This window comes from Pelecanus crispus, chromosome 10 (assembly GCF_030463565.1).
Source record: "Pelecanus crispus isolate bPelCri1 chromosome 10, bPelCri1.pri, whole genome shotgun sequence".
Taxonomy (NCBI): domain Eukaryota; kingdom Metazoa; phylum Chordata; class Aves; order Pelecaniformes; family Pelecanidae; genus Pelecanus; species Pelecanus crispus.
In genome coordinates this window covers 18115625-18254032 of record NC_134652.1, presented here as the reverse complement: position 1 = coordinate 18254032, position 138408 = coordinate 18115625, and the positions used below count along the sequence as shown (strand labels likewise).

The 138408-nt window shown below is 36.8% G+C and overlaps 1 protein-coding gene across 1 annotated transcript; it reads left to right on the top strand.

Moving 5' to 3' along the window:
• Positions 1-16971: 16971 nt before the first annotated feature.
• Positions 16972-113855, top strand: DNTT (DNA nucleotidylexotransferase). The gene is made up of 11 exons (XM_075717859.1): positions 16972-17174; positions 20558-20732; positions 26439-26564; positions 40893-41063; positions 42310-42381; positions 45809-45932; positions 47263-47395; positions 76953-77055; positions 86014-86277; positions 87729-87812; positions 113769-113855. Exons 1-11 carry the CDS (start codon positions 16972-16974, stop codon positions 113853-113855), a joined length of 1542 nt encoding a protein of 513 aa, XP_075573974.1.
• Positions 113856-138408: the final 24553 nt, after the last annotated feature.

Here is a 138408-nt window from a genome sequence, read left to right as displayed (position 1 = left end):
ACTCTTTCATGCAACCGAGTGAAAGTGGCAGTGGCCACATATACATACTGGACATTTTTTTCCACTTCTTTGGGAAAATTTATTGAATACCATTTTAATGATATTTCATTTCACTGTACTACATTTGTTCTTACAGAATTAACAAATGCAATTTCAAATAATTCACTTCAGTAGCAAATCTCCTATCAACAATGCATAGATGTATTTACAGTCCAGAGTAAATCCCAATAAGAACAAGACACTAGTCAGCCAACCCTGATTTAATAAATTATTTTTCTATATATTTGTTCTATATATTTATTCTGAAATTTAATAATGGTGATCAAAAGCACGTTTCAAAGCAAAACAATGAACAATCATCTGCAGTTGCAGACAATCTGCAATTGCAAATATCTGTTATTACAGATTTATTCAATGAAACATTTTCTAAGATGAATTTCAATGCTATAGGCCTGGCTTAACTCTGGTGATATATGTACAGTGCATATATGAGATGCTAGCATTTAATCAAGAGAAATACAAAGTATTATAATGCCATGTTGTAAAAGACCATAAGGGGGAGCACTTAACTACATCGAATCATTATAGCTCAGGAACAGAGAGACTGAAAGCAGGAGCTTTAATGCAAGGCAGCTGAACATAGGTAATGTCTTCAACTCTTGTTGACAATGAAAATCAATTTCCTAAAAGACTTCTGCAGATCTTCAGGCTCAAAAAAATTGTCACTCCGTGTATATATAAAATAAAATAGTAAATGCCTTACTGAACCAGAACCATTATAATTGGTTTTAAAAAATGGAGTGGTGTTTTTTGGTCACTTGGAAAGGAGTTTGAAGGTTTCTTGATTTATTCGACTGGGTGGTTAATTTATTAAATGTAAAATTGGGAATAGTTACATATACAAAATTACTGTTTAATTTTCTTTCCCGGGTTAGTGCACTAAACACAGGTTCTACCTGTAATTTTACCATAGATAGTTGATGTACTACTTTTGTACTGATGTTGTTTACTGAGACCTTTTATTGTTACTACTGTAACTGAGATAGGAATCTAGCCCACGGTATACATTCATGCAGGAGACATTTGCAGCTGTCAGATAGTTGGCTGCTCATTGGCTTGTTTTGAGATCTGTGGATAAAAAACCAGTGCAGATTAAAGACAAGATATAGGATTGTATTTTTTTTTTTTAACTGACACTTGGTATCAAGGGGGCTTAACATGGTAGTTGACTGATAGTTTATCCTGACAAATTCTATGTGGAAGACAATAGTAGAGTAATGCCACCCTATTGAAAGAAAATTTTATACTTTGCCTTTCATTTGGGACTCTTCATGTTCTTCTAAAATGCTATTCACACAAGTCAAGGAAGCCATAGTTACCGAACTTAGTCAGAATTCTTAATGTTCCCCAGTTTGTCAGCAGTGGAAATACAACAAATACCATGTCAGAACTTTGCTCTGTACAGGTGTGCAATAGCCTCTCGCTGTACTTTCATAAGCAAAATATTGTGGTAACTCTAGAAGCTATTTTCAAAATCTGCTCTTTATTGCGACCAGCATAGAAAGGGAGAGAAGTATGAAAGTGCTCAGTTTCACCTTCTCATTTGTTTGCCAGGGCTCATATTCCCAATGTGCATATATCACCTTCTAAATAGAAACTATATTATGATATGCCAAATTCTGGCTTTGATACACTTTCTGGTGAATAGATGTTTGCTGATGGTATCATTTCAGGACTTAATGTTTGTTCAATTAGAAATGAGGTCTTAAATGAAGGCTTTATTTGAAGATGATATACAACCATTGATTGTAATCCTAATGGATTCTCTCTCTGCTTTTGGATTGATTAAACAGTGATTTCTGAGTTAGCGAATTGGGAATAAGTGATATCGAACACAGACATTCCATGTACGTTTTCATGCTTCAGTAAGTCAAGTTCAAAAAATGTGTGTCAACAGTATATTGGAAATGATACCTTAATCTCCATCAAACCATCTCTGAAAATGACCAAAACCTTGGAATAAATTTCTTTCTTAACAATGAGCCAAAGACAACTGTTGCATTTTCTGAAAGGCTTACTTTTTGTTGTCAGTGAGTTTGTGTTTAGCGGAAGCAGGGACTCTGTTCTCAGTCAGGGGCAGTAGTTCACGCTCCTTTCTCAGGTGAACTGCTTGCGTATTTGATGTTCTTTCCCTTTCCCACCAAAACCAGTGGCCACAAAAATGTGGAAACTTAGCTGAGTTGTTTATAGCACAGAATTGTCCTCATGTAGGAAATTCATCCCTTTGTGATGAAGTAATTGATCCAAATCATTCAGTGAACAATTCTTCCTCCATTTCAGTTTACTGTTCAAACATTTACTGGATAAAATATTGCTAGATCTAAACTGTAATCTGATTTAAAAAAAGAAAAAAAGTCTTTTTCTTGATTTATTTCCATCTTATGAACAGAATGACTTGGCCTATAAGCTTCAAGATACATAAAAAGTATGAGATTAGTTCCAGAAGAATTTACATCTAGAACAAACCCCATGAAGAAAGAGATTAAACATATATGACTAGTACCAACATTTCTGTGACACATATAAGGGTCATATGAGTAATCAGACTGGAATTTAATTAAGTGTCATGTCTTAAAGTTCTGCCATTATGCAAGGTATTATGGTATAATATTCTTGCCTGGTTACTATAGTAATAAACCGTTGGACAGAAAGCAAAATGTGCCCCAGATTAACACACCCCTTCAATCTCTGAATCCTTCAGGAAAAAGTTGCTGTCCTGAATCTTTGGTGATACAGGACTGCTGTCTCCAATGAGTAGTACCAACTGAATCATAAACGTTTTCAACTTCAAGCATTTGACCTGCTGAACACAGACAAAATATTATCAACATTCATAGTGAAATGTGCATGCACATGTGTACACACCAGTAAGCAGGTACAAAGCACATTTGTTCTGCACCAGTTGCAGAGTAAAGGGCACCACTCTTCCCTAGCTCTTACTGAACTCTTGTTTACTTATTTAGACTTCTGAAAATGTTAAACGAGTCCCTTATTGAAACACAAGGTTTTTTGCCATCTATTCAAGTTATAGTTATTCTAGCTGAAGCAGAAATAATCCAGAAGCTGGCCCTAAACCAGGAATGAAAATGGAAACTACTCAGTGTAGAAATCACAGTACTCATCTTAGCCTTCTTTTTCATGAAGTCTTCAAATAGAGATTCATAAATTCATAGTGGTAAGGTTACAAGTGACTAACAGTCATTATAGAGTGTGACCTTTTGCATAACAGAAATTATGATTTATGTAAATAAATTCTTGCTTTATATCCTATGACTGTGATTGAACTAAAGCATATAGTTCATAAAAATATCCAGCTTTGATAAAAAGAATTTCCAGTGTTTGAAAATTTGCCACAATCCAGCTGCACAGAAATTGATGAAAGTGAATGGGATCACATCTGCCTTGTATTTCTGGTGAGAGCTTGAATTTATCAACACAGCTACATATTACACCATATGGGTCTAAATACGTTCAAGTCTAAGTATATCCCATTATGGCTAGTCTTGATATGCCAAAATATGACTATTAAAAATCAAGATCTTAGTTAAAGAAATGGTTGCAACTTCTGTAAACAATAGCATATGTTAAAAAAATCCAATACAAACAACCCCCACCCCAAACACTGTTCAGTGCTGTTATGAAAACCTAACAAAAGCCAGAGATCCAACATATAATATATGTGGATATCTTCTGATTGATTCCCCAGTTTACCAGTGTTTCTTTCTGTCTCACTGGTTATTCTGAGGTTCATGTTGCTTATGCCCATTTTAGGACTCAGTTTTTACAAAACTTAGATAAGCCAGTTAATGTCACCAGCAGAATGAGGTGAAATGAAGTGGTGGGATCATGTCCTTATTGGCATTGCATCTAACTAATGTTTCTCCAACAGTGCTACTGTTCTGCTAAATTCAGCAGTGTTACCTCTGAGATGTTTAAGACAGGGACTTCTATGTTGACTTAAGTCTTTTAATCACCCTTTGGAGAATGAAGACATTTCTTTTTAGTGAATTCTAACTACGCCAGCTTCTACAGAGCAGAGCAACCAGTGCTGTATTACAGAAAAATCTGGAAAAAATTTCTGGGAGAGGAAAAAGCCAGAAATATATTAAGTGCTTTGTTTTAAGATTTGTGATTTATTTACGTCTCATTTTAAAATTGTATTTTCAAATAAAAATAACCCTAAACTTAAAAATAAAATAAGGAATCAGGAAAACAAGTATTCTGAAATTGTTTTAGCTTGCCTGGCTCCACATCAAATGAAATACTTTATTCAACCTAAATTGAATGTGGATACTTTTGGATAATTGATACAAGGAGTTTCATTTTTGGTTGAATGGGCACTTTCAATCATAGAGAAACATTTTGGTTTCATGTAATGGAAAACATGCTGTCTTTTCCAATCAAACGAATATTTCTTTCAACAATTGTTCAGCAAGTGAATTGAAAATGTTTCATTTACCTGCTTGTGTTCCTACGCCACGTATGTTTCCCCGGCATTCAGTATAAAGCATTTGCCAACATGAATGTACTAATTTGCCCAAGAAATATATTTAATTTGGGGCCTAATAGGGTCACTTCACAGGATGAAGAAAAGGGGTATAGTTAGATTAAATAGAGAAGAGGTGCAAAAGGTGAGCTGCAAATTCTGCAGATGGAAATTACTGCTTGTATGACCACAAAACCAAGCCAGGTGGCTGCTTCTGAGTCGGGTCTGACTCTGTCTGTCAGACACTGTTAGCCCAAACACAGCTGTTACCTCCCCACACCTAACACACTTATAAAAACATAAAAGATTCTTTATTTGCATAGGAATTAATTAGCCATAAACTCATTTGGCAATGTGGATAAATGACCCCAGCAATGCTGACCCCTGCCACCCTAATATTGTCTGCATACCCAGAATTGCTAGCCCAATACTCCTTTTAGACATAGGCCATGGGATCCTACTGAATTAAACTCTACCTCTACTGAACTCTGGACTCTAAAGAGTTAACCTGTTCATTAATATGAAAAAACTATTCATTTTAGCCAAAATCTAAGCACAGGTTTCAAACCCTTTCTTGTGTCAGCACTAAATCAATTTGCTCATTTCTAGGCTGAGTCTAAAACACAGGCAAATGATCTCTATTTTCACAAAATCTAGTAATTATCTTAACCTGATTGTTAATATGGATATATTGTATCTCTTCACCCATAATAAATGGAGGCTACTGGCCCAGACTAAATCTAGTCTGGTGGCTCTTTTGATACTGATATCAAAGTGTATGTTATCTGACCTTGTTGATCTGGGCCCTAGCTAGCCCTTATCCCAGATTTAGGCTTTCTTACCTTAGCTATCCTAAGTCCAACATTATTCTTACTGCCCTTGCTTGTAGCCATATTGGACACTTCTTCTGCGGGAAGTGCAAACCACACTTTAACCCTGAACCTACCTCAACACCTTTCTATTCTCTCTTGTGTCTTTCAGGTATAGTCATAACCTTTATCCAAAACATCATCCTATTCTAGTAACTTGCAAAAGCAATATCTATTATCCAAAATATGATTTTATCTCCTAGGCCATGATGTTAAGAGCACTAAATTTGGCCTAAGTACAGTCCTAAGCTTACCTTGTCAGATCCTGCAGAAGCCATTGCATTTGATTTCAGGTTGACACTGTTTTGCTCATTCCCCTGAATTCAGAGTGGGAATGAAAGTGATTCCTCAGTTCAAGGTTTGTATACGAATAGGCTGAGGTTTATGTTTCAGGCACAGAATTGTGACAGTATCTTCAAAAGACTGTAGGGCCAGATGCTTATATCTAGGTGTCACAGGATTGCTGCTTAGTAATTTGCAACACAGGCTTTCTTAAATGTGTAGGGCTTCAGCTTGCTGTATTTGAGTCCTAGGACTGCACTGGAAAACTGTTATGTGTTCTCACAATTGAAAAAGATTGAGAAGCAGTTATCTAAATGGAAGGTGAATGAGTCTGGATCTTCTAGTCACTTGTGAAAATAAAAAAACCTGAAGAATGCCAAGTATGCCACTTAAATTTATATATGTGCTTATTTTGAAAAGTGAGTAATGGGGAGAACATTGACTAATTTTCAAGTACGTTCAGCATGAATTAGTGTGAGAAGTGATATGTAACTGTTCAGCTGTATCCAGTTTATTTATAGTACAGAAGCAATCTTAACAAGGTTAAATTGATACCTATAAAATGTGGCTGGCCTGCTAAGGAATGTAGAGGAAATTTGTCATGAGTCATTATTGAAAAATAAACAGCAAAATAATGGTGTTAATTTTAAACTTAGTACAACCTTATTGTTCTCATGTAGTAATGATGGACCAAACCAACAGGCAGCTGGACACTGATATACAGACACTTTCACAACCCTGGAAACGATATGCAAGAACCTGGCACTTTGAATCCGGGGTTTGACAGATGTAATACCAGCTGGATGGACTAAGATGGATTCTCAAGAAACACAGCAACAGGACAGACTTTCAATCTTTGCTGTAATGAGAAAATATTCTCAAATTTAATGAGGTAAGAAAACCTGAGCAGTCACTGTTTTAAGGTATCGCTAAAATCTTTCTTGCCTGCTCTGGAGATGATTGAGGAGGCTGTATAGCCTTTACTAAAAATTAGATCATAAAGCAACTGGCTCTACCATCATATTAGTTAAGTGCCTTCTCAGCTGATTCTTCTAACCTCAGATTGCTCAGGCTTTGCAAGAACAAGGTTTTTCAAGTTTTCCTTGGTGGTTTACAAAGTCAGGTACAGTGGTCGACTTCTTTTGGCTCAGACATTTTACAGAGAGGCCGAGTTGTAAGTTTTCATGTCAAATGTACAGTATTGGGTTGTGAGTGACAAGGTGGTAACAAATTGTAACTTCATCTGATATATGTACTACATATTTAGAGTAGTTTAATTTTAGGAGTTTAATGCTCCATTATTTTCCTAATAATTTTTACTCAATTAATCTGCTAAGTTGCTGTGCCAAGCAATGTAATATAGCCTTGAGAACATCTTATGAATCCAAACACATATAGTGGGGCTGAGTATGACTGAAGAAGTACTGTGAGTTACTTTTTCTTTCCCACTTATCCCTTTAAAACAGTTATCCTCAATTTCTGGCCCTCATGCTTGCCTTCTATTTTGTACTGCCGTTGTTTACACTGGTATTTGTGCTGTAGCCTGCTTGTGGGTAGCACAGCTGTGGAGGTAACATGAGGTGATCCTGCGGTTGTTTGCTGTGGAGTGGCAGGGAGTGCACACAACTTCATATATCACCACGAAGGCTGGTGGGGTTTGTGTTTTGATGTCTGTTGGTTTTGACCAGTGATTAGTGAAGAGAACATGTAAAAATGGTTGCTAAAGTTGAAGAGTGTTTGCCCCAACAATTACTACATCTAACTGTTAGAACTGTAACTTTTATACTTTGGCAAAACAATTTTATATGGAACTAAGAGATAAGAAATTACGTGTGTGTGTATATATATAGTGTGTATATATATATACATACATAATTTAAAATTAAATGCAAATGCTCTATAGATATTTTTGTATCTTTCAACTTTTATTTGACAATGTCTATCAAAGAAGAGCTATTTAGGGTATTTATTCATGACCTGTATCATATGCCCCTGATATATGCCTACATCCTTGCCATCATCAAATCCTTCCTACTCAGAAACCTTTCTCCTGGACAGAGCCATCTTTTTCCACTCACTGCAGCAAAGTGAAGAATATTATTTCCTCTAATATTCTCTTCCTCAAGTGTGAAAATTTTTATTCCCTCTCAGAAACATCTGTTCTTACAGTCTTAGGTAGTTCCTTTAACCTCCCTCTATCTGTATTCATCAAGAAGTATTTATGTTCGGTTTCCTTTCATGATGCTGTATGCAACCAGAACAGTAAGGGCTGTTGCAAAGTTGGTCTGAACCTTTTCTTCCAGCCCTCTAAGTTGAGCTCTATCACCCACAGTTGTCCTCCCCACCCCCGCCTTGAGTTTTCAACACCTGCACAATGTGGAGGAAAGGATTGAGGCAACATTTTAACCCACATGACCTATATAACAGTGAAATAAGTAACCAGGAAGCCATTGAGCATGCATAAAGAGGAAGATATACACTACATATAATTACATGTGACATAGTATTTTCTTGATTTACTGATGTGTGAAAATATACATGGATTTTCTCTCTGCAGGTTGTGCAATATGGTGCATTTTGTACCTTATTAGATGCTTACACAAGATAATGGACTGACTGACCAAATTTTCTGTAGATAGATAACCATACTATTAGAAAATTATAATTTTATCAATGTTACCTGCATGGTTCAGTGATTATGACATTTACGTAGGCAACTTATAATTCTTTAGTCAAATCTGTTTGTATGGTTTCTCTATCATGTCCCATTTTGCTTATATAAGTAAGATTTTACTTGTAACCTAGGAGACATCGTGGACTATTTTCCCATACATTTAAAATGACTACATCTTACATCATTATTTTCATCTTAGTAGCTCACTATTATTGCAGTATCTTCCTCCGCAGGCCTTTTCTTCTTGACATGATTATGATATGCATTCACTTACAGCTGTCAAAGCTATAGTCTGTGTATGTTGTTATACCCATGGCTTCCTCATTCTCTGAAGGCCATAGTGCCATTGCCATGCATGTTGTGTTGAGATATTCAGGTGCTCTGTGCAATGAGTCTGAACAGCACAGACCAGTGGGTAAGACTACAACAGAGGAAAAAGCACTGTTTTCCTCAGTGCCTCATGTAAGTAAATCAGTGGCCTGGCCTAACTACCAAAATCTACAGATTTTCTCTAAATCCTCCTACTTGACTCATCTTTTTTGGACAGAAAGCTGGTGATAGATTGATATTGCTTCCATAGTGCTTGAATCAACCTTGTAGAAGAGCAGCCTAGAATAGCTGGAAATGAGCTGGCTGGGTTTTGAAAACACATATGTAGTATATTGTCAAAATAATTGTTCCTGACTGTATGATAACTTTGGGATCTAGTGGTAAATGCTCTCCATAACCATTAGCAGAGTCTCAGGATTTAGGCCTTTCTCTCCTCTAACTTGGCCTGATTTTATGTCTTTGGAATTCCACATATTTCCACACAGTTAAATGCAACAGAGGCTAAATTTGTCTGTGTATCATGCTCGTATTCATGATATTTTGAGTTCCAGGCATTGTAAGCCTCATAATGATCTCCCAACAACAAAAGAAAACTATGATATTGAATTGTGTTCTTAATAACATCACGAAGTACAAAGTGACTAAATTAAAATGTCTTTAAATTATAAACATGTATTTTTTAGTAAAATTTTGAGTAAGCTGTTGTAACAGAACAGCATTCACAAATAGATTTACCTGCTTTATATCCTTCCTGCTGCCATGCTTCATAATATATGATAATAATTAGTTTAGCATAATAATTGGTTTAGGAATAGAAACCCAGAAGGATATAGGAAATCTTAGTGGAAGAAAGAAGTTGAAGCTTGCTGACAGAAAGTTCTTCAGTATGGTGTGGTCGTCTGATTTGTCACTTAAGTATTGAATTACTGGCTCCATTCATAGTTCTGTGATAGTACACTGAGTCTGACTTTTCAGTAGCAGAAAATTAGCTTTCACTTCTTAAGACTGAATCCTCTCTACATCATAAAATAATGGCATGAGATTTACATCTGTGACTTAAGGAGTCAGAAAGATGGCTCTAAAAGCTATCACGTAAAAAATATCTAGGGATAGTGTGGTTTTCTTATGAAGATTGATCAACATACGTTCACAGCTAAGTATGCAGTGCTACACTGGGACAGGGCTTGCAGGGGCTATTGCAACTTCGAATCGACTTACTAATATTGAATTTTCTGTAAGATGAAATGCGGGATCAAATTTTGAGATAGCCTGGAAAAGGAGTTGCCAGTGGCTTTGAGAAGTAAATTTTTATGCAGTTGAAAAAAATTAACTTTCATTATAGTGAAAGGTAGAGCCATCAACTCCACACTGGAAAATAAAAAATGTTTAAGTATTTGGTGATACTTTAGGGAGTTGCCAAATTATAGGTGAAGTCAGTAAGAAATGGTAAGAACACTTTTGTAGAAACTGTGTCGAGAGTGGCTTTGGATTAAAAAAATACAGCTGGATAAAGCAAACTCTTTCCTGCTATGAATTAATCACCCAGCTAGGTTACTTCTGCTGTAATTAGTTCTGCATTAGTGGAACTCAGAACCTCAATAAATCAAAGAGGTGAGAATTCTGCCCCATCTGACTCTGCTTTCTGGCTTCCTTCAGCTCAGATTTCTAGAATAAAAAAGGCATTTAATTGATTTTTCCTTCACCTGCAAAATTCACAGCACATCACTCAGATGAACATCTCTTTTGTTTTCTCTCTGGAGATAACACAAAGATATGTGTAATCCTCATCAGCAATTCTTTCAGCTTTTCTGATGCTGGCTCTGACTTTTTTTCTGCAGCTTATTTCATTGGACTGTGCAGAAAGGGCTCTGTCAGGACTTACTGTACTGTTAGCTCTGTCATGGTTTAACCCCCATTGGCAACTAAGCACCACACAGCCACTTGATCTCTCTCCCCCGACCCTGGTGGGATGACGGAGAGAATTGGGGAAAAAAAAGTAAAACCTGTGGGTTGAGATAAAAGCAGTTTAATAGGACAGCAGAGGAAGAGAAAGTAGTAATAATAATAATGCTAAAAGAATATGCAAAGCAAGTGATGCACAATGCAATTTGCTCACCACCTGCTGACCGATGCCCAGCCAGTCTCTGAGCAGCAATTGCTGCCCCCCAGCCAACTCCCCCCAGTTTATATACTGAGCATGAGGTCATATGGTATGGAATAGCCCTTTGGGCAGTCTGGGTCAGCTGTCCTGGCTGTGCCCCCTCCCAGCTTCTTGTGCGACTGGCAGAGCATGGGAGGCTGAAAAGTCCTTGACCAGCATAAGCAGTCCTTAGCAACAACTAAAGCATCAGTGTGTTATCAGCATTCTTCTCATCCTAAGTCCAAAACACAGCACTATACCAGCTACTAGGAAGAAAATTAACTCTATCCCAGCTGAAACCAGGACAAGCTGTTACCTACTGCTTTTGCTCAATAGACAGAAAGTGAGATAAACTTTCTTATCTTGCTGTGATTCGCATAAACTTTTGAGAGGACAAGGGGATGTACTGCATAATATTATTTTCTTCTCTCTGCAACAATGTTATCTATGATACTTACTCTTATTTACTCCTGTCTTTTATATTACCTGGTCTGATTATCTCCTCAGCTTGATGTTGTGGGAACTGCAAGCCAAAGAATCTTCCCTGTACTACTGAAAATTGAGTGTATAGTTGAAAGCTTTATGGGAAACATGGCAATAGGCTTTTCCCATTTTTTATTATTTTGGCTTAAGTATATCTGTCTTTATTAAATGCATCATGCTTTACTATCTGTAATTGTAGAAGGCATAAATCTCACACATATTGCTGTTTGCATATTCTGTAAACAGGTCGAGAACTGCATTTGCAGTATTACTGCAAGATGCATCAATTCTACCATCTAGTAACTATTGTAACAACTAATTAAAAGAAGATACATGGTTAATTTAGCTGTTGTATTAGCAGTGTCCCACTAGAGGGGGGGGGGAGGAAATAAGGATTCTTTATGAGAGAATGAAGCTGGCAGGATAAGAATTTTTGTGTAGCAATGTATTCATTTCTATTATTTTGTAAGAAGTTTCTGAAATGTCTACAGAAACATTATTTGGTAATCACTGAAAGAAATAATCTTTTCAGCTGCCTAAATACAGGCCATGCAACACCATTTGTGTAGTTCCTCATCTCTGAAAGCTTGTTTGGTATTTGTTAATTAAAGGAAATGTCCTTAATACTGGCAATGACATGAGTGTGAGAGTCTAAATAAATGGTACTCAATATCCAGAGACCTTTACCTTTGTAAACTGTGTTTGGAAGAGATGCATAACTGTCAAAGGACCACCAGCCTGACCATGTGTATTGATGGGATTATGCAGATATGTCTCTGCTTGTTGCTGAGAGCTTCATGAGGCTCTCATGAGACTATGGTATAAAGAAAACCATTGATGCACCAGCACAAAAAAATCAAAGTATAGTCCAATAACAATCACAACAAGGAGCAGCAGCTATCATTAGCAGACTAACCAAAGGGAGCAATTGTAAGCCTTGTTACTGAACAGAGGGACTGAAGGAAGAGTGAAAATAATAGTTTCCAGGGAATATAGGCATATTTATGTGGGTAGGAAGTAGCTCCTGCCAGGATTTGTCACCAATTACTTTTTTCCATGCTGCAAGCAGGAATCCTATTGTTCTGTTTTATTATTCAGCACTGTGATACTGCCCTTCCTTAGTTTCCTCAGAAAGGGCTTAGAAGAACAAACCTTTCTATAATAGCTGTGTATATTATACAATCCGTTAAAGAAGATGTCACCTCTTGGTATGATTTCTACATGAGCAGTTTTTGACAGATGTTGCTAAATACATTCTTCTTATTCAGGCTTTCATCTCCAATTTGGGAAGAAAAAAACCAAAAAGATAATAAGCAGCTGTTCTGACCACATGTTAGAAATGTAATTTCATAACAGAAACTACAAGACTTCGAGCCCTCTCTAAGCCTACTTTGTCTTGCATGCCAAATACCATGATACAACCCAGTAAGCACATTCAAAGCATACTATCAATTAATCAGTTTTTCAAAATTCTTGGTCATCTGGGTATTTTATGGAGTTTATCGTCTTTGATGTGAATAACTCAAGCATGTATACTTCAAAGTTGCCCCCTGCAAATGTTCTAGTAGTTCAAAGAATATAAACGCCAAAGGGGATGAGGGAGAATTAACTTTTAAATGTATCTGAACATTTCCAGAATACACTTCTCAACATTTTCCTATCTTTAATAATAGTACATTTATTCAAAACACTGGAATGAAGTGTAACAGCATGATGTTCTGTTTCCTTATTTTGTAGGCTAGCCAGATTGGTTTACCGTGCTCGTTTTGTATGAATTTATGTATTAGTGTATGGGAAAAAAACAAGGACTAAAGAAATAGGTGAACATATGTTCATACAAGGTTTGCTGGTGCAGGTAGCAGTGTCCAGGAATTCCAGGTACTGACCCCTTTTGTCCAATGGAATTGCAAGATATTCTTAAGCTTGTTGATTACGTACTAAACAATAATGAAAACTTCCCCCATAATGTGGAATTAAGCACAGAAACTTGAGGCCTTCATGAGTCCATATAGCTCCCTGGTGACAAGTGAAGCAGAAGACTGAAGTAAAACAAATAAATAAAAATATGAAAACAAAGCATGTACTTGTTTGTAAGAGATAAAACTTCACAAAAAAAGTTCTTAAATATTTTATCTTTTGGTATATATACATCCTTCAAATTTATGCATTGGCTAAGTGTAAGTGGTACAAATATAGAAAAGTTCTATGTAATAACTTCATTTAAAAATATAATTGGATTCCACAAAATTTTTACTAAAACCAGGAAAACCCCTGCCATATTATTTTTAGGCATTGAGAGATTGGTGGAACATGTATCAACAGCAAATGGAATGCTTAGCAGCCAAGAAGGCCAGAATTTAAACAAAAGCAAAGTCATGGCAATATCTGAACAAAAACAAATATCAGAAGGATTTTAAAATTTCCATTTAATTGTTCATTGGAAAATGCTGTATTACCAAAGACTTTAACATGAAAAAGCGAAGAAAAATTAATCCTTGTGAAACAATACTGCATGAAATAATGTTAAGCCTATGTGTAATCAAAAAAAGGTATCCAAACAATCACTTCTCTAGTTTTTATTGATGGTGCTTGTGCTTGAGAGATGCTTTCTCTGAAGGTTAGCATACTGCAGCTGTGTATTAAAAGCACCTTTCACCACTCTTTCACCCCCTTTTGCAGGAAAGCTATAGAAAATGGGCAAGTAACATTTTATAAAATATTTACAATGCAGTTCACATGAAAACAGGGCACTAAAAGACTATCTGACAATAATCAAGAAGGTGCAGTGAAAGCATGTGTGAATACTGAAATTCAGAGAGGCTGAACTGTGCTTTCCAGAAATTGTGTGTTCCTGCACTTTTCCTCCTGAGGAAACCCCCTGCGAAGCCAGATCAGCACTCTGGGCTTCAGGCTGAGGTCTGTACTAGACGCTGCTTGAGGACTGCTTTGGATGCTGTTGTTGGCACAGACATCGCAAGCGATGAAAGTCATTTACTTAAATGCCCATCAACATTTGTGTACATCTCATTCTTAATCTGTGCCTTTGATAGCGCACAAAACTGATCCACAGGAAGAACATCAGAACACGGACATTTGCTCTAGATTTCTCTCCAGGGATGTGAATTACTGTGAACTCCAGGAGACTCTACAGATGGAAAAATTTCTGCAAGTTTCTGTGGTTTTAGGCCGCTAATCTTGTGTGGTGGAGAGTAAGGTATTATATGTGGTGCCATGACTCAGATAACAGGATATTTTTCCTTTGTCATAAATAAGAGACATGCTTTTTTTCTGCCATATTTGCTCTCTCCCTAATGCATATTCTACTTTCTGTGTTACTGTCAAAAATATTATAATGTAATGTTGTAGGAGAGTAAGTTATTCACTCATCTGGGATATGGAAATCCTGTTAATTTTAGAAGGTATGTTTAATAAAATTGCATTATTGGCAGACACCTTTTCATGGTATTATACTGTATTTATTGGACAGAGAAAATCTCTTTGCATTAGGTTCAAAGCCAGAAATTGATTTCCAAAAGAGCCGGGTGCCTAGGTTGCTTAGATATTTTGAAAATCCCACTAGGCCTCTGTTTGCAGCTTTTTAGCACCTAAATACCCTCGAAAATCTGGCTCAAGAATTATTACAGTAACACAAAGGAATAATAACTTATGTTTTTCGTGCCAGAAGGATTTTACTGGCACTGAGCATCTTGATGTTGCACTGGGGGAAATTAGATTTACATGTTTGAGAGCACTGAATTAATTATCACATAAAATAAGACTTTGTTTAACATATGTAAAGAATCTGTTCTCAAATATATTATTCCTTGTAGGGCTTGAGATAAAGTGTTTTACCAAGCCTAGGAAGCCTGTAAACAGGCAGATGGCCAGTGTTCAGTGGTTGATTAGTAGTCTGGAAAACAGACATGGAGCAACTGAAACAGATTGCTCAGCCTTAATGCCAGACCCTTCACTATTTTTTTTTTTAATTTCTTGCTGCTATTCTTTTGCTTAAGCCTCTTAAAGTCTGCTTGTCCATTTTCCAGTTCCTATGAAAATATCTTGTATAATTTCAAAATAACCTTGAAATGATTTATTTTGACAATTTTAATGTTATGAATCAGAAAGAGGAATAGGTATTTTGGCTTCTGGGTTATCCTGAGGCAAGAGAAGAAATGAATGGAGTCTAGTCTATGTACTGAACTATGTATATATTTTCTTCATGGCCTCAGGAAGACCCCAGAGCTGAAAGCTCTATATTAATTTTTGATGGTTAGTTTCTATTCTGATGAAAACTGTTTCTTTATATCTGTGATAATACAGTTGAAGCAGCAAGAGCTATAGGGCTGGGAAAATGTCAGTAATACTTTTATAATTTAATTTTAAACTCATGGCCATAATTGCAGGAAACAGGTTTTGACTCATTTTTCTGTAACTTAGGTTGTATATCCATCCGTGATAAAATGACTGAAAATAAAATTGATAGATCTGACTTAGGCAGGATTTTTCCACCTTGCTTCCTCTCCTGAACATCAGCAATCAGAATTGCAAGATTTAGCATTTCCAACACATTCTGAAGGACTGGTAAAATCCAAATTCTCTGCTACACTAAAAAATAAAAATCCAACTTGACATGGAAATGGGGATATTTACCACTGAAGTAGATTTGCGCTGAGATAGATGTACATGCTGCAAACCTGGTTGTTTGGACTCACTTTGATGGAAAGTCAGGGTGATACCTAACCGGATCCAACACAATGTCTGCAACAAATTTTAGCGTAGTTATCTGATGACCAGTAGCCCACCTTCTAGGAGAGGATGGTACATAGCCTCCATAATCTCCTCTGTAGTTGTTTGGAGGCCACTGGGTGCTTAAAAGCAGGAAAGTAGTTACCTTTTCCCTACTGGACATGCCACAAATAGCAGTATATTCCAAGGCAAACAGTAGAAAGCAATGTTGGCAATGCATGCCAAAGGTATATTTAAAGATATCTCTAGTGTTTTCTCTTTGTCTTTCATTGCCTTAGTATCAAAACAGTAAAGGGTTTCTTTTATTGTAAATTTAATTTAAAAAACTTTTTGTTTGTTTGTTTTCTCTCTTAAAAAAACTATCCCTTTTTTAAGCAAATTAATTACACAGAAGTAGCAAGTGTACAGGCTATTCTACAACATATTTGTATAGTGTTATTTAGTTGTATCTAAGACATAGTTCCTAGCTAACAACAGGAAGAATTATTATTATTTTTTAAATAAACTGAAAATTAATGTGTCCTGCAATTTGGAAAAGTGAGATTTGGAAAAGGTTTGAAAGCAGAAATTGATGGAACTGGGCCATTAAACCCGCTGAAGACCTGGTTGATATTTTGAGATAATTTTGCTATGGTCAATATTATTTGGATAAAGTCTCTATCAGTAATGGCTGTTTTAAGGAATGAAAGCATATTTGCACCTGTCTGGAGTAGTTCTGTGCAAGAAGTCCCAGCTGATAGAAAGCAAGTGATGTTACTGCTTGTGTAGCACCTGGTTTTGATTTCAGAGGGGAAACAGAAGAAAATTACTTCAATGGGTGGTGACATTAAATACAGCTGCTGCCTGGCAGAAAGCATGTTATCTCCCTTTTACCCAAGTGAAAACACTTCTACCTTGCATTATGGATAGGATCAGAGCTCCAGCTGTATTCTCCCAGAGGAAGAGACAGAAAGTGATGCAGTCCCCAAACCTTTCCTGCAGTTATGAAATAAAGTTCAATAAGTTTGTGATTTTTATTATGCAGAGGAAGATGGGGACGACCAGAAGGATGTTTCTGATGGAGCTGGCAAGAAGAAAAGGTTTCAGAGTAGAAAGTGAGCTAAGGTAGGAAAATGTTTATATGTGTAGAAGTAACATGTAATAATGCTGCTTGAAGCATTCTAATTTAATAAATGCAGTCATACAACTGACTGTGTTTGAAGTTTTTGCCTCTGTATTTAGTGGATGTACTTTGCTCTTCCCACTACACAGATACTTTAGGGTTTCAATGGGTGTTCCTAAAGCATGGTTTATTTCTGTTGTCTTCTGGGCAGAGAGCAGGCAGAACACAAACATTAGCAAAATTTCTAATTTTTTGCTTCTAAAATCTGTGGTTCTAATTTATCTTAAGTGTCAATTTTAATGTGTCTGCTTCTTTCAGTGTGCTGCTTCCCACATGGAAAATACAAAATGTAAGATGTGAACTCGCAAATGTTTTTCATGGGAGATGTTTCTATGCATTTGCGTAGTCTCACTGGAATCAATGAATCATGTCATGTCTTCAGCTGATCTAAATCAGCCATTGTTTATTTCCCCCTTCAAGTCAGGTTAAGATTAATCTAAATTTGATGGCCAATTCCTGAAATGAAAAGAAGTTAAATATAAAGGAATGGAAAATGTGATGGGTTCAGGGGACATTTCTCTAAAACATCTCTGATATTCTAATATTTAATCTTCCTGTGAGTTATACACTGATGTGAGCCTCAAACTTACTGGCTTACACTTTGGTACAATCTGGAAGAGCACTGGAGAAAAAACCTGGGAATAAAATACCATAGATGTAGCATTTCAGGGTGAAAATGTACTCCGGCTGCAGATTTGACTGGTGGTGTTTCAATAAGCCAACTCATTTTGAAGGAAGCCTTCCTCCAAATAGTGCTTTTCATGAGTGCTAGTTATATCATTATGCAGTTTTCTGAAAGCTACATCATTATGTAGATTCTCTGAAAAGCTGGAAGAAAACCAAGTATTGATCATTTCTCTGTATCTGTATGCAGATAGTATACAACTGGGTCCTCCCTATAAAAGCTCATTTCCACAGATTTTTCAATCCCATCAACTTTGAAAGCCTGAGGAAGAACGGAGGATGAAATAATTTGTAAAGCAAGATTCAAGCAGGTATTGAACAGAAGTAGGCAATTAGCGTCTGATACAAAACTAATTGAATTCTCAGGGAAAAGAAATGAACTGGGCTGTTCTGAATCCTACATTAACAATGCATTGAGGACTGAGTAGAGGCTTTATCTGGGCTGCTTTGACACACAGCTATTTATTGCCAATATTTCAGACTTCCTGGAAGTTGTATGCAAGGCAGGTGTTATGTTTAACATACATGTTTAACAGCTTAGCTGCTCCTGGATGAAACAGAACTATTTAACTGTTGTTTTTTGTTTTTGAAAATGCCAGAAATGCTAACTTTGTTACTCTCTGTGCCAAGAAAAAAGCACAGCTGTACAGGTACCAGAGGAAACTGGTGCACAGCAGCTAAACTGCTTCTGCGAGCATAGCAATGGCAAAGTTCCCAGATCTGCAGCTTGGTACAAATACATTACATATGAATATTTTATATAAAGTGAAATAAACCACAGGAAACAGAAGTTCTGTGTCTCTAACTGAATCTTTTTTTTTTTTTAGTCAAGCAAAGATGTGACAGTTTAATTAAAGTAGAACCTGGCAGTATTAAATACTAATAATATTTCATCAAGATTCACCTAACCTAGATTTGTAATCTTTTAGATTAAAATAATTTGGGATTTTTTTTAATGGACTCTGCTCTACAAGTTGCACAAAATGGAGAGAAAAAAATTGCGCTATACCATGACAGTTTGCATATTTCTGAAGTATAGTACATTCAATACATTTCTTATATATCCAAAATATAGTACATTAGAGTGCATTGGAGAGTTATGTGAGGGTCACTCCAGTGTTTGTCATTGCTACCTGGCGATTTAATGAAATCGGTGATTGTTGGTACGAATCAGGGTCACAAGGATAGTCACAAGGGGTTCTGTTGGTCTCCTAGAAAGTAGTTTGCTTTGCAAGGTTGTGCAGTCTTTAACAGTTAGCACACATCGTTTTTAAAGTCCCTACTAACCAGCTATCTCTACCAGTGGAGCCCTGTCTGCTTGGACAGGTAGATGGCTTAACTTGTCTAGGTGTTACAGAAGGACTGCAAAGCAATCTGTCAGGTCCATTTGAAATTTACTGTATATGCACAAGGCTGTCACCAGCATGGGCTAGCAGGAGGTTGCAGAGGCTTGCAAATGGAGGTGGCTGCTATCAGGACAATTTATGTTCCAATTCTAGGCGTGTTTCTGTAAAAACTAAGTCAAATAATGACTCTGTGCCTTCCCCCAAAGACGTTTAGGAATCTGTTGACTGATATCAGTTAATTTTGGCATGTATTTCACACATACCGAGGTCCTACAGGTTTCATGGAAATGAAGAATTTCCTCCTTTACCTGTTGTCTTTGTGGGCGACAGCACCCTCCTGGGGGGTGGGTGGAGGGAGTATGCTAGGAATCACTCCAAGTTTCCTACTAAGTTAGTAGTTTTCTCAACTTGTTGAGGCGCATCAGCAGGCCAGGCAGAAATTTACAGATCATCCGAAGTATGTATGTAATTTTTTCTTGAAACATAACTTTGTCTCTGTGCATTATTTTCCTGTGGAAGGTGCAGAACTGTGTCTTTTTAATAATGAACTATCATGGGATCCTTTCCAATGTTATTCTAGTACATCAACCCAAATTTAGCGTAATAACCTTTGTGCTATTGTATTTTTCAGCAATGTACATGATATAATCTATTGAACAATAAGTCAATCTGTAAATTTTATATTCACTAAACTGTCAGTTTTGTAAGAGACTGGCCTCTTAGTAGCAAGGAAGTGGTCTTTAGAAGGAGTGCATAATTCATAAGATTTAAGTCATGAACATTTGACAATGACATATGTAAAGAGCTTAATGTAAGTACAGAAAAGTTAAATTTACAGAAAGATATTACTAGCTGTAAAGCTTTAAAGAATTATTGTTAACAGACTTTTTAATACTGTAAAGCTTTCACTTGTTCATCAGGAATATTGGGAAGGAGCTGTCAGGTATCGTAAAGCAGCCTTTTCATTATGGTACTGCTTGTGCAAGCCAAATATTTGCAGAGTTAAAAAAACCCGTGTAACAGGATAGTGTCTTATGGAAGGCAAATGATGATGAAAGAAAGAAAATGCTGCACTTAGAGGAGCTGTCAGTCTAAAGTCTTTCCTCAAAGCAGATTCAGTGGCTGGAATAGATATTTTGTGATATGAAAACGCAACTGCTTCCCACATCCTAACGTACAATATATACTACAATTTTCAGGAAGTGCATGGTAAATAAATGTGGAAATAGCAGCTCTGTATCTGTGTACAGTTGGGTTCAGGAAAAAAAGAAAGCTTCTTTTTGTGTACTTGACAGTGACTCTGTCACTCATATTGTGGCTGAGAACAACTCTTACCCGGAGGTGCTGGACTGGCTGAGAGGACAGGCTGTGGGTGACAGCTCCAGGTTTGAACTACTGGATATCTCCTGGTTCACAGCCTGCATGGAAGCGGGAAGACCAGTTGATTCAGAAATGAAGTATCGTCTCATGGTAAGACAGATCCTTCAGTGCAAATACAGTGACATTCAAAATGAATGACTGTGGTTATTTTTTTTTTTTTTTACCTAAAAACATATATACTTGTGTTGTGACACAATTTTTGAATTTGAAAGGGTTTTTCCCTAAATTTTTTATGAATAATTCACACAGTTTTCATAGATTAAAAAGACCTTCCATACCTTCTCTGTCAGTGTCTGGTAATGGTAAGTTACCATGTTACAAACTGGTAATATACATCATTCCTGTTAAAAAAAAAAAAAAAAAAAAAAAAAAAAAAAAGGGTTCTGTTAAAGGGCAAATATCCATCAGTGAAGCACTTGCTGTTGTTGTGGTACTTGTGGTATTTCCACAAATACTTCAGCATCATGGTAAATGTCCCACTGAAAGCAGTGCTTTTTAACGGGCTGCTGATAGAATACCTTGCCTCTTTAAAATAATACAAAAATATGAAAACCATTGCTGCTGGGCCCTTGAAGGAACTGTGAAATGAAGGCTGCTGCAGTCTGTGGACATGCATTTACAAACTTGGCACCATCAAATAAAACTGTGCTAAGAAAAAAAAGGTTTTATTATATTGTATTATCTCTCAATAGGAGCTGTAAGTCAGCGGATATTGTGAATGGCAGGCTGATTATTTGGTGAATGGTGTTTGACCTTGAAGCAATGGATGATGACATATTTTCGTCTCTTCTATATCTGACAAAATTATGTGCTAATTTCTGAAATGGGAGCGTAGTGTGAAATGGAGGTATTCAATACCCCCAGTACGGACTGGGGTGTGGCAGGGCCGCCCGGCGCGCTGTGCACAGTGCGACGACAGCACGTGCCACTGGGCCATGAAATAGACCCTGCGCTGCGGCAGGGTGAACCTGTTCGCTTGTTCTGCACGCACTCGGGTCTCGTGGTGATGGATTTAATGTGCGCCGGTGAAGAAATGAATTCATACATTAATTCAAGAGAATTACAAGTCTGATCTAAAGCTCTCTGAAGTAAATTGAGGGATTCCTGCTGATTTCTGAGGGTCTGGATTAGGCTCTGTGTGAACTGTGACCCCACTGCAAAATGGTAACTGGGAAACCCATGAGCACTGGGACCACGGCAGGGTCTGCAGCACGTACCTTCCTCTGAGGCAGAGGATGCCTGAATGGTTAACAGCAATATTGTACTGTTGGCTGCTTCTTCATCCTGATGTTTAGATTATGAGGGAAAAACTGTAGCTCCTGATTAATTTTTCCAGTCACCTTTCATTGCCAGAAACTATTTTCCAGAATTTTATATATAAGAATTACTGTTTAATAACGCTTTGGGAGGGGGTAGGAGTGAATACACCAGATGGAGCTGTCGCTCTCAGACTCAGCATAATTCCATGACAGAATATGTGTTTATATTCACAATCCTTCCAATGAAGTATTTTTGCAGTATTTTTCTAATATTTTCAGTAAATCTGCTGGAGGGAGAATAGACCAAAGAAATTAATGCAAACCAGAAAAAAACCTGAAAACCTTGTAACTACTGCATTATGTAATCTCACAGGCAAACAAGTCATAAAAATATAAATACTGGGAATGCAAAGAAGTTCTCTGAACAAGAAATAAACCCAAAATGTGAGCAAAAGACTGTGAAATCTGCCTAGAGTTTCACATTAGGATTGAAAGTAAACCAAATTACCCTTTATGTATGTTCTTAATTTCAGTAGTGCGTGAAGACCTATAGATTCAGGTATCTCAGAAAATATCTTTTCATAGAAGTTTGGTTTTTTTTTTTCTTTTCAAAGCAAGAAATGCCTTTGTCTTTCTCCAAAATGTCTCCAACAATGTGGAAGCTTACTGGTTTTTTTGTTTGTTTTTTTAACAATCAATGAGAAGGCTACTGCAAGTTGAATTGTCTCAGTTTTCTTTTATATATAAAAGTCCTTTTGGAATACTGCTGGAGCAGATACTTCTGAAAAAGGTAGCAGCACCATCAGGAGATCATTATTATACTTTGAGACTGGCTCTGCAAGTAAGAGCTTCTGCTTTTATTGAAAGATAAAAATTTCATGCTAATAAATGTAGACTGCAATAAGCAAGCCAGTTACAGCTCTACCATTAACTTTAAAGCTTGTAGTTAAGACCAGTCTTAATTATATAGTGGTTCTAAACTAATAAATATTTTTGTAAAGCAGACAAGGAAGGAAGAGAAAGGATTCCAGAAGTTCAGCAAACTTAAAAAATAATTTTATTGTTGCAGTATCACCATAATTTTTTTTTCTGCCTTGAGAAATGAAGAAGGATTGAAGTAAAAGTTAATTTTCTTTTTAAGTACTAGACCATACTCATACATAGTGTAATATAATTGGAGTTTCACTGAAGACAAATTTGGTCCATTATGTCAGTCTTGTAAAATGTGAAATGGAAGTGAATTAGCAAACCTTGAACTCAGGCTACATCATGAAGGCTTTGAGGTAAGAGGAATGGATTGCAGTGGGGGAATGTTTTGGGTGAAATCTCGTCTACGTGTAGATTAGTGATGAAATTCCCATTAATATCAATAACAGTAAGATTTCATCTTTCAGATCTTACAGTAGCCTATTTGGAAAGTTGTTCTTCATTTAGGACATTTATTTTAATGCAGTACTAAAAAGAAATGTCCTTCTCCATGCAAAACAAAGGGAATAAAGTCAAAGTTACAGGCCATTAGCTAACATATTAATTACAGTTGTCACTAAAGTACATCTTTCTGTGGTTGCGAATGATCCGAGAGATGCTCTGCTGTTAGTGATTTATAGAGTATAAAAGGTTGGGTGACCAGATCTAAGATGGTCTGAATTCTTATTGATTCATTCGGTAACAGTTGACTTTTATAGTTAATACCCATCATTTAATTTAATAGGCTATGGAAGTGTGGTAGCCAAACATCCGCTTAAAAGGGAAATAAAAATATTTCTCTGGCAAAGGAATGCCTTTGTCCAGACACACCCTTCCCACCACAAGCAGATGGGTATTCTGGACAACAGCAGGGCATGGACAATAATATGTAAGCAAGGGCATCCCCACATGCTAGAAAGTAGTACTGTTTCCTGGGTAATAGAAAAGAAAGAGGCAAATGGGAGGCTTTCAGAGGGATAAAAAGAAAGGAAGAGAACCATAAGTGGGTTGGCATCCTCAGCAGCATTAGGAACTGTGCTGTGACTGCATCTCTTCTGCCTTTTTCTCAGTCAGAACCCAAAAGTTAGTTATTTTTTTAGAAAGGGAAAGAGATTTATTTCCTTGAACAAAGGATTTCCCTCCACATTAGAAAAACGAAGTACTGCATCTTTTGATCCCTTGCCATATCATGTGACAGGCAACTCATATATTTAACATTTTCTGGAGTGTCTCATTCTGTTGCTTCGTGAAAGAGAGAGGCTCTTACTAATGGAAAGAAATCCTTCATACTGACAGTCAGAGTTTCCCAGAAAATAAAATGAAACTTATAAACTGGCTGCCTTCTCTTCATAAAATGCTGGATATCAGCAGACTTTATTATTTGATCAATGCTGTCTGGACTTTACAAAGGTGCTGGCTGTGGAATAATGTGGCCTGACGCAGTCTCTAGTATCTGCACACCTTATTCACTGCTCTATTTTCTCTCTCTCTTCGTTATTTCTCTATGTCATTATACTTCTTTGTTTGTGTATTAAAAAAACAGTTTGACAAAGAGCAAAGTAGTCCCCTACAAGGTGAGTTCTGCAACTAAGCGTCTCTGCTGTACAAACTGATGTTAGTGGTACAGACTGATTTTTCCTACTTATGCCATGTGGAAAATATCACTGAAGGAGTGGCAGTGACATTCACTGTTACTGCAGCCTGGATATGGGGTACAAACTCTGACTAGCTCTAGCAGTTAAGTAGCCTACACATTTGGATATTTTTCAGTGGTTGCCTCTGTGTGGTTTACCATAACTTCATTTTAATGTAGTGGAGGTATCTGCAAAAAAAAAAAAAAAAGGAATTTTAATGCTTACATTTTTCTCATATCTGTAGTTGTTTCTTCCCAGTACTATAAACTATTTTGAGGTAGTGTGAGTTTCCAGGACTGCTTGTTCTACACTGTAATTCCTACTGAATGAAACTTTAGGTTTGTCCCATAATCTGTACAAATGATTTTATCCCATCTGGTCTTCATACCAAAAAGCAGTATCAATCCTGTTCTTATGTTCTGCTGATGATAGATCATCTCTTTAGTTCTCATACAGACATCATAATATTCCCTACAAATCAGACTATAGTAATTACTGTTTGCTAGATGTTTTTGCTGATTTCTAGCCAAAGTTTCCTCTGTTTTTATATATAATCAAGTCCTGTTAATTAAAAGCATAACTATTGCTGATTAAGAAAAATGCTCAAATATCTTTGCTAAGGCAGGAACAGGAGGTTTATGTGCCAGTCTGTCACCCTTTTAAACACATAGAATTTCTGCATTAATTTTCTTCTCATCCACAATGCCAGGTAATTCTACATGTAGGGCTATTGTTCTTTGTGTGTCTATGTCGTAATGAAGATAATAGCTTATTATATATTCTATTCGGTAATGTTTCTTCACAGTCTTTGCAGCTGGCACTATCATTTCAAGCAGTATATTAGCTGTAATCAATCATAGTTTATGTGATTTAAAATCAATTTTAAAGTATAATTCATGAATGTGTGCAAAAGTGGATGAGTTTTGCTGTTGATCCTGGCTGAAACCCATTTCGGTTATTCCCAAGAGTGGTCTCACATAAAATACCTTCCTTCCTTTCAGTGTATACTATGAAAACTGCCATATAATTCACTACTTCAGCTGTGCAAGCAAATGCGTTCTTTTTGTGTGTGTGAATACTGTTATTTAAGTACTCTGTATCAAACACAAAGGCAATTTAGCATGAAATTATATGGAGGGGGGTTGTGAAGGCACATACACATATTTATAGGTTTGCCTAGCACAAATGCTAGCTTTATGTCTGCATGTCTTTGGATACAGGGAAGAAAGGGCTCATCATTCCATTATTGGGGTGAAAATTTTCTCTGTGTATCTTGGTGATACGTTTTGTTGTTGTTGTTGAACCATTTCCCTGCGGCTTTGGGATAGTGCAATGCAATACATTTTTGACAAATCTGCCAAATGTTTTCAGACAAAATGACAAATAGCAAAAAATACACAGAAATGCTGAGAACATTTTGGGTGTTTCCAAAGTATTTCAGATTTGGGCACTTTTAATGAAAGCAAAGGAATTAAGGGACTTTCTCCTTCCTTCCCCCCCCCACCCTCTGCCTTGGTCTAACATCCCTGATCTTATACTGAATCATCTAGTGTTTTCTGGGAAAACTCTCTGTTCTTTCAAGCTTATCCACTCTTAAAGCTTTGTAGTTTTTCAATCTTACTGCAATAATAAGACTAGTAGTAGAAAGACTTGCCATATAGAGAGACTTTTAAAAAATGACAGTGTCATTGAAAACTCTCTGCAAGAACTTACTGTAGAAAATGAAAAATCCCAGTAATCACCAGATAAACTGGTATTGTAAATGCAGCCAATGTGAAATTAAATGTTTTTCCTAGGAAGATGGTAGGAGCATTATTATTCTCTTGCCTTACTCTCTTTAAAGGTATGTATTTTGGGCTCATGAAATGTATTTTTTGGATTTTAAGCTATTTGACAGGTGTTTCACCAACCCTTCTCCCCTTGTTTTTTCTTGTTAGGAACAAGATCAGTTGCCTCCTTTGAATACACCTGAATCAGAAGTGCCATCATTTATTGCAAGCAAAGTATCTCAGTACTCATGTCAAAGGAAGACAACTTTAAATAACTACAACAAGAAATTCACGGTAATACTTATTCTATCCATGAAATAAAAACTAATGTAAGTAAAATAATTAATACAGTACTTGCATCAGTATTTTCTTTGGCACCTTCAGCAAATTCATGAGTTAAACAGGCAGCACAATGGTAACAATTTTAAAAAGTTATAAATCTGGCATACTTAAATTAAGATTGGGGGCAAGCTTAATTGCATCCTTTAAGTATTGCTGAAAGCTTAATAGAGTGGATCTTTAAATACACTAATAGCTTGTAAACACATGAATTTTTAAAACAAATGATAGAAAAACATTCTGAAAATGTCTTTTAGCCTTTCATCACAGTCTCATTTGACAAGTTGGAAGTAAAGATAAGCAAAAGTTTGGTTTAGGTCAGTCCAAGGTACTTCACAATTGTGCTGCCTTCTCTTTTGCCTAGGTGTTCGGTTCTTCAAAGTGTGGTTGTAAGCTTCAGATTTTCACAATTGCTTAGTTATGAAAACAGATTGCATGATCAATGTAATTACTTTGACATGACGAAAATACTCTTAAATTTTCTAGTTAAATAGAAATCTTAGAGAGTGTCATATATCCTATTTAATGCTCATAACATTACACAGTTCAGTGGGTGTGAAGAGCCCGAGTCATCTGATCTAAATTCCTCTTAAATTATCGTACCTAATGGCTCCTCTTGGTTGGCTCTAGATACTCGGTGACAACACAGACTCTAATGTAGTATAGTTTGAATAAATCTGGCATACTTACATTCATGCTTTTCAATTATAACATAAATTAGCTCCTCATCTTCCTAAAGTTTTATTATTTATTTCATTATTTATAATTTTTATGCTTTTACTTTGTGTGTCTATAAATACACACAAATCTTTCAAGTAAATATTATCTGTAAGATCCATATAAAAAGAATAAGAACATATATCAGTAATTTTAGAATAAAAACCATATACAAGGTAAATACTAAAATGTCTGGGAATTCATGTCTTCATTCAAAATGTCTTGAGCTGGGAATGCACAGATAAAATTTAACCTAAATTTTGCCTTGTAGTGATGCTTTGAAATAATCATCAATTATACCAATTATATAATAGTGTTTATAGTACTCAAGTAGGTTAAACTGTTTGCTTATTTAAAAAATTTTCCCTTTTTGGGCAATCTGATGGGAACTGAGTTTTCATCCTGCTTTGAGCCTGAGTTTGGACTAGAGACCTCCTTAGGTCTCTTCCAACCCCAATGATTCCAACATTCCCAAAACTGCTTTTTTTGAAATGGCTACCATGTCCCACCTCCTACTAGAAAAACAAGGCTGTGAATGCTACCATTTAACCTCTTGAAAGCAGTCATTCTTTTTCACTGTTTACAAATATCGAATACACACTGTTGTAGGGGAAGATGTCTATGACCCAAAGATTCTGTAAAATACCCACCTTCTTGGAGAAGTAGGAAGTGCGTGCCTTAGTTCTACACTTCCTGAAAACAGTGGAATGTGGGAGTCTGGGTCTTTGAATTTTCTGTAATAGCACCTTTTGTTAGTCATTCTGGAGGTAAAACATTAAAAGTAATTGTGATGGTTAACAGCAAAGTACAATGGCTACCTCCTAGAAGGCACAAAGTTGTTGATTTTTAATTATCATTAACATTTTGAGCACAGAAAGGTCTAGAATAAGGTAGTTCCATTTTTAATGATCCTTTTAAAATTATTTTTCCATTTTCAGAGTCTGAGTTCTCCAGTGAATCTATAGTTTGTCTTCTTGCTGTTGAACTCCTGAATTTAGTCCAAGATTCAGTTCAAATGAAAACTATGATAGCAGCAACGTATTCATTGAGTGGTTTCTGTTATACCTGTATTTCACAGAGAGGCAGTCCCTAAATTACTTCCAGGTTTATCATTGCAGCAGTCTTAATGTCAGAGTACAACTTGTATTTGATAAATGAATTTGCTGAATGCGTTAGAAGCAGGGCAGTTAGATGACAGAAGCACTGAGACTCCCTTCCATTATCCTATATATCAAACATTTCTGAGCCTGGGTAGAAATCGGGTTTCATAGTGACAAAGGTGGCAGTTTTTCATCCTCGTACTTTGAGAGTAACTGTTCTGAGTTCATGCTGTATTTTATTTCTGGAGGTGGTACTGGACAAGTTGATAATGCATATGAGTCTGTCTAGCATCTGCATCCTGATAGTTGTAATGTGCGGTGGGTTGACCTTGGCTGGATGCCAGGTGTCCACCAAGCTGCTCTGTCACTTGCCTCCTCACCAGGACGAGGGTGGAGGAGAAAATAAGGTAGAAAAAAGACTTATGGGTCAAGATAAAGGCAGTTTAATAAAGCAAAAGCAAATGCCACACATGGAAGCAAAGGAAAACAAAAGATTCATTCTCTACTTCCCATCAGCAGGCAATGTCCAGCTACTTCCTGGGAAGTAGGGCTTCAGTATGTGTAGCAGTTGCTCTGGAAGACAAATGTTGTAATAACGAATGTCCCCCCCATCTTCCTCCTTTCTCTTAGCTTTTATTGCTGAGCAGGTGTGATATGGTATGGAATATCATTTGGGGTTAGCTGTCCTGGCTATGTCCACTCCCAAGATCTTGCCCATCCCCAGCCTATTGGTGAGTGGGAAATGTTGGAGGGACAACCTTGACACTGTGCAAGCACTGCTCAGCGGTAGCGAAAACACTGGTGTGTTATCAACACTTTTCTAGGTACCAATATGAAGCACAGCATGATTAGGGCAGCTATGGGAAAGATTAACTCCATCTCAGCCAGACCCAATACATAATGTAACTTCTTAGGGCTCTTTTTCCTCACAACCAAAGCTTGCAATGACAGCTGAAGGCTTGGGTGGTTATGGACTGCAAGAGCTGGCCCATTCCCTGGAGGCCTGCCAGTTAATCTGCCTAATGTCACAGGAGCCTGATTTTCAGTTTTTCTGTTGTTTTGTTGGTCTTGTATTAAACCTGTAATTCACGTTCTCAGATAAAAGTGTTCCAACAGATTTTTCAGTGCAAGCACTTAGCAAATGCACTGAAGCGTTGGTATAATTCACTTGTGCGTGCTGTGTGCAGCCAACCATTAAATGACAGATTTTTCCCTGGCTCAGTGCCATACATCCTGAAAATTAGGTCCAAACCATCTTGAATTATGTGTTGATGATAGTATTTTGTTATAACAACTTCATTCTGTGAGTCAGGGTTGTTCCTTTTTCTTACAGATTTTCTGTTTTCTTTGCTTAGCTTGAAAATAATGTTTTTTGATCTTGCATATAACAGGGGCATAAAGCTATTTTTTGCTTATGCATTCTTGGATGAACTCATGGATTCTTCCTTTTACTGCACTTTGCCCTGATACCCTGTATCAAATTCCTCTTTCAAATGAGTAGTAGTTATGCTTGAGAAAGAGTGGTAGTCATGTTTGATATCTTTTAGTCTCTTCAGAAGAGCAGGAAAGCAGTCACTAATAGGCAGTGATGTGTGTACAACGAGGCTTTTGAGTGCGCTGATTTCTCGGGAGAGACGCTTTTGGAGACTTGATTTCTGGAGAAACTGGTGATTAGTGATCAGTTTTAATCTAGAGTCCTGTTTTGTATATATTTTACCATGAAAGACCATTTATTAAAACCAAATAGCAGAGATATTTGATGACAGCTCATGAGGACAATGTGGTGGTTTAACACACTAGATGCTTTTTCTGTGTTCAAATGTCCCATGTTTTCCTTCTATTGTAATAGCCAGAAAGTAACTTACAGGAAGGTGCAACAAACCAGTTTTACATCATGGAAGAAGCTACAGAAGGGTTGGCAAGGACTACAGGTGTGAAAGTTTCATGACTATGTCCAGTATAATCTCTTGGGCAATTCTACCCAAATTATTTTTTTATGAACTGTTGAGTAGTAGCAAGGCCTGTTTTATGAAGAATAGACTAAGTATGTCAAATAGCATGCTAAGGAGGAGACAGTGGAATTGTGTGGCAGTTCATAGAGGAGAAATGCAACTGCCTCAGACTTGTGGGGCTTCATGCTGTCTTTGGGTCACTGTGCATCACATACTGTGGCCTCATGGTACAAAGGTTGGGAACCACTGCCACAGGCATTACTGATTTGGGTGATTCAGGAATGCACCTGAACCCAGAGCCCTGGCTCCATGGAGAACCATAGCTGTTTAGATGGGTAAAGATGCAAAACAAAAGGGAAAATTGTTTCACCTGTGGCTGTACCTTAGCATGTTTCCTTTATGTTTGTCTTGAACATTAATGTTATTGCGGAACATAATATTACAATATTGTTCTCTGGCTTATTTGTAAATAGCTAGCCTTCCTTCCCCTCTCCCACTGAAAATATACACTCAGGGGCTGCATTGTGTTTTTGTGTGGTAAAATAAATGGAGTCATTCTGCTGTGCCCAAGAGGGATTGTTGGATTTGAATATTAATACTAGACTGCAATAAAATCCAGAAAGACGTTCTTCTGTGAGGAAAATACAATTTAATTCTTACAGAAGAAACTAATTAAGTCAGAGGCAAATGGTTCTGTGATTCTGAGACTTATTGCTAATGCTACTGAATGTTACTCTGCTTTGGCTGTTACTTATGGTAATGAGAATGTGGATGTTTAGCATGGGAAAGATGCCTGGTTTCCTTTTCTGTTAGAAGGGGGGGAAAAAAATCCCTTTTTTATTTTCTCTTCTTTTGTACCTACAGAAATATGTATGTGTTGTGCCAATGGCTCAAGCATTTATTATTATTTCATTTTCAAAAGACCTCAGGAGAACCTCAACTTGAATTTTATAATGAACTTGGGAGCTCTGTAGGTAGAAAACCACTAACTAAATACATACCCTTAATAACATGTACTGTCTTACTGACATAGCTTACTTCAGTAAAAATTCTCCAGACAGTCCAAAAAAATGGCAAATTTTGTAAATGTATATGAAGCGTATACCTGTCCAAAATAAACTGGTGGTTTGGTCTAAGGAGGAAATATCTCTTCTCATTTTTTAAGGTAAGTGGGAGGGTGCTCCCTAAAATACAGACAGAATAGAAATATACCTGCACTTTTTGGCAACCCAAATTTGTATGTATATATCAAGTCTATGGTGCTTTCTTTGGCCATATTAATATGTGTAATATACTTCTAAGGTTTTATTTTTCTTATTACACTGTATGTTTTTATCTGCAGTGTTATGTGATTGACGCTCTAACTAGCATTGTTGTGCTCTGTCAGCAAATCTTCCACAATTGTCTTGTTTTCTTTCATGTTATGTGGAAAAAATATGGAAACTTCTCAAGAGCACCACTCTTTTCTGTTGTAAGAAATGAGCCTGCTATTATTGGTTAATATGAGCAGTAGCTGGAGCTAACAGATACTTATTTCTAATAACAGTGTGTGTACAAGGACCCTGAGATCGTGCACATTATGCTATTACTGTTATTTTCATTCTTTCAACTCCTTTGTTTCTCCAGCTGATGTAAGATGATGTGGTTAAAATCTTTGGACCTGGGCAAGTATTGGGATTTTCAGTTCGGATATCAACAATAAAATACAAAAAAAATCAGATTAAACAAAAATGGATAATTTCATTTATTTGGAAATCACTTTAGTCAACACTACAGGTTGGCTCAAATTGCTTAATTCTCCTTGAAATAAGCACCTGAAAGTATTTATTTTCTCTCTCTGTGTGTACAAAAGGTATTCACATGCCCTATGACTCTTCCCATTGACACGTGAAAGTAGGATTTACACAGGGGAAAGTGAGAAGAAAATTATTTGAATGGATGGTTCATTCTAAATCTCTATAAAATCACTTTGGTCCATTTTGAATGGACACCAAACACTGGCAACAGCAATGTGATGAAAACTAGGACCCACCCTTTGGATTTACAATTTACTAAATAAATTTTAAGTAGAAAACAGTGATTGAGAGGAAAAGCAATTTAACTGAAATTGCTGTTCTGAGTATAATAGCCCTACAACAGGTGTCATGTAGGGTGGGTTTTTTGTGTTTGGTGTTTCTTTTTTTTTTTTTTTTTTTGTTCATTTGGGGATTTTTGGTGGTTTAGCACACTTTGTTATTTAGCTCTTTGGCAGATTAAGTTCACCTGTACAATGTTATGTTACTATTTTTTTATTTGTGCTTCAGTAGCATTTGCAGGCTCAAGTAAGATAGAGGCCTTTTTTATAAGAGATGCTGTACAAACACATTAAAAGACAACTCAAGCCCTGGAGAGTTCATAGCCCTAATAGCAAATGAAAGATAGCAAGGGAAACAATGGCAGGAAGGTGGCTGGAAAGAGTGGCTGGAAAGCTGCCTGGCTGAAAAGGACCTGGGGGTGTTGGTCGACAGCCGGTTGAACATGAGCCAGCAGTGTGCCCAGGTGGCCAAGAAGGCCAACAGCATCCTGGCTTGTATCAGGAATAGTGTGGCCAGCAGGAGCAGGGAGGTGATTGTTCCCCTGTACTCGGTGCTGGTGAGGCCGCACCTGGAATACTGCATCCAGTTTTGGGCCCCTCACTACAAGAAAGACATTGAGGTGCTGGAGTGTGTTCAGAGAAGGGCAACAAAGCTGGTGAAGGTTCTGGAGCACAGGCCTTATGAGGAGCGGCTGAGGGAACTGGGATTGTTTAGCCTAGAGAAGAGGAGGCTGAGGGGAGACCTTATAGTTCTCTACAACTACCTGAAAGGAGGTTGTAGTGAGGTGGGTGTTGGTCTCTTCTCCCATGTAGTTAGCGATAGGACAAGAGGAAATGGACTCAAGCTGCACCAGGGGAGGTTAAGGTTGGAAATTAGGAAAAATTTCTTCATGGAAAGGGTAGTCAAGCATTGGAACAGGCTGCCCAGAGAGGTGGTGGAGTCACCATCCCTGGAATGTTCAAAAAATGGATAGATGTGGCACTTCGGGACATGGTTTAGTCTAGTCTACCCTTGATTGGTTTAGTGTGGACTTGGTAGTGTAGGTTAATGGTTGGACTGGATGATCTTAAAGGTCTTTTCCACCTAAATGATTCTATGATATCTAAGGTCTGAAGCAGCTTTTCAAGGTCACATGGCAAAGGAGCAGTGGGAGTAGGCATGGGAATAAGACAAGTGCCCTGTCCATGAAGCTGTAATGCTTTCGTTATAAAACAGATTAGATTGGAAATGTTTTCTTGGTAGTATATATTGGTGATGTCTGTTCTCGCAGAGTCTTAAACTGAGGTTATTAAAGACTATTTTGCAAGTAGCAATGGAACTGCTCTGACAGTCTTGTTGAAACGAGCAGGATAGTATGAAGCATAGCATGGGACCATTAGCTTCTTTTGCCTTTCTGAATGTGAGTGGACTCATGTACTCTGATATTCATGTTGAAAGTTATTGGGTTAGCTGTTCAGCAGGCATAAACTAGCATGGCATTATTAATTATTATTTTTTTCCAAGAATTGTTCTCATATTAGTTGAGAATCTTGTTGTACTGATTTCAGTGTTGTGATTTTTAGCATTTATAATATAGTGTTTTAGTATGCATTTCTACATGTGCAGAATGCTCACTGGTAACTTTGTTTTATTAATGGTATTCATAGAATCATAGAATGCTTTGGGTTGGAAGGGGCCTTTAGAGATCATCTAGCCCAACCCCCCTACCGTGAGCAGGGACAGCTTTAACCAGATCAGGTTGCTCAGAGCCCCATCCAACCTGACCTGGAATGTTTCCAGGGATGGGGCCTCCACTACCTCTCTGGGCAACCTGCTCCAGTGCTTCACCACCCTCATTGTAAAAAATTTCTTCCACATATCCAGTCTAAATCCATCCTCCTTTAGTTTAATACCATTACTCCGTGTCCTGTCACAACAGGCCTTGCTAAAAAGATTGTCCCCATCTTTCCTGTAGGCTCCCTTTAAGTACTGAAAGGCCGCAATAGGGTCTGCCCACAGCCTCCTCTTCTCCAGGCTGAACAACCCCAACTCCCTCAGCCTGGTCTCATAGGAGAGGTGCTCCAGCCATCGGATCATTTTTGTGGCCCTCCTCTGGACCCTCTCCAGCAGTTCCATGTCCTTCTTGTGCTGATGGCTCCAGAGCTGGACACAGTACTCCAGGTGGGGTCTCACCAGAGCAGAGCAGAGGGGCAGAATTGCCTCCCTCAACCTGCTGGCCATGCTTCTTTTGATGCAGCCCAGGATATGGTTGGCTTTCTGAGCCGCAAGTGCACATTATTGACTCATGTCCAGCTTTTCATCCACCAGTACCCCCGAGTCCTTCTCCACAGGGCTGCTCTCAATCCCTTCATCCCCCAGATGGTGTTGATATCAGGGGTTGCCCCATCCAAGGTGCAGGACCTTGCACTTGGCCTTGTTGAACCTCATGAGGTTCACACAGGCCCACCTCTCCAGCTTGTCCAGGTCCCTTTGGATGACATCTTGTCCTTCTGGTATGTCCCCTGCACCACTCAGCTTGGTGTCATCTGCAAACTTGCTGAGGGTGCTCTCAATCCCACTGTCTATGTCATTGATGAAGATATTAAACAGCACTGGTCCCAGTACGGACCCCTGAGGGACACCACTTGTCACCGGTCTCCATTTGGACATCGAGCCGTTGACCGCTACCCTCTGGATGTGACTATCCAGCCAATTCCTTATCCACCGAACAGTCCACCCATCAAATCTGTATCCCCCCAATTTAGAGAGAAGGATGTTGTGGGGGACTGTGTCGAATGCTTTACAGAAGTCCAGATAGATGACATCCGTTGCTTTTCCCTTGTCCACTGATGCAGTCACTCCTTCACAGAAAGCCACTAGGCTGGTCAGGCAGGACTTGCCCTTGGTGAATCCATGCTGCCTGTCTTGAATCACCTCCCTGTCCTCCATGTGCTTTAGCATAGCTTCTAGGAGGATCTGTTCCATGATCTTCCCAGGCACAGAGGTGAGGCTGACAGGTCAGTAGTTCCCAGGGTCCTCTTTTCTTCCCTTTTTAAAAATGGGCACGTTTCCCTTCTTCCAGTCACCAGGGACGTCACCTGGCTGCCATGACTTTCCAAATATTATGGAGAGTGGCTTGGGAACTACATCAGCCAATTCCCTCAGGACTCTGGGATTCATCTCATCGGGTCCCATAGACTTATATACATTCAGGTTCCTCAGGTGGTCTTGAACCTGATCTTCCCTTACAGTGGGAGGGGCTTTACGCCCCTGGTCCCCATGTTGTGGTCCATTGACTTGGGAAGGGTGAGGAGAGAGGTTGCTGGCGAAGACTGAGGCAAAAAAGTTGTTGACTACCTCCACTTTCTCCTTGTCTGCTGATACTAGGTCAGCATTCTTGTTCATCGGGGGGGTATGCTTTCTTTAACCTTCCTTTTCTGGTTGACGTACCTGTAGAAGCCCTTCTTGTTATTCTTTATGTCCCTTGCTAAATTCAGCTCCAGCTGTGCCTTGGCCTTCCTGACCCCATCCCTACACCACTGGGCAGCTTCGCTGTACTCTTCCCAGGATACCTGTCCCTGCTTCTGCTGCCTGTGCAGTTCTCTCTTGCTCTTTAGTTTGACCAGCAGGTCTTGACTCACCCGTGCTGGTCTCTTCCTTGCCTGATTTCTTGCACCTGGAAACTGAGAGCTCTTGCACTTTATGGAATGTGTCCTTAAAGATCTGCCAGCTCTGTTCCATTCCCCTGAGGACCATTTCCCAGGGGGTCTTTCTGACTAACTCCTTGAAGAGCTGGAATTTTTCTTTCCTAAAATTTAGGGTCCTGACTATACTCCTCGCTTGTCCCATATCCCTCAGGAGTGTGAACTCCACCAATGCATGATCACTGCAGCCCAGGCTGCCTCCGCTCTTGATGTGACTGGTGAGCTCACTTGCGTTGGTGACCATCAGGTCCAGTATTGCATCCTCTTGGGTAGGTTAGGTCTTAAATACCAGGTATTAAATGAGCTTCAAAATTTCAGTCAGTACATCCATCCTCTTCCTCATTTTTAACATAATTCAACCAAATCATTGTATCTGACCCTCTGGGATATGGAATTCCTTTCCATCCCCAAATTCTTCCATAGTCCAAGTCTCGCCAACATACATTCCACAATTTCAGGCACGGATGGAAAATTTGAAATAACTAAAGAACTGAAATGTAGCTCAGCTATCTTTCACATTTAATTAGAGCAGCCCCTGCAGAATACCCCAGAGATTATAAAAATGCCACATGTTGGAAATCTCTAGAAATTTAGTTTCCTGTTGAAATAGTACCTTTTAAACAGGCAATCTGAGTATTGATCTGATTGATAAAAAGATGGCAAGGTGCTTAATGTAAGAAATACAAAAGTTTAGAATAAATAAGGGGTCAGTAACTTTCCTTTTTATATCACCATAAGTAGATTTCACCAGATATCTAATAGATTGCAAGCTTTTTCTCAGCTAATACAGAAGTTTTGTGTGCTTTTCCCCTCTGGAATATTATTCAATATGGACTATAATATTCAATAGACAGCAATTCCACTTGCAGATTGGTTGCTCTCTTTTTTTGAAGCAGAAAGATTTTATCAAAAAGAATGTCAAAAGCATTTTTATGTAAAAAGACAGATCTGTAATTAATTGCAGCATTTGCAAGCAGTATTTTGTACAGGGAATAATGAATATGCAGTCCTATTTAATTGTTTATTTAAAACAGCTTAATGAGCTTCCAAAGGCAGGAAAACACTGAAAAATGCAAACTAGAATGATAAAAATGCTTGATTATATTTTCTCACTGACTGTCAACAGACTCTGAGTAAAATGCTACATGTGATTGTCTTTTTCAGCAATGGTGGTGACACAGCTTTTCTGAAAACTGCCTTCCCGCTAGTAGGAAGGGGATAATATCTCTCTAAAACAGCAGTGGTACTGGTATATGCAGACACATTTATCATGATGGCTGATTATTCAGTGTAGAATACATCTATTTAAATGTGTATGTGAGAGGCCACCTGTTCGGAGTAAGAAAAAACATCCGTAGACTTTTTGAGCCTCCTAATCAAGAAGATGACTTTGCCAATCTCTGTCTTTACTACATACTGCTGAGCAGGTACTTACAAGAACTGTTTTCTGTCTATGTTTTGTCTGTATAGACTATTTTAACAAGAAGGTAGGAGCTATATCTTTCTGGTTCTGTCCCCTAATTAACTCTGCTAGTGTTAACTGGAGTAACAAATTTCTTGCCAAACACAGCTTCCTTGAGTATTGATGTGCACAGGTTGTAAAGAGAGAAAAAGAAAGCAAAAGTAATCATAATTTTGTGAGTGGAACTGTAAACCTCACTTAAAGCAAGAATTAGCATCATCTACTGCATAGTAGGAAAGAATCTTTGAAGCTGATAAAGAAGAAAAAAAATAAGAACTTGGGAGAACATTGGAATATTGGAATAAACCCACAACAGAGGAAACATCTGACTCTTATCACCCCACCTGTAAAATATATTTCCTCATTTGCTTTGCAGTACTGTGTAGGCTGTGTTTTTTCTTCCAGATGCAAACTAGGATGAATCCATGTTGCTTGTGACCTCAGATTGATAGTTTCCCCATTTTCTGCATTAGTTTTCTTTCTAAATAGGAACTATAATGTGCACCTGTCTTTAACCAAAAGCTATGTAATTAAGTACAACATAATCTGTCAAGCAAATAAAGAAAAAAGAATAGCAGTTGAATAAATCCAACAATTAGCAAGAGCTTTAGAGACAGCTGTAAGGAAGCTAAGGTTTTGTGCACTGTTTTTTAATAGAATGACTTTTGGGCTTGGTTTCTCAAAGGAGTGTTCTCCCCCCACCCTTTGATTCCTTATACCCAAGGGCTAGTCAAACGTAAATAGTGGTAGAAACTTCTAGATCAAGCATCTTTCTAAACAGCTCTCTACCTCAAGAGGTCTTTCATGAAATGTTATGAAAATAGAGTTGCACAGCACTTACTATAGAGGGTAATCACAGTATCTGTTAAATAAAATTAGGGTATCTGTTAAATATGCAGCTAAGGGAAGGATTCTTCCAGTGAGATGGACAACAGGTGACTGATTCTTAGAGAGATCAAGGAATAAAGTTATACTGGTGATATAGAACAAAGCAAATTCTCTGTAGCAAGCCCTAATTAATTATCTAATTAAGTATTTTTATATACTTTAATATGGTAAAGCAGGGGGAAAAAAAAAGGAAAGTGAAATGTGTTTGTTCAGCTAAGGTACCTATTTCTTCTAAAGAGATACTGTCAAACCAATTAAGATCTTATATTTTTCATTTGTTTAGAGGAAAGTTTTGCAAAACCTAGGGTCAGGAGAGACAACGTTTTCTTGAAGATTTTGATTAAAGCCTTTATTTCGCTTCAATGAGAATATAATGTTTATAATCTGAACAACACAATGTATCAGATGGTCTATTTTTCTAGAGCTGACCAAACAATTAAATGTAATATGTAAATAATCTGCAATCATTGTGAAAGGTACATTTAATTTTAAGAAGTTGTTCTATTTTAATGATCTAAATGATTGTACCTCAAGTAAAATCTTTTTGTTATTGTTTAAATTGGTCTGCATTTCTTCAATGCAGGGTGACGGATGCTGTTCTCAATTCCACAGATGCAATAAAGGGACGAGTGCACTGGATTTGCTGTCATGTCAGTTAGTGAGCTTGGAACTGACTCCAGTTCACCTAGAGATATTATGAATGTAGCATTTAGGATGTGCAAGGCCTGTTGGTTTTTACTTGGCTTTATCTTCCAATATAAAGCACATTAATGCTAAGATAAAAATCAAAACAAAATCTCTAAAATTATTTCTCTTTATACTATATAATGATACATTTAATTACAAATGAAATGAAATCTGAGCCTAAATATGGACAGTGATGCCATAAACACGGAGGGCAGGAAAAAGCTGTTTAATCTTATTCCTTCCTGCTATCCACTGCAGTCATTATTCTAGTAAGTCATTTGCTGTCGATATTTGTATCATGGAGTGTTACTCATCCTTATTCCAAAACCATTTCTGAACAGACTCTTGGACTACAGCTCAGTGAAGTGATAACTGCAGGCAGATGCACACTGACAGCTGCTTCTTTGTTATTTTGTAATGCCTTGTGGGTCAAAGAAGAAACAGGAGTAAGTTGGAAAACAGGAAGGATACAGAGCAACTGATACAGTGGGACATACGGCCCTTTCAAGGCCGGGATCTGTTAGCTGCTCTTTAGAGACTGGCTGAAGAGTAGGAAATGGGGAATGTTCCGGCAGAACTGCAGGACACAGTGCAGTGCAGGAGCTTCACAAGGCTGGCTTGTTTATGGTCTGTACCTAGCCTGCACTGTGCCATTTGAATGGTGCACAAGAGCATCCCTAACAACCAGGTGTGGGATGCATTTTAGATAAATATTTTGCACAGTGAAAGTCTCTTCTGGAAATGGCACACTCGAACATCTCTGAAGAACCCACGTAATTTTGCAGTCTTGAAAACTTTTGCGGTTTTGTGCAAGGTTTCATTAAGAACTCAGATTTCCAGCTGCTAATCAGCTGCAAGCCTTCATAAGTTCTTATCTTGGATAATTCACAAACTTTTTTTGCAGTATTTGTTCTCTCCCAAGACATAGTGTTCTACAGTGGGAAACCAAAAAACTGCCTCTCTTCTCCACCACTGTGCAATGAGTTCCCTGCATTTAATTTCTAAAAATTGCTGCTATTAAGAGATATACATATATTCTGGGAGGGAGGGAGACTCCAAAGCTGCATGAATGACATATGGATAGTTTAAAAAAAAAAAAGAAAAAAAAAAATTACTTGCAATCTCCAGGCAGTTTTGAGTGCAACATTGAACAGACCAAGCCATTGATAGCTGAAGAACCATAAAGAAAATCTGTTTCTATTTGCACAGGTCATATATCTTAAAAATGAGGAAAAAGAGAGTTTGTTCCCTAAATTAGTAAATAGAAGCATGGCTACAAGTTCAAAAAGAAGAAGGTGGTTTTCAGTATTGCCACAGACTCCTATCTGGTTGTGTCTGAAAATGAACATGGCACATACTGACCTGCAGATTACTTACGTTTGGGCACAGTTCTGAAAATTACGGCACTATTTCACATTGATTTATTAGATCTGCGCAGAATATGGAAAGTCTATCTCACAAAAGATTTTAAAGTTTGGCTTTGTTATGCATCGGAATCTTTTCCCACATTTGCCTCTAAAATACAGTTTTTATGATACCTGGAAAATTTTAAGTGGTTAGAAAATTATGCTGAATTTTTTTTATGAAGTCTAACTTTTCACCCTAGTATAAAGAAATCATTCTTGAATTAGCATACAAAGTAACATTTCTAAGGAGTACACGGAATAGTTTAAGCTTTTATTAACCTTTAACTTTTTTCTACACCTCCCTCATCCCCAGGATGCCTTTGAGATAATGGCTGAAAATTATGAGTTCAAAGAAAATGAAATATTCTGCCTGGAATTTCTGAGAGCAGCTTCTGTGCTGAAATTCCTTCCATTTCCAGTAACCAGAATGAAAGATATACAAGGGTTGCCCTGCATGGGAGACCGAGTCAGAGATGTCATTGAGGTAACGTACCTCTGAATTATCTGTCAATTGATTCTTTTACAGATGTACTTTTAGAGGTCGCAGAGTGCAGCATTGATATCTGTGTGTATTTACACAACCTTCTATATTTCCTGTAATAACATTACATTATCCTTGTTACTAAGAACGCAATGATTTCTGGAAACCTTTTGTAGTAACATAAGGTTCTGTCATGGAATCCCCGCCCTTAGGAATAAAGGTAACTAATGAATAAACACAAATTAGTAAATAATGCAGTATCATCTTTGTATGTAATTTTTAAAGGATCACTCTGATTTAGATGTGACAGGTTAACTGTTAATAGTTTTGTTCATGTGACTTCTGCCCTTGGCAACATCACTTTGCTCACCTGAATGCTTTATTAGAAATACTATTTTTGCAAAACTAGTAAATATTTTAGTACTTTAATGTTAAATCCTACCTTGCTATGAGTTATAGCAGAGCCTTTTATCTAGCTGATGGATGAACTGTACATTCTTACTGGAGCTTTGAGTATTCCCTGCATTTTTCTTTAATTCTGAGCCTTTTCAGGCCCCCACATCTCGGGTGCTGTTATTCCAGCAGGCAGCTGATCGGGGGTCTCAGCTGTCTGGAGAGGTCATGGCTGAGCGTTGTGATTCACTCTGGCTCCTTGTTTGCCTCACTCCACCAGTTAAGAATGTAGCCTCTGAAGTGCTCTTTGTACCTACTACCTAACAACTGGGAATTCAGTTGTGATCCCACAGAAAACAGGATGATTTGGGGGGGTTTACTGGTGTGTGTGGGGTTTGTTTGTTAATTTTTATTAGAAAGACTCTAGAAAAATACCTATTCTTATAATGCTCTTTCTTTTAAGAGAAGTAAACTCAACCAGATAATGAAATCTAATTTTCAGGACAATTCATTGATAGCTTGTGATAAATAACTACTTTCTGGCTGTGAATTTATGAGTAAATAAGTACTGTGAAATATATTCCAGGGTCCAAGTTTCTACTTTATCCTTGAATAAATATATGAGTAAATAAGTGCTGTGAAATTTATTCCATGGTTCCAGTTTCTCCTTCATCCTTCAGTAATTTTCTGTCTCAAAAAGGATTGAAGAATTTTATCCTAATGGAATAAAACAGTATGCTCGCTAAGGATGCTCTTCATGTTTTTACAGGTTGACAAAACTTACTTTTACATTATTTTACTAAATCTTACTATAATCTTGATTTTTTTCTTAAAGTAACTTTTTTTCTATATGTAGGAAATTATTGAAGAAGGAGAGAGTTCTAGAGCTAAAGAAGTGTTAAATGATGAAAGATACAAATCATTTAAGGTAAATCTTTTAAGGTTTATTGCTGTTTAAAATTGCATATATTTTCCTCTGTTTAGTAGAACTTAGACAAAATAATAAATTTTATTATAAAGGAATATCCAATATCAAGTATAAAGATAGAAAGATCTTAAATAAAGAGAAATGGAGAGAGAGAAACTGTAATAGAGTAAGGAATAATGGTGAAATCAGTTACCTTTCTAATTAATGTGAAGTATACGCGGTTGTTCTGAGGCTTGAACTAAACAGTCTCTTTTTCCTCAAAACTAATGTAATGACTACTCTTTCCTGTAAATTTAACCCAATGTTTGGTTTATTTTTTCCTTGGTTGATTATATCATTATAACAGTAGGAAACAATAAGAAAATACTAGGTGAAGAAGATGACTCAGATCTATTTTAATTCTCATTTGTGTGAGGCAGAAGGAAGAGGACTGGAGGTATTTCTTTGTTAGGCAGATTGTAGGTTCAGAGTCATGGTCACACTTCTTCATAGTTACAGGGAATCTAAAACACATAAAAACTGCAGTTCCCCTTTCTTAAACATTCAGTGAGTTCTCCACTGGAAAAATATATACTGGAAAAATATTTTTTTCAATTTTATCTGCTGTTTTAATCTCTAAAAATACCCTGTTCGCGTCTTCAGGAAAATTTAAATCTGAGGGTAAAAGGAATAGGACTGTTTAATTCTCCTCTGCATTACTCACTTTTACTTAGCTATTGAAAGGCTCTTCCATTCTCTCTGACCCATAATACAAGTATGAAAGGATGTTCAGTGATAGCTGATACCACCTGTGGCACTACTCAGAGAAGAGGCATAGATTCACATGTGTAGCAGGATTCAGGAGCCAGACTTGCCTGTTCAAGGTAATAAAAACTGAGGATCAGCCATTAGATCTTATGTTTCAGGGTTTAAGAAAATTTCTTGGAGATTAGAATAAAACCTATTGGGGGACAGATTATCTCAAATATGCTGTATGCCTTGTTTCACATGCCAAATTTCAACAAACTTAGGTGTTTCTCTTGTTAGCTGAGCACAGTCTCAACATTTTGGCTAAATTGGCTGTAGCCAGTTTTTCCCAACAATTTGTGTATGTGTTTCTAAGAAAGCCAGGAAGAATCCCATAATACTAGTGAATTCCTAAATTTTACTGTTTAGCATGGTTCTGATAACTGCTGCAAATCACTCACCATGACTTAAAAGATCACTGCTGGTGGCAGGACCACAACTATCAAACGACTCAAATAAATTATACAGTCTATATTTTAGATGTAGGGTACATGAATGACATGGTCAGTTTGCCTCCTTATGGAAATGGATGCTGCAGAGAACAGGTTCATATAATTCACTTTCACCGTCTGAAAAAGAGCAATGCTTGCATACACAATTGAAGAAATGGGCCACCTGCTACTCACACTGCACTCTTGGCAGTGTCTCTAAATCGACATCTATAAATATACTGGATAATAATGTATCTTATTATAGAAAGAGAAAAAAAGTGTTGGGGTTTTTTTTCCCCCTCTAAAAATTTAGACAGTGGCATAGAATCCATTTTCTTTAGTTCTGTGTCCCAATATTAATTAAGTCTCCTGGAATCATTCTAAACCCAGTAATAGACCCTTTTGAAAATCTTTTAGCACTAGCAAAAACATTAAAAGATAACAATCTAAGTATTTAAAAAAATCACATTCTTTCATAAACACCCATGATTCAGACAAAGAATAGGTAATTTCATCCATTATATACAAAATGTAGGGTAATTCCTATTTAATATTATCCAAGGTTTTAATTCTTCTCTTTTCTTTATCTTAATTATTTCCAAGGAATTAATCTCATTAGAAAAACACAAAATAAAGCTAGCATGGTTGGAATTCAGAGGTTGTAGATTCAATGGAAAACAGCAGTTATTCGTGTCTTACACAGCTACTCAATTCTATAAAAGTACAAAGAAACTATTGAAAGCTTCAGTATTGACAAACTGAATATAAAGAACATGCTTTTGGGCAGGCATGAAAGTTTTCCTTCTTGCTTTCATATCACTGTTCATCTGAGATATTGATCCACTGAATAATGCTTACAAGTGTGACATTTTTGCTTTACATCCTTTCTTGGGGAATACGTTAGTGTACAAAATTACTTTGGAATAAATGGAATATAACCGTACTAAAACTTCAGAGACTGGTAGATTTGAACATATATATATATATATATATTATTTTTTTTTTTTTTTCCCCAGTGGGCAAAATAGTGAAGTCTGTACTCCAAATAAGATGTATAGGAATTTAGCTGGGCTCATGTGGGACTGTAGAATTGTATGACTGTTTATAATATACAAGGAAACAAAAACTACTGTTTGTACTTGAAATTGAATCCCATTTTGGAAAACAATATTTGACATGACCTCCAAACATATGTGTTTTATAGACTGCAGTATAAGAATAGATTAGTTGCCTTTATGTATTTACCATCTGTTTCCATGCACCACGGAGACCCATTGCCCTCGGTGCAGAATTTCAAGAGCCACAGGGTTCCAACTGACCCCATCTCTCAGGAGTGCTGCAACACCAACATCATGTGTACAACTGAGAGCTGGTAGTGCATATAATAAAAAAATCATAATGTCAGTCAAATTAGGAAGATAGTCTTGAGACATCTCGTGTTCTATGAAGTTAGTGTGAGGGAATCCAGCTACTTACCATTATTGTCTACATTTCTTAACTGTGTAGTAAAAATAAAGACTACTGTCCTTATTTCAAACCTTAGTTGAAAGTGTACATTTAGCTAAATCACATAAAGTTGCTGGGGATACTACCGGGGAGGTTTAGATTGGATATTAGGAAAAATTTCTTCACAGAAAGGGTAGTCAAGCATTGGAACAGGCTGCCCAGAGAGGTGGTGGAGTCACCATCCCTGGAAGGGTTCAAAAAACGGGTAGATGTGGCACTTCGGGACATGGTTTAGTGGACATGGTAGTGTTGGGTTGATGGTTGGACTGATGACCTTAGAGGTCCTTTCCAATCTCAATGATTCCCAGTTTTTACTTTCATTAAAAATAATCCAGCCACCAAGCCTGGAAACATGAAATTGCTACTCTACCCTTAATTGGTTTAGTGGTGGACTTGGTAATGTTAATGGTTGGACTGGATGATCGTAAAGGTCTTTTCCAACCTAAACAATTCTATGATTATTGTTTAGATTTCACTTTAATGAGAACTGCCTATGTATGAAAACAATTGTCTGTTCAACATAACTAGGTAAAAAAAGGAAGCTGAATCTGTATATTTGTTTTACACTGTTATTTATCTTCAATGTAGGATAAGTTCAGCCCAGTATTTTCCCTGTTAAACCTTGCTGTTACCTACTTATTTTTACTTTAGTGCTCCTTTAGAAAACAACACTGAAACATGTGTTGTTCTGTTACTGACCTTAGCAATTTACTTCAGTCTTTGGAGTGGGAGTGAAGACATCTGAGAAATGGTACAGAATGGGTTTACGAACTCTGGAAGAGGTAAAAGGTGACAAGACCCTGAAGCTGTCAAAAATGCAGAAAGCAGGTAAGGTGAAAGTCTCATAAAAACTTGTATCTCGGAGCTCTAAGAACTTGATAACAGATCAGAGGAGGAGGCAAAGTTCATTTATACATCCATTTTCTGGTGGCAGCATCTTGTGAATATTAAATTATTAGGTTAAAAATAATATCTGGAGTAATAGGGCTCCTAATTAAAAATAATGTCATTAAAAAATATGAATATGTGGTTTTCTTATCACTTACACAGATACCCAATAAAATCTGCTCCTATACACAAAACTTTAATGGGTTATTATTGCACAGGTTGTGAAAAGATTACATTAAGAAAGCCCAGAACTCCTTTTCAGAGGAGACCTGTGTCCTTCAAGGCAGCCCTACTTTAGTGATAAATCCATATTTGTAAAAAAATACTTGTAAAATTACCTCCGTAATCCTAGCATATCTTAACTTTAAAGTGTTAAACATAGTCAAATGAATAATGTTGCTTCCCCACAGATACTTTTTTGTGTGTGTGCATGTGTGCACGATGTCCCTAAATAAAGGGACCCATTTAAACAAAGGATTCAGTTGCATTAAGAAAAGGAGATTATATAACATGACATTAAAATAAGGTAACTTTATTTTTTGCATTAAATCCATTGCATCACCTCAGAATCCCTTGGATCAGCTTGCCCATGTTCACGGTCCTTTGTCCTTTTTTTCTTTTACATATCATATCCAAATGTGAAGCAAGCTACAGGACTGAACTCTTTTGATACAAGCTCTGTGATCAGACATAAAGATAGCTGGGACATTTCACATACCTCCGAGCCTTGTACTTGGGTAGAACCCCATCATTTTGAGAAGAGTGCCTTTTAAAGCAGTATGTCAAGAAATGCCATTGATGGGAGCTGGTAGGGAAAAGTAATTTATAAATATTCAGGTTCTCAGCAAGTGGAGCAATTATCCTGACTGCTATGTTATAAATTGTTAACTGCTGTTACAATTTATAACAAATTGTAATGACAAAAATTATATAAACTATAAGGACAAAGATGAAGGAAGGAAGAGGCTGTCTCTTGGCTGCGATCCCCCACCCCACAGGAATGGTGGGGAGGAAGGAAAAGACTCCTGAAGAAGCTGGATCAAAATGTATTTCTTCCCACAACGTGTCCTGAAACAAACCTATAATTTCAGGTTTGAGATCAAGCATTTCTTAGTTCTTACCATTAGATAGGGTTCCCTTGCCCATGGTACGAGTTGTGTGGCTTAACTTCTTGGAGAGAGGTGGCTGTTTCACATGGGGCTTACATAACGCTATGTAGATTTTGATAATTCCGCAGCGTGATCAGCACTTTTTTGCCTTTGATTTCCAGGGTTTCTCTACTATGAGGACCTTGTTAGCTGTGTATCTAAGGCAGAAGCAGATGCAGTAAGCTTGATTGTCAAGAATACTGTGTGTACGTTTCTACCAGATGCATTAGTTACCATAACTGGTGGTTTCAGGAGGTGAGTGAAAACAAATGAGGTCACTTTGCTGTTTTATTCAGGTACACAGAAAATAATGTTTGTGTCTTGGAAAAATTGAAGAAACTTTGTGGGAGAGTATCAGAGTTTGTTTTCAATGATTGTTTATGGTTTTTGTTGTTTGTTTGGTTTTTTTTTTGTTTTTTGTTTTTTTTTTTTTTAATGGGAGAGCAATCCTGACATTTCCAGGTTCCTGTGTTCCTTATCTGATTTGCAATTGCTATATACGTGCACAGTGTTTGTGATGAATGTATCACCTTTGTGCCACCTCATGATATTTGTAATTATTCCTTGTATGTCCCATATTTATTTATTGCAGCCACCAGCCACATAATTTCTATAAAACAGTGTGGTCAATAAGAAACATTAGGCTCAAGTAAGAACCCTGACCAGACGTATAAAAACAATAAGAAATTTTACATTCAAAACTCAAGTGTCATCATTCTGTGAGTACTTGTTTAAGACGCATGTGATGGCAATCTGTTCACACTGATGCAAATCAGTCGGGGAACTTGTCTTAGTAACTTGGATATAACTGATTAACACATGTCTAGATAGGTCAAAGAGTTGCAGGGACAGAACTGTTACCACACTGAAAAATCCCAGTTTCTTCTGATTTGATGTATTTTTGAGCTTTGTTGGCAGAATAGTTCTTTGCAAAGTTTGAATCTCACACATTGAATTTAAGCTCGTTGTTTTGCTTATTGTTTCAGGGGGATATGATAGTTAGCCATTCTCTTTTTTATTAAAAATAAGCTTTTGTATCTCTAAATGGGTGTGTCAAGCCAGAAGAGAGATTATTTTAAGAATCTAATGATACCTTCAGTGAGTAATCCTGTATATTAATTATCTGCCTTTAAATTTACAGAGAATATATTAAAAAACTAAGTTTCAAAAGGTCAGTCCTAAATGATATTTTACCAGCCCATGGAAAACAAATGCTGCAGTGTAGGATTTGTAGAAAACTCACTTAAATGGATTGAAGTACCTTTATTAGGCACCTATATTTTAATTACTGAACTGCAATAGAGTTGACTACGTCTGTTCTTTTTTGCCTGTCTCATACATTGGCAATATTCATCAGCATGAACTATGTGTAAGCTCACTAGCTCACAGTTTTCAATTAACAAATTATTATTTGTTTCTTTCATCATTATGTAAATATTTTAATGAAAGAAGTAAGCAAATTTTATTAATCAACTTGACTTGATTCCCCCATGCTACACCTTGTACACTATATAGGAGAAAAAATAACTCATGCTCTGAATAATACATTAATTCCCTAGGACCCAGATTTGTCTTGTTTTGAATATTTGTTTCATAACTTGGGAAAAATAAGGAGTTGGCTGTGTTCCTCCATATTTGACTGGAGAGTTGAAGGTCAGGAGTCTCATAAAACTTGCTTACTATGTGGGAGAACTGAATGAATTACAAGGAACACAACTTCCATTAGTGATCTGCAGTCATGGAAATTCAATAGGGCAGAGATGAACTACAGGAAAGTTACATTCTTTTTCTCAAACTTATCAAAGCAAGCCATGGCTTGATATATTTAATGAGTTACTAGACTTTTTCCATTAGATTCCTGGAATCTCATTAAATTAGATGTTGCAGTATTTCTTTTAAACAAAATTAGGAAGCATAGTAAAAAATTCAAGTAAATAATAGCTTTTTTTGAAACCCCAGCAAACTTGTTTGTGGACTTTTCATTGGTCTGATTTAGCTTTAACTTTTAGTCTTCTGTACTGCTTCTTTTACTAGACTGAATGCCAGTTGGTGTTTATAGCAGCCATAATCATGGATGGTGGTAGATAAACCATGTTTCAGGTATAAATGAAGGAGCAGTTCAAAGGATTAAGAGCAAACACAAGAGAAGCTAGTATCTAAAGTACAAAAGCATCAGGGCATCAGTCCCTTAGTAATCAAATTGCAAGTGCAAGCGCAGGAACAGACTTGGCTGGCAGCTGTATGTTAGCAACAGGAAGACAAAGAGAAGGATGGACAACGGACAGTGAACATGATGGAATCTTGAAGAGAAGAGACAAGGATATTTTGAGCACAGGTTTTGCTGGTAGTCTGGAGACTGTGTTAGGATGCTGATCACTACTTGTGTCAAGGAAGCAGGATTGCAGGATTAAGCCAGTAGTTATCCATTTGCAGATTATGTAGTAGTGGAGACTACTGTTTGTGTATTTCTAATTCAGAATTGTGGAAGATTCGGGGGGGGAAAAAAGGCCGTAGGCAGGAAGTGAAAATCAAATTACTACTTTGGATCTATGTGGTTTAATCAAAATACCAGACCTATATGTTTTTATAGTAAGGCGTGAAAATTGGAAAAGGTGATGCAATCTTATTGAGAACATACCAAAACCTGTTTTTCTGACCAGTTACATACAATTTATTTCCTCTTTTGCTCTAACATTCTGTAGTTTCGGCTTAGGCCCAAAATTCTCTCTTTTACCTCTTCTCAAGGGTCATATTACTGAAGCAGACTTCAGTGTCTGCTACTTCCTTGATGCCTTTTCTTTCCAATTCTTTCATCTTTCTGCCTGTCTTCACAAAACAATAGCTCATAAAACATCTTTAATCAGAAGTGCTTTCCTTGTGTTTCTGATTGGCAGTGGCAATAATACTACATTTGGTTGAAGGCAACTCTCTTTTCAGCTATCTGAATCCATAAAGGAATATAAAGACTTAAAAGTCACTGAAATAAAGGGTCGTGATGGGAGCCCTTCAGTATCTCCCTAATTTGAAATCATTCAGGAGCAGAAATGAATAAATTAATGAAGTCTGGATGAGTTTATCCTTTATTACTCCCTTACAGAAACACTTAGCTAACTGACTGTATTTCATATAAGAGGATGGGAGAATTGTTTTCTTTTTTTAAAAATCTTTTTCTGACACTTATATGGGTCATTTTGAAACAGAAATTACAACACTGAAATGCATGGAAATACAGAAGTAGAACAATTGTAGTTATGAAATAAATCATACCCACACAGTGTGGAGTGCATTTCATTGTCTATCTAGTGAGGCCTATCAGCTCAACTGTAGAGAAGGAAGTATTGAAGATGCTGATAATGCAATATAAAGTATACCATGGACAATGTTATCAGAAAGACTGAATTTACCGTGTAGCCTATTTGAATCAAGAATTTGCATGGCATTATTTTCAGTGCTCAGCCTCTCTTATTTTGAATTGCTGAGATTTAAGACCGTTTTTTTAAAATTAATGAGACAAATTCTGGGGTGGGGAATACGACCTCATATTACAAGTCACAAAAGCCACTGAGGGTGAAGATTCCCTTCCAACATTGAGTTAGAGAGGCTCTGGGATGGGGGGAAAAGAAACTTTGTTTTAGTGTGTGACACCCCTGATTAGCACTGTGTTTGTCCCAACTATATCCAAGGCAGGAGTGTAGTTTAGGCGAATGTAAGCTATCACTTTTAAATGAGAGTTAAACTGAGGCTTGATAATTTTTTTTCCTGGTTATTAAAAATGTAATTTTATTCTATGAAGAGAATTAAGGGGTTTTCCGTAGTAATACCATTATCTCATCTTGTATATATTACTGCATGTTACAGAAAATCTGATACATATTAGCAACGTGTTAATGCTATTACTAATACTATTAGCATTGTTGCAGGGTTGTTAGTAATGTCAGGTAGACAGAGAACTTCACACTAGGTTTTATGGCAGTGAAAGTGGAGTAGTTTCCCGCCTTTCTCTCATAGCTCCATGTTAGGACATGGCTTCACAGTGACTTCAAGAAAAGGTTGTCATGGGCTTAATAATTTTTACCATATTCTGCAAGATCCTGGGTTTTTCCTAACTTGATTTAGCTGCTGATACTTGGTTTTGCCACAAGAGGTGATCTAGATTGAGGGCTTCCTAAGCAAAAGTGCTTGGAGGAAGCATTATATACTATATGTAGTTTATGGCTTCAATTTCTGTACTGGTTATTCATATCCCAGTACACATCCCCACAAAAACCAAATTTCTGGAGAAGTTCAGAAAAGGATCTGGAATAAGAATTAAATACAATAATAAGAAAAAATCATCGTGTTCATTAAGTGCACTTCCAGTATGGCTTGCTGTGTGCTTTGTCCATATGATTCACAAATGAGTTACAAATTAGGTTTCGGTTTTCTTGTGTTCTGTGTAGCACACTCCAATAGTTGAGGTTAGCTCTGCAATGGCAGGATTGTATCACTATGATGTGGGCACATAGTGCCTATTGATGATAGAGTAACTTATATTTTAGAAATTACCTAGGCATCCTATTGGTAGTACAATTTCAATTCTGACTTTCTCAAATGAGATTTACTTAGACACACTTCTGTTCACTTCTCCCATCTTTGCCTTAAGATAGAGTGAAGTAGGAGACACTTTGTTTTAGGTGAGCTTTCATATTGCAGTTCTTAAGAAGGTGTCCAAGTGTCTTGGGCAATGCATCAAGCAGAATAACTACTGCCTATCATGTATTATTTGTCTTGGTGGTAGCCTAATTCCTCCACCCTGCATCAGTCTTTAAGGAAGTTTTGTCTCACTCTCACATTATTGAATTCTGTTCTAACATGAACCTAATTGTAGATCACTATCTCCTTGCTTGAATTTTATATTATCTTTTAGAAATTGGGATTTGAGGCTCTGTGACATTTGAAGATAAGGATTGTTAATAGAAAAGCAGTGAAGACAGCAAAGGACAGGGTCAGTGTGTTTGTCAGGCAGCACCGCCATGCTTTTGTGTATTAAAACGTAAAAGTTTCTTTCTTGTGTGCAGTGACATTTCCTACAAGGCAAAGGAATGCATAAAGAAATGACATGGCACAGGACTCTGGTCTTTCCTGTTTTGTATCAAGAAGATAATTTAAAGATATTTATCTTTTCCATCTCAGAAATAAAATAGAATTAAATAGCTGGGACAGCTATTAGGTTCTGAGAAATAAACGTATTTTAAGTCCTGTAATGCAAATTGTTTTCTTTCTGCTCAGATCTAGGATTAAAGTAGTGCCAGACTTCAAATGAATGTAATTAATTTAGCAAAAGTTGCTTTCATTAATTTTTTTAGACAAACTCATAAGCAGAGGTTCTTTATTCTTCTCACACCTTGTCATTATAGTGTATTTTTGTATTTACACTATTCTTAGATACAGTTATGCCTATGCTTTTTTTACCCCCCAAACACAAATTATAATAAGGGAAGATTGCTGCACCCAGCTGCTCAAGTCCAAATACTGTAATTTCTGCTCACTTTCTTCCACTGCTGTTATAAGAAGTAAATTTTTTATCTGCTGTTTTTTTCATTCTGTTAGGGAGAAATCTGCTGTAAAGGAGCTGTGATGCAAGCTGCTCACTGAACATTTGAGCTGATATGGTAGTTTGCACACACTCTAGTATAACCAGATCCTAGAAGAATCTAGCAATTCTTCCAGCAACAGACTGAAAAGACTGTTTGGATATCATTCATGAGCACAGCTTTGCCTCTGATGAACTATAGTCCACTTTCGGTGAGGGTTTTAACCCAGAGATGTTCTAACCTGATCTTGTTGATCTTAAAGCTTAGTAAAACAGCTTCACATTACTGAACTCCTAAGTTTAGAAGTGTTTGACCTTGAGGTATTGAGATGCTCTGAATAAAAATATTCTGTGGCAGAAGTTAGAGGCACTACAACTGGGGAAGAACAGAGATCATCACTAGTTTCGGCTTCTAATTTTCCATAACCCATTAAAAAATAAGTTGAGAAAGGAGAAAATAATTTTTATCCAAATTAATGGCTAGCCAAGTCAATTTAGAAGGTAATCTATTGGAGTAATATTCAGACACTTCCTTTTGTCATTAGAGCTTTGATTATTTTTCCACTCGCTTCATCTATTATTAGCCATGATGAATCATGAAGTAGAAGCTGATGAATAAGGTATCTGGGAGTCACAGACAAGAACAACTTTGTAAGAATCCATGAGACATCAAATACTCAGCACAGCATATTCTTTCGAAACCTTTCAATAACTGTCGTCTTGATCCAAGATTTTTTACATGCCCTGCTCTACTCAAACCTCTACCACGTTCACAGGTTTATCAGCCCATAAGAAGGATTTTGTTTAGTTATATACCTCTCTTCTTTCTAAAGGTACTTCAGGTGCTGGGTCTGGAGTGGAGGTGGCAATGCTACTGATTTCTGTGAACGCAGGTTTTGCACTATATATGTAGAGCCAGAAACTCCCTGGATTAGCCTTACAGTTTCCATGATAACTCATACCTCCTGGAATGCATTTGTAACAACCTTAGCAGTGTTTAGCATTTTCCATTTCCGATCATCACTGATGATGACTACTAGTAAGTAAGCCAGAGCAGTGCAAGCAATGTGCATGCAGCAAGGTATGAAACCCAAGATAATATTATTTCAGGAATGTTACAACAAAGCCTTCTGTATTAGCATCTTTTTTTTTTTTTAACTGAATTGGAAAAAATGAGAATAAAAGCCAAAACTAGGGCTAATGTATTTCCTTGTCAGGCAGTCAATCTGAATTTTTACTTATGTACTGATACATGATCAGATTTGTTACCATTTTAATTCTAGATGAAGTTTCTATATGAAACTGGCTAAAATCTTTAAAATTACTGCATTGATGACTGCTTTGTACTATTTGTTAATAAGGAATATTGGCAATGGCATTTTCTTATTACAAAGGCAAACTTGTAGAGGTAAAGCAACATATCACAAGTAAACTACTAGGAGTAAGATAAGATATTATCTTAAAAATAGATTATTTCTTTACAGTTCATATAGAAGTAGTGTTTTGTTCATTTGATGTCCAATCTGATATTCAATGTTAAAATGAAAACCAAAGTGTGCAATTAATAGAAAAATTGCAAGAATTTATAGTAAAGCTGCATCCACTTCTAGTGCAATAACAAGACTAAAATTCACAGGACCCTTACTGGTTTTGACCACAAATTGTAAATAGATTGCTTCTTCCTATAAGAAGTTATTCTAAAATAGTGTGTGAAAGTTTCCATTTGAGCTTAGGCTGATAACTACATAGATCAATTTGGCCCTTATCAGAGGCAGAAATGTCCTGTTACAGAGGATCCCTCTGATATATGTGGTAAGATGCAAAAGTTTAAAAGCAGCAACAATAAAATAAAAATGAGTCAGAGACAAACTTGCTGTGAGCAAATCATTTATGTGTGTGTGTACAGTAATAATACACATATATACAAAGACTCTCAATATATATGAAGAAATAATAGAATGACAGCTTATCATGGTATTCAAAGAATTTTTCTCCCTTTGCTTTTTTTCTCATTTGCCCTTTAAGGTCACTTTCAGTCATTTTTGGTACATAAGGGTCAGCTATTTGACAATTCTGGGTTTCTGAATTATATGGAAATATTTTTAGAATGCTTGCCCCTGCATAAAACCAAAATGTTAATGGCTTCACTAAGTCAAATTAAAGTTTAATGGCCATGGTTTAATTTGTCTTCTAGCCTGTTCACATCCTTTAAGTAGCATTAAATGTGTTTCAGTTGTCTTCTGATATCACAGCTGAACTGAATAGTCTTTTCAATTAGCCTTTTAGATGAAGCAGATCTGATATGTTTTAAAAAAATAAAGATCTCTTTTTATTGGTTAAATGCTGATATTCACAGCTCATTTAATCCATTTATTGAGATGCAATGTCAAAAGAACCACAGTTTCTTTGTGCAATGTTGGTGAATAATGTGTAGAGGTGAGAAAAAAAAAAAAATCGCAGCATCTTTGTTTTGTAAGTGAATGGAATTTAGGAAAGAGGAACTCAAAAAGATCTATTTAAGATTTTAAGAAAGATGCATGACTGAGAAATAAAGAAAATTATTTTCTAAGAAGTTACACATTGAAAACCTTTTAGGAAATGGTGAGAAAAATAGTGACCTAAAAATGCGGAGTACCCTCAGAAATTTATTGACATGTTGCAAATAATCTAATCTCTAAATGGTAGATGGATGTCCCATGTTTTTTAAATCTGTTCATTCTATATTAATGTAATATGCTTTTACTTAATCTCTTCATGGATTATTTTAGTGTTTACAATGTAATATGCCTATTACTTATACAAAAAGTAATAGAAATTGTTAGAAATCTACTATAGTTCATTCAAAAGCATCTTTGATGTTTCCATAATTGTGTTTGATATTTGTTCTCATTTTTGGATGACAGTTTCTCAAAACCTTCACTATGTAAAAGAGATGGCCTAGTGTGATAAAACCTTCACTGTTTATAGGAGCAGGTGCGGGGAAAGAGGCTTCTGGGTTTACTGCTCAACATGGGATACAACAAAAGAAATCTGGGGTGTCTGTTTTGTAGAAGAGCTGGGTTGAGGATGATTTGGACTGTAAATGTATTGCTTCCTGTTGCTTTGGTTATTAAAGTGCAAGAGAATGGTATTGTCACTAGCTAGAGAAGATTTCAGCATTGACTTCAGTTTTGCCAGTTTAGTGGCTTGTATGAGTGTCAGATTATATGCTTGTCCACAAGTAACTTGCTTTCTCCTGATGTAAAGTCCTAGCTCTGAAACAAATAGCAGTCTATCATGAAGGCTGGCTCATTAGACTCACCTAAGTGGAAAGAAGTGGTGACAGCTGTCAGTACGAATAACAGTACTCCCAGCTCCAAACCCTAGCAGCTTGTGCAGTGGCACTCCTTAAGATAATATACCATTAGAATTCTAAAATGTTAAAACAGATTTTGCATTATTTACACAATTTTCTAGACAAGTTTGCCAAAGTGAATATATTGAAAAGTTATGGAAGGGGGTTATAATGCAACTATTTATAATCCAAATATATCAATAAAATATACTTAATAACCTATATTCTACTGACCATTCCTATTTTAAAATGGTTAGCAATAAAAATTGTTGTGATTTTTATTATGCTAGGTTAACTAAAATTTATTCATTCAGCTTTTTAGAACAATTAACATACACAGTACTGTTTACTATTAGCATTATGAAAAAGAAACATGTAAATTACTAAGTTCTGGTATGACTTGTATTGGAAACACTTATCTCTTTTTTTTGGAAGGGGAAATACTCTGCCTTTCCTTGAACATGATTCTCTCAAATACACAATTCTTCCAATATACAGATACATCATTTTTCAGTGAGCATAAAACACATATTAAATAAGCTCACAAAAGCCTTTTGCACAGGACACAGGCATTGGTGCTGATACAGTTTGAATAGGATACCATTTCATCCAAAAAAATCACACCAAGTCCAATGGCCCCAGGCATTACTATAACATACAGTCTGGGGCTGGGGCTGAGGGGCAGGCTGCATGATACAGAGCATGTAATAAACCTGGTTTATCAGTATAATTTTATAAGCTCAAAAATCTGCTTCCTGCACTAAGGGTAAACTATTGCTCTTTGACCGTTTTGGTAGTTTGGGAATGGATTAGTATGAGATGTTATGGGGGAATAAAAGCTGTTCTGATTAAAAGGAAGCTGTACAAATAATTGGTGCCTAGCATTAACATGTACAAAGATGTATTCACAGACTGAATGAGCTTCATTTTCAAAATCTGCAGAGAGAATGACAAGTAATTCTTTACAAGAAAATCTCAGGCAAGATCAATGATGATAACCTTAGGACAGTTCTGCAGCAGAGTTACATTATATGTGCTGCAGTTATTTTGAAGTGCATAAAATAGGGGTCATGCAGTTTGCAGACTCATTCTTTTTCATGCTACTGATATTAGATGTATTATAATAGGAATATGATAAAAGAGAGAATATGAATATCTAATTTTTATTAAGTTTTGATTTTATCACATGCTTCACTGTAAGAAAGTCTAAATTCAGTGAAGAAATGAAATTATTAACTCTTTTTGGAATTTTATTTTAGTAGCTTTTCACTAATGTTTGGTTGGGGTTATTTTTTAAATACTGTGGGACAGGAGAATTTGTATATTACTATTTGGAAGAAGTTTGATGAAAGGGGATGCTGACAATGTGAATATTGCAAGCCAAAACATATCAGTGGTGTTATAGAACAGCTCTATACCCAGAAACTAAGATAGTGAATGAAGTAGATCATACATTTATGTTTAGGGTCAGTTGCAAAATATCTGTCGAAGTGTTTATAAGTATAGTTTGTTTTCTATGAAAATTTTCAGTTCTTTTTTATTTTTGCATTTCTTTAGTGAAAATGAGTTCTTTTAGTCAGAATTTCTCTTTCATGATGAGCATCAGCTATAGAAGTTTCATACTATATTGTGTCATTTCACCCAGAGGCAGGGATATGTGCATCATGGAAAAGGTAGTCAGAGGCACAGAAACTTTTGTGAAGTGTTGCAATGCCTTTCAAGACCACTGAAATATTTTGATTCAGGTTTTGGCCAAGAAATTGAAATTACAACTTGGATTAAAACATTTGTTTCTCATTTATATTTAACTGTCCACACAAATCCTTCTGCTTTCTCTCGTTTTCCTGATCAGCTCTGCTAAATCCTTATTGCAAATAATAGAGTGATCAGAGAGAGAGAATAAACTATCAACTACAATTATCGCTCAGAAGTTGTAGCAAAACCAAGCGCCAGCACATATTTTTCCAGTCAATAGTGATTTTTTATAATGGTTGGGGTTTTTTGCCTTTTACATGGATATTCTCGGAGGTATATTTTCAAGCACTGCTCTGAAAAGTCACAATAATCAGGGTGTCTCTGATAAACATTCATCGTGAAGACAGCTGATATCGTGCATTGATTTCTGAAATGCTCAGCCAGTGAATTTAAACAGACTGATTTTAGTACTCAGGCCGGGAAGTATGTTGAAGTAGAATATTTTAAATCTACTACTTGAAAAGTATTTGCTGTAAATGGATGAGCACTAAGGGTTTTACAGGCTGTCTCACAAATAAATAGCTATAGAGTAAAATATATTCATGATAGTACGTAAAACTGGTAAGTAAATATCTTCTAAAAGTTATAGAGCATTAGGTACAAGGAAGACTATTAAGATAGTGGAATATATTCAGGGGAAGATAAAGTAGCAAAATAAAAGGAGAGACAGGGGATTTCAGATAAGGTGGTAAGATAAAAGAAAAACATAAAGAACAAGAGGTCAAATCAAAGATGTGCATGGCCTTGATGAGATGGGGATGCATAGTGTGTTAGACAGTTCTGTTCCTTAGATTTTATCTATAAAATAGTTTCATTGGGTTTCACCTGCTAAAAAGAGGATGCCTTACAAAATCCAAGCAACTCAAGGTGGGAATGGAATGAAGGGAGACAGCTAGTAACACTGTCTGTAACACTGAGAGACCTGCAGAAGAAAATGGTACTCTTGTATAAAGGCAAATTGAATCAAAACTGCATAAAGGCAAATTAAAACAAAACTCTGCCAGCAGTCCTCGGCTAAGTTCCCAGCAGTAAAGTCAGCTGTAAGGTGGCATTAATGGACCAAGGATAGAGCCTGATTATGAGATTTAATTAATGTGTTAAGAGAGAATAGTGCTACTGATGCTTAGCCAGCTTTCCACCGGACACATATAGGTGCACCAGAAAACAAGTGTCTGTTTCTTATTTTGTTTCAGACAATTGTACTTAAGTATCTCTACCTATGAGCACTGATGCCTGTCCCTAAGCAATTCAGGACCGAAGTAGAAATAATTCATTACATATCGTCTTGTTTGCAGTCCTTCTTGAATGTGTGTTGCTTCCTCTGATTGCTTTCTGATGCCTCAAATATTTTCAAGTATATTTCTTACTATTCATATAGCAAGATAATTTTGTTAGTATGTTTTACTCATAAGTGTTTCAGGGCATCTACACCAGAGATGAAGTTGTTCTGAAAATTTTGCTCTCTCTTAGTGAGCAGTTACTAAGATGAACAATATTATTCTGTGGTTCACTGTTTGCAAGAGATTTTGCAGGCTCAGATGCCAGACAGTCAGGGTTTGCAGGATCAAATGCCTGTTGTTTAGAGTCAAGAGATTAAAAATCAGTTCTAATTATAATATGTAACATACTGCATCACTTTTACCATGAGTTTATTCCTAGAAAGCTGGCTCAAAACCAGGACATTTATAGCAGAGTTTTCTCATTGCTGATTTACTCTTTAGCAGAAGTCAAAGTTTATTACAGGCTAGATAGTCACTGTAAAGATAGTTCACAGCACAAGCAAAGAATGACGTTTTCCTGGCAGATAATCATGAGAAAAGCTGCAAGCATCACTGACCTTGTATTATGCTTAGAGCAACCAGAAGATATGTTTTGCAGATCCCTGTGAGTGAGAGTAGCCATAACATTTTAATTAAGTGTGACATGATCATGCTAGTTATGTGGGGACATGATAATGAGGAGGTAACTGCTGGCTAATTTTTTTTTTGTTAGGATGCGAGTCAGACAGGATATTTTCTACATGTCAGATAACAAGAAAAAGATTAAAAAGGTTAAAATAAATCGAGTAGGAAATGCCTGAATTACAAGATATAGCCAGAAATAGTCCTTTTAGTTGCTTTCAGTTTAGGAATGGTGGAATTTATAATGGCTTGTTGCTATGCTGTGGGAGAGTTGGATGGAAATGTTTCAGGCAATCTTTTTGAAGAATGGAAAGTCAGCATTAAATAGAGAGCAGCAACACCTGATAAGATAGACTCAGTTATAATTGTCAGCTATGATAGTTGTTCTGTGATACTACTAGGGGGTATCTTGGAGAACATAAAAAAAACCCACAAAACCACACCACCATTGCAACGTTCCCTCTTCTCACACACAAGTTTATGAACTCATATTAGTTCACAAACTAATAACCCTACCCTCTGTATGTTATGTTACCCATCAAAGACTGCAGAAAATTTGCCCTTTATCTTGACATATCTTACAGATATAAGACACAGTTCTACCGGGTAAGCACAGCAAACATTCCTGGTTATTTGATCTTGTTGCAGAGGTTGCTGTGTCCAGTTGCACCTAGTTTGTCTGTGTTACTAATATCCTCATTGAACATTGTTGCTTATGAAATGTCTTGAAGTTGATACTATAGTATGCTTTTGTATCACTACCATAAATAGTTCTACATCCAGACTTAGTAAATGTAGATCATATCTCCACCATTCAAATATCATAAAAGAAATGTGAATAACCTATTGGTACATTCTAGCTAAAAGGTTGGTGGGAGCCTTGACATTCATTTCAGCCGAATCATGACAAAAGAGGAGGATATTTTAATTTGATTGAGAATTTGAACTGGCAAGAAATGGTGACCCAGGAAATGCATCTTCACATTTCAGCTAAAGGAATAAAAATACGTAGCTACAGTGAAGACGCCCTTAAAATGTCCTATTACCTGAGGTCACACAACACTACAGGTTGAAAAAGTCAAGATTATATTCAGGAAGAAGTCAGAACAAGAGTTTAGACAAATATGACATGACTGGTTCTTTGAGAGACTCTCTGAAAATATATGGCTAGAGCTTTACAATATCTGAATCAGGAAAAGGGCATAGAGAGAAGTTACATTCTCAAACAGAGTATCTCCTTGCCATGGTTTGGGAATTAAGGAAGTTGGTTAATAATAATCAGAGGAGTTTTCAATTTAGGATTAAATCAACTAAGGCAACTTCATGAGCCCCTTAGACTGATGGAGGATCATGTCCTGAAGCAGAGCAAGGAAATTTTGTAAAGGAGGGTAACAAGATTTCACTATGGAGAGATTTACTTAAGGTAGAAGGTAGATGTAATGACAGGCTTGTCTACACTTTAAAAGGCTTTTCTGATGTGCTTATATTTGTAGAATATATTGGCAGCCTTTCTCTGTGGAGATGCAGTGTTCCTTTGCCAGTATAGTTTAAATGATTTTCTCAAATGGAATAACCTATATAGGCCCAAAGCATATAACTGTTCAGCTCCAGGAACTGCTGGCTAACAGTGTGATTTCACACAACACAGCTATCTTGGCAAAACACTGTTGTAGACCAAGTAGACAAGCTTTGAATTTCAATTTATGTTTGAAAAGTGATCTCAAAACAGGCATAGCTGTTGTATCCCGTAATTCTGGCATAAAATATGTTCATTTTAATAATAAATACTATTTTGTCTGTAAAATTCTAGTTTTCTAAGTGTATCCTGTAGGTTAAGAGTAAAGTCCTCTTCCCTTAGACACAATTAGTTGGTTACACAATCCAAATTAGATCTGAAAAGAGAGCAATTTTATTTTCTCTAGCTTATGCTTCTGTAAAATTCCCAACTACCTTACTTGCAGTTAGGGGTATGCAAGTGTAGTTATGGAAAACCCATGTCAGCCCAATCCTGGAAAGACTTAACAGTTCACTCTAAAAATTCAAGTGAGTGAGCAATGTCATTAAAACTAAATGGATTGCACACATGCTTGAAGTTTAAACTGTGCACACTTTTTTCAGAAGTAATTCAGTAAAACTTTAGTGTCTTGGTAGAAAGGCTAAACTAAAACTTACCATCCTGCAGTTGTATGCTGGCAGCCACGCAACTCTTTAATTTGAAATTAACAGATATTATATTCCATTGGGCGGAATAGATGAATAAAATATCTTACAGTAATCACAACTAAAGTAGAACTATACATATTGCCACAAAATGCCAGAAAGTTCAACTTCATAAATCAGCTTCTCATATCTTTGTGACTAACTCAAATGCATTAACAATCACCTGCACTCCTCAGCCATCACACCACCAGCTCAAACAGAAATCTTAATCCTATTTTATTTTAGAATTTTATTTTAGAATCTGGTGGGGGGACGTCTTTTTTTGGTCTCCCCCCCCCAGCAATCCATTTCTCAGTTCAAGGAATTTTAATAGAAAACCTGTCATGTTTGTATAACTTCCAGTACAGCTGAGCAGGAAGCAATTAGAAACCTTTATTTTTATGGCAGGTTGATTCTACATATTGTCCCATCACTGCCCAGTAAGCGAAACCCAGGCTGAACATCTAATGTCATTCAGACACTCTGAAAATGCACGTTTCCTTCCTTGCATGAACATTAATATTGTCTTTTAAATTGTTTAAAGTGGATGTTTTGATTTTTGGAAATGCCAAAGTACACATGCATGAAAAAGAACATTTTGATGGAAGCTTCTGTGACAAAGGGATATGACAAAGGAATAATCCATTTGAAAGTCTCAAGAGAATTAGCTAGAGAGAATTAAAATGGTCTGGGATTGACTGCATGTTTTCAATCTACCACCAGAAAGCTTCAATACAGCAAAAATTGTTGCTATAAAGCTATTTGTTAATTTTGTTATAGTGTCAGTATAGAAAAATACCTTTTTCTTCTTTCAAAATAAAATATCGTATCTTAAATACTAGTTTATATATATTAATGAGATTCTGAGTAAGAAGAATAGAAATACAATTCTGAACCAAACAATTCTCTCTTGGACAATAAAAATCTAAACTAGTAAATGGAAACTGCCTTAGTTGCAAAATAATTTTTTTCTAGTTGAAAAAAATGTGTGACAAATAGCTTCATAAAAGCATTTTTTTTTAAATATACAGCTTTCATAATTAATAATGCAGACTGTTTTCAGTAAATAATTTGAATGCAGCTGACCTTTCTGTTTTCTCTGTTGCATTATTAATGATGTTGAGGAGATCACTAGGTTATTGTTCTAGCAATATACAACTCACTTAGCTGAGGTTTTGGTTTGCAATTAATGCTGTTTGAAATGTGGCACCTGAGTAGATTATGTACCAGCTGAGATGGAAACAAAAAAGCTTTCTGACTTGCAAGTCTAGAATGTCAATGCATTTCAACTGCTCAGTTCCACCTTTAAGCATTTGGAGTACATGTATAATCTACAGCCAGCTCTTGATTACTCCATCTAAATACCTCATGATGGCAAACTTCATTCTCTGGCAGAATACTGGCAGAAGGTGGACACAGCACCTGAATTTGTCTTGAATCAGAGCAATATCTATATATAATGATTAATCCAGATCTAGAAGGGTCCAGCTCTCTCCCAGTTTGTGGTAGCCTGCCCTGAAAAGCGCCAGTCACCACCTACCTCCAAGGAAGTCAGACAAGTTCTAAAAACCTTAACCTTCTCCTTTCGTCATCTCATACTGATTTATTGTTGGATAGAGGGACAGGTCATTTTCTTTACCTTTTTTCCTTTGTTTTTTTCCCAAAGTTCATCGTACTCTGAGAGTTCACTGAAACACCTGGCATTTTTGAGTGCACTGATCTCTTTGTTGTGTTCTTCATAAGTAGATGTAGTTAAATTTCCTTGTCTCTCAGTTTGCATAATTCTAAAGTTTTTGTTAAGCCTTTGAATTAGGCCAAAAGAGACTAGGTATTTTGGGATGTCTGAGCAGGTCTAGTCTGAGATGCCTGCTCTTATAAACAACAAAAATGTACCTTCTCTCTAGTCAAGCCTGATTCTTCAGTACTTACTACGTATTGGAACATGTCCTTTTTCTCCTGCAGATTTCAGAGTAATTAGAATTTTACAGTTGCTGGTAACCAAAGACACTCTACCACTGTCATACAGACTGTTTCTTAAGAAAAAACCACGACAGTGAGAAAGCTTGCTCCATGTTATCACTGAATATGCTGACAGTAGAGTTTACACATGCAAAACTAGATAGATGTTTTAAGACTAAAGTATCGTCTGCATACTCTTAAATTTCAGCTGAATATACGAGATCCCAAATCCACATCAATACTCATTGGAGTGTATATCTTTTTCAAGCAGTGTTGAAGAGGTTTTGCTTTGCCATTGATTGGCACTTGGCAAAATTTATGTATGCAGGAAGTTTCTATGATGTCATTTGAAATTCTTGATTGGAATGGAGTGTAATTTAAAGGATTTGCCAAGACAGCAAAAGCAAAACTTCAGCAATGTATTTCATGACTTTAAATAAAACTGTGACAGATTGGTATGGTACATTTCATAAGCTTTAAAAGCTTGAAATTGTATGGACAGCTTCCAGGTACAGTTGCATTATTTACATGAAATTGAGACAGCACTCTCAGTGATTCAAAGCTTAAGCATAGTTTTGTTTTGGTTGATGGAACAGTGAATTTACTTCAAATACAGTATTCGGAGAGCCTAGAGCTGTTAGTAGCAAAAAGACTTCTTGTGTGCAAGCCGAAAAGGGATAAATATTCAACATCAGGGTGTAATTGGTGACAGCCACATTCAGACATTTATGTAATGGAAAGCTGGAAGGCAATAATGCCATCTAGGCCATGCAAGTATTATAATATACAGAGATAGCCATACTTTCTAATTAAGAAGTAGGTGACTGAATTCTTACATGGCCATTATCCTATCTTGCTGTCTCAGTAGAAACCAGCCTGGTAGAGGAGTAGTTTTATAAACAATTTTAATAGTGTGTAATAAATTTAGTTGAAATTTAATTTTGTAACTTTTTCACAGAATTTTTTTTGTTTGTTTTTTTAACAACTCTGAAGTTGAGTTAAGGTTGAAGGGAATTAATTTCACCATGTGAGTAATAGGTGGTCCTCCTCAAGATAATATATACAAAAATAGACCAATCAGATTGTAGTTTTTGTTTGTGGAATAATGTTTTCTGGTCAATTTTTTTTTTTCATTGGATCTTCAAATTTTGACTTCCATTAAACTTCCATAATGTTTCACAAGACATATATTTCTTATATATCCGTGTATAAAAGAATCCTCATGCAGATTTATTTTAAACTGAATATACTTTGAAACAACCATTTGGCTAAAAGTCCACAGAAGCCAATATATAAACACACCTTTCACCATTCATTCCTTTCACAAGGCAGGGAAATAAATCTTTTCAAGATTTTGCATTATAATATTTTTAACCCATTAAATAATTTTTAATGCAGCTAATCTAGTAAAGCTTTATAAGATCAGTGGATAACTTTAAATTTAGCAATATTGCTGGTCATTTAAGTTCTTCAGTTGAGTAACCATTTTCTGATTTATCTTTTCTTCTTATTGCATTAAAGCAATATCAAATATCCATTAAAGCAAAGCTTGAAAAAAAGCATCAGCACGACATGAAGAGGAGTATCCCAGGTGTGTTGTAGTCTGAGAAACAGTGTCTAGGCTTCCTTTGGGTCAAAAAAGACACATAGAGTCAAGCATAGCATGACATATGCTTGGTCTTTGAAAACACATTTAATGACAGACTAGGTGAATAGCATGCATTACTATACGTTTTTGAGGCAATATAGTCACTGAGGGTGAAATTAGGTTTTAAGTAAGATTTAAGTGGTGTTGCGCAGGTTTCACACTGGTTCTCCTCACTTCAGTGATTTTGACCCCCAGAGCATAACTTGCAGACACTTCTTTATCCTGACTTGGTACAAGAAAGATCTTTTAAGTAATGTATTCTCTGCATTGTTAGGTGTTTCCCTCAAAGTCTCCTTGAACAGCAGCTGCTGATGCTCCATAGCAGTGATATCCTGCTGAATAAATGAGAAACCAAAAGTGCTTGTTTTGTGTAACCAATGTTAAAGCTATATTCCCTTATGCTGTATAAGTAACATTTCTGCTCCTAAAGAGAAAGGGACTTTTCCATTGCTACTTCATTGCAGAATTGGATTAGCTTCAAAAATAAAATAAATAGCTTCCACAGCTACGGAAAATGAGTTCTGTCCCCAGTGAATTAGAATTAGTGTTACACTGGGCAAGAAAAGTAGCAATTTAATAGAACTGTCCACCCTCAAGCACCTCTTCCAGAGAAGACACCTGTGAATCTTTGCCAAATACTTATATAGTTCAGCTGGGTTTACATTGGATTACTTGACTGGGTGAAGAAGCTGCTATATGCTATCTTCGTCAGTTCAAACCTTTGTAGAGGCCTGATTTATAGCTGCCCAGGAGAACACTGGCTCAGTTCTCACTATGTTTTCATTTTGGAGACAGTCTAATCTAAAATTATGTTATTCTTAAATCAGTGGGAAAAGTAATTCTGCAGACAAAGCTACAACAGCGATTTTTTTTTACCCACAAATTGCCTCAAAATGAGTCAGAGTATCTCTCAGAACTGTATGGTATCTTTTCAGTTAAATGTATCATTAATTCAGTTTTAATTTTAATTGTCTTTGCTGGTGGCAGAATTTATTTCAGTTAATTTAATTTGATTATTGCTATTTCAGACATTAATCATCATCCTATTAAACCATCTTACAGATATTAATTATGTCACAAAATAACCCTGTGATGTACAGTCAGGGAAGAATTAATCCTCAAGGGACAGGAATTCCAGAATTTCCTTTGATATGGAATACAAAATTTCAGTCAGTTTGGGTTTATATTTCCAGAAATAGTAAACTCTCAATTTTTATCAGCTTGTGCAAACCAAGTCCAGTAGGGTGACTGGGCACTAAAATCAGAGTCTAGCTACAACATGTTTGTGCAAGTATTTTCCCACACTGGCACTTCTCACCTCAATGGGTATTTTATAGTACATTACCACCTATATGACGTAAGAAAGAAGAGAGAATGAATTTTGACACTGTCTGGGAACTACTAGTGTCAAACTGCCTTTGAATGTAGCTAGGATCTAATTTGGATAACAAACCAGGAGAGCAGAAAGTATCCCAAGAAGTCAGATATTCCCGTGCCCATAACTATCTCCCACAGAACCCTCATGGGATCTTGCTTTATTGTTTTCCTCATTACTTCAGGCATGTTACTTTATTTTTGAAAAGCAGGGACTGACGTGCTTATGTGGAGCATGTTGGGATTCATTTACTCAGGCTGAAATCATAAATGATACCTGCCGTAGATACTTGCAGTGTAAGGTGGGGAGGATCCTTCTTGGTTATCCATTTTTTAGTAACCATGGGCAAAATCATGATCTAGGATTTGTAATTATCCATTGCATAAAATAACCTGATAATCTGTACAGCTCTCTCTTCCTATTTATCACCCCAGTCCTGCAATGGAAGGCTTCCCTGAGTTTCAATTCTGGAATCAGAGCTATCTATGATTCCAAAAACTACAACCTTCGGGAAGCTTAGTATGTCTTCATGTGATAAATGGTGTAGATGAGCCTCTGACTATCTAATCTGATGAACTATAAAATGGTATCTTGCCTCTGGCATCCTCATCAATCTTGTATCTTTGTCATGTTTAAGGTGGAGGTATAAAGATCATGCACCTAGACAGCAAGTGAAGCTGGTGGTAGAGTTTGGCATGTTTGAGTGCCCCTAGTTTATCCTGGCTGAACGTTCCCCCTTCCACCCTCCCTCTGCTGACAAAGTAATCATTGCACAGTGTGTGTCAGGCTTGTGAGCCGTTACTTTTTGCATCCTGCTGTCTCTGCTTTCTCTGTGTCAGTGTTTTTGGATTGTTGACTTTGGTTGAGCTGCTTTTGCAGTTCAGTGAGTGTTTATTTTCTTGCTACCTACTCTATATGTATGTGAACCACCATTGTGTTGACACTTGAATCTAAATGTTGTTTTGAAAATGTGGATCTGACTTGAATATTAAGGAAAACTGCTGAACCAAAGCTGACAGTGATTTGAAGAACAGCTTATGTGTACAGGGTTTAGCTGGTCATTTATGATAGCAATGGATTGGTATATATGCTGCTACTTAGGCCACTAATACTTTTTACAGTATTGAACAGAATAGGTAATTGAGAGTTTCTGAGGAAATAACTTCAAATAAATGTTACAGCATTTTATTGTAATTTGGAAGAGCCTTTCTGTCACAAACAAGACAATTTTCTAACTTGTTTTTTTAGCTATTACCCAGTTCTAGTTGCAAATGAAATGAGAATGTTGCAAACATTATGATCTCATCCATTCAACAAAATCCTTCAGCATGCAATCACTGTGGCAGAAACCCTTGCACAGATACGGTTCTGTTAATTTCCTTGGAAAGTGCCTTGTTCTTTCCTGTCAGTGTACTAATTATATACCTAGCAAAGGTCAGTGTCCTTATGAGTCAATAAAGCCACTTACTTTAGGTCCAGATTTCAGACCTGAAAAAAGGTCAGAAGAAAGTGTGCTGAAATAATTTCTGATTAAATTCTGAATTCAGGAAATTCACTCAAGCAAAATATTCTGAGAATTTTACTTATTGGTCTACTTTGCATTTATATTTTATTAAACTGTAAATAACACATCTGAATATGGAACATTATGGAACAAGGTTTTGAAAATCTGTAGTATTACAGCCAAGAATTATTCTTGGTGGAACGAAATCTGTGACTACTTTGAAATCAATGGAATTTTTCTCCTCTGGCTGTTAAACAGTCCAGGACTTTACCTGCTATGTAATAGCTGTAGCACTGTCACACTCCAGTACTTCCATCTTAAAGATTTTTTTTCTCTTTATAATGGGGTTTATACAAGAAAAAGGTATTTCTTCATAGTTTGAGTGACAGTAACTCAGAATTGTTTTAATATCTGGCTGTAAGAAATTGTCCATCTCTTGTTCAAGGTCTCAGCAAAGACTACTTAATAAGCAAATCCACAAGCATGCAGACTACCTGGGATCTGGAATAAAAATTTTTGTTCCTCTTCTGAGAAGGCACCTGTGGGAGACAGGTGGTAGAGGTACCTTAATCAGGACTGTGGTTATTAGAGACAGAATTACCATGCCACGTCTATTTGGTCAAACTCAACTAATGTCAAATAACAGTTCTACTTTGCTAGTACAGTGGGAGTTAAATCAGACCCAGCATAGAGGATACATCCCTAGAGTAAAACTATGTCATTAGTATCACAATAGTCAGAAAGAAATCTTTGAACTATGTATGCATGTGTGTGCATGTTTGATTATAGCTGTAATTATATGTTTGACTATACATGCACACTGAGGCTACTAGAGTTTTCCCTCAGGAACACGCATTTTGTGGTACTTATAAATTATTTGTTTGCCATATCTAAAAGGAGTGATTCTGCTACTTATCCAAGCTTTCTCTTTGCTGCTTAAACAAAAGTTCATTGTGCTATGACACAATTTGTCCATTCCTTCAGCTGTGTGTAATCTTCTGCAACATTTAATCCCTTTTCCATTGCCACACAATCATCACTTCAGCAATTGCATTTGGTCTTCATAGATGTTTATGCATATTGCTCATCTATATTCAAGGAAATATTCAAATGGCCTCACATATTTTCAAATCACTTGGGGGTGTCTGTCTAGAAGCTGTCCTCCCTGCATTTGCCAAAAGAAGAATACAGAGATGACGACACTTAATTTAACATGCAATGAATTCCCATATTTCTTTCCACAAATAAAGGACCTGTCATTTTTTTTAAATATTGACTTTCAGCATTTTAGCTAGTATCCAGCTTGCTATACACATGCATTTCAGCTGGATTGCTTTTAATCAGAGCTCTTTGGAAAGAAAGGAGAGTTATATCCTCTGATATTTTGTGCACACTCTCCACATGCTAACGCCCGCTCCATGTAGTTCTGGCTGAGATTACTTTTACTGATTTTCCTAGCTTTCTGTATCAAAATGCAACTATACAATAAAATGGTCAGGAAAGTGAGAATTTAAAAATCTTGCCAGTTTTATGGTGAATATTGGTTGCATAGCAATTCCTGATGGCCTGAATTTTTTTGCTGTCTTTCCTGATAGCAGTCATTCTCAGGAAGCTATTTCCCAGCTACGGGTTGTTTTTATTCAGTGTAAAGGCTGCAAATTATATGGCTAAAACATCCATTAACATTTTTTTAAAACCTTTTCAATCTACCAAATCTGAATATTAATATTATCGTAAATGTACTGTTTTAGTAAATACAGTCCAGTTTCATCAAACAGACTAACTCAGAACATTAGCCAATGTCCAATGTTTAAGAGTTCATATGCCTTCCTCCACAATGAATATTTTCCCACAGTTTTAACAGGAATAAAAGGTTCAGTCAAATAGAAAGAAGCCTGAAATGTCTATGCAAAATTTGTTTCTGTTCTCCATTATTTGTCCCCACTTCATTATGTTATATTTTGTGGCAGTCAAATGAGTGTATGATTTGAAGATTTATTATGTAATTAATTATACACAATTAATTTGCTTCATTCCAGGAACCCCAGATAAATTTATGCTGCTTTATTATTTAATATAGTTGATCAGACATTGGAAATGAGCACCTGTTAGTTGTTAGTCTTCCAGGTTCTTAAATATATATGCCTGACTTTATGCAAATGATTAATGCCTCTGATATCAGTGGAGGCGTTCTCATGTGTAAAGTTCAGTGTGCGTGTGTAAACCCTGAAGGATTTAGCACACATGCAACCTCATTCAACACTTACAATGCTATCATTATGCCAATGAGAGTTTTGTCTGAATAGGGAATAGATAGGATTTGCTTAATAAGTGGAGACTTGGCTATACTGTGACTGTAACAAAATTTAAAAAAAAAAAACCAAACCAAATTATTTGGGAATTTTCCATCTGTTTTTTGAGAACCAGAAATACAAGTTGGCCAGCTTGTCTCCAGTCCAGGCTCTGATAGTGCAGAGCCAGTGGGCCACGGTCATCTCTGATGATCTTTCTGAGCAGCTACCAAAAACCTTTTTCTTCTTCTGAATATTAAGTACCTTCTTAAGTGCTAAAAAGAGTGTTCAAGTGCCCTTCCTAAGATGATTTTGAGAGTTGATTGAATTACGGAATATGGCAGCTGTGAAGAAAGAGTATTTTAGACTGCCCTGGAAAACCTGATACTATATTGGATTCCTGGTCCAAAATTTCTAGCCAACGCAACAAAGTTCACTTTGTATTTCTAATCAGAAGTCAGGCAAATAATTTCTCATTTAGCTGACAAGGACAGTTCCAAGGTAAATCATTCAACCTCAGAATGGTTTTCACACAGGAGCGAAGACAGAGTTTTGCTTGAGAAGGATTTGTAAAAACTATTATAATCCTACTTTGAATGAAGTGCGAACCTCTGAAAATGTAAAAATATGCAGTCTGTAAGTTACAACATCACAGTGACCATTACCAAATAACCTAAATAAACCAAAGACCGATCTAGTACAGTGTTCAGGGTTTTAAAGTCAGAAGTCATTTTTATGATCATCTAGTACTGGAGGGAGGCCATTCAGTTAATCACTTTAATGCTTTGAAGGTCTTCCCAGAAGACTTTTATGCAAGGATTTATCCTAGTCATTCTGGCTTATTCAACAGCAGGGTAACAGTTGGATCGTCAAATGAGAGAAAACTTTTACGTCTATTGTAATATGATTATAGGAACTTGAAAACTAACAGGTACATTTTAAAGAGCTGTCAGTGAGAAAGAATAAGTGAGGTGCACCCAAGAAGAAAAAATCTAATACAGAGCCTGTAAAATCAAGCTAGGAAAGAATTCCAGGGAAACAAAAAAATACCCAGATCTGTGTATTCCTTCTTGTCATTCCCATGGTCTCTGAATGCTAAGCAGACAAGAGTGAGAATGTCACTGCAGTAGAGCATAAAATATTTTTTAAAATAAATTATCCATATTTGGAAGAAAAAGGGAGGAATCATATTGTAGGGCAAAATACAATGGAGATAGAGGAAGCCAGTGAAGAAAAACTACAGTGCAGCAAGATTAGCTGGAAAATACAGGGCTATGTGTATGTACTGTGAGTAATGGCAGACTTGGATACATCTGACCATAGCTGAAGAAAGAGGCTACTCTTGGAGAAGGGCCCTCACAGTTGAAGGGAGCTGATAGTGGTAAAGAAATCTAGGACTTAGACTGTAACATTTCAAAGGAGAAATGCCTTTTCTTGGTTAGCAGGCAAAGCACAGCATATTTTGGCAACACTGAGAAATGAGTAATATTTCTATGCACAATACAATGTCAACAGTAAAGGTAATAATAAATCATTTTTATGGCAGATCCATCCAAAGGTATTGTGCTGTCTGTGATTTTACTTTGATGCTTATATTTCCTAGAAATAGGCCTGAGCAGGAGATGCATTTACTCTTATAAACATAGTCCGTTGATGTTCACTTTGTATTCCATGCACTTCAAGGGCTTGCAAGATTAAGAAATCTTCCAGTTTCACCTAATGTAAGCACACACGTGGAAATACAGTATCAGCTTCTGTATCCACTTGAACTCTCTGTAAGCACAAAAATTGCTAAATGGTTTCCAGGGTTTTGACGCATAATTCATTGCTGCAAAAAAAAGTGGTTTAACCTCCTCCATTAGTGAAGTTTTATGAGTGGTAGAGAAATGTTAGTCCATCTTTCCTCAACTAAAGTCAGTTTATCAGAATTGTCATTGATATGGCTTAGCCATTATGTAGTATCCTTGGATTTCAAAATACTCTGCACGCATACTACTCTAAAATGTCTAATCATGCAGATGTTGCCCTTATAGAGTAAGACAATATGATTATCCTTTGCCATACATTCATGCATTTACGTTTTACTCATAATGATAGTTATGTTTGATGACTTGGTATCTAGATTTTGTATTAAAACAATAACAGCAAAAAAGAAAATTCCAACAACCTCAAAGATAATTAATTGACTACTAAGAAACACTAGCTTTATATAGGTTTAGTCAGCCAAGAATTGAACACAATTAATTAACAGTGCTCTGTCTTTTATAGTCTGCAGGCTTGAATAAATTCTGAGGACTAAACCTAAGCTGCAGTTTCAGTTCTGCAAGGTGCTGGTTTTGTCATAGCTCCAGCCCAACAAGGATTTAGGTTTAGATTTAAAGAAAAGAAAAAGAAAATCTAAGCAGATATGAATAACAAATTCAAAACTTGAATCCATGTCCTTTCTTCCTGTTCAAATCCTCAGAAACCGGAACTCCCCAGTCATGTCCCTGATTCTGCTCCTAGGGACAGCTATGCTTTTGCTTCATAACAGCCCCAGCATTTCCAGGTATAAGCAAATAATTTCCCAGATCCTACTTATGCCCAGGTGGAATCTAGAAACTAGACAGATTATCATTCTCATTTCACAGGAGGCCTAGAAAATAGACAAGCTCTGAGCAACCCGCATACACATTAAGAGGATGTATATTATTTTTTCTAAAATGTCATTGCAGCTGTTTTTATTTTTTAAAATAGTACTCAAATTTTATATAAAAGCCTTGTGATTAGAGTACATAGGCAGTGGCATGCCAGAATCAAATCTCCCACCATCCATTAATGTGCTAAAATCACTAGCCTGGGTGGATTTATGCCACCCTGCAGTATAAAATGGGAGATTTGCAGAGCCAGGAAGAGAGAGTGTGATGTAGCGTACTGACTAGGATGCCCATTTAGAGAGGAGAACTCTTAAGACTCTGCTCCCCGCACCAAGCACTGGCTCTGTATTTTGTATTTAACAGCCAGTGGATGACAAATAACTTGGCTGTGAAAACATCAAGCAGTGTTCTGCTTCCTGGATGAGTGGTTTTAATCCAATAGCTAATAACAAGTAAGTAAATAACCTGTGGATGCTGGCGTAGACCCAAAGGCTATGTCCAAACTCTGGTCCTGGAACTGTACCCCAGTGGAAGGCAGAAGGAGAGGAGACTGAGGAGATGCCTTCTGTGATGCAGGAACATTGCCAATATTCCTAACAGAAAAGTAAGGCAATAAAAAGATGAGGAATCACTGTACCAATCACTGGGCTACCAAATGTAAGACAAACCCAGGCACTGATAGCATCAATTTGGTGTTTGTTTTTCAAAAAAGTGTTTGTTTTCATTTTAAGTGAATGATGCTTAGTTAACCCCCTTCAGTCTCTAGATCATGGTGAAGCCCATCTGTAACCCTGTGTAAGGAACCTGCTCTCTTGAATGTGATGGCATTTGAAAAAGACTGTAGCTTGCAGTGTTCCTCTTGGCAAGCTTCAGGAATGAACAAGAGATCAAGGTTTCATCTCTGAGGTGCTTAATCTGGTGATGAATTCTGGGTTTTCATATCCAGTCTGAAGACTAGATGTTTGGAACCACGGTGTTTAACTTGTATATAATCAAGTCCTGTATCATATCTAGTCTTTAGGTATATAGTTAGCTTCAGCTTCAATGAATTGTTGATGTGCATATAGAGTTAATTGTTGATAAACAAATACATATGTTTATGTACTTCTGAGCTGGGGACAGAGCACCTTGGCACTATCTCGTGTAATTTTATGAATACTGATGGCTGTATATTTGTATGTATACACACACAAATATATATAAATCTATATATGTGAAAAGCCCTACTCTGCTGAAATCAATGGCCACGTTCTCTTCAGCTTCAACAGAATGATGGTCTGAATCTATGTGCACTTTACTGCAGCTTTTTGCGTGATTTACATGCTGTGAGTAATATATATTATACAGGTTTTTAATTTACTAGATTGTTTTTCTATTTTGAGGACGGTAATAAATTTTTCTAGGATGAAATACATTATCTGGTAAAGAGTACTAGTGGAAATTAGACTAAATGTTCCAGTAACAGCCTGACAAATTCAGTCAGAAATTAATCCAATGTGAATTAGTTCAAAGAGAAGCTGAAATATAACTGACAATAACAATGATTTTATATTGTGTGCTTTTATGAGAGATTTAAACGCTCTAACTTCACAAATAAAAAGCATTTCAATAAATGCTCTCTGTCTTGGGAAATAGATGGCCAGTGAAACACCTTGGATTTCTTGGGATTTTATGGCTGGATTGATGCAGGATTTTATAGATGTTGTTAACCTAAAATATGTATGTGTTAGTACCAGAGGAAGAATTGGGCATCAGCTCCCAATTCCATCAGCTTCCAATTTCTTCCTTTGATTTTTTTTTTTTTTTTAATAATTTTAGGCAAGTTTTCTTATGCCATGTTCTGCATCTCTAAGATAGAATAGTAAATTCCTTCCCTTTGAAAAAAACATTTTGAGACACGTACGTAAAAGGTGCTAAGTAAGAGCTTTGGATTATTATGGTAATTTGAGAGATAATGATTGTCATCCTACAAAATAACTCAGAAAGTGTCACATGGAATACTAAATGTTTTTTAACTCCTTGAGTTTGAATTGCTGTTTGGTTTCTAAGCCTAGACTGATGATTTGTTTGAAACTTCTTTTGAAACCATTTCCACCTGTTTAAGTAGTTGTGACTTTGCTGCAGACATGGTACAATAGTTGCATTGTAGTGAGTTAGACTGCTTGTCAAATGTAAAACCTAGATTTTTATTTCCTTACATCTTGCTGCTAACACTGCTCAACTATCCATCAGTTAGATGATTTCCTGTCACCAAATGGAGGTTGACATGTCTGCCAATCAGCTCTGTTCCTACAAATTTCTAAGTTTAAGAAATCAGGTTCAGTTTTATGCACTTTTTTAAGAGAATGAACTATTTAATTAAATACAAAAAAGCAAATATTTTGTTCTGTACAGTTCCCATTTTCACTGCTTGTATAACAATTCACATATTCTCTGAATACTGGACACAGTGTTGAACTGAAACACATCTGAGCTGTAACGTCACCTACCCTTGTGAATATCAGCAAGAGCAGACTTTTCCCATGAACACACAAAAAAGATTTTGAGATGTGCTACACTTAGGTGCCACTACTCCAGATTTCAGATGCTTACTTCACCTCCTGCACACCACACCTAGCTGCAGAAATATCTCCTCTGCTGCTTTTTCCTTAGGCTGGCCTGATTACAGCCAATAAATAGATGTGTATGCAGTCCATGTTGCAGTATTTAGACCAAAATGAAAACCTTGTATTGGTTCTGCAATCCTCAGATGAATTGCACTCTAAGATAAATTTTCAGATGTTCTCAAACATTTTATAATTCTGAAGGGAAACATTCTGATAGCATGCTTTTGCCTGTTTTCCAATGATAGCTACGTCTTAATATCACTTAGGTTTAATACGTTTGGTAAGTGGATGAAAGGCAAGCTGAATGCTTAGACTTAAATGAAGAAAAACAAGAGGTTATGACATCATTTTTCATTAAAAACATTTACAATTGAACTTTTTGCATATGGATTTAATTGTGAAATCTTTAGTGGGTGTAATAAACAAGCTTTAGTCACATTAAGGCTGAACTACTCTCAAAAAAATGAAGCTCACTCTCTGCAAAAGGCATTGTTATATTTTAAAAGAGAAGAAATGTAAAACACTCAGAGATTTTATGTCTGCCATTAAAAGAAACAATAAAATTATTCATAATCACAGTTTTGTTCATTAAAGTGTCCATCAAAAGCTAAAGAAGAATATTCAAGCCTGCAGTAGTCAGACTGGCAAATTTATCTGCTCTTAGTGCACTGGATTCATAATATGTACTATGGTATTTTCATTATGTTTTTTTATCAAAAAATGACTGAATGTTCTTTTCTGGGACTTAAGGGGAAAAAAAAGAGAGATGTAACATCACCGAATGGATCTGCAGTACCTACTTGAACAACAGAGAAAATACATCAAAAACCTTAAATTATTGCTTAACAAAGAACGCAGACAGATCCAATAAAAGAAATAGAAGATTCCATTTTGACTATGTTTCAAGAAACATGGCTATCACTTTATGCTGCGAACTCTTTCTATAGTGCAGCAAAACATTCTCTTCGAAAGCAGTGTGAAATTCAACAGGAACTTAACTCTTTTAGTCTTCTTGTTATTTATTGGTTCTAGGGGTAAGAAGATTGGACACGATATAGACTTTTTGATCACCAATCCAGGACCAAGAGAAGATGATGAACTTCTGCATAAAGTTGTTGACTTATGGAAAAAGCAGGTATGAACTAAATAACATTTGGCCAAAAAAAGACATATTCTGACAGCGCTGAATTAAGCCTATGTAGTGCTTGAAGAATGTTGACTCCTTTTTACAGATGACTGCAATATTTTGAAATTGGATGTTACTCTATTTGGTTATTGATCATGATGATTTAGATGCATCCTCCATCTCTGAATGCTAAAGTTGAAGGTTACGTCAGAAGTACGGTACACACATTCTGTTGTATCTTACCCTAAGAATATGCAGCTAGTCAGAGGTCAGAAATCAAGCTAGGCGGAGTTTTGAGTGACACAACAAAACTGTTCTTATACTTTAGAACAAAACTATATTTGTTTAATTTCTCCTTGAGATGAGAGTAAGTTCTCCCAAGGGGAACTACTTCAGGGAGCTCCAGCTTTAAGTGTGGTGGATTTGGGTGACCTCATGGTGTGAGGTGAGCAAGTCTGAAAGCTTAGGTACCAAAGCCCTGGAATTCTGGCTTCCTTTCAGCCCATAGATTAGCATTTTTCCTGGCTTCCATTGCAATATTGTCAAAATTCACATAGTCTGCCATGATGTCTGGGTTTGGAAGAATGCACACATTTGACAGACGAATTGTTCATCTAAGCGTTTTAGGTTATTTTCTGTTCAGCTTTCTTCAGTTTCAAGCAGCTTTAAAGTTGGAAGAGTGTGAATCATAACAGGTGCAGGTACCTCAAAATATTCCTGGGTCAGAAATATAGTATATTGGGAATAATAAGCTTTTGTTTCTTCTACCTTTCTAGCCAGCTAGGGTATTTTTCAACATTTACTACCTGTACTGTTCAAAGGAATTGAGTACATTTCAACAAGTCCAACACTCTGTCTAAGGTGAATCACCAAGTGTCCACTGCTAAGTGAAGTCAGCTTCCAGTGCAGATAGCCTGGAGAGAATGCTTTAGAACTGATTCTTGAGCTGTGTACTTTAAATGTATAGTAGGTTAACATGTGGAAGAAGTTAGCAACATCCAACCAGACAAAAGCTTATCTGACTGTATAAAGTTATATGTTTCAGGGTGGTCAAAACCTTTCAACTGGCTTAATCGAAGGGCTTCAAACTTGTTTTTTCCTGGTAAAATACAACCTTAGCTGAATTTCTCTTCCTTCAGTTGACTTTAGGTCTTTGAAAGGTTAACATATTATTATTAATATTTTAGATTTCTGTGACTTCTGTCCTAATTCTGTACTGAAAGTGTATGTATTGAAGTAGATTGCTAGCAGGTATTATTTATTATACTTCAGTGAAAAGCAATGAAGCTGTGGCAATTAATGAGTGCTGAGGAACTACTCTATTTTAATCTCTTTTTAATTTATGTAAAGTTTCTTTCTCAGTCATTCTACTCCCTTTATTCTGAGAAAAGTTGCATTTCTTCTTGGAAGCTGTCTTTTTACCTTCTTAAGCAGACTTGAACCTCTAGGAAGCCATGTGTGGGTCCTCCAAAAATCCTGTTTATTATCACACTGCAGAAAGAAAAAGTGATGACAGGCTGAGGCTAGAGCCTGCCCTGAGTGCAGCCTTTCATTCTTTTCCCCATTCCATCACACTCCACTTACATTAATGAGAACAATGGCTGTGATCTGAGAAGCCTGGCAACTGCCGAAGCATTTCAGGTCACTCTGAGCTGCTTTCATTAAATGGACTTGAAAGGAAAGAAATAGAAAATAAATTGTTCTTGCTGATTTTTTTTTTAAGGATAAAATTTGGCGGAAATGAGTGCAGGGAGAGTATGAGAGGTCAAGGGTGGCCAAGGGTTTGATGAAAAGATTAGGATTCCTCTACAAATCCCAGCATGAAGAAAAAATGTCAGAAGGGGAGATGCACAATGGCTGTAGGAACCAAACCCAAACAAGCTGGGGATTTTTTAAAGCTATGTACAAATATTTTCTGTGTCTTGTTTGTCCTCCAGAATTTTTATGGCTTATACTACTAGCTATACTGCCTCTTTGTTGTGAAAGTTGTAATATACAGGCTTTTACTGGCACTATTAAAAAATAAGCTGCCAGCAAAATCAAAATGCAAAAAAGAAAGTGAGGAATGATAATCCTCTTGCCTTTTTATTATCTTTGATTTTTAAGGGGGAGGAGGGGACGTAAAAAACCCCCAGACCTAAAGCACTTTTATACTTTTTGACAGTACACCTGTCGTCTGCTTCACAGCTTTCCACTTTTGTGCTATTGCTTCAAAGTCCAAATTCATCAAAGAACATCACTGAGGTCACAATGTTGACTTCCTTTTGGCAGCTCTTAGCAAGGGATTCTGCAATGTTTAACTTCTAAACTATGGACCTCAGCCTTATTTAAATTGTTTAAAAGGGCCTTTTTCTTAGCTGAAAAGTTTAACGTAACAAGATCCTTCCATTGAAAGCTGTTGAAAAGTAAGTGGTTAAATCAACACCATCATGCTCTTTGATGCAGCACCACCAGGGATAAATGGGCCGAGGAACACAGAACACAAAGTCTACATTGAGCTTCAAAGTAGAGTGACAAAACGGAAAAACTGCAATGCAGTACACAGGTTATGGTTTTAATGGTTCCAAAAAGGTTCATAAAGAAAGTAAGAAATTACTTCTGTGGGTTAGAGCTTGGAAGTCCATGGGCAAACAGGCTGAGCCATCTGTGTCGATGCAGCTTCATTCACATACTGTGTAGAGATTTTCATTTTTTTGCTAAAAAACTATATAGCTATATTTAGCACTGTTCCTGTTGTTACATATGTACTTTCAACAAAGGAAGAGATACTGTTACTACAGGCATTCCTGCATTCTTCATTTTTTTCCCTTTGTATTCATGTAAGTATAATGTTGCATTTTTCTTTTAGCTTTTAGGAAAATGAGTAATGTAGATGCCTGCCTGTGCTTACTTATTTTAGTACATTAGTAGTCTGGTTTAGACTCTATTGTTCACCCTTGCTGAGGTCAACAGGTCAGGAAAGGGAAGGCTTGATGTCCCATTAAGGTGGGTGGTGAGGGGCAAGTAACCGCTCTCACTTTTTCATTGCTGGAAACAGTTTTTTGTAAACAGGGTTCACAGAACAGCAGCACATTCATTATTGGGTGACAGCTGGATTTTAGCAGCAACAAAACCAGTTTCTAAGATAAGATACAGAAACACTTAAGAGGCTGGAGCGAAGAGCTTATTTTTTTCAGATTAACACTCTGCCATGAGGATGCAGAGCTCCTTTGTGAACACATATTGTCTCCCCTTTTGACTCAATGCATTATGAATTTTTTGTTGCATTCTGGCTCAGCTTCAGCAGGAGTTGAGGACATTCTTACCTCAAATAGACTATTGCATGGTGGTTAGAGCACTGGACATGAGAGAACTTGGCTTAAATTGCTTTAGGCAGAGGATGGGGCTGAATCTGATTGTCCTGCTTGTGAGGTTATTGCATAAAGTAGGCAGAAGTATTCCATTTCCTGCTATGTTTTAAGAGAAGATCCAGGCAGCAGTGGCATTTCTTATGGCATCTGATCTTTGTGGTGTGCATTGTATATCTGTATGAGATAGGTATGTATGTATATGTCTCTATCTATCTGTCTATCTATCTATCAGTTTATTTTGCTCACCAGTGCAAATGCTCATGGCACAGAGAGAGGGAAACATCTTCATTCCTGGACTCCAGTGCTGGTCTGTCCATTGCTAGCAAAACCAGGCTGTTCAGGACATGCCCAGAATTAGACCATTCTGATATACAGGGAAATTCAAGATGAAAAAGGGACCAAGGCAGCTGCGTGGTTATGCAGCAGCTGCAAAGTTTTGTATTGCTGATCAAGCTTTTGATGCCATTTAGTAATGATTCTTCACCCTAGCAGGCCTGACTGCTCCCAGGCATCAGTTCCTTCAGCTGTTCCACTTTATAGAATTCCATCTGTCTCACCTAGGTAAAGATTTTTCTGAACTAACATGCCTACATCCTATTTTGGATTAGCTATAGGTATTTCACTGAAAAAAAAAAAAAAAAAGATCAGTTTCACTTTATTAAACCATCTTAGAAGGAAATTAATAGCAACAACATATATATATTTCAGAATAACATACTGGATTACATTTTCAGGTGGTATAAAATGGTCCTACTTAGCTTTAATAGAATTAATCCAGCTACCAACAATTATGAATAATGACAGCTTGTAACATTAAAAATAGGATAAGATTTAATTTAATTAAAAATGACAAAGAATGCTAGTGACCATATTTAGATTGATTTTTCAGCTATTGATTACATATTTTTCTAAAAATTCACACTTTTCTTGTTTGATCATGGATTTACTCCAATATCGATGCTATTGATGTGCCAGCACTCAGTCTATTTAAGTAAAAGTGCATAATCATGCTAAAAAGGGAAAATTGTTGTGGGTATTAACATAACTGCCCTAAAAAAATACATTTGGTTTTGATGGTGTTGTAAATTTGAGAAATGAAAATGCCCACATTTTAAAACTTGATTGTGTAAACAAGGTCTACAGCACTTTATGGTGTATAGATCAAGCTGAAATTTGCAAAGAACTGCAGATTTCCTGACACAGAGTAATGAGAAGGCTGCTGTTTTGCAGCTAGCAGTAGTCAAAACTTCACATAGTCTTCATAGCTGACTGCCCATTCAGGTGATACTTTTTCCAAATGTACAGAAGTGCCATTTCAGCTTTACTTTATGGGGTGATGGTGATGTCCAGTGTCTAGTCAAATTAGGTTAATTGGAAACATTATCCAAATGGAACTGACCTAGGCTTTGGCTCCTATTTAAAGGTGACATCCCAGCTTTGAGTCAAGTTTCAACTGCTTGTTGAACTCAGCACTTGTGTAATTGTTGCCTAATTGCATTTTTTTTAAGTGAAGTAGATATTTACAGTGATGTACATCCTCTCATGCTCTTCCTATTAACTTTAGAAATTGCCCAGCCTACAAACTATGAAAAAACACTACAGAATGACCCAGAGAAAGGTAGTCCTAAAATATCTTTCTAGTCACACTTGCTAAATGTGGCCAACTGCAAATACTATAAAGGTATTCAAGTAGAAGACACAGCCTGGTCAGCAAGGGAAAACAGCATTAGGAAGGCTCCAATAATGATTTGTTGTAACTTCTTCATGGTTGCTTGATGTTACATCTCAGGGATCTCAGGGAGTGTTTCCTTGAAGTTCCTAAATATGAAAATAGGATGAGGAAGAAAAGAGAGGAGGGACCCACCTTTAAATGCTGTGGTTTAACAGGCAGAGTTTGTACTCTTCAAGCAGCTGAGAGACCTCAAAGGGAGGACCTTTAATAGGTATCTAGGATCTTTACCTAGGATGACTTTAGGTAAAGGGATTTTCTTAATTTTCAATGTGGGCAATACAGCGAAGACTGATATGTAAAGTTTACCCTGTTTTCATTTACAATTATATATTCCTGTAATGAGTAGCAGGCTGGAAAAAATGGCTCTGAAAACTAAGTAAAGCTGATGCAGAAGAGATCATCTATAAAGATGATAACACAGCTAAGTGTTAGATGGAAAATATTGATGAAGCAGAGGATAGAGTGTATGACTAAAGTTAAAAATTAACATCTTAAAAGGCCTGAGCATTTTATGTCAAGGCCATTTTATCTATTACACACACACAGGTAATAAATACATAATTGTATCTCCTCAAGAGCTTACAGGCTAAAAATCCAAGTATGGGATACTGGTGGCCATGTGTGACTGTCCCCAGGTCTCACTGAGATAAAACACTCCCCTAGGTGCTTGCCTGCTTGCCCATAAAGAGAGAAACCACTGCAGGCTGCGATATCTTGCTGGATTTCTCAAGAGATCAGAAACAAAAATCCTACTAAGACTTCCCACCTACAATAGGAATTCTATTCCTTTTGTAGTCCATCTAAAGATGGGGTTTAATTCCTAATTTCTTGCACCAAAACTGAGGAGATTTGAACAAAGAAGACACAAACACTGATACAGACTGTGGCAAATGTGCAAAACTGGTGATCTGAGCACACTGTCTACAAACAGCATACAGGTACTGGAAATGTAGGTACTTGGAACTATAAAATAAGACTTTACCAAAACCTAATCTAGTTAGGATTCGCCTAGGGAAATAAATTATTTAGATTTGTTCTGGGATACGCTATGTAATGCCCCAAATCTCAAAAAGCAAAAAGGAAAAGGAAGCAAAAGATGAGAAAGCACTGATGAAGTAGCTAGAAGATTTTTTATAGAGAATGGGAAGAATGTCAGCACTTAATAAAAGCTTGAAGTCATCAATTAATGGTCAATGATCAATGAGATTAAAAGCATTTTTTAGCATTAAAAGCAACAAAATCAACCTGAAGGCAGGCAGAGTTTCATCAAAAAGAATGAGATAAGCAGTTATGCATTAGCATTCAACAGCTGTTTTGAGTCTGTATTTGGAAATAGCAAGCATCAGTGCCTTGTGTCATTGGGGTAAAATTAAGAAAAAATTACTATCTGTTTTAGAGATGGATGTGAGAGAGCACCTGCTAAAATTAAGCATTTTCAAATCAGCAGACTTGGAAACTAGTAATCCAAGAGAATGGGCTACGTAAGGAGTTTTCTCATATTAGTTTATAATAAATCTTCAAAATCAGGAAAAATTCCAAAGAAGTAAAAGGATGTCAATGCAAGTCAAATTGTTATCATTAAAAAGGTTGGTCCAGTGACCCATAAAACAGCCTGTGACTGATTCCCAGTAAAATAATGGGATCGTTAATTTGGAACTATCATCAACAAAACCCTGGAGGCTGAAAAATATAATAATGCCTATCAGTGTCTCTTCATGGAAATCATATTTTAAGTGTTTTTGTTATGCTTTTTTTTTTTTTTTGGTCAGAATTATAGCTCTTATTGCTGTAAAGTATTCTCTAAGGTATTTAATATATTTTCATGTAAAGTTACCACACTTGCACTACATAAAAGAAATAATCAAAATATGGTGTTTAATATGCAGATATTCTGCCAAAAATCAGTTCATTGTCACTTGTGTTCGTAAGCAGTCTGACCTGGAGACCATTGTAGTTAATTGTTGGCAGCCTTTCTATACACTCTCAGTTCAATATTGCAATCTAAAAAAAAAAAAAAGAACACAAAACTAATATGATTCTTTACCATATATTAAAGGATCTGTTAACTAAAAGTAAGGAGGCATTCTTGACTGTGCTTTTTTATGGTGAGACTAGTGTAAGAATTCCTAGTCCAGAGGAACAAGAATGTGTAAACATTTGAGGGACTTCAAAGGAGAGATAAAAAATTGATCCAAGGACCTAAAGAAATGCTGGTGATGGAAATTTTAAGAAACTGAGTCTATTCATCTCATCAGTGAGAAATCTGAGAAGTGGGTTTGATCAATTTGTATGTTTAAAGAAATGTAAAAGGAGATATTGAAAGACATGACAGTCTTGTTGATCTTGCAGATGAAAACTAATGAGCTTATCTAGCCAGAACGTGAGGAAGCTCAGCTTAGTAGTTTTCCTTCTAGTAATAACAATTAAGCACCTGATAGACCGTGAAGAAAGTGGTTTATGCACTATTGTTGCTAACCTTTATAACAAAGTTAAATTTCTTTTGCAAAGGCAAATCTCCAGTCTCTACTTCCTGTGAAATCTGGAGATCAGAGGAGTGTACAGTCACAGTGGTCTCCTATATTTTATGAATCTATAAAAGCTACATTAAGGCTGAGTGTACCAGGACTTAGGTACACATCTGTTTTCGTCATGTGGAACAACTCTCAGAAAGTGGAATCTTTTTGCCAGCTGAGCCCTCCTGCTAGAGATGGCTTCAGTGCCACTGAGCATTGTTATATTATTACGCAGCAAGCTCCATTTCTATTCTGAAGACTCCAGAACGACTGAAGGAAGTTGTGTGATGTACAGTATCTGCTTTATTTCTTTGTTATTGTGTATCTGACATTTTGTATTCTTTAAAAAGGATGTGCTGGGCAGCAGAGAGAGGGATGGTGCTCCTTGTCTTGTCCCAGGTGCTGTGCTTTGTGTGACGAAAGGTTTTCTGGCTGGCGAGGGGAGATTGCACTTTACCTGAGGGCAGTTGAACATGCAGAGCTCTAAGAAGCTTCGGGAGTGCAGTCTGAGATGTCCAGGAGATCAGTAGCCTTGGAAGCTGCCTAGAAATGCAAGGAACAGGCACAAAGACAGGCCTGCGACAGAAAGATGCCTTTCCTAAGGGCCTAGAGGGGATAGTGCAGAGTTTACTGCAACCCCGGGAGCCATTGAAAGGTTGCTGGCTGCAGAGCAAGGCTGGAAGAAAGCACTACCTCTTTCCACCCAGCCCTTCCTACAGTGCTGGATTAGAAGGAATTAATTTATAACACTCTATTACTTCCATTTTTCTCACTCTGAATGCTCTTTATTATAAAAAGAAATTCTTGTTTATGTTTTAATAAAATCTGGCTCTTAAAGATCAACAGTTTTTTGGTGCACTTCCTTCAAACAAAAAGCGCGGGCAGGGCCATTCCATGTCTCTGGAGACTCCAGAGACCTTGTCACAAGGAAATCTCACACAACAGACACAGCCCAAACGCTCTGTTTGGAATCTGTCAGCAAGACTGTGCTCTGGACTAATGTGTTTTTCTAGATGTCTGCCACGTGGGAAATCATCAATCCCTACTCAGAAGTTTCTATTGACATCAACTACAAAAGGCTTAGGAGGAAAGGGTAGAGGGGAAGAATGGCAAATATTGTCTTCTTAGTACAGGGCAGGGCATTGCCACTATCAGAGGACTACGACTGCAGATTTCTCTCAAAGGATCTGGTAATATTTTTCCAAAAGTTGCAGCTGTTTCTTTTCTCTGTTTAGCTCAGTTTTGGCCCTGCACAGTTCTTTGTTTACTGAAAGTGCATTTTACATGAATGTTTTAAAACAACTATCTAGAAACTCTGGAATTACAGTAAAACCAGTCCAGCAACTCAATGTGAGCAATGTCTTCTCTTTAGGGCTTACTCCTATATTGTGATATGATTGAATCAACATTTGTAAAAGAACAGCTACCAAGCAGAAAAGTTGATGCCATGGATCATTTTCAGAAGTGTTTTGCAATTTTAAAATTATATCAGCCAAGAGTAGACACCAGCAGTTACAACACATCAAAAAACTTTGATACAGGAGAAGTCAAAGACTGGAAGGCAATCCGTGTAGATCTGGTCATAACGCCCTTTGAGCAATATGCATATGCTCTGTTGGGCTGGACAGGCTCCAGGGTAAGTAACTGCAACTGCCTATGCTTTCTTAGCGTTGCTAACCTATTTTTGCTGTTGCAGGACCGTTCAGTGTTCAGGATTTTAAAAAAAATGTTCCTTCTCTCCACATATCACATTTCATGCTGTCATCAATGTGATCATAGGTTGGAGCTGATGAACTCATCACTGACATTTATGGATGTCTCTCTAGAGAAGTTAACATCTATTTTCCTTGAAGCTTAATGTTTAGTTTCATGGACTGAAGAGCTAGATTTTCAGTCAGTTGCATTGTCTCTTTACATCATATTAGTCTTAACAAGCAATTTAAATGGTTACTGAGTAGAGAGATGATTTGGAAAGCATCACAGAATTTTACAGAAAATTACACATTTGAGGAAGAGATGTTCTGAATTGGAACTTAATTTGTTTCATAGGAGATTGAAACAATTTGACATCTTTTTGGATTAGATAAAATGTTTTCTTTCAGTTGTATTTTAATTGAGTGTTTTAAATTGTAAAAAATTGAAAAATTTTAAAATTTACATGTTAGTTTTTAACTAGAATAAAATATGTTTTGATTGATATTTGACTAAGTTGAGAAAACTTGAGATGATAGCTACTTTCACAATAGATGCTGCAGTCAGTGGGTATAATATAAAATAGTACAATATTTTCAAAATAAAAAATTCTATCTAAATCCAAACTCAAAACTCAAATGATTGATCTCTTTCCATACAGAATTATATTTTAATCTGTTCTACAAGCTTGCCTTCAGATGTTCATTTTCTTAGGGAGTAGTTACATGGTATAACGGAGAACTCCTGAGCCTGTTCTGAATGATCTTTTTGATGTGCTAGAAGCAGTACAGGTGCATTGCTGCTCTGTTCTACTCATGTTAATTGGCAGCAGGATGTTTTAGACCAGACAAAATGCTGCAATTGATGTATTCTCCTGCTGAGCTGATGAGTTACTTCAGTCACTTTTCTGTTTTAAGATAATAAAACGTATTTATTTGGCCCTTGGATTAAGTCTTGCAGACTTTGGGGTCCTTCTTACCCTGGAAGTGTTTGGCTACTTAAAAGCCCTTCTTTCAACCCTTTAGGTGGGTGTCTACACTAAAAATGCAGTTTGGGAGGCCCTTTGGTTGAGTAGGCAATGACTCCATCTTTCTCTGCTTCACTCACCTCCTACTCCCTGTTGAGATAATTCACCTACAGACTGTGGGAACCCATCATAGGCTGTACCTAAGCTTACTTTCTTGTACAGCACTATTCTCAGACTAACCAACTAAAATTATGGACCATTGCCTATCAAAACGTCCTTTCAGATGATCCATTTTTTCAGCCTATTGTCTTTCAATAGAGGTAATTTTTACATGTTCATTTATTATTTGGTTTGGTGTTGGAGCTCTTATACAAAGGATAACAATCATGAGTTGTCAGAATTGCTCATATATGCTATATCTTTTACAGCAATTTGGGCGTGATTTGCGGAGGTATGCTACTCATGAAAGGAAGATGATGTTGGATAACCATGGCTTATATGACAGGAGAAAGGTACAGTTGATTCTCAGAAATAAAGCTATTGTGTTTTTATTTCTGAGTATGCATTTTCAGTTTATTTTTTATATTCAAGTGTATAGAATATTTTAGCCTGATTCTCTATTTGTTATGTGGTAAAACAGTGCACCTTCACAAAATGTCTCCACTGACAGAGCCTGATTAAATCTGAACAAGTAAATCCAGAAATATTTTTTGGTATTGCTGAGGTAATTTCTGAAATTTAACAAGAAACATATATTAGACAATGGTGTTTGGAAGAAAGTGTGCAACCTTCACAAAACTGAGAATAACTCATCTGCAAATATTTGAAAAAAATATTTTACCGTCTCATTTCAGAATGAAAGGTCATGTCTATTTCACAGGCACAATTTCAACAGGGATTGTGCTGACATTTCAAGGGAAGAAGGGATATTGAGTGGTACAGGCTCAACTAGAAGGTCTGAGGAAGTTTTTGTAGGGTATGATACTAAGTGGAGACCAGGGATCATCCTGCTTTTAAAGCCCTGCGTTCAGAAGTCTATGTGGAGTTCTGTTTAGTCAGGCTTACTAGTCTTGGTAGTAATTGGTCATATTTCTGGTCTAAATGCTCTTGGCTGTAGTTATACTGATCTCTGCATTTACCTGGCTTAATGTCTGTATTTGTATTAGGCCATTTTAATAGTAAGCGAAAATCAATATTGAAGATGTTTATTGATGTCATTATAGGAGAAGGCAAAAGTACCATGTCAAGACTTTACATTAATCTTTCCTATATATTCCTTATAGAATGGAGACTGCTTTTAGCATCTCTACTTACATGCGACATTGTCTCATCATTTGCTTGTGAGATGCAGCAGTGATCTAAACCCTCACTCCATTTCAGCAGTCTCCGTATGTGCTTGTCAGGCTCAGATGTTATTGCATCCTCAGTTCACATAGAAACCTGGGGAAATGATCAGACTAATGATCCATTTAGTCAAATATCCTGTCTTCAACAATTGTCAATACTATATGCTTCAGAAGAAAATATAACATTACATAATAGATGAATATGCTATTAAATGTCTAAGGAGAGATGCTTCTTCACAAACTCAGGGATGATGTCAGTGTCTTTCTGCCTGTCTTTTATATTTTGAAAGCATTCAGAATATAAACTCTTTGCCTCAACATAATATAGCAAATGTTATTATCTGCAAGTTAATATGTGCTCTGTTAAATAGCTTTTTGGGTGTAACAATGGGTGTAACAGATAATGGCACTAGGGAAGTACAAAGAATTTAAGAAATGCCAGTGTTATGTTTTGTGTGCTGAAAAATTTGCCTGACTGGTATACATCATTAAATATGCTGCTTCTACCCAGAACCCTCATGCATTCAGTGATGCAAATTGGACACTGTTCACTCATGAACAGCATCAACCAATACTGTTTTTTCTTTATTGTGTTTAGGCTTTATATCTGATGTACAATTCAAATCCTTCTGGGAAAGAACATGTGAGTTTCCATGTGAATTTCACTGGACTAGCCAGGATGTTTCACAGATGAATGATGAGCTTATCTTCACAATGCCCTCTGGGAAGAAAGATGCTCTTGTCTTCCCAAATTTTCAAGTAAAGAACTGAGGCAGAGAAAGATTTAAGGCCCTAAAAATCCATTGCAGTTTGGCCTGAATTTTCTCCTGTTGAGTATCTGCCTCAGGACTTTGAAAAATACTTAGAATTGTGTATATCCATGACATGTTTCCCAAAGCCATCAGCTGTAGCTGTAACTGAATTTCCAGACTTTCTACATGTCAACTTACATTTCCTCACTGCACTGCCTAAAAACAAAGAAAAAGAATTAGTGGGAGGGCTGAGAAGCAACATTTAAAAATTTTTCCTTATTACTTATTATGATGCAGGAATTTTATGACGAGGGCAAGGAAAAAAAAAATCCAAGCCTTCACGGCAAATTTCAACTGTCTGGACCATGAAGTCCTTAATCTAGGACTTCCATATATCAAATGAATGACATGAATAGATCAAATGTCCCTTTCCACCAGGGACTCTGCTTTCAGATGTTCCCCCCCCCCCCCCCCCCCCATAATATCTAAGTCTTCCTTTCCTCATTTAATCCCAGATACAGCCAGTTTACTTCCAAATTTTATTTTCTGCTGCAAAACACAGACTTACTACAGATTTCAAAACAATAAGTCATGACAGTCTGTTGACACAGCAGAATACTGTTCTTGTCTCTGCTGCATTCTCAGAAGCTGAAATTTTCCACAAAGAAAGAAAATTCTAAGGCAGATATGTAATATGAAAAATTTCAGACCAGGCAATACTGAAGTTATAATCTACTTAAAACAGGGTCTTTTATCAAGTAGTGCCATTCTAACAAGAAGCAGGGACACACCCCCTCACACACTCTTCTAAGTGTTCTACTGCTTGTAATCTAATGTATTAAATTAAAATAATTTTTTTCTTATTTTTAACTTTGCAATTTTGTATTAAGTTATTCACATAAAAGACATTTTGAACAAAATCCTTCCACACTGCCACCCAGTGTGTAATAAAGTCAAGAATGTGCATAATACAGCAATGGTGTTTGTAACTGTGAACCTTGAGATGATGACGCATAGTGGAAGAGGGGAAGTTTGCAGTAAGTTGTGTGGCTGCCAAGGTTGATTAACTTTTAGGGTCATCAGGTTAGTAAGCTTAAAATCAGTGATGAACATAATTAGTAACTTCAGTGCTGTTTCAGGGAACATATACCCAAATCGTGAAATAATTAAGGTTTTTTTTCCTTAATTTAATTATGAAGATTACAAAATCTTCCTTACTGTAATTCTAGTGTTTTTAGTTCAAAACCATTTGACTAGGGGGTACACTAAAAACACGGATGTTTTATCTGACTGTCTCTTAAATATAGCTTGGAACACGAACCTATGTATTTCATGAGGACATTTTTCTTTGTGGTAGGAAACCTTCCTTTCCCAAAGGAAAACTTTCTCAAAGCTAAAAATGATCAGGAAGCAGATATCCTTGTGCAAGCTGCTCAAGATCCCTCAACACAACCTTAATTAAGGTTAATTAGCCACCATAGGTAAAAACTGAACCGCATCTTTTCCACATTTCTCTCCTTGTTTGCTGAAGACAAGTTACCTGATACCACTGGCTCTGTCCAGGCAGCAAAACTTTCATGCTCAACTCTGTAACAGTCACTGGGGTATAATTCAGGAGCTGGGCCAAATCCTTTCTGCTTCATTCTTCTATTGCTCTGTGTGTGTGTGTGTACAGCAAAAGGGATAGAAAGGTCAGGGAGAGTCAAACTAATTCTTGATCCTGATGAAGACCAAATCCTTTCTTTGAAAACACTTGCTTGTCATTTAAAATTTGGTGAGCTGGTATAAGAAGTTAATAAACCATGCTATAGCAAATATACTTTTTTTTTTTTTTTTAGTGGAACGTAACAGTGCCTGTAAGAGAGTGTTTTTCATTATAAAAGACAACGGTTTCCAGGTTTGCTCACATTCCAATATATAATTTGGTATACGTTATTCTTCTATACTAGTATTTATCAGCCCTTTGGCACTGTGGCCCACTGCCTGAAATGTGATGCGTGTCAGAGAATCCCAGATTCCAGTATTCAAGGGGTTGCATGAGGAGAGAGTCGTGGTTGCTTTAATGTGTTTTCAAAGGGATTCTGACAGGAATAGGAAGTGTTAACACAGAAGTTAGGAATCAATTACATAGCTTTGCAGAGGTGAACAAAAGGAACAGATATTTCCTCCAGGGACTCGTTACAAAGTCACACTGTGAAATTATTCCTCAGCCTTGATTTTTTTTTTTTTTTCTAGTGTGAATCTTTTTCATATATTTGTGGGTTTTGGAAAACAGTGTGCAACTATCAAACTAATGTTTTTTTCAGTTCTGTAATAAAAAGGGCATTTTGTAGATCTTCCTTTGGTAGGAGAATTGTGACAACAAAAATTGAAAATTTACTACCAATTATCTGTCAGCCTCTTTTTCATAAAAAGATAGTGGATGTCCAAATCTATGCCTCTTTAGAACTGTCCTAAAGCTATGGAAATCAACACTTCTATACATCAAGTATGAAGTTTCTGTGATTTACATCAGCTGGAGATCAAACCTTACAATGACTCCCACACTTAAGGAATAAAGGAGCCATCAGGAAGAAAAATAAATTGTATATTCCTCAAGTCTTATAATATTATTTTTGCTGTTGCACTGGTTAAAAATGGCATGATGCATTTATGAACCAGGCAAATAAAATTCTCAACGTTAAAACTTTCCTGATTCATGAATGAACAATATGCTCTCTAAGTAAAGTAGAAGTGCTTTTGCAAAAAAGAATTTCATTATTCTGGGTGAACCATAAGTCAGGTCAGCTGAACAGTAGAGTCTTCCTTAGAAAAATTAAGGTCTTTAAGCTGGAAACCATGACATCACTGGTTTTTACACCACTCTGTGTTGGATTGGGGGTCATTTATTCCTTAACCCATTACAAAGAATTTTTGGTCTAGACTTAATCAGGAGCTAATAAGAGTGTAAGCACTGACCTCTGTTATGTATTTTTGTAACATGGTCATCAGTTCGCTGTCTGAACTGCAGTTTTTAATCTGCATGTATATATACAGTTTGCCACATACTGAGATTTGAAGGGCACTTTCTTTGCAACGATTAAAAGTTTGTGATGTACTAGGGCAGTCATTAGCAAGTTTTGACAACATCCTGACAGCTTTTTAACTGGGTGAAATGGAAAGAGATCTAGTGGATCTAACTAAAGAAACAGCTCTAAACCCTGTTTTATTTTTAAACACCTGTCTTTAAGCTGAATAATTATTATCTCATTGCATGAGAATGCAAGAAATGTGTGATTTACTTTCACTTTAATGTTTTATTATTTTTAAAATGATTTTTAAAGTGGCTGGCAAACCACAGGCTTTCTATTCTTAAAGGAGTAGCTGTCCTTACAGTATGAGTGCTTCTCCCCTTTTACAGTGTCAGCAACCTGGAATAAGGTTCTGGAATGGCAAAGGTTGTTGGTTGCTCCTTTACCAAACTCTGGTGCCGTTAGCTAGAGTAGAATATCCTTGTCACGCAGAAGGGCACTGTGGAGAGTGTCTGAAGTTGGACTCTATGATATTGGATTTTTGCATCCTTCACCAAGAGGGTGGGTAAGACTTAATGTGAAACGACTATTCTCCCATGAAATGGCTCTCAGACTCAAGTGTGTGTTTTTCTTCAGCAAGAATATTACTTAAGGAAAAACTTCCTCGTTCTCCAGAACATGAAATGCTACCCTCCAGTCAGCTTATAAACTTAGCATCATCTTTAACTTTGAAGTTTGTTCTACCATAAATGTAACATCATCTTATCTGTCATGCCTTTACTTTGTCTCTACGATTAATCTCATCCAAGTCTCCATTTCTTCTTAATTTGGCATTGTTTCATTCAGTTTTGTAGGGTGCAGTGTTGCTGCCTACTTTCTCCTGAGTACTATTAACACCACTTCAAAATCCAGAGAATGACTGTAAAAAGGGTGACTACAACTTAGTAGTGTAGAATGTCAGTTTGAGAAGTTACTTTCCTTACCCCAGTATTGGGAGGATCCTATAGGCCCTTGTGAGTTACCTAGAGAGCTGCTGTAGCTCTGGAAGACATAAGCTATGTCTTTCTGCTGAAATTAACCAGTTTTAAATATAGCTTAGATTCCAGACTGTGCGCACTAAAATGAAATTCAAGTTCCAATAATTTAATGATCAAGAAAAGCTGTTTTTAATTTAAGCTGATTTTGTTTTAACTTCTGTTATTCTGACATTTGCTGTTAGCTGCTCTTTGGCATTGCTGCAAAACCTTTTTGTTGCTTGTTACTCCACAGGAACATAAATATGTTGGATTCCTTTTTTTTTTTTCTCCTGACTTTGTGTTCCTGGATGTTTTCTGAGGTTGCAACTTGTAGTTCGTAAATACCAGACTGCTGTGATCCTGTTCTTCCTCATGGCTCGTCCATTTGAACATCCAATTCAGATACCCAATCTTTCTTATAAACAGGTGTAGATTTGCTGCAGTCTGGCTGGTTGAAACTCTCTCTGTTCCCTCAGGTTCTCTATACGTAGTCACTGGATATAAAAGGTCCTTCTTCAGCTTCCAAAAAACCTGGCACACTATGCCTGTGTCGTGAATGGAGGTTTGCGAATCCTGGTGATTATGTTAATTTATTGTGAATGAGTGACTTTACACAGTTTGATTCAGTAGCAGTTTAGAATTTAGTTGTGACAAATTGCAGGATTTGATTGTGATATTTTAATAGCACTCAATCATCAGTGATTAACAAAGTGATTAGACAAAATCGATCAAAACAGTGATTTAGTTACAGATTCGAAGATGGCAAGGTTCACTCTGTTACTACATGGAGGTGCATAAAAGTGAAATTAAGTTACACTGAGTTGGAATGATTCACAGAGAGATTGTATACACAGGGGATAAGGAGGACCCTCCTGCTGAGTCACGAGGTTCAGAATAGACCCCCTTGCTTTCTAAACTCCTTCTCAGAGAGGAGTCTAGGTGCACCTAGGTCTAATTGTAGTCTCAGACTTGGTCAATGGTTTATGTGAGTAAGGATAATGCAGCAGTATAAGACTCACTTCATAATTAAATCATACATGTACAGACTACTTAAATTGATTTACACATGCATACACACAGACATGAATATGTGTGTATATATATAAAAAAATAAGGTATACCTGTTAAAAATTCCCCTTGAGTTCAGTGAAATATTCACGTTGAATGCCTTGGCATTTCTCAGCGGGCAAGGGTTGAGCCTTGAGGAGTGAAGGGTTTCAGCCCAGGCTCTGCTGTTGGTCTTTGACAATAGACCTCTGGATTTAGCAAACTTTAAGAGTTTGCCAGCTCTGAGAGGTGTCCCACTCAGAGGGAGATGCAAAAATTCCCCTCAAGTTCAGTGAAACATTCACGTTGAATGCCTTGGCATTTCTCAACAGGTGAGGGTTGAGCCTCGAGGAGTGAAGGGTTTCAGCCCTGGCTCCACTGTCGATCTTCAACCATGGGCCTCTGATTTTAGCAAACTTTGTTTGCTAGCTCTGAGAGGCATCCCACTCAGGGACATGCTGGTGCAGCCTGCTGCAGTCCAGGAGTGCTCAAAGGGTCTCACTTAGGACTGCTGTTTATAGGATCTTGAGGTGATTGGCTTTAGTCATCCATTGAGCCACGATCCGGGTCGGTAATTAAGTGGTACTGCTCTTTTTTCAAGGCTGCCAGGTAACTGGTTGTTCTTGTTCCCCACCTTTGTTTCAAAGCTGCCAGATAAATGGTTGTTCTCACTCCCTGCTTCAACCATGTAGGAGTTCTGGTACAATTAAGGGGCACCTAATTGACCAACTCACTACATAGTGGTCGTGGTCTGGCAGGAATTCCTGAGGTCATAAAGCAGTTGAAGAGAGAAAAGGTGGCGGGGAAGGGGGAAGGGGGAAGGGGAGGGGTGCAGAATGCACCACCACAGCTTGTCACTGCTATCTGAAGTGTTTACACTGATGATTGTGAAGACAATTGTCCCACAAAATTCCATTCCTGTTGAGGAAACAGCCTAGATAACTGTTTGCATTTAAAGGAAAGGTTGAATGAGCAGGCTGAAAATAATGTGATATTTTATCAGTTTGATTCTTCAGGGTTGTGCACTGTCCAAGCTCTGAACTTGGAAATGTCATAAGTGCACAGCCAAATTACTCTGAAATTTATGTGCAAAATTTTGCACATACTGCTGGTATTTTGGCTCGACAGAGAAAACAATCAAGAACAGCTGTTAACATGTGTGGAAGGCATTCATATGCAGACTGGAAGTAACGTCTGGAGATGACCTACCTATTTTCTTACTCTGCAGTAGATCTGTTCTTGCCTACTACATATGTCTTTTCTTGTATCACTTTGTAACAGGGCATCACGTCAGGCTGGTAGACTGATGTGTTTACAGTAGGCCAAAGGATCATGTACCTGTTCAGACATGTGACATTGGAGGGCATATTCAAACAACTTTTAGGTTTTCATGTTCTCTGAACATTTTCTGATCCCTCTTTTAATCCTGATTTGGCTTGTGAAAAGGCACCCTGAGAAGGAATAAAGCATTTTTTGACATTAGGAAGGAAGTGACAATTGTGTGAGCTGAAAAGATCACATACATTGTTGTAATATGGCCCAAGGAAGGAGGATGGTCCAGAGGTTTGACTATTAGCTTGCAACTTGTGTCCCACTAGCCAAATTCTCTCTGTACTTTTAAGCAAGTCATTTAGCCTTCCTTGATCTCAATTTCCAAAAGTAAAACCTAATTCCCACAATGCAAAGGTACAGTAAGGAAAAGTAGTCAACCACTGTGGCAAAAACTAGTTCAGTTTAATGAAGGATTTTGATCACTCATTGTTTTGCCTCTCCCTATAACTAGGAGAAGGAACAAATGTTTAATGAAGAGTTTTGATCATTCAAAATTTGCTTGTTCTCTTAATCAGAGGGAAAGTCAAAATGTTGACACTTTCTGCAAAGGGAAATGCTTTTTCAGTCTCAGCTTTGGAAACAATCCACAGATCAGGCTGTTCCAAACCTCCAAAGCTCAGACAGTTCTTGGGGCTGCAAGCTCTGAGGCACTTGGCTTGGCTGGCTGTTCCAGGCTTGTGGAGCCAGTAAGCTCTGGGGACTCTGGCTCTGATGTAATTAAAATGACTTATTGGAACTCAGGCTCCCAGTAGCCTGTCAAGCACATTGTTGAGAAGATGGGCAAGCTGGCAGGAGCTCAAATAGGCTTAGATTTTCAAAAGTGCCTGGTAAACTAGATTCTATTGGATTATTTTTTTTCAGGGCAATATTTTGATAATTACATAATTTTTATGGAACACCCAAGTTTAAGCGAGTAGGAAAATTCCGACAAACCAAAATTCATTAGTGTTTTGCTGAATAGATCTGTTCACAAGGCAATGGGATATTATGTTTGTGTGACTATACATGTGTTAGGTAGAAACATTGTTCTCTAGAACTGTCTTTTCTCTGGGAATCCTAGGAAGTTGCATTCCAGTGATTCTCAGCCAGCAGCATCCATATGTCTTGTTTCTATGATTCTCCGTAGAGCTTGGTGTGAGGAGGCCCCAAACTTAAGTGTAGAAGATGCTTCTCAAAGATCTACTGTGCTATGCAAAGCCCAGCCCAACCACTTATACTACAGATAAATTTGAGTTTTTAAAATGCAGGATTTATCAACCTTTTTTACTATTACTTCCTAACTAAACTCCATTATCTGAATTAATTTAAAACTAGTACCATTACCAAATACTTCAGAACCCATATTGTCAGAAAATAAGCTGCTTTTTGGTTGTTTTTTTACATTTTGGTAACTATTTGGAAACTATTCCTTGTGGCTACAGTGTAGAATGATATTTAAAACTTCCCAACTGTACTTGACACAGTTTCAGCTGTGGTAAGATTCCCTATTGCTCTTCCTTTTCATTCAAGGTATATTCACTGTTCTTGGTGCCGTTTACTGTTCAACAGTTACTCAGGGCCAAAAAGCCTGGCAGAAGTCTGCTGTATTCAGTGTCTGAGCTGTAATAATTTCCCATTTCATAGGAGAAGACTCTGCATAAAACAAGAATTAGTTTCAAGTGCTCCATGCCAGAAGTTCTGCATGATATATTTCCTCAAATTGTTATCTTTTGAGTACCTAAGCAAGCATGTGGGAGTTAGGCTGAATGAGAGGTGGGATGGGCTAAATGCATCAAGCTGCTGCAGATACTTTTCTCTATTCCTCTTTTGTGGTGGGAGATTTCTAGGGATAGTATGTGGAACAGCTTCATGACTGGCTCAAGTGTCTTTTTCCTGCACCTTTATCACACCACTGCCCAGTGGAGATCCTCAAGCTGGTTGTGGGATCCAAGAGTTGGATTTGTCTTGTAGATTTAGATTTTTATCTTATATAAACCCATATGTTTCTGCAGTAATATTCCAGAAAATCACTTTTAAGTCCAATTATTATTTTATGCAGTTCAAGCCAGAAAAATGAAGTGATGGAAATAATTAGTATTACTTTTTTGTAAAATGTAGCTGGGATTCCTAGGGTATAGTAGATTGATTAAATTATTAGCATATGAATGTTCTTGCACTAGCATTGTAGGTTGTTGGGTTTTTGTAAGAGGAGGGTCTCATAAGCTCAATGATATTTTGAAGAGTCATTGGAGCAGAAAGCAGTTAGTAGTTTTATGTCCTATGAAAATTTAAGACAGGAAATAGCTGCCTTAATGTTTTCTATTGTTAAAGAAATATTGGAAAAAATACGACACTCTGTGCAGAAGACTGTATATGATTGATGACAATTTTGCATTTAAAAACCATTGTGTGAATTTGAATGGCATTAAATGTTATTTAGCTGTTGAATAGCAAAAGAGGCGGTGTATATAACTGCTCTGAAAAGTAAATTCACAAGATGCTCTGCAAACTTCATAATGGGACCCAGCTTTGCAAAACATTAAGTGCTGTACAGTTACAATGAAAATAGTAAAACCCTATGCTCCCAATTCTTTTTTTAAGAGACTATTTAGCTTTCCTTGGGAAACCAGTATAAGCATGAAAGGGGACATTTATCCTGGGATTTCTTCCACACTGTGAAGATCACTATTGCACAGTCTTTAATCACTTGCCTGCAAAAAGCATTTCTATTTAGGAGAACCCTTAACTGACTTTGCAGGCAGGGCTTGCCCTGTCTGTCTGCGTATATCTGTAAACGAAGGTGTGATTGCAGCCCAGGTAATTGACTATTATATGACTGTAATGCTTTGATGAGCTTGCTCAAGGGTGTGTGTAAGTTTGTTGAGTTCTGCTACTGCCCATCTTTTGCCCAAGTAGTTGCTTCACAGACAACCACAGCGTTTGCAGCAGGCAGCCCAACCAGTGATGCCTGGCGACATACTTGAGCTTCTAGCCTCCCCCATGATATTCAAATTTTTCTTTGGCTGAGTCAAAGTTCGTGTTGCTGGCATGCCACTTAGCCAGTAACTTTTATTTTGAAACAAGTCTTACCTGGCAGTGCCCACATTGGTCAGAAAAGTTATGTTTGTGTGGTGGCTTGGCTTAGAGGATGGAAACAGCTCTGAGGAAGCCAGACTGATTGCACATGGCTGGGTTGTTACCTGCACTTCCCAGAACTTTATAAACAGGTCTCCTAATAAAAAGGCAGCTTTGTTTTCCAAGGGTTGATTCTTCTCTGTTGCTACCCAATATGTTCTTTCTCAAAAACATAAATCACTGGGAAGAAGAGCTGGCTATGATTCTATACCCTTAGTTTATTACATAAAGATGTGTAATATTCACAGGTGTTTAGCTGTGTATTCAATACTTACAGTCTGAAAATTAGTTTTCTTGTGTCATCTGAGAATGTTTGCTCCACACTACCTTTCACTGAAAAAAGATGCCTGCAGAAGTTTACTTGCACAGTTAAAGAGCCATTTTTTTATGATTCTTTAAAGACTGGATGTTACAGTCTTATTTTGGCAGATGCTGCTCTAAAACTATGAAGTTATAACAGTGAGACAGTCAGCCTTGAGAACATCTTGATGAATTAAACATGTTGCAGCTGCAGAGTTTGCTTTAGATGTCTGCCATAATGACTGGATTAAAGCTAAAGTAAACACGAAGATCCAAAGTTTATAATATTGATTTCCAATGTGATCAGTTGTTCACACAATCATTACTACAATTAAACACTGAGTCATTGTAAACAGATGCACATACTTTAATTTATGTTCCAATTCTTCTCTCTCGCTCTCAGGAAAGTGGAAATTGCATATGTGATTTGGGGGATTTGTTCTTTTTGCACCTGGTCTATTTTTAAAAATTAAGAATTAAAATAATCTGCTTTTCTTACCTCTTGGTAAATTAAAAAATGATTATGCATTTTCTTCCAAAGTGTGCTTTTCCCCAGTGTTCTCTTAGCAGTTTAAATGTTTCACATATAGCATATGATGGTTCATTTTAACAAAGTCTGCATATAATTCATGTATATATTTAGCTGAATTTAATCCCCTTGTAATAGCAAGCTGTACCTCTAACACAAAGATAAATGTACCTAATTGTTGTTTCCTTTGCTTAGTGTGTTTTCTGTACAGTTCAGTGAAACCTGTATTGCCCTCAAAATGCATAAGTAGGTGCAGCTCCAAAATATTTTGACTATACTTTTTATTCATTTTCATTTCTAGGGCAGTACAGAGCCAACAATTTTCAAGTGTTTTAATTTAATTATTCAATCAGTGTCCTTGGATAAGTTATTGAATGTGAGGCAGGTAACATAGTCTCAGATGATTTTCTGTCAAAAGAAAAAAAGAAATCCATTGAGAAGAAGCTAGGTAGAGAGGAAGCTGGAAAAGGAAAGAGCCAAGAGCCAGAGAGGAAAATGGGGTATGGAGTGGGAGTGAGAATGGGAAGTCTGTGGTGGATGTACAGATTTGATAAGTACAGAGTGGCTGGACAAAGCGATGGGTAATGGAAAAGGTACATTTGATTAGCAGCTGCACTGTGGAAAAGAATCTGGCTTGGTTGAGGAGACTGAGCTGAAAAGGGGCAGGAAAAAAGAATGACTGGGGAGAGGTATGAGTGGAATTTTGATGGACTTAAAAAATAAATTTAATTAATTAGGCTAATGCTTTAAGCTGGCAACAAGAAACGGGTAAACTTTCTATTGCCCTAAATAACTGAGTAAACCATGTTTATCTCACTTTACTCTGGATACGACATGAGTGGAGCCTGAAGTTACCTTAGAAATCTGAGGGGAAAGATCAAGGCTACAACTTAGTATAGGGAAGTAGGGAAGAGAGGGAGCTAGAACAGATACAGATTGTAAAAGCTCAGCTTGCTAAGACTGGCCTGCAACCCAAGGTTGTTGTCAGTGCTGTCAGCAAATATTTGTTAGCCCTGTGGCACAGTATATTTCCTGCCTGGTGAAAGAAGCCTAAGTATGTTACAGGAATTGAAGGAAGCAGTATTTCTTTGAAGAAAAAAAAGTCTCTATGCACATACATAGGAGAACTGAATTTAGGTTAAAAGACAATCAGCAACATTCTGGGATTTCTTAAACTGCAGGTCTTTGATTTTGCAATCTCAATAATGTTCTTTTGAAGTGGTTTGTTTATAATAATCCCATATTACACTCAACTGTGTTTCATAAATTCCAGGATTCTGCAATTTTCTTATTTCATTCATTCATATGAAGCTTTATAAAGAAAAATACAATAAGCCAACTTAACAGTATTTGGCAAGCTAAAGCTCCTTTAAAAAACATAGACTTAAAGCAAAACAAAAGTATAGCTAAAGTGGAAAAGGAAGTGATCCCTGTTAATCTTTTTAGTGACTTTGTGATAGGATGCAGATTGTCAGAGAACTATAGGAAGCAGTAAGTTCTCTTCTGTTTTTGTTTCCAACAATGTGCTATTTAACATGTTAAAATTTTTGCCTGGGTTGTCAGAGAGGAAGTGCCAAATTTCTCTTCACTTTGTGTGCCCAAAACTGAAAACATATTCTTGTAGTCTGGATGGTAAAGTACTATACTCTTTATTTATTGTGGAATGCTTTTAATTATTAAAATTGTAATGGGAGATTGGATGCATAGCTATGTAGCGTTTTGCAAAAAAGTAACCACACATCTGTCATTTTAAACAGAGAATAGATCCATTTTATGCACAGCATGGTCTTCGTTACAAACTACATTTTATCAAATTAAAAAGTAATTTAACAGATAATGTTAATGGTTTTTAATGTTTTATTTTTCAAAGTGTCAGCTCTTCAGCACTGTTTTTTTTCTTTCTCCTTCACCAAAGCTACTTGGAGTAAATACTTTGCATGTAGAAAGTCTGAAGACATTTTGTTACTCCATGTTATGAAACAGTTAATAGGATAACTGCCTAGAATATCCTAACATTAACCTGATTATTCTGTTTTACTCGGTGAATCTACTTTTTATTGTTCAGAAATTTAATACGAATAAACCTATAACTAGAGTTAGAGAATAGTTATAAGAGAAATATTCAAGTATGGTATTTCTGATTAAAAGCACAGGACATGTCCAGTGGTAAAATGAAATGAGAATTTATGATTCTGGCTTCTATTACCTTCAAAAATTATTCATGCCCAGAATTATTAGAATAAATTCCACTGCACTATTTTGCATCAGTACCATTAGACGTGATTTTGCCTGAGGGTATTGAGTCAATGGGTAATGCTTGTAAGACTGCTTTTTCAATCATGGTTTGTTATAATGTCATTTCAAAGAGCCATTTTTTTCTCTCTGATTTACTTATCATCTTATTTGTAGTTGGATTAGGAACAGATTAGTTTTTATTTTAAAGCAGGCAGGGTGATGTGAATATTACTACAGAAAATACCAGTTAAACATGAAAATTACATTTGGAGATAATATAATGTCAGAGGTACTGCAGGTTATTTACTACTGAAAACCGTTATGATACCATCAAATGGAAAATGCATAGTGTCTGCACAGTGCTGTGGAATATCATCACTGAACTTGGTGAAATACTTCACCTTCTTAGCACAATTAGTACTTCAGCATTTATGTTCTATAATTGTCATTAAATTGTTTGTACTGTTGGTAGTCTCATTCATAAACATAGCATACATAGTTAGCAAAATGTTTAATTACAAGCAAAGCAAAAATCACCAACATCCACTCTTAAAACAAAACCTCTCAAAAAAAAAACCAACCCAAGCAATAAAAGACTGGGAAAAACAAGGAAGTAAAACACCTGAAAGTTATTAGTTGTATTGTTTAGGAAAGTAGAAGAAGATAGATGCTCAGATATTATAGCAATCCACAAAATGTAAAAAATGTGTGTTGACCATAATGAAGATAAATACTACTCAGAGTAAAATATACTAACAGGTAATTTCTACACAGTTCCTTAGGGCTTGATTCTGTCATGTTTTTTCATCAAGCAGTGTCTTACTCTGAGAAAGTTGTCTCACTGACTAGTGATGGAATTAGATGCTGTCCCTCTCATGCTGGCTAGCATTATGAGTATCAGGCCCATGGAGAAGTTTCATTTTTCCATGTTACTTTCTGACAGCGTTCATACTACACAAGATAATCATTGAATACAGTTATTTGAAACGTCTTATATAATGACAGGACTGCATGCATCTTTATGTGGAAATTGCTTTACTTGGACTTTTTTTTTCTTTTTCTTTTTCTTTATTCCCTCCCTGCCCTCTCCATAAAATCATTTAGCTCGCTGTGAAAGTTACTGATTACAGTGATTCTTGTTAGCACTTTGTCTACCCTAATGAGTCAGCTAATGATTTCAGAGAAGTAGCCACCATTTTATGGATTGATGTTACATTGTATTCCCATACTTTTATTGTAGATTGAAGGCACTCCACCTCATATCGCTCAGTGTACCGCAGGAATTTATGGATCTTCTGTAACGCTTTCTCTACAGTTGCTTTACACAATTCTAGGTCTGTAACTGATGTAAAATTGCAAAGCTGCTTGCTACACTGAAGCTCTGAGCAGATTTATGTTTTCCACCAAAGTTGTACAACATTCATTCTTGTGAAGTTAACAGTAGCATAGAGAAAGAAGAGAAAATAGTTCCTCATCAGTGTTTGCAAAGTGTGCCTTCATCTTGGTCATTACAAGTCAGTAAAGAGGGAGTGGAGCTGGTTGCAATGCTGAAGGTAGGCTGCGTGGCAGGACATGACAGACCTGAATGGCAGATGGAAATCCTGGTGCAGGGGCTGCACCTATTTATTGATGGCCGTGAATACATGGATTGAGGAGGCGCGCATCCAGCTGCCGAAAGAAAACAGAATCATAGTCCCTGTGGGTAAACATTGATATCGCCACATTCTGCTACTGAAGTCAATAATTTTTAAGTGTTGATGGTAGCACTGTGTTACTTTAGTAAAAATCTCTGTATACTACCACATGTAGTCCTTTTAGACATGTAGCATATAAAATAAAATCACAGCCCACTGTCTTGGTTAGGGTGATGCTCAATGACTCAAATTCTGCATGGTAAGGGTAGAAAATAGCATGGACATTCAGGGACTAGACATTCCCATGAATGTCCCTAGACATTCAGGGAAAATTTTAAAGAAGCATGCTTGAGAGAGGCTAGCTTTCACTCGCATCTCTTGTATTATTATAAATCGTACTAATCAAGTAATGTTGCTTGTCTTTAGGTTAGTAAATTAAAATATAGACACAAGCGCATGGCAATAATGCCCCCTTTTTTTGAAAATCTGTTCCTTTCTACTGCTATGGAGAGTTATCATGCATTTTCTCATAAGTTTCTTCAAAAAAGAAGTGTGGCTTATACATTTGAGAGCTGTTAGCTGGCCCAGTTAATGCACAAACTGTCTGCAAGAAATCACTCCAGAAAGTGATTGCTTTTGATAATGGGGAAGATGGAAATATCTTTTTGCGAGTAAACAAGTTTTGAACAGGAAGTGATTGAAACACTTCAAGTTTGCAACATCCTCCCTCACCCTCCCTTGCAGCTGCTATTTTTGCTGAGTCACTTTGCAGGCAACTTCCTCTCAGAAACCCACTCTCTCAGAAATGCATTAAGATAAAACAAAAACAGGTTAATGTTATTTATTTAATCTGCTGCAGGGCTTTATTAAGACCCAAATAAGTTTATCTAGACTATTGCTTTTCCCCCACATTCTCTTTCCATTACTTTCTATTCTAGGTGCCCTTTTGTTCTTGCTTTTTGGCTGGCTGGTGGTTGGAGTAAATTTGTTGTGTGGTTCTGTAAATTTGGTTGGAGTAAAATGTTCTGAGTTGTTTTATTAGACATTTTAGTCTGAGTTAACATCTGCCTGAAAAAACAATTCAGAAATGTCTGAACTAAAATTCCACTGAAAATTTCTTTTCACTGTTTTCTTCAGTTTTACCTCCCTGACTTGTTTTATGTGTTGCACTCATTCTCCGTGTGAAAGTGCTGAACTGCAGAAGCTCATCAGTGTGTTCAGTATTGTAAGAAGTGTTAGCACAGGAGACACCATTAGGAGGTCATGTCAAGTCAGTCATTCAGTAACACTCTCCTCCATCCTGTTTTTTGTCTTTTGCTAGTCTGCTACTGACATCCTCCCTTTTGTCCTTCTCTCATCCTTTATTTTTTTACTTATTGTCAGAAAATGTTACTAGCATCTCCATGTTCAGGATTCCAGGATAAAGCTAATTGAAGTTGATTGGGATCAAGAATATAATCAACTCAAAGTGTTTATTTTGGGATTTGCAATAACTTAATTATCAATAAATAGAAGGTCCAACCAGTTGTGCCATGGAGTGAATTTGGATAATTTTTCATCAGTCTGTATAATCTGATTACCTCTCTTCCAAGTGACCTTTCTGAGAGAAGATGCAAGTGCATAGCTGAAAGAGAACATATGTTCTCCCTGTCTGTCTTGTCTTGTCTCGGGCTTTCCTGGCTCAGTTTCTTTGACAGTGGTCCTTGTACTTGTTACATCCAAGAATTCTTCGGCATCTGTATTCAGTACCTTCAGTGGCTGGCCTTGAAACTCGACTTTTTGTTTGAAAAATAGGCTTTCCTTGCCAGAGGTTGACTCTTCTGTGACCTCAGTGTTTTCAAGTTTTCTTTTGGTTGTGAGCTAATGGAGATATTCAGGCTAGTGAGGCAGAGCAGGCTTCCCAGGTGAAAAGCAGCAGTGAACTTGCATGATTTCATAAGGCTTGTTTGCTAAGGTTCACAAGAAATCCATGCAGCTGGCTGCAGTCAAATGAAACTGTAACATTGTAATTGTCTTTAATTTTGCACTGAGAACTTACTTTTCTCCTCTTACTGAATTTGTGTACCCTCAGTCACAGGAACTAACATTTAACTCTCAAAAATAGGAAGCAACTGGAATTATATTGATATAAACCGTTAGGTGTGTGCCTAAGGACTTTTAAGTTCCAGCTGACAAAATCCATACAGCAGAATTGAATTATTAAATCACATGAACTTCTTCATATAAAATTGAGCCAGAAAGATGCATGCTTTTCTAATGTAAGAGTCTTTTTGCAAAATTTTAACAGCTAAGATAACGTATTATTTGCTTTCTGGCCTCTTTGTGCCCTTTTTTCCCCTTACCTTTCAGGAAGATTTCATTTCTGTTTTTAAAGAATTTTGTAGTGCAAGCCCCAAAACTCTCTTCCTTGCAATTCTGATCGTACAATAAATGAAAATGTGACTAGTTCAAGCTTTCAAATGTCTGTTTATTTCTTTTCTCCACAGTGTTTCATGGGTTAGAAGAAGCTGTTTGAAGCTATTTTCACATACTATATTTAATAATCATATATCAAGAAATAATTTTATGTACTACTGCTACCTTTTTACAAAAAATTCACCAATGGTTGTTTTAGCATTTATAGAAATTCTCCCATAAAATTTACAGTTGTTTGCACGTATGCCAACTTGTTTATTTTATTTCTAATTATTGTTATTTCTAACATTTTCACAGATGATAAATAATTTAATGCTATATCCACTTATTGTCAGGATCTTGCTCTGAACTCAATAAAATATGAACATTGTGTACAGAAGATAGATGCAGTCAATCTAAGAATTGCAGGAAATGTTACAACAAAAAGACTTCAAAGTATTGTTTTGTGGACACATGATTGTGCAGACATTTCTGATGCAACAGTCACGTTCCCTCATTAGCTGAATGTCTTTGGCACAGTATACAGGAGTTTAGGTCAATATAATCTGAAAATCATAAATCATAAAATAATGAAATATATACGTACATTAAGATATAAATTGTAAAAGACTGATTTATTAAAGGTAACATCTTCCTAAAAGTTTGTGCAGTACTGGTGTGATCTGTGTCCAGTGTTGGTGCATCAACGCTTGTTCTAGGAAAAATGGCCCAGTGGCAGAGAACAGATAGAGTAACGCTCAAATCAGGTAAACATACATGAACATTTCCACTGCTAATCATGTAGAAAGTATTTGCTGCTTGATGGATTACTTATGTTTCTGCCTTCACAATTTTTTCTGTAAGCTCATTTTATCAATTTAATTAACAGCTATTTATATTTTTTTTACAGGGTATAAATGTTATTTGAGCAAATGGAATCAGAGAGAAAGGGAGTGTGAGCAGTTTAATAGCTTTGCACATTTAATCTAATAAGCTATCTTAGTATATTCTGTAAATTGTAGGTCTTTGGTGTTACGGTGCACTGCTTCACTGAATGCAGTGGCCTTTCATATCTAGAGAAGTGCTTTCACATCTTGGAATCTACAGCAAGCAATGTAACTAGCATCATCTCTGCATTAGTCCCAAGTATCTTTAATTAAAAATCTTTAATTGACTTGGCATAAGTGATGACATATGAAGATGTCGCAAATACATATGTAAGATAAATTTAGGGTGCATTATGGTATCTTTTACTATGGTTGATTAAGCAAGTCCTGTTGTTACCATCATTCATCTACAATTGACTTTACCCACAAAACTTATTTTTAGACTGGACTCTGTCCAAGCACAATGAACAGTTAAGTTCCAAGTGTGCAAATGACAGTCTGTCCTCTTCTTTTCTGTTGTTCATTTATCATTGTCTTGCTTACTGCCACTGTAATAATTCCAGACACATAAAGTGATGGGGGTTTAGACTGCTTGGTATTCATCATTCAGTATCCTGGAAATACTACAAAGTTAGATATGATCATATTTCTGTTATATCTCCTTTTTAAAAATTTAAAAAAGGAAAGCAAATATTAAGGTAATTAAACTGATGTGAATAGATGTCACATGTGAAACATCATAAAAAAATTAGTGAGAGAAGACCAAAATTAAATGAGAAAATCCCTAACTACTGTATGCAAGAATCTGCCATTTTAAAATACACAAAATCATCAGGATACAAAGAAAAGGTTAGAATAAATGTATATGTTAATGACATTCCCAGATACTTGTCTAGAAGCAAAGCTGTATCAAACAGTTTTGTAATTTGTTAACAAGATACTGTTGGCAATATTGTGTGTCATCCACTCCACACACCCCCTCTCCCCCCTCCCGATTTATTTGATGAAACAGTATGTCAGAAGGAGTCCAGACGGACTTTAATGATTATGGCCCCTCAGGGTCTTCTGCAAAAGGAGGGAGGGTGCCTCCTACACAATGTCATAGTTTTCCAAAGGATAATGAAATCCACTGGAGTATGACTGCATTCTTTCTGAATTACAGCTGTAGAGCAAATAAAAGTCAGCACTATGAAAAAAGTAGGAAAAATGGGATACAGAATGAAATTCTTTGGTCTTTGAAAGGGCACAATTTTTCTATGACTTATTCAAGAATAAATGCTCAAATAATGTATAGAGTTGGGTCAATAATCATCTAGGAAACTTCATAGTTAATTCCAGTTTCTCAGCTAATACCAAGCATGATAAGGATTTAAAGAAAGAAATGAATCAGATTTCCGCCATGTGTCTCATCTTCAGAGCAGTGGGTTGCACAGGTATATATGTTGTACATACAAACCTGGAGTACTTTGCTCTCCAGCAGATTCTGCTGGTTCAGAACCATTAAATCCCATTTCATCAATGATAGTGTCTACATGGTCCTATTGGCTTTTATTTTGAGGTACAAGTATTCAAACTAACTTCCTATGTTCATCTTGAGGTGGGGAAAATAGTAATGAAATGCCATGGTGACAGGCTGAAGGTAATTTATAGTATTACTCAATTATAATAGATTACTGAATTTGGTATTTTGCAACACTATTATTACCAAGCTATTTGGTAATAGAAAATAGGATATCAGTCTACTTTGAATCTGATTAAATGTGTGCTTTTCAAGGAGGCTGAGTTAATACTGATGGAGAGCATGAGTAGACTTGGTTTCAGGAACTTTTGTGTACACAAAGCTGGAAGAGCAGTTGCAGGCAGAGCAACAGCTTCTATGTCACCTGGGTGAGCAACCTCAGCAAAGTATTGTTTTGTTCAGTGCAGTGTCAGGAGGTTGCTGTCACTGCAGTATTTTTCCTTCCTGACCAAAGAGTGGAAAGGAAGATGGACAGCCACAGTAAAGGCAAGTGTGGGCTGAGTGTATATACAGTTTCATTTCAACAGACTAAAGGATTTATCTAGGCTCACTGAAAGTACAGGTTACTTAATACATGAACAGTGCATATCCAGTGGCTTAAATTTTCATATAATAGCAAGATCCTCTGTGTTATGAAAATCAAGAATTTGTGCACAGTAATTTCTAGTAATCTCTGATTTCTTGGGATCTTTTCTTCTGCATCTTTACCAGACAAACTGCTAACCATGTGTAGGGTCAACCTACTTACATTGAACTACTCAAGAAGTAGGTTAGAGAGACACATGGAGGTACTCCGAAAATGGAAGAGAAAAAGGGGTCTGAGGTACCTTCCAGTGCATTCAACTTTTTTTTGATTATTTAAATGACATATATACAAAATCAGTTAAATTAGTACTTGCCCCCAAAAGAAACATGTGCTGTTGGCTAGTGCTGATTTAGATAACTAAAACTAGAATTCTACTTCACTGAATAATGGTTTTGTTTTGTTGGCTTTGTTGTATTGAAATGCGTGATGAAACCAAGTGACAGTAGTAGTATAACATCTGTTTGAGCTTTGGCAGTGCTAGTTAGGATATCATCAAGCAGTGCTAGCTCTGTGCCTTCAGTTTCTGCTTCTTTTTCATCAAAAGTATTATTGATCATTAATGCCAAAATGAAAAATAAGAGGTAGCAGTTCACATAAGAAAACATTTGGATGGCAGCTGTTCTACATTAGGTGTAGTTAATAGTCAAGTTTGCAACCACAAATGTAATATTTACATCCATTGAAATAACAGAATTGATTAAATGGGATAAGAGCAGAGTGATACCAGCTGCTCCAGAGCATTGGTTTTTTCTAAGTTTGATTAATGTTGATTGGGCATATCTTGGATCTGCTGAATATCAGTAAGAAGCTGAAAAAAATTCACAACTGGGCAAGCAGTTCATTACTTCTCTTGAGCAAAAAGAAAAGAAAAAAGGAAGAAAGAACAGTAGTGAATGCAATAATCAAATTTGCATCACTGTATAAGCTCTGCATAGATTGACAAAGAAGCAAAATCGTAGGTTATGATTAACATTAATAACACTTTGCTAAAGCAGTTGGCAGATATCAGCTAGAGATTCATTTAGAAACATGGCTTGTAGCTACTGAGAATGGTATTCAACATCAGATACTTTGTATTAGAAATTTTCCCTGTCAAGCAAATGAAATGAGTTTTGATTGCAGAAAAACATAAAGTGACAGAACAAAAGAAATGGGATGCAATTTGGGGTCCCACAGATATGAGAGCTTCTATTAAACAGTATCTGTAACATCTGTCTACAAGTGTGAGATCTTTTTTCTTGTTTTACTTTTTTGCAGTAATGTATGTGTATGGATTGCCCTCTCTTGTTCTTAGTAATAGCAAAAACAAAAAAAGAAACACCCCCCTCTCAAAAAAATCCCTAAAATCCTGTCCTCACAGGACATACTTTAAGAGCAAAATATCCCCAGTATTGTTACCCAATGGGCAGTTATCAATGTCTTCTTTCATTTTCTTTTATTGTGTTCAGTATCTTCTTTTCTACCATTTTTTCTAGTCCTGCCTAGATGAAAAAGGATAAATATTCCCCTGGTCAGTGGTTTTTGTAGGTTCCTTTCATTCCAGAATCTGACATTTGAACTTCCTAGGAAAAAGGAACATTATTTGTCTATGCTTTATAAGCAATCTTTGCTATTGCAGACACAACTTTGAACTGCCAGTTCATTATGGATATGTGATTGTTTTCAGCTTTTCATACTCCAGCAATACTCTGTAGTTGTCTGGGGCACTGTCCCACAGTCTAAATATTCATATGCTGAGAACTTCACGGTGGAGGATAAAATCCCTTAGAAAACTGGAGACTGTTTTTACACTACAGGTATCAAAGCAAAAAAGGCATATCATGCTTGTCCTGATTTGATTTAAAAAAAAAAAATAGTCCCTGAAGCAATGGGCCAAATTATTCCCTCAAATTTCTTATATGGTGTGTTTGAATATGAAAATTATCTTATTTAAGTGGAATTCATTATGGGAAAGTGACAACAACTTCATATACCTTGTTAAGTACTTTCACTGTGCACTCTAGTAACAAATCTCTGATCCATACGGAATGTATCACTGCCTGAAATCAATGCCTTTATAGTAGAGCTTAATTCAATGTCTACTGACCTCATTGCAAAAGACACTATTTCAGTGGGTTTGGTTTGGGTAAAGTGCAATTGATACACAATAGTTCTGCAAATGTAAATCTGGGGAATACAAATGCCAAAGAGTGATAAGCAAGTAGCTTCTGAGCATGGCAAGGCACTATTTGTGAAGACTGCACTGTACATATTGATACAGATAAATTTTGATACATTACAAAAGCAGATACAATTTTAAAAGTTACTTTCTGATTTTGTAATATATTTTTATTAATACCACAGAACATATTACTTCACATTGCTATAATTACCATTTACTCTAATTATTTGGTAATTATAACAATATTAAGATTGGTTTTGTCTAATTAAAGATTAACTGTCTCCAAGTACAATAGCGAAAATGTTCCTTATTACTTCACTGTATAGCAATAATTTGCTAAGAAAGATAAATGACTTAGTAACTTTGGATGGATTCAAGAGGATATCAGCCAGAACTGCTCTTAAGTATGTACTTTGCTGGTTGGGAACTCTGGAAGAGCAGAATTGGAAACTCAGAACCTCATATTCTGTCCTTTCTGTCATCCCAAGCTCAAGGGAACACTGATGGCCTCTGGCTCTATTCACACAGGAGCATCTAACCTCTACCATTCAATTTAGTCTTCATAACCTTTCTAGCACAGTTACACTGGCTTTCATTCTACTTTGTGGCATTGAAAAATAGCTGGTAGGAAAGCTGCCAGCTTGACTACTCTGCTGTTGGAGCTGAACAGTGTCAATAAAAGGTGGGCCTTTTCTGTAGAGTTGGATTTAGAACTTCAAATTTCAAATACCCTACAATGAAATGGTACAGGTTTCTGATTTCGTTGAATCCCTGATAAAATTTGAGTCCAGCTGACAATTAATGTTACGTTTCACTTTAGGGGTTCAATTCTTCATTATGTCTTGGCAAAACTGTGGCTCCTGACAGGACTGAGATATGGATCAGGCGCTGGAAATAATGGGACTGGTGGAGAATAACAGTAAGCCAGTGGGTACCAACTGGTGAGGTGAATTTTACCGATGATGTACAAACATATTTTAGGGTCAACATAAAGCTGCTCTGGGCTCAGCAGTTTTGCTTATTCTTTCTGGCTCATTGTTCTTTCTGCTTTCCTTCCGTCAATGCAGCAGCTTAGACAGCGTTATGTAGCCTTCACATGCTCCAGTGCCATAGAACTTGGCCAAGCTGCATTCCCAGGTCTTTCCTATCACTGTTGAGCTTCTGTGCTGACTGATAAGTAACAGGGGGGTTGAAAGGAGGGAGTGAAGTGTCAGTAACCAGAAACAGGGTCTACCTGTTCCAGTAATCTGTCTGCCTGCTACTTTCTGAGTCCCTTGAGTTATGTGGTTTCAATGGGAGTAAGAGACAGGGAAGCACTATCCAGATCAGAGAGTGAAGGAGAGCAAGAAGGAGAGAACACAGAGGAGAAAGAAGGAAAAGTTGTGACTCTCTCATGCCAGAAGTTGTTCCCCCATACCATGGGACTGCTCTGGTCTAGTTACGGACTCCTCTCCCTGACCCATTCCCAAGGGTATGCTGGACAGCATAGCCCTCCTGGAGGTAGTGCTTGGCAGCTGAGAAAGCAGAAGTGCTGGCACAAATGTTCCTAAACTTTACAGTAGTTTTCCCCCAATTTTTCCCAACTCTTCCCAACTAAGTGGAATTCATCAGAGGTTAGTTCTCTAGGCAGCGTCTCCTCTTTCACAGTGGAAAGTAAATCTATATTATGAGACCTTAAACCTGAAATGTTCATGACACTGTAGTTTGAGATTGTTCAGAGCTGAACACTGATTGAGACTTAAGTTCAAATGACTCAGGAATTGCTGAAATACTAAGTATTCTTTTTTCAATAGAAATTAGTTCTTTCTTGCTTCCAAACTCCATTAAATGGTGAGGTTTCACTGTTTTAATATTCATCTACCTTAGCAGCTTTTTCAATTAATATTGTACTTCAGTGATGAAAGGAATGCATAAGGCTATGTACTTTACTTTATCACTCATCTTAGGGGAGGTAGAACTTGTGGGTGGTTCCTGTGCAAGAATATAATCCTGTGTTATCAGAAGTGCAGATATGAAAAAACAAAACTGATTTTTACTGTAAAGCATTCATTAGAAGTGTGTATGTGTGTTAAAAACCAATTGCAGTTGTCAATCCCTCATTTTCAGCTTGCTTTTCCAGATGGAATATTTTGTCTTTTCAGATAAGCCTTCTGTAAGTATTAGAAATTTGGAAAGCACTGATGCTTTCAATGCTTGGCTATACATAATTAGCGTAACCATTGAATCAGCTTGAATGCATTTATAGAGAACATTACGATATTAATTTAAAAAACATTGATGATGTTATTAAGAAAGTCATGGAAGGGAAACGTAGGTTTTATTTGAGTCCTAGTCCTAATACTTGTACACAGACTCTTGAAAAAGTAAATCAAAATGAAGAGTTGTAAACTAGTCAGAATTGAAAGCATCAAGCAGCATTGGAATTATTTTTTAACTTGTTTTCACATTTCAAGGTCAGCAGACTGATGAAGACAGTGTATTCTGTAGAGGATACAATCGGTAGAACTGTCAAAAATTAACTCCTTTTAAACACCAAAAAACATCAATTGAAATTTCCCCCTAACATCCTTATTGACTTCCTTTTTTGTTTTTAATTCTTTTACAGAGGATCTTTCTCAAAGCTGGAAGTGAGGAAGAAATCTTTGCACATCTTGGCTTGGATTATGTTGAACCATGGGAAAGGAATGCTTAAAACGATTTGCCAGTGTACATTCATCAGCTGACAGCAATAGTCTTTCTGTCCTGCATTCTGATGTAGATATATATATTATATGCATCTCTATGACAACTAAAAAAATTTAAAAATATATTAGAAGCCCTTATACATGCTGATGTTCCTAGAAAATAAGAGTTTAAGTTCTTCCAAATACATTCCAGTCTTTTCTGGTTTAGTCTTTGAAGTTTCTACATGAGAGTGACAAGATAGATCTTGGTTTTGGGAGAAAACTTGAAACTGGTGACAGTTTTTCCTTTTTACATTTAACATTCCTGTGAATAATACTTGCTTGTTAAAATACTGTCAGCTACTACAATACCTAAATAATACAAAATATTTTAGCTCAGTCCAAAAATTACTGAAATGCATGCTTATCTTTAACTGAATTTCTTAAGTATTTTGCTGAATCCATATATAAAATTGCTGCTGTATATAAGGCTTAATAACCTAGGCAGTGATTAGTCTGGCAGTCTCAGCACGTTGACGCTTCAGCGGTAATATTTTTTCCAGGTGGGGCACCTCTCTACAAAAAAAGTAAACAAGCTAAGAGTTCAGTGAGAGTTAAAAACATTTGACAGGAAGGGATTTTGGAAAGTAAAAGTGGAATAAGTTAGTACCAATCTTCAGTTGTGAGGAAAAAATACTATACATTTGGAGTACTGATTTGGACTAGAGACGATTCAAGTTGTGATGTGATGGTCCTCAATCAGGAATTTGAATAATAACCTGCATGAAAGCAATTGCTTTAACTGTCAGGTTGGTGGCTGCTCTGGGCTGAGAGCTTTTAATTGTCCATGCTCGATTTAGATAGCCGGAAATTTATCTATTAGTAGACATATATGCATTGGAATGAAAGTTTACCTGAGCTGTTTGGCAATTGGCTGCTCTAGAATGGTATTCCCTCTTTTTGGTCAGGAATTAATCTTAGATGTGAGAGACTTTCTGATAAAAGTAATCCTGTAAGATATTTGGGTTTCAGAAAATTTCCAGGTAGCTCTTCTGACTGAAGAGATTTGTAATACATTTATCCTTTAACGAACAAGGGCATTTAGTGCTTTAGTACATGAAGTTGCTTACTAACCATTCATTTGTCATTTGTAGAATAAAGGTGATTAAGAACAGCAAGACTCGTCAAATAATTTTCTTTCTTAAAAGTCTGAACTTTTTTTCCCTTTTAAGGCTGATTTCACATCTTGGCATGACAGGGTCAGAATGGCAGTGACAGGGCTGTGCACGACAATTATTACTGACAGTAATGGCTTCCCATATTCAAACAATGGCAATATTCCATGGCAACGTAGACTTGAAGTTTCTACACATGCATGAAATATGCCAAGGTTTAGAAATGTAGTACTGAACTACAGGATGAATGACTTAAAGTGCAAGTGCCAAAGCTATTGCTGGTAAGAGAAAATGGAATAGGAACTTCTGAGAAGCTGCTTCCCCAAAGGATGATTTTGTTAGTACAGTAGGTGGGAATGTACAAGTATTAACAAAGCATCCAATGTACAGTTTTCTATGCAACCACCTCTTTCTGGTTGTTAAAATAGGTAGTAGCTGTATTTTTTGTGAAATTTATTCACTCATTATTGTGGTTAGACTCAGTAATATAAAGACACTTTGAAAATATCAGTTCACATTATATTTATTTGTTGCCCAGATCTTTTAGGATACAGTTTATGCATCCCACTTTCTATCTCCTTTACTGTATTCATGAAAAATACTCTCATTCAGTTTTTTGCATTTATTCACTGGGGTATGTTACAGGATCAGCTCCAAAAGTGATTGTTGGAAAATGAAGCCTATTTCTGAACAAAGGATCAGGTTTTGCTACAAGGACCTCATTCAATAAACACACCCATCTGGCTCACAGGTAGTGGGGAGATTTCCTAAGCTTTTGCAAACAATCTGAAACAAAAGCTAAACAGGAATGGCTTTATCAGACTTAGTGCAAGAAATGCATGCTATGCTATGAATGAATTCTATAATTTGTGATAATCTAATTTTATAGTACAAGCAATTTAAATTCTGTAGTTTAAACCTAATTTGATGTTATTAGTAGAAATGTAGGCAAGACTTCCTTTTACAGATATAGTTACATGACAGTTTTGACACTAAGAAAAAGTATGCTGATTTTGTTTACTCATTCCATTCAACTGAGGAATGGACTTTTAAGAGGACTGCATCACAAACTATTCTAAAAACCTCAGTCAGAGATGTAGAAAAATGTGATAAGAGTATAGAGTTTTATTCTTGCCTGTGCCAATAAAACTGTGCTTTTAAAGTGCAGTTTTGCTAACTGAGCTGAAAATATAACACTTCTTTCTAAATTGCTTTAACTAGAAAGCAGAAATTGCTGCTTTATTGTGCTGATGTATGTAGCATCTTCTCTGTGTTTTGCATCAGGATGCTGACACTTAAGTAGTAGCAATGACATTTTTCAGTCCTAGTGGAAGAGAACAAAAGCCACAGCACCTTATCTAAATATACTTACTACTTGGCCAATATTTATCAGAAATTATACATTCCAGTTGCACTGTTTCTGCATACTTCAAGCCACAGACGAAATATGAAACATTCTGTTATCCACATAAAGAAGTGTTTGAAATTCATAACTCCCATCTTGCCTGCCTATGCATCACTTGTAATTATACCACCTGTGGGGAAGGAGATACCAAACACAACTTCTGTCAGCTCCTTCAAGATTGGAAGAAAACAGCATATCACTTTCTTCTTTTCTTTCCCTCAATTTTTCTGAACTTTTTTTAGAATATATTTTACAGAGATTGAAAAACAAGATTACTCACTGGATCAAGTATTATAAAAAATTACAGAATTGTTAAATGAGAGGTTAGATTAAAAAGAAGGTCAGATTAGATGACCAGGATGGTCTGACTATGAAGAAGATAGCTTCTGTTATGAAAACCTCCACTGAAGAAGCTGGTACCCCAGTCACTATCATAGCTACTGTATGCAGGATCATCCCTGATAGCACCAGTCAAACTCATTGTGCATGCAATGGCAGAGCCAGAATAGCATAAACTCAGTTTTTCGTAAACAAACTCTGAATCATAACGTGATGCTTCTTGCATGCATTAAATCTAGTCCTACAATTCTGAACAGTCTCAGCCCTGTCATGATTTCAGTTGTTCTTGACATTGCTAGTCAACTGAGACTATAATTAGAAAAGATAGAAAACATACGGGAGAACTGGGAATGAACAGGTTAAAGGAAAGAAAACCTTTATCAGTTGAGCATATCTGGATCCATGAGTACGGAAAATTACCTACAGTGTGGTGGAACTGTTGTAGTCAATGGTAATGATGCTTCTGAACTCATGAAGGACAGGTGAGGCCTGGGGGCCTAGAAAAGGGCAAACACTTGTAAAAAGAATAGATGGATGTTTATAATAGGAGGAAGGGAAGAAAGAAGTTCAAATCAGTGCACTTAATATCTCCTAAATTGCTAGAATGATTAATAGACTTTATTTTTAAAGCACCTAGAGGAAAATAAAGTGATAAGTTATTGGTAACTTGTTCATCAGAAACAAATCATATCAAACTAATTCAGTTGTGAAGTCCCTGGAGGCTGTTTTTTAAAATGTCTGTCCCTCCTCCCCTTCTTCTACACCAAAGCAATTTGGCAAGTAGTAAGAGGAGAAGGATCATTGGTTTTATAAGTATCTACATACTAACTCTCTAAAAACTGATCAGTGACTCAATCTCTGGGAAAAACAGGTGAAAGTTAAAAAAGAAAACCACTGTATTTCTTTCATGGTTTGTAGTAATTTGCAATTTGTCAAATACCCCAGGAAATGTTTTCCAGCAACAAACATGGTATAACACACATTGTTTAGGCAACATAATATAGTCATTCAAAACAAACAAACAAACAAACAAATCCAAATGCACAATCATACAAATGCTTTGCTAAAAATCTCTTAGGGCAAAAGCAATGAGATATATTTAGATTGGTGGGTAATAATGTAGTTAATGTCATCAGTGAATCTAGGTGGTATAATATACTAAAGGAAGAGCTTATTGTATCTACACGACTCTACAAAATTGCAAATCCAGGCAACCTAAATATTCATACAGCTGGCATTACAAACTTGAAGCCACACAGACCTTCTGGAAATTACCGGAAATCTGAGAACTGCTGCTATTTTATGCAAATAACTCCAGAACTCAGAAAAAAAAACCAAACCCAAAGATCTGCATGCCTTATAGTCCCCAAATGAAATGTGTTTTCTGTAACTTATGGCCAGAATTGTTTGGATTTCACACGTGAGGCCATCTCACGCCTTAGTATGAAAAGTATTCTTTCACTTGTTGAACAACTATTTCTTTCTATGATACAGTTTCCTTCAGCAACTGCAGTTAAAATAATCAAGTCCTGGGTCTACAAGGTCAATTGAAGAAGTCACATAAACAAATGAAGATAGGGAGCTCTGAAAACCTTCCACAGAGATTGAGCTCCTGCTGGTATGGCTGTCAATCTAGCTAGGAGACAATGCTGCTGGCTTTGACTTTAAGGGTCTAATAGGGGCCATATCCATAGAAAAGTCATGTGTATAAGCTATAGGTGAGTCAGAGCTTTCTGCTTCTAAATTCAGCTAATTATCTGATCTCTGTCTGTATACACATTAAGCCTCCTTTTTTTTTTTTTAATGTTTCATTTTACAAAGATGACTAAGCAATCTTTGCCCCTGCTATGTAGATATACTAAGTGCCTTTTATTGTAATCAGGATGCATCAGATGGAACTTCTTTTAGCTGATGATGCTCCTTAGGAAAAAAGATCAGTTCACAGTCATGGCTAGTATTTCCCCTTTAGGATCTAATCTACTTAGGATGAATTGCTTTGTGCCTATTTACAGCTTCTTTTGCATGATTTGTGGTATTATAAATTAGGTCTGTCAAATTCTAACTCTGGATTGGGTCTATTTATTTTTAACTAAAACTTTGGATCTTTGAATGTAGAAATGAAGTACCTTCAGGTGTCCTATATCTCTACCATAATTCTACTGTGCATGTGTGGTCTCATCTTGATCAGGTGTCTAAGAAGTGGGTTGCTCTAGGAGCACCTGCTCTTGATACTGCTGTCATTTAACCCCAGCTGGTAACTAAGCACCACACAGCTACTCGCTCACTCTCCCCCGACCCTAGTGGGATGATGGAGAGAATCGGAAAAAAAAAAGTAAAACTCTTGAGGCAGTTTAATAGGACAGCAGAGGAAGAGAAAGAAGTAAAAATAATAACGATAAAAGAATATACAAAACAAGTGATGCACTATACAATTGCTCACCACCTGCTGACCGATGCCCAGCCAGTCCCTGAGCAGCAATTGCTGCCTCCCAGCAAACTCCCCCCAGTTTATATACTGAGCATGAGGTCATATGGTATGGAAGAGCCCTTTGGGCAGTTTGGGTCAGCTGTCCTGGCTGTGCCCCCTCCCAGCTTCTTGTGCGACTGGCAGAACATGGGAAGCTAAAAAGTCCTTGACTGGTATAAGCAGTACTTAGCAACACCTAAAACATCAGTGTGTTATCAGCATTATTGTCATACTAAGTCCAAAACACAGCACTATACCAGCTACTAGGATCTATCCCAGCAGAAACCAGGACAGATACTTAGAATCCCAAATCTGTCTACATGGATCATTTATTCTACATTTCCATTTCAGTTCCTCTTCCCTGTGTTCAACTTTACAGTGATTTGTAGCTAGAATGTGATTATGTGGTGGCCAAAATAAATGCCAGCTTAAGCGTTGAACATTAAAAACACAAGCCTCATGAACAGTATTCATCAACTTCTATTTGTCCCCCAACTTCTCCCTGGTCTTTGCTTCTTTCAGTTTGCATGGTCATTTCCTTGTTTGAAGGTTGTGTGGAATACAGTGAAAATGTACTTTGTACCACCCTTGCCTAAGGTGCTTTGCTGAAGCCAAATATTCTCTGTTCTGGTATCACCTCATAAAATGTCAAATCATAACTAGGAAAGGCTTTCCTCCATGATTGCTGTTCAAGCCCTTTCCGAATACTTAATTTAAAAATACATTTAATGACTTCTTCAATAAATGTGTAGTATAGGCAACCCATAAAATCTAACACTATTTTCCACCTAATGCCTCCAATCAAATAGTATTCTCAAATACTACTCAAAATACAGACAATCCATGAGTTGCATTGTGGGGGCTACTGAACTACACATCCCAGAATCCCAGGTGCTTTGGGTAAACCTTATATCACTCAGTTGATCAGGATCAATCATACCTGCAGCTGGTGACCGACTGTGAGGAGAGAGATCATTGGGTAAGTATGAAGGCTCCCGGTTAGCTGTGTTTTAGTGAGTAAATGCACTTATTTGAAAAACAAGCTACTTTTTTGTTGTTGTTGTTGCAGGCATTTGATTCTAGTTCCTTTGTGACTGTGCAGCAGAAAATACTGCTACATGGTATATTGCATTTTATGTTGCATTGTCTCCAAAATCAACATGTTAATTGAAAGGGATTTTTGGAAATGGTGAAGCTTCCCAATTCCTTTGCCATTATTTTTGAAGTTATAAAGGAAAAACATTTTTATGAAACCACCTCAGAAGCATTTCTATTAAATAAAGAAAGCCTTTCTAGCAGGAGTAGCATTATTTCCTGTATTTGTTGCTATATATACTATTTAATGTATTTGTTGTTATATATACATACACTATATCCAAATTATCCTAAGTTTTCTGTCAGCTTCAATGTCTTTTTCTCTTCAGGAAGCTATGAATTGAGATACAATGGAAAACAGCAAGAAAAGTCTCCATTTTTAAAGACTAGGTGATTTCTCTGCCAGGAGAAGTATAGATTATATTCCAGAAATTGGTGGTTGCAACATCGGGGAAAAAAGAGCAAATAATAAAAAACTTATCCCAGCACTTAGAAGATAAAATAGTAATCTTTGTATATTTCTAACCACTAAAAGAGAGATGATTTGGAATTGTCTTCGCAGCTGGGTAGAGAGGCTGAGGAGTTTATATAGTTTAAAAAATGGAGTTTGAGAAGGGTATGTAATTGTGTGACTAGGTAAGAGTGTTTCTGCAGCTGGAAACTATTGCTGATTATACAAGTCTGAAAGTGTTCAATTTTTGGTAGTCTAAGGATGGGTTGAAAGACCATATGGTCCTGTGGATTCCATAACCGTACTCTGTGAATCTCACACTTCAATATGCAATGGCTAGGAAATTTTGCTTTTGTGCTCCTCTGAAATGCAAAGATCAAAGAGACATTGTTGAGCAGGACAGCTAGGATCTACTGCTTCTAGTGATTCTGAAATCCCAATGTTCTGGTTTAAACTCTATTATGAAATATAAGTTGGTTTTCTATGTTTTAAACTAAACTACGGTATCAGAGATATAATTTGCTGCCTTTTGTACTACACCTTTAAGAGTGTTAAAGGCTGCTAGAAAGTATTTTTTTGTGTTGGCGGTATGTAAGTGGGAAGTGGTTGTTCTGGAAACCCTTCCAGACTAGTCGCAGGGCTGTAGTTGTTGCAGGGCACTTGACAAATGATGGATGATATAATTTGAATCCTTCATGTTACCAACACTAAAAAAGAATCCAAATACCACAAATATCAGTATGTAACTGTTTGGACAAGACATCAGAATTACGGAGGGAGGATGGATATTTCTCTCCCATCTGTCTTGTCCCTTGCCCCAAGTTAGATCTGACTTCATTAGGAGGACATGTATCTGAGGAACTTCACTGTCAGCTACAGAACAAGTGCTGTCCTTCTGCTCTTTGTTGATTTCAACCTCTTTCTTTACCTGCTTGCCTGAAGGACCCAGAGGTTCTCTTTGACTACATGTGACCGGAAAGTGGGATATTGAATATCTTTAAGGAAATTTCTGTTGGATGCAAATAAATGGGGCCTAATGAACGATATATTTAAAAAATGATGCTGCAAGCCACTCTGCTACATGTGTGTATACAGGGAAAGATTTTCAAAAACACTCAAGTGAGAAAGAAAGTGTAGATGAGTGGGCCACTCCACTGTGAATTTTAGTGACAGATGGCTAAGACAATCCGTACTAAATGATAAATGACTATACATTAAAGCCTACAAACCACAAATAAACACAAAAAATGCCTCCAAGAAACATTTGAGCTGAAGCTTAGTGATCATACAAAATTACTAGCACATCAAGAATTACAAGCTGTTAAAAAGAAGAAAGGCTGAACATAGAATAAACATCCTTCCAACATAAGGAAGGGATGGACAGGTATGATGACTAGTCAGAGCTGTCAGTGATGAACTTAATATTACAATTATTCCAGTCCCTGAGAAACCAAAAGTAGAACCTCAATGAGATGTGGTAAATCCCCCTAGAAGCAAGTAATTCTCATGCCCAATAACATGGGTACAGACTAAATCCTGCAAAACGAAACTTTGATCTGTAAGGTAGGGCAAATTAGCCACAGTCAGACGGGCAAGAATAATGAAAATGAGTAATGATGAGCTATTATGAGTTACAAATTTTAAGATAAGGTTGTAATATTTGTAAAACCATAATGGAGACCCATCTGAGAGCTGAAGTAAATTACATTAAATTAATAGAGTTCAAGAAAAACAAATGCCATAAAACTTCATAGTATGATAAATATCTATCTCAATGGGCTAGTTGTAACAAACCACTACTATGGGTAATTAGTTTTTACTGGTAGGAAAGGGGAATAGTCTCTTCAAAAGTATCCAACTTTCAGATTCTATAATCTCAGCAATTTCTTATAAAAGAAGGAAATAGCATTGACACTTATTGCAACAGGAGAAATTAGCTGGAGAGTGTTTATTTTAAGAAGTAAATCCTGTTAAAAAGACACATGAATTTTGTAAGAAAAGAGCAGAGAAAATAATTTTCTATAGGCACAGGTTTGCCATATAAAAGGAATACTGTCATGGGTAACTCTTTCTTGTAACAAGACCTTCTATTCTTCACCAGAATCCCCTCAGACTAACAAGTGTATTATTACTAAAATCTAAATTACAGTATTGGCAAGATCTAGTTGTTTTTGAAAAGTGTTAGGTCTAGGGTGATTTTGATTGAAATAACATAGCAAGAAAATAATAAATTTACTTTAGAAGACACTGGATCTGTATCAACACAGAAATGTGTTCAATAGTTTGTATGCAAGGCCATGTTAAATGTGATTCAGACTCGATGAATTATAAAATTGCATCACAATTTTAAGTTACCCACCCATGACCTCTTTCTTTTTTTTTTCTCCCAAATTTTCCTCTGTTTTCCTCCAAAATTTTTCCTTGTGTAGATGGGGAAAACTGCTCGCTTTCCCTCTTTATCACTTCAAAAAGATCACACAAACAGCCATATCATTTTGAGTACTAGTTGAATTTCACTGCAAATAGTTTGTCTGAAAGCAGACAGAGAAGAGATAACATAATCTCAAATGATTATGCTAAGATAATCAGTCATAGGATGCCACCCTGTTCTCTAAGGGAAAAGAAGTTTAAGCCTAAAATTTTTAGCCTTCTGTATTTGTGATTCATATTCTTGCCATTGTATGGATTTCTTATTGTAAAATGCAAAAGTCATGTTATTAGCTTTTGGTCTTCATACAAAGCTGATAAAAAAAGTATTATTAGGAATTGCAGTGCCACACCAGACCAGTGGTCTTTCCACTGCTCTGTCCTTTCTTTGATCTGGGTTGTTTCACAATATGTATAACTCTTCCCTTACTCCTTAGTGCTTAATTAAACATGCCAGTCATTTCTGTGCAAAACCAAGCAAACTGTGTGAAAACAAACAAATATTAAGACACCTAAAAGCAGCATAGTGTTGGGCAACAATTGACTTAGATGTATGAGGACACGTTTGCTCTCACCCAGCACAAATGAGACTCTAGGCTTCTGAATCAGGAGACCTGTTTCAGCTCACATGGTGCTGATTTTAAACTGATGAAAGGCTGATTGTCTTTAAAGAAGGCTAAGTTCATTTCTGCCAGTGAAAGAACTGGATTATGCTTGCAATGTCTGTGTGGGATGAAACTCATGGAAGAAAAAAGTAATCTGACAATAGGAAGCTTGTTTGAATCAAGAAAAATCTGTAATCATAATCAGAAAGTAAGCAAACAGAGAGTTCATTTATGTGAAAATATACCTTGGATACTGTAAAAACAGAATATTGTTGGGAACTGCATATGTTATTTGGTATATCCCTTTTAGGAAGTTACTTAACAGGGTATTCCCAATACTTCTTAGCAGCATTCTAGATTCCGGGATCCAAAAATAATGGAAAAAATAATGTAAATTGAGTATCAAATCCAAACCGATTTTGATTTTTTTTTATTATTATTTAGCAGGACCATCATCATGCCCAAGAATAGTGAGGTTGCTAACTTTATCTGGCAACATATTATTCAACTTGCAATTATTTCACTTTATGCCTGTGAGGACTTCATGAAGTAAGTTTATCAAGTTTTCTTTCTGAGAATATATTACTCAGAATTAGCTCATAGCTTAGAAAATTAGGAATTTTTACAAAAGTAATTCCATCTTTGAAGTTGAATATTTAACCACCACAAACAGAATAGTCAAACAAATGTAATAACAAAGTGTTATCTCTCTTGCCCCTTTTTTTTATCCTTGTTTTTTGATAAATCTTACCTTTAGGTAAGTTAAATCTTACCTTTCTCTGCAACTGAGAAAAAAATATGGTACCCTGATTGTATTATCAAACTAATTGATTTTTACAAAGATGTTATGGCTATTAAAAATATCAAAACAAAAAACTCAGTTTATGGAATGTGTTAGCATTCATGACTGATAATGCAAATGTGAATTATGTCATGGTACACTCAATATACCATCTGCTCCAGAAAGAAAAACATCTGTTGGTAAATGTAAACTGTGGAGCTTATGTGGTATGCAATATGTTCAGACACTGTATGGAATAAATAAATTGGACGTTGACAATCTATTGTGTTAGAAGCGTTCAAATACTTTCTTATGTTGAAAAAAGGATGAGCTCAGCTGCAAGTATTTTTGAGATGGTGGAGAAAATTATTGTGCAATGTCCCATCCAGATGGCTTTTGCTGAAGTCACTGACAGGCTGCTGCGATCATCATCTCCAGTTATGAGATGCTTTAACATAGCTCGGACATAGATGAATGTGCTCCTCTACAGTAGAAGTTTCTGTGCTTGAATTTGCATGATGGTGATGACACTGCAATTTGCAATGTTGTTGGAATTGGTGTATTTTCTGGCTTGCAGGATGAAAATCATGATCATGAAACATCTATATTCATATGTATGAATGATAAAGACGACTGTTGCATCTTTAATAATGATAAATAGCATCAACACATGAATATAACTGTATATTTTCAATGTGCTGCACTAATATAAAAATGGAAAATATGCAATAGTTTTAGAATTCTAAGGGCCATGCTAGCACTTATAAAATCTAATCTAATCTTATAAAATCTAAAATCTAGCCCTTGTAAAATCTAATGGTTTGCGGTTTTTTTTCTGATTTAGAGTATCCATTCTGTTTTCAGTTAATTTGTTCAATTGATTTTAAGCACTTAGACAAAGAAATTCTTTTCTTTACAACTGAGTGGAACAGCTGAGGCAAAGGTGAAAGTCTCGGAACACCACTGTTCTGCATCCATATGCTGTTGTACAAAAAGGGTAGCACCAACAGTACTTCAGAAATTTCCTTGACAACTCTCCATTCATTCCTTGTCAGCTCATGGAAGGCACAAAGGGTTTTAAAAATATTTAACAAACAGCTAAGTATGCAGAAATGCATACTTGAACATATATCTAAAAAGGCAGAAAATGTATAAAAATGTCAGGATTTTTGTTTCAGTTTAAACCTTTCTTTTTTCCCCTCCACATTGTGAGAAAGAGTTTATAACAATTTGTTGTTAAACAAGTCAACCTAATGTTTGTGCTAGTGATGGTTTGCAGGTTTTTCTTGTTTAAGTATCTTAAACTGTTGATGTTTATTTGCCAGGGAATAAAAGCCATTCTGTGGTATGCACAATGCTTGTGTTACTCCATTGTGGAGTAATCCAAAAGATTGGGAACCCTTGCTCAAGAAGGAGATTTGGGCTTCTCTAATTCTTCTCTGCAAGAACCCTTTTGCTGCTTTGATAGTCAGTCTCCACGTTGCTTTCGAATAGCTCTTAAGCTTTTTACTCCAGTGTTGTCCTTGCATGTTACTGTTTCTTTTCTTCAGTTTTCCAGCATGTTCACATTAATTTTCAGGCCATGGATAGCAACAGAACAATGCTGCAGACAAAATATGTTTAAACTGTTTGTTTGGATTAAATTCATCACTTTACTGTTCTTTGTGGTACTGCTAATACCTGTGGTACTCTTGACTCCATGTATCCATTATCTGAGAGAGCTTTTTATCCTTAAGGATGTCAACTAAGTGAGTCTCACAAATCTTTGTATTAGTGTTAGTCAGCACATTTAGTCACCTACAACAGAACTGACTGACCAAACACATGAGGAAAAATCTCTGCAAAAATAAACACTAAAAAAACAGTAGATGTAGCAGTTCTTAAAAACTGTATGTTAAGTTGTTTCCAAATATTACTCCATTGTAGGAAGTATATTCTATGGATTGATATTCAAAGTACTAGAAGGGATCAATGTGTGGACAAAAATCTTTGCTACATATGGCTTCCCCAGCTGTACTACCAGTGCTTTAGTAAGAGTACCTACTTTTAACCTGTAACTGAGCCACCCATCTTTTTGGAGTAGACCTAGCTTAAAGTTTTGCTTCTGTCAATCTTTCCTGGGACTTGTGGTTTATTCTGTATGCCCTTTTAAAAAACTGGGGTGCAGATATGTTTTTCAGGTCTCCTTTGTACAGAGATAAACTTTACTGTTGAACATAAATGGTTTAGAAAATTCCAGAGAACTCACAGGCAACAGTGTTTTCGATAAGCTCCAATTTTTCAAAAAATAGATTTGGAAATATGGACAGGTTCACAGCTATTTTGTTGTAAGAAATAAAAGCATAGCCCAAGATATCAATACCCAGATAATAGAGTGGTCTATCTTTCTTAGTTGAAATAAAGATAAGTTAATAGAATGGACATAAGCCTTAAATATCAGTCACCAGACTAGCAGCTCTCTTCTCTTTTTCATATTTGGACTGAACGTTGCATATGGGAGTGGCTATGTACTAAAGAGAAAAATAGCAGCTAAACAACCTTTGCCAGTAAGAATAATCTGGGGGTTTTTTTGTTGAATTTAGATGGAAAATGTTGCAGCATATCCAGTAGCAGAGATCAGACAAATGATGTAAGAACAATAAAAATGCCTGAGGGACAGAAGGTGTTGAAGAAAGATATAGTTGAGTATCAGCATCCATGCAGGGACACGCAAATATTGCCAAAGAATTTGGCCTCTAAGTGCCAGCATATAGATTAGGAACAGTGCTGGGCCAAGAATGGAATGCTCTGAGGGATATCAGAGCTGAGCTTATGCTCTGTAGGAAATTAAAAATCCCACAAAAGCCCAAGGTCAGTAACTGACCCACCGGTCTGCAAATTACAGCTAGACAAGACTAATATAGGGAGTGTAGGAAAAAGACAGTACTTTAAATCTCTTCATTAGAGTCCTATGGTGCAGTGATGACTGAAAGGACACAAAGAAGTGCATAAAAAAATGAAAGTATTTTAAAATTTTTCTATTTGCTCAGTCATGTAATTCTGAAATAATTCATAGCAGATTTAAAGGAGATGGCCTTTGGATGCAAAAGACAACTGATTGAAAGCTTACGCAATATAGGAGATTTCTAAGTTGAGTGGTTGTCCTAACAGCAAATCAAAGCAAAATGGCAGTGAAAAACATTGACAAAAATTTAGACGGTGTAAAAAAAAATGATCAGCAATAAATTTACAAATTATTACTGCAATATTTCAACTTGAGAAAACAAAAATAGAACTGTGGCTATACAATCAGTGTTTTTTATACTACTTAATGTAAGTAGCACTCTGAATCTGGGGACCTTCTTAAACAGGTATTTACACTTGACAGGAAAGATGGAAGTGTGTGTTGAATAGTAGGTGCTGGTGACTGCTGTGGAGATGCACAATACAACTTGATCATTGTGAATCTGTTGAATATGTCAGAAATCTTGTTTGACAGTCTTTAAAATGAAGGAGGAAAGTCTGAGAAAACAGACAAGGGAGTGAAATCCAAGAAGCAAAGGGGATGTGGGGAGTGAGGCAGTAATAGGATTCACAAGAATCTGCTGTCTCCTGGGAGAGAGCGGAAGTGCTGGCAGTTGACAGGCCAAGATGAAGGGCTGTCTTATATGCCTGACAATGGTGGAAAATGGACATAGAAGAGCTGGAGGAACAAAAGTTTTAAAAATCATGCTTTAGTAAATAAGGCCTGAAGAGGGCAAGTTGCTATACAGCTAAATACAAATAAAAGTGTGAAATAAATGAAAGGCTTATAAAGAATCAAAGCAATGGCTGTGATTCTCCAGATCTCGATTCACCAAGCAGGCAGCCTGTCTTTTTTGCAGGGCTGCAGCAGCCAGGACAGTGGGGGAGTTCTCTTGCAGTATAGGATGAGATTTAGGTATAGCACAGATTGCCATGTCTCCTCCTATGTGATCACTAAAGTCCTTCTCTTTTCTCAATCTCTTAAGATAAAAATGACACATTGCAAAGTCAAAGTAGATCTAAGGCTCATAGGAACCCTCCATTGCAAATAAGAGATTCAGTTGTTAAAATGGGATCACAGAAATTAATAAGCATTGTGCAATTTACCTCTAGTTATGGAGGAGGATTTTCCGTAGCTTCCATGTTAGTTACATTCTGCACTTGAAAATGTTGCATTATTTATCGTATGCATAAAACTTGATTCTCTAAGGTCTGTGAAGAGGTTTTTTTATTAAAAAGAAGTGGCAGCATGTTCTGTTTCGTGATATCACACCAACAGCAAACACTAAAGTCATGAGTGTTACTGCCTCCCTTGATTTGTATCGAGTATCTTTAAAATTTACATTAATTTTTTTTTCAGAGGATCATGGTTCTAATAGACTGTTGGATATTTAAAATGTGAAAGATGACAGGTTGATTAGTTTTTGTTTATACAACTTTTAAAGCTAAGAATATAACATAAATAATACAGTATGTTATTTTCAACTGGTGAAGAAACAGAACAGAGGTTACCTCAGAACGTCAGTTCCTGTTTACCAAGATATTTTTGAGAAACAGTGCTACTGTGGTGAGAATATTATGTATATATTCAAACTATGCATTTATTATACCAAGTAGTTAAATTTAAATTATTATGAGCTATTTGGCATGGGAAATACCATGGTTTTTGGCTTTATGAGTTAAGTGTATTGTATTACTAATATAGAGAAGTCTTGCAGCATGGTAAATATCATTTTCAGTTGGTGTCCACAAGATATGGTTTCAGCCCTGCTGTAACTTACATGTCTGCTCTTGCTTCCTCTCTGCTTATGTTCTGCTCCTTTCTACTCATCTATCAATTACAGACATTTTCAGGTCACTCATTTCATTTTTTTTAAACATTGTCATTTTCAAAAAAGCAATGAAATATGAATGCAAGATGAATATATAGTGTATAATATGAAACATCTGTTTGGTTTCTTTACTGCTAGAACTCAGTGGCGGCCAGCTGATGAATTAAATGCTGGTTATAGTCCCCCACAATATCTCGGAAATCTGCAAACTATCTTCTCATTCCATATGCACCAATGGTCCTAGGGTGGGTCTAATGCAGGGAGGACAATTGGAAGCTGTGATGGTGACACAGATAAGTTCCCAATGAGACAAAAAAGTCTGCCTGGAAACAGCTGAAGCATAGGTCTGGAAAGAGGAATGAGAGATTTTAAAATGAAGGGAGAATAAAATAGGAAGCTGAGAGAGAGAGGTGACATTGCAAAATGTGCTGTGTCTCCTCTTCTGTTTATCTTCTCTATACTAGTCCTAATAGTGTTGCTTTCATCTGCTCCCTAGTGGCTCCCCAATAACCTGTGTGGTCTGATCAACCATTAAATCTTTTCTAATGGTTTACACTAAACAGCTTCTTGTTCTGTGTTGCCAGTCCATGTTCCCTTGTTTGAAGACTTTACTGTTGTGATAGTTTTATCTTCCTCATTGTTCCAGTGCTCTCTCCTTCTACACCCCACAAGTTCTTTCATCTTCTTTCCTACCTTTCTGTCTCCTGGACCCATTCTTAGCAGCTCTCTCTTTCTCCTGTGCCAGTAACACTCACCCTTCATTACTCAACCCTCTCATCCATCAGACTCATCTATTGGTCCATCAGTCACACACATTTCTTAATAATCTGACCAAATTAGGCTTGTTGTGGACATCTGTTTTTGGGGTTAAGCACTGTGTATTTTTAAACATTTCATTTCTAGTAATGCCTGAAACTTTTAAATGACATTTGAGTTGTCAAAACTCAACTGATTAAACACATGGACCATTCTCCAGGGCATTATAAGATAACAGATGATGTTTAAGAGCTCACTAATACTTAAAACCTCTTTACAGTGTAGGTTGGAATAATTATTTTCATTACATACATTAAGAAACTGAGACACACAGTAATATAATCAGTTGTTCAAGGTACCTAGCAGCAAACAGGGAAAAGGTCTTGAAACTTAGTCCTGTCTTTGACACACTAAGTCACACTGAGAAAACACTTGTTCTGACTGGACTAAGTCTTTTTTATCTGGAACATATTACTAAAACTTTGTCAGGATAGCTGCTATTTTGAAAATGTTTGAAATGATGTTAAAAACAATTACTGTTTCCTTGTGGGAAGGAATCCTGAATAGAATCATGCTGACAAGTTTGCCAATGTGCCAATAACTCCTTGCTTGTGCTCAATGTTTACATTATTTTCTAAAACTACTGAAGGAACAATCACTTAAATCACAGGAACAAAAGCAGAATTCATTTTCTCCTTTTAAAAATAATCACAGGGTTTCAAGAGCATATGAAACAGAGAGCCGTGATCCTTGTCCCAAAGGAAATTACCTTTGTTCTTCTTATGGTTGTGCACTCCAGTTGCTTTCTGCTTCTTTTCTTCTGTGCTTTATATACTTGAAAATTATTCCTGAAAGAATCTTTCCCAGAAATGATATGCCAGCTCGCTCCCTTGGACTCAGTGCGCATTAACAGGTGGGATGTATTAGGTACCTTTCTGGAGTGCATCTCCTGCAAGCCAAAGTATGGTGAGTAGGAATAATCAGGAAATTTGCTCCAAAAAGTTATTCTGGAACTGGACTAAAACAGTAATATATGTGCACCCAAGGACTCAAAAGGCATCAGAAGATCTCTACATGCCAACCCTCTCTGTCTCCACCCCCCCCCACCCCCCAAAAAAAACCCCAAACCAAACCCCCAAAAAGAAAAAATGGTTCAAAGGGTCTGCAAAAAAGTCTGTGCTCTCTGTAAGTTTTTGGTGGTTGTTTTGTTAGTCTGCCTTTTGTCTCGTTAGGAAAAATGACTCTTGGTGTGGTGGATTGACCTTGGCTGGATGCCAGGTGCCCAGTAAAGCTGCTCTATCACATCCCTCCTCAGCTGGACAGGGGAGAAAAAACAACAGGTGCGTGGGTCGAGATAGGGGCAGGGCAAGATCATTCACCAGTTACCATCACTGGCAAAATGGACTTGACTTGGGGAAATTAATTTATTGTTTAATTTACTAAAGAAATTTATTAAATAAAGTTTAATTTACTACCAATCAAATCAGAGTAAGGTAATGAGAAAATAAAAACTAAATCTTAAAACACCTCCCCCTCGCCCCCCCCCCCCCCCCCCCCCCTTCTTCCCAGTCTTAACTTTACTCCCAATTTCTCTACCTCCTCCCCACCATCGGCGCAGGGGGACAGGGAATGGGGGGTGTGATCAGTTCATCACACGCTGTCTCTGCTGCTCTTTTGTCCTCAGGGGGAGAACTCCTCACACTCTTCCCCTGCTCCAGCTTGGGGTTCTTCCCACGGGCTGCAGTTCTTCATGAACTGCTCCAGCGTGGCTCCCCCACGGGGTCACAAGTCCTGCCAGCAAACCTCCTCCAGTGTGGGCTTCTCTCTCCACGGGGCCACAGGTCCTGCCAGGAGCCTGCTCCAGCGCAGGCTTCTATCACAAATTTTATCAGTTTGAAGTCCTACAAATTTGGAGTTTCCCGTATAATACTGAAAAATGGTATTTTTAGTTCATTTCTTGGCATGTAGATGATCAACTGATCTTTAATTCTTACTTGAATCAGGAATACAAAGGATAAAAATAAGTTGATGTACGCAGCAAGGGTAAAAGGAACAGGAAAGCTCTTACCAAGTTGGAAGAGTTCTTGAATAATTCTGTGATTTCCTGCAACATTTGTTCACCCTCTGCATGCTTGCCCCAGATGGAACTTTATCTACTCCGGCAATTTCTGTCTGGGCTTCCTAAAGCAAATTTTCCTATTGCTGGAGATAATTTAGTTCAGCAATTTCAAAGGTGTTTTAATTATTTGTTTTGTGAAATTAACAAGCTAAATTTCTAGTAATGAGATAGGGAATTATTTTTCATCCATTAGTGTACAGCTTTCTTTGCATGATATTTAGATAATACAATATAGAATAGCTACCAGCTGCATGAGTGCCTTGAATACACAACATGCCCAACAAGACAATAACTGGCAATAAGAATCTTTTACTTATGATTGTTAGTATTTAAAACCTTTATAAAAAGAACATTGTTTTTCAAGAATACCTGGTACATCTGTCATTTCACCATTCCTACAATATGAGATATATGACTCTGAGAAACATGTTGGAGGCATGGCATCGAGATACATATGCTAGACTGTTCACTAGGCAGGTTGTATAAGAGGTACAGGAAAAGTTACAGGTTGGAAAGATCTTGGTTTATTATAGGCCATGAAACTTCTGGGCTGTTAATGAACAACCACTACACTGTAGTTTCAGTGAAATTAATAAATAGTTGGACTAGTTATTTATTGGTCTTTTCATAGACTGTGCTTAGATATACTGAGGACCATTCAAATGAATGTGTCATCAGTATAATCCTAAAAATAGCAAAATGACAAAATCAGCATCTGCTGTTTTTTAGTTGGGTTTTTTTGTTTGTTTGTTTTTTTCTTTGCTACAGTACAAAATAGAGCAAAAAGCAAATCACTGCCGACTATAAATATATAAGAAGACAAATATTTGTAAATATTTAAATAATTGTTAAAATAACCTTCCTAATTTTGTACAATGACTAGTGCAAACTTGCAAGTTTTATGGTTCCAAATGTGCTGCTTTCTCAGTTCTGTAATCAATGCAAAGATATAGTGGGCTTTATTTTAAAAGAGGATTCACCCAAGTGTATTGTGTTTGTTTTCATGGTTTTGTAATACATCTGTTGGATGCTTTCTAAAACATTTGAAAGGAAAAGTATCATTTTTTTGTAGATGTGCCACTGGGATTTAAGTAAGCATGCAAAAATTTTTGTACATTTTTTGGCTTGGTAGCTAATAATTCTTGAAAATCAACACATTTCATACCCCTACCCCTGCCACCTTTCTCTTGTACCAACACATAGATCAAGTAGTCATCTGCAATGATGGCTGAACTTTCCAAGGGTGTGGATGCCTCTTTGCCAAGGTCACATACCACCATGCTGACCTAGAAGCAAGCAAATGACTAAATCACTGCTTACTACTTTTTTCTGCTTGAGCAAGATAGGATGCGTGTCCATCAACGTTACACTGCTATGGGAATGGAAAAGTTGTGCAGAGACTGTGCCTCCTCCGTGGTGCCACTAGACTCTGCCAAGCAGCCAGGAGTTGTCCTAGGCATTCTGTATGTGAGGAAATATCCCATACAGCTATTTTACATGGGTTCATTGTTGGACCCACTTGTTCCCTATAAAGAATGTATCTTTCTTTAACCTGCTTTGGAATTGGATTACACTCAAACACAAAAAGAAATACATACAGAAGGACAGGTTTGCTTTCAAATGAAGCCAGTGAGAAAGAGCTGTTATAATTTAAACTACCACCAAACTTGTTTTACAAATGCTTTTTGATATAAACAAGTACTAATATAAAGCTTTCAGAGAGCATGAATGCAATATAAACTCGTGAAGAATAGCTGACAAGAGGAAACAAATTAAATTATTTGATTTGATACTTCTGTTTTACCAAAAATGTATAAAGCAGAAAAAAGGGTGCACATTAAGAAGCAGCAGAATATTGTTTTGCTTTAAGAATGTATTTTGTATCTTGGGATTCATGTTTCATGCCAGATGTAGGATGTGCTGTACAGTGATGAGAGAAGTAAATATGAGCAGGGTTATAGTAAGATGGGCTAGTACTCTGCCCTTAGTTGTTCCAGTCCCTAATGAACTGGGCATTTTTCTCCCTTTTTTAGTACTTTCATTTTGCTCCATTCTGGTAAATGTCCATACGTGAGCACAGAACACGCCTAAACTAGTAATACTTACATATAAGGATATCATTTTCCTTTCTCTGAAAGCCACTCTGGCTTCTCAGAGATGACCCTTTTGATTATTCAGAGTGATGATTCCTTAGAGTACACTTAAATGAGAGATGACAATGTACCTTAGAGCCACCCCCAATCTTCCACTCTATGCTCACATTCCATTGCAATGAACTCTGGTAGAGTAAGACCCTGGAGAGTAATGTTTTTACAGCCTCATTACTATCTAGTGTATCAGACCATGGCAAAAACATAGCTTAATGAAAAATATATCCTGTTACAGTGAATGATCACTTGGCAGCAATGGTTATTTTAAAACTTTATCTAAGGCCTTTAAACTAAGCTTTCACCATCTGTTCTACCTCCTAATTATACATGCAAATAGAACATAATTCACAAGTGTATCATAAAAGTGGATAATGTAATTGATTAAATGCTATTGCTGCATGTATGCATGTTTGGTTATTCAGTGCCTCTGTTTTGCTTTTTAGCTCATAAATCACTTTGAATACATTGTACAGTGACTTTTTCTTGGCAAACAGACAAGAGATGTACTCTCTCACATTTGAGGGGAGGCAATGAACTGATGATAATGATGGATGGAAAGAGAATACCAGAGAGGTACAAACACTGTCAAACATCAAGTATGCATCCTCCAGTTCTTTGAAGGAGTTGGACCAACCTGCTCTCTTGCAGTACTTCAGAACATGAGGACCTACTTGGCAACTGTCTTACATTAAATAAAGAGCAAGGAAGAAATCACTTGCTTAAATGGCATCTGGCAGTTTGCATATAACCTTTTGCGTGACATTCCAGTATCTGTGCATTGTTATGAATGGAAATCTTGGAGCTTTGTTTTGCTAAGTCATCCAGGTGCTTATATTACTTTCAAAAATACTACAATGAATTCCATTTCTATTACATGCTAAGATTAAGTTCAACTTGTCTAGGGCATTAGGGAGGGAAGAAAAAAAGCCTGTATATTAAAACAGCTAGGAAAAAAGGAAGAGCCACAGTAAGCGGAAAGAAAAATTACTTGTAACGTGTTACCACAAATAGGAAATTAACTGAGTTCACAGATTTTAAATAATAGCAAAACTTGAATAATAGAGTAGCCTTTACAATACTTAATTTTCTTAAAACTAGCAGATTTTAGTGAATCCACAGAAAACTCTGCTTGGGAACTGACACCCTAGCTTAATACCTGTTTCAATGAGAGCTTGCTTAGACAAGATGAAGTAGAAACTTGAAGTTCCTTCTACAAAGCTCTAGTAAAATTGTAGATTCCCTTCAGATTCATCTGTTTGAAGACGTACTTAGTACTAACCGCACTCCCATTTCATTTTCCGTGTTTCTGCAGTAACTTTTCTACAGTAATATACTTTATGTACATTTTGCTACACATGGTGTCCTAAGTGTGTCCGTAAAACACATTGCACAAGAATGCATTTGTCTGAATGGGTGAAAGAAAATATTTATTATGAAATCTGGTTTGAAATATGCTTAAAATTAAGCAGAAGAAAATTTCAAGTTTTAGCATTCTATCCATTTAGCAGTCTATCCATTTATGCTGTAGATTCCGTGATTCCCAACAGGTTTTAACTGACTTCCTCCCAAACAGCTCTTCTCTATTTTTACCTTTGTCCCCTGATTTAAGCAGATAAGGAGAGAGAGGTCTTTGAGACATTAATGTATATTTAATCCAGATCATTACTTTGGTAGTTTGGCCTCAATCTTCTTCCAAGGACTATAGTACACACCCCAGTCATGTCCTGTCATGTCTTTTGCTCTTTCTCTAATGTCTCCTTCCCTCATTCTGACAGGTAATTTAGAAAGCCTGCCACATATCTTCCTTGCATCTGATTCCGCTAGATGTGAATGGATTGAAAGATGGAATGCAGTGGAACAAAACAATCCGTAGCATGCTTGAGTATTTTAATAAATATTTAAAAATATTTGTATTGATTTCACAAGGATTTCCTAAGTATTAGCAATGCAGTCCAGACAGAGCACTACTGTGTTTTTGCCAGGAAATAACATGTGGTTATTTCCTTATAAGATTTTTTTCAATATCAATAAATAATACTTTCCTCTTGTGCTACTATGTAAAAAACAAATTTATGCTTAACATATGTTTGCTTGGAGGTAAAATAAATGTATGATGGAGTGTTAAAAAGCAAACATGTAAATGTTAGGGAAGCTTAAAACCCCTGCGAAATCCCTCGATGAGTACGTAACACACTCAGCCATAACCAGCAATGATGCATTGCTCAGAAGAGCAGACAAAACAGACAGGTGTCAAACTCAGCAGCTATATAAATAAATAAACCACATAAATTAGGCAGTGATACTTCACTTTAAAATGTATGGACACATGCAAAGTCTCATTTACTTCACAGGGCTAAGCCAGGGCACATGCAAGGAGAAAGGCGGTCCAAGCATAGATTGTAAATGGTAGGATTAGAGCTTTAGGACTGGAGCCAAAGCCACTTGAATCAGTGGGACTTCTTATGCTGACTTACAGTGGACTGTTAATTGGCTCCTGAATTATTTATTCTGGAAGCTGAACAGATATTCCTTAATTCATCCAACCTGTTGCTCATCAATGTTGTTTTTGCAACTAGCCAGTCCTCTGCTATTGGTATATGGTGTATTTTGTCAAAATCAGCTTTGCAAAAGAAACTACTGTCTGAAACCAGAAAAATACCTAATTATACCAAGTTCAGAGCAGGTTGCTGTTTTGGGGGTTCTTTGAACTAACTCAAGTTGATGAACCATTTACTTTTGTTGCTAAAATGTTCATATTCTTCTAGAAGTCAACACCAAGTGACTAGTTTTCTAGCAAAAAAAAGAAACTATACCATTCCAGATGCAGAAAAATACCTCCAATCTACAGCTGTATATGCAAGACCTAATTTTATCTTCTTTTTCCTACTTTCCAAACCACCATTCTCCTTTCACATGCTCTTTATTCTGCTGATCTACTGTGCTTCTCTCAACTTTTTAAAGATTTATTTTATATTGGATTTTCCTTCCTTTATATTGTCTTTTTCTTCACTTGTTTTTTAAACTTTAGTGGAATGTAATACTTACGTAGAATCAGAATTTAACTTTTAAAACCACATTTTCCTCTCAAGTTTGAAACTGGGAAAAGGAAAAAAAAATCCTTATTATACTCAATCTTCAAAAACCTCAGGAGAGCCAGAAAGGAAATCTCTAAGGGTTCATTATTTTTAAAAAGAGATTAATCCTTTCTCTAAAGAAATGATTTAATACGGCAGATCTTTTGAATTTTTTTCTGTAACCAGGGATCGGTCTTTTTTCTTTTACTTTCCAGTAAGGAACAACCACAGAGATACTGACTCAGCTTGACAATGTTTATAGTAGACGTTATTTAAAGTGTAATATTTTTTGAGATACGAAGTCAGTTGCAGAAAGACTGTAAGAGGCTCTCTGATCAGTGATGAGAAATTGTTCACTAGATCACTGTAATTCATCTGGCTATCCGCAGAGCAGAGCTGTTTTGGACAGCTGCCCAAATTCACTTCATCGCACGCTTAAGTTTAATTAGACTTTGTAGACTGATGGATTATAAAGCCAAAGGGGGCTATTGGGATCAACCATGCTGAACTCCTTTGCAGCACAGGCCAGAGACCTTTGCTGAATAAATCCCCACCCCAGGAACAAAAGTCTTTTCAGTCAGGTATCCACTTTTGTTGTAAAAACTCCGGTGACGTGTTGCAACCCTTAGTACCATTGACCCAGTGTTTCCTAACTACCCTTGGTCAAATACCTTCTTTACCTGAAGCTTTATACCAGCTACAATCAGCCCCTGAGCTCATTCTGCCGCCACGGGCCCGGAGCGACCGCTGCTCTCAGCCGCCTGCCCGCAGGACGGGCTCCGGCCAGCGAGGCCTGGGCTGAGCTTGGCCGGCTGGGGGCTGTTCCCGGGCCTCAGGGTGAGGCCTGCCCCAGCCTCCTGCTTTGCCACTGCCAAGCAATGGCTCCCTGCGCTCTGGTGTGCC

Excerpts from the sequence above, each read along its gene's own strand:
- DNTT (XM_075717859.1), top strand. The coding sequence starts at position 16,972 with ATGGATAGGATCAGAGCTCCAGCTGTATTCTCCCAGAGGAAGAGACAG. Across the intron at positions 47,396-76,952 it reads ATAACTGGTGGTTTCAGGAG|GGGTAAGAAGATTGGACACG; the intron begins GTGAGTGAAAAC and ends TATTGGTTCTAG. Across the intron at positions 77,056-86,013 it reads TTGACTTATGGAAAAAGCAG|GGCTTACTCCTATATTGTGA; the intron begins GTATGAACTAAA and ends TCTTCTCTTTAG.